Source organism: Emydura macquarii, unplaced genomic scaffold (genome assembly GCF_026122565.2).
Source record: "Emydura macquarii macquarii isolate MOO-44397 ecotype Brisbane River unplaced genomic scaffold, CSIRO-AGI_Emac_v2 contig_2897, whole genome shotgun sequence".
In the NCBI taxonomy this organism is placed as follows: Eukaryota; Metazoa; Chordata; order Testudines; family Chelidae; genus Emydura; species Emydura macquarii.
In genome coordinates, this window is record NW_027133034.1 from 14,803,135 (window position 1) to 14,917,313 (window position 114,179).

The 114,179-nt window shown below is 40.5% G+C and overlaps 1 protein-coding gene across 1 annotated transcript; it reads left to right on the top strand.

Annotated features, from left to right (window-relative positions):
- The first annotated feature begins 32,498 nt into the window (after positions 1-32,498).
- On the top strand, positions 32,499-93,141 carry LOC137166863 (uncharacterized). Its single transcript, XM_067568752.1, has 12 exons — positions 32,499-32,546; positions 45,326-45,426; positions 48,061-48,146; positions 51,795-51,876; positions 54,406-54,491; positions 58,573-58,660; positions 63,362-63,410; positions 66,403-66,490; positions 69,245-69,345; positions 82,073-82,157; positions 90,322-90,426; positions 92,452-93,141. The coding sequence occupies exons 2-12, from the start codon at positions 45,366-45,368 to the stop codon at positions 92,554-92,556; spliced, it is 936 nt and encodes a 311-aa protein (XP_067424853.1). The 5' UTR covers positions 32,499-32,546; positions 45,326-45,365; the 3' UTR covers positions 92,557-93,141.
- The last annotated feature ends 21,038 nt before the right edge of the window (positions 93,142-114,179 follow it).

Consider the following 114,179-nt stretch of genomic DNA (forward strand, 5'->3'; position numbering starts at 1 on the left):
TCCAGAAAGTTTCATGTCTTTTCTTCCAGGTCGTAACTGCCGTAGGGTGCAGAGAATGCACAAACCTCTGCAGTTCCCTGCTGAGTAGTTACTACTGAGCTACACAGGTGAAATTCTGGCCCCCTTGAAGTCAATTGGATTTTTGCTGTTGATTTCAGTGATGCTAGGATTTCACCCCAAATGTTTATTAGCACAAGAACTTCAGGGCATATATGACTTTTGAAACTCAAGACATTTATTTAAACAGCTAGACATGACATTATGAGTCTAACTTTAGGTACTCTTCAGAAAACCTTGGCCACAGATGCCTCTGCCTTCCATTTCAGGTTAATAATTTGTATTTCTTGAAGTCATCAGTGTACTTTGAAATCTCTAGCATTATAGAAGCCTCACTGCGGACCTGATCCAATACCAACTGAAATCAATGGAAAGATTCCCACTAGCTTCCTTCGATATTTGACCAGCCCCTATGAAAACAAGTCCTGAGCAATGAGGTTAATTTCAGAACCACAGTACAGTCCATTCTCTGCATTCAGTCTGGAATTTGAAGTTGGAAGGTTTCTTTCATGTCAAAATGATTTTGGTGTCAGAGAGATTTGGAGTGTTTTCCTGCCCAATTACAGTCTATGGCTCCATCCTGCTAGAAGCTGAGTATTCTGCATGAAATCCTGCCCCATTTAAATCAATGGATATTTTGCCATTGACTTCTATGGGGCCAGGATTCCCATCTATTTCCAAATGTAGCACTGCACTAAAGCACGTGCTTAAATTCTTTTTCTAGATCAGGGTGAAAAAACTCAGTATCTTGCAGGATTGAATGTAAATGTAAATTTAAAGTTTTCTATAGTGTTTGTAACTGTAGTATCTAAGCACTGTACAAGTAAGTTAGATTTGCATTGTGATGAGGTTTGTAGTGGATTTCATGAAGTATTCTGCTCTTTGCTTGCCCCTTCCAAGGTTTTCCAGAAAGTTCTATTTAGAAAGTATAAAACTATCATTCTGATTACAGTGGAAAAAACTTTGTCACAAAGAAGGTCTTTGCAGCATGTTCTAAAAGTGGTCAGAGTCTAGGTTGGTCTAATCTCTTCTGGTAGCTGATTCCCTGCTTGAGCCCCTTCCTCCAAGAACATTTTGTCTCTAGCTTCCATACACTTTGTTCTGAGTTTATTAGCTGCATTGCTTGAGGACTACAGCAAATGGTGGATTTTGGGCTGATTTTTGTTGGCTTCACAAATCTGCACTTTTTTTGCAGACTGCCATCTTGTGCTGCAGAATAATAATTATTTTTAAAGTTTCTAATCTTTATGGTTGTGAAGATAACTTTTAAAATATAAATCAATTTAGTGATGGCTGGCTAAATTTGCAGACAGCTTGTAACAATAGCTCTCAGGGAGCTGTGATTGCTACTGGTTCATTTCAATGGGGTGATAAATCTATAACCTAATGATGATAATTTATTTACGTGTCTGCATTAACTATTATTGCTTAGCACAGTGCACAAGAAAAGCAAAGAATAATATTAAGGTAATCTATATAATCTTCTGCAAGTGATGTCTTGGTTTGGTGTCCCAAGTGGGTGGAGCCTGGGACAGCACTAGCATCATTTTCCCCCAGTTCAGCCTTAGAGCACAGCTGTCTTGGCAGGCTATGGATGGAGACGATATCACTGATTAAGTGAATTGGCAACAAACACAGATGGAGAATCCATAGAGGAAGTGAAACAAAGCAATGATTTACTCAGCTTCTGTATTCAGACCAGGAAACAATGTGTTACAATAATCCAGCCTGGAGGTGATGAACACGTAGATCGCTATGGCCCGGTCCTCACCCAAAAGAAATGAACAAAGTCGCCTGACAAAATGAAGTTGGAATTAGTGATCCATCTATTTTCTTCCACCTTGCAAGAAAAAGAGCAAGGGGAATACAGGCAATGGATACATTTGAAACATATATCCTACCCTCATGTATATCTGCTCTATTTGATCTCCTAGGTCTTAACAAAACTTACGAAATATGAGTATGTAGTGTAGAAGGTCTATGATCTTGGTTGCTTCCACTAGGCAAGAAATATTTCTTTCTTTCTCCCAACTCTGACAAAGGTGCTCATAAAGCAAAAATGATCAATTTGTATACATAGTCGATATTGATTAGTGGGTCACTCAAACCCAATACAATTTAGACTGTGCCTGCACTAGATCTTTTCTTTAAAATCTCCCACCAGTGGTAGCAACAGACCACTGATATTTTTATCATAGTTTCAATCTAACCCTATGCAGTGCAAATACAGATGACACAGTGGTTAAAATGCATATATTTAAGTCCGGTCTATATTAACGCTCCCACTGTTGCTACCATTGGTGTAGTAGTACTGTTGGCAGCAAAGGTGGAAAACTTTAAGAAAAAGCTCTAGTGTAGACAAGGCCCTGTACTCTCAGTTGCCGTATTCTATTAATAGAGAGATTCAAAAGTTCAATGTTTAAGAAACAGATCAAATCCTGCCAACTAGCTGTTAAACGGGAGACTCACTAGATGGGGTTATAGTTTTGAATGAAAAAAATTTATAATCTGGTTGGAGGACAAACAAAGATTCTTTCATTTGTTCCCAATGTATAAACTGCTTGCATACCTTCCATTTTGTGAATTTTATTATCCGTTTTGTAATAATGCTGCTTTAATAAACAAAAGATTTTCAGGTTTATCTTAGTAAAACCTTAAATTATTCTGAATGTTGTCAATTGATGTTGCCTCTGTTGATGTAGTATTTCACATTTTTTTAAGTTAATGAACATAAAGGTTTTCTTTTAGCACTCTTCTCCTTCTTTGTCTCTGGGGTTATTGTGATTTGTTTTTTGTTTACAAAAAAGAAACCTAAAACAAAATTTAAAAAAGCACACACCTTATGCAACACTACTCACACATGTAAAGCTAAGTATGTGCATACATTTTTGCAGCCTGGGTGCCATAAGCTGTAAGCTGTTTGGGATAGGAATTTTTTTCTTCATTTTATGCATATACAGTGCTTAGCACATTGTGGTCCTGATCCATGATTGGGGCTACCACAATACAAGTAATAAATAATAATGGGAATAAATGTTTATGTTCTTTGGCCTCCTCTGCTGGTTAAGTTTTAGAAGAATATCATCACTGGAGCATGGGCCTGGATGTTAGTTGACGGAATTTATGTAAACATCTAACAGTATAAAAAAGGAATGTAAGATAAGAAAAAATAGCTAATGAAGGTGCATTAAGATTGCTATGAGAAACTTTAGTTTTGTATTTCCTGATTTGTGATTGTTTAAAATTATAACCTTAATATTATGTGATCAGAAGGGGAGTTGTTTTTGTTATTTAAATGCTGAGCCCACTGTGACTGCTACTGCAGTCTAAATAATAAATAAAGTAATGTCCTTGTTTTTTTGTTTAAGAATAATGAAAAATAGGGTCATTATCATCTCATCTAAATTTAGTGAAATTAATTGAATTAAATTGGGGATAAATCACTACTCTATTTACTTATTTAAAAAACAAAAATAACTGAAAGTCTTATCTTTCACACAGAGAACTGCAAAAAGGTTTTTAAAAAATGCATGAGAATTAAAACTAACCCACTAAGAGATTATAAATTAGTGATTTTTATCAAAAATAAGACCCCACATCATTAAGGATCTACAACCTATCCTAGCAGATGATCCCTCAGTCGCTCAAGCTGTGGGAGGCAGACTTATCCTTGCTTACAGACAGCCCCCCAACCTGAAGCAAATACTCACCAGCAACCGTACACCATACAACAAGAACACTAACCCAGGAACCTACACCTGCAACAAACCCCATTGCCAGCTCTGCCCACACATCGACTCTAATGACACTATCACTGGTCCTAACCAGATCAGTCACACCATAAGGGGCTCATTCACCTGCACATCTACTAATGTAATATAGGCCATCATGTGCCAGCAATGCCCCTCTGCCATGTACATTGGCCAAACCGGACTGTCACTACGCAAAAGAATAAATGGACACAAATCAGACATAAAAAATAATAACATCCATAAACCAGTCGGAGAACATTTCAATCTCCCAGGACACTCTGTCACTGACTTGAAAGTTACCATACTTCTACAAAAAAACTTCAAAAACAGACTTCAAAGAGAAACTGCTGAGCTAGAAATCATCTGCAAACTTGACACACAATCAAACTGGGTCTGAATCAGGACTTGGAATGGTTATTTCATTACAAGAAGTAATTGACACTGTTCACACATTTTCACCTCCTAATCAATGGTTGTGAATAGGCCTCAACTACTCTAACTGAATGGACTTTGCTTTTATCTACCTTCCCCATTGTTGTTACTTACCCTTGGATATGTATATATATAACTCCTATGTGATTTCTATTCCTTACATCTGATGAAGTGGGTTACTGCCCACGAAAGCTTATGCCTGCAGAAATTAAATTTGTTAGTCTTTAAAGTGCTACAGGACTTTCGTTGTTTTTGCTGTATACAGACTAACACGGCTACCCCTCTGGAACTTTTCACCATGGAAAAATAAATTATTTTATTTTATACTATTTGAGAAATGTCAAAGGCTACATTTTCAGCAAGATACTTAAGCCCATGTATTCAGTCTGCAGTCAGTATGAATTGTGGGAAACGAGCAGTATATAGCCTTAACAATGCAAATTACCTGCATTTCCTGATCTCTAAATACACCTATCATAGCTGAGAGGTCTTTTTACCATTATCATTATTTATCAAACATGCTTAACAGTTAACCACAGAATTCCCAAATTGCCAATCTCCTTCATATAGAGAAGAAGAAAATGGTTGTGTATATAGGAGAATTGAATTCTACAGCAGCAATGAAACAAATAGGATTTTATTTTTAATTTTGTGGTCTGGAATGACCAGTGAAAATTACAACCACATCTTAAAACAGTAACTAATGTACAATGCAATCCATTTTCAGTGAACATGGATTGAATGAAACTGCTTTTAATTTAGTAGAATGAAAGTCCCAAAGTTTCAATGTATTACAATTTCATTTATACTAAATCTCTGTTTACAGGCCCAGGTCTTTTCTTTTTTGCTCACAAGGTCAAGATTTGGGAATAGAGTTACTTCACTATAACAGGTTTTTACTGTTTTATAAAGTACCTCAGACTAATTACTCTCATAATAAACAAAGAGCATAGTCTGTTAAATTAAGCAAATATAAAAAAATCATCTGCCGACTGCAACTCTCATCATCGCAATGTGGTACAACACATACAACAGCATGAATAGTTCCAGAGGAGTAGCTGTAACAGCATGAATGCAGCATCTATAAAGCATCTGTTTAACCTGCCATGTGTTTCAGTAACCCGGAAATAATGCTGCATCAAAGCGATAATGTAAGGTGTGCATGTTTCTCTGTGTACCTTTGTGTCATAGCAACTGCCAACAATATAGGTAAAGAATGAGCTGGAGCTGAATAATTTCTTGCAGCATACTGAACCTACCATTCATTATCTCCTACACAAGTGCAAGAAACAGGCACAACAGGTGAGTGGAATATGGGGTAGTGGATAAGTAGAAAAATAACAAAAGAGGAGTGCACTTCTGACTCATTCATTGTCAGTATTTAAACTTTTTCTCATGCCACATGGAGGTTTTTAGTTTGGAAAACCTATCAGAACTACTGTGCAGTATGTGAAATACCATTAACCAATATTCCATAAAACTGATTAATGAAGAAATACTGGCTATTGGTTTTTTTAAATTTGTTCTTTTAAATACCTGAACAAAATCAAGAACATTCATACATTCTGGAATTTTCTTGCTGACTTTATATATTTTTCCCAATAGTTCAAAGATGGCATTAGCAAGTGGACATTGGATTAGAAAAGAGGTAATTGGAGACCCTCCAAGCCCTAGGTATGTTATAATGGTAATTACTTACCTTGCCTGCCAGTCTCCTTCCAATAGCATGTTTTCTGTTTTACTTTTATACAGTATAATTCAGCACTGATGTGAGTTGGATTTATTTCATGTTGCTGCACCTAATTTGGCCCATGAATAGGAAAATCAGCCATTATTCCTACTTTTATGTTTTCTATCTGCCCTTAAAGCTTAACATTAATTAAAAATAACATACCTTTCAGACGAAATATAAAAATGAGATTCTGCTCACTTGTGATTACATAAGATCCCTTAACGTATTTTTGCACATTTATGGGTTTTAGCCTCACTATTTTGGTGAAATTCCAGTTTTTTTTCCAAAAAATATATTTAGAAAAATATGTGGTGCTAGTGGTACAGAATGACAACCACATTGCCCTCTGCCCTCTGTGGAAGGACTCCATTTAAAAGATGCATATATAGAGAAATTATTCACCCACTAGTTGGTACTATATAGTCGGTTTCTAAAGTGCTTTGGGATCCTGCCAGATGATAAGGGCTGTGTACACAAGGTAATTATTATTATTATTATTTCACCTCACTCATTATGACAGAGTAGCTTAGCTATCCATCACTCACTGGAGAAAACTCTGCAATGTATTTTTTAGCTATTATAGATATCAGAGTACTTTATTTGCCTCCTAAAATTTAAAAAACTTCATGGTTTTATGCAGATGTGCTTATTATATTTTGAAAATTTGCATACGTTTTAGTAGTGTAAATATCCATATGCACCTTTCTCAATTCTTCTTTTCTCTCTGCTAATTAAAACACATACAAAAAAGCTAAGCTGTCTTTTTTGTTTTTATTTATGGTCCTGTACACCGTATAAACACAATAGACAATCACTGACCAAAAAGTTTATAGTCTAAGGCTCAGTTCTGCAAAGAATTACACCTGTGCTTAGTGTTAAATGTGTGAATAGTAAGTTCACCTGTGCTAATCAAATGCTTAAGTGCATTACTGGATTGGGGCCATAGGGGTCCAATAATACTAATGGACTGTGCATGCAAACCCTTACTTCAGCTCAGAATTCCAGTGGGACTCTATGTTCAAGTAAAGGTCTTTGTGTGCAAATGTGTTTACGCCTATAGTTGTTAAAGTGGCAAGTGCTATTCCAGTAGAAACTGGGGAGGGAACTATTCTATCCCTGACTCACTCCCTATTAACCATTAATATGTTTGAAAAAATATAATGGGACATATCTGATCTAGCTAAAACCAGAAGATGATTTGGGGTGTTGTAAAAAGGAGCTTCTTCAATGAGGGGAAAGATTTTATGGACAGAATGATTACGATGAATTCTTTACTTCACACTAATGATCTGTCATGTTATTTATTGATTTAATAAAGCTAACCACACAGACATTTAGGGATCTTTTTTAAAAATCTACTGAAATTCTGTGAATAATTTTTTGGTCATAAATTTTATAACCTTGGATACTTGATCACGGTTGAAGCTGTGCTGGTACGTTCTTTCTATTTGAACAATTCATCTCTGGAAAACAACTATGTCCCTGGCTTGGCAACTAAAAGGACATACTGGTGATAATAATCTAAAGCATTTTTTTATTTCCTCTTCTCATCTGCTACAGTGCACAGTGTTGCTTCATGTATTTGAAGTGCCAATATTCCAGTCACCCAGCAGATTGTGCTTCCTTCTATTTTTGACAATCCTGTTCTCTGTTTATACTGCTCACTCCTGAATTGCTTCATACCAGAGAAACTTTGCTTGTATTAGTTTCAGTTCTTCCTTGACATCAGAGAGCAGATGGAATAAAATAGTCCTAGAAGCAAGCTATATTTAGGTGTGAATAAATAAAATCCAAAAAATTACAAAGAGCTTCTAGTGTCACTAGAAAAGCCCTGTTGCGATACTGCTGGAAGTGCTTGGCCAACCACTAGTATTTTTTGCAATGGGGGAGGAAAAGAAGGGGTAGATTGAACACCAAACCTTCCCTAAAATGGGGGTGGAGAGGAGGATGGAAGACATACTTCTGCTGAGTGAGAAGGGCCTTTGTCCTCCCATGAGAGCTACTAAATTAGGAAATCTGTAGGTGTCTGAAGAATCATGTCTGATGAGAAATGAGAGAATCATAGGAATATCAGAATACCTGGGGGGATGTGAGCTTCAAAATAGTTAAAGAAGCACAAACTTTTTGCCCTAAACGTCAAAGGCCTCTGCAGTTCACCCTCACCTTACTTATTCATCCTATTATCTTGTTGTGAGGTGACCCCTGCTGACATTCTGCCAATGATGACAGCCTCTGTAGTTTGCATCTCCCAGAATCATGTTAATGCTCTCTCCCTTACTGCTACTTGAGTGTAGGAAAAGCCTTCACCTTCAAGTTCCTCCTTAAAACTCACTTCTGCTGCCAGGCATGCGCAAAACTAGAACTGGATAATGTCTAGAAAGGTGGCAAGTTGGGATTACGGCTTCTGATTGGCTAGAAATTGTGCCCGGTGTTTGTCTGTACTATGACATCTTAATATTTGATATCCCATCCTCTCCCTCCTCCCTTCCCTGAAATGTATTGTAATTTAGACAATAAACACTTTGGGTCAGGGATTCTTGTACAGTGTCTAGCACAATCAAGTCCTGACCTGGCTGAGACCTCTTGTTATTACCGCAATATAAATGGCAAATAATAATAATGAACAGCATTGATAGAGGAAGAAAAATATTGCACAGTCATATCAACAACCCAGGTTATTTACCATTTGTTCTGTTTCATTTTTAGGCATGGACATGCATTGACAATGGCAGGCAACATAGCATTTGTATTTGGAGGCTGTTCCATTTATAATACCTTTGTAAGTGTACCTGGGTATTGTTGCCATACTTTATTGAACTGTTAACACTGAACAATTTGCTGTAGCACTGTATTCAATGACATTTTTATTTTAAATCTAGTTTTACTGTTATCATTCTGAGTTCAGAAATGTTTACTTAAGAATCATTGCAGAAGCATTCCATGTATTGTGTGCTGTGATGTATTTCAGTACTACACCCACTGCTCCCTTGGTAACCATCTGTGTATTATTTCTTGTATCAGTCACTTGTGATGTCTTAAACACCCGTTTAATTAAAAGGACTTTCCCTACTATAGTGGCATTATTAATGTTCTGTAAATAAATATATCAACTTCAGTTTCTCTCTCTGTCTCTCTCCTCCAGGATGATCAGCGAACATATTTCAATGACTTCTACATGTTGACAAGTGAGATATTATTAATCTTTTCTAGCAGGCAAAATATTCATAGGTTTATTCCTCTTTTTGGAGTTTCATGTATTTCACGGTGATAGGATGATCATTTGTGATACATATAAAGTGTTATCTCCATAGAAATGGTGGAGGGTTTCTGCAAACAACAGTGAGAACAAGACTAAGATGGCTTAACGATAGTTTAAAAATTATTTCAGGTTTTCTTCCTATTCCAGTAGTCTTGAATAGGTGTACTGAAACAAAAGCTTCATAATCATAATTCTCCTTGGATTTGAATGTACTTAATATTATCAATCAGTGTCTCCTCACTTGGTGTTGCCAAGAGAGTTTGTTTAGATACATTTTACAATCTGCTGATCTGCTGTGATTAATTATTTCTTTGTATTTCTGGAGCAGTGACCATGTAAGTACAATTTGCTGTTGCCAAATTACTAACATACAGGATGCCCAAATTCATGGGTTAAGTTTATCTCCTTGAGACTTGTACGTCTTGCAGCCAGACATTTTGGAAAGGAAATCGTCTTGTCTTGGGAAGGACGAAGAGGAAGAGACTGGTAGCTCAAAGTTTCCTTCTTGCAGCTGGTGGACACTCTATGGCTCACTATGGGCATCAGTTTCACAGGAAACAGCACATTCTCTTTCTCAAACAAAAATAAAAATCAATACTAATATTGGGCATGAAAAGATTGCAGAGAGAATAAGGAAAATCTATGAGGTTATTTTTAAAAGTATACTTGTTCTAAATGTGCATTATGAGAGGATATTATTGAGGATTTGAATTATAACATTTATTCCTTTTCATACTTACTATTCAGTATGTTTATCTAATTACATTTTATAGAATTATACTGATATAATAATCAAACATATCCTTATTCATCAACAGTTACTCCTACTGATTTGACTTGGGAAAGGATACCACATGATGGACACATTCCTTGTGCCAGAGAAGGTCATACACTTTGGTAAGCAAGGAATTCAGAACTTACCCTGCCATCAACTTGATACATCTTTAGGGCATTCTCTCTCTCCTTCTCATTGTCGCCTTTGAGTAATAAATATTTGGACAACAATTTGTTCACTTAAGTAATGAACCCTAGTATTATTACTCCACATGGTAATTATCAGCTTTTGAAAAATTAAATAACATAAGGAAAAATAAAATCTTTCCATTTTAGGAGAATTGCTGAAAAGCCTGGAATCTGATTGTAACTAAAAATTGAAGATTATGTTAAACTATTATTAGAATAAAAAAGTAAATGGATTGATATAGCCATCTATCTTTTTCTGTAGACAAAGGTCCCAGAGTTCAAAATTGGATATAGCATAAATAAATACAAAAAATCATTAAGAATTAAATAAGGATATACCATTAAAGAAATTAAAATAAATAAGAAAAGCAAGTAGTGGCAATGGAAGAATTTACTCATAAGTAAATATATCAGTAACCTTCTGGATTGTACAAGTGCCTGAAAGTTGTGGATTGCAACTATTGAGGGCCAGCCTATTTAGAGAAAAGTTTGCTTAATTCTGCATTCCTCAGCTGCAGGATATGGAAGATTTCCCACTCTTTATTAGGAGTTATAGCAAATTTCAGCTCGATTTGGCTGTAGCTTTTCTTCAGTTACATGATAATTAAAAAATGTATGGATGTGCATTACATTCACCCATGGGAAGATAAAGTCTTCACCCTTAGAAATGTTTCTCATTTCTAAATGATAGCTTTCAAATAGTTTAAACTGCAAATATGCTTCCTCCCTGCCAGAGCATTTCCTCACTACATGTAGCTATACTTTGCAATGTGGACGCATGCTTCCCTTCACTGTGTCATGTGGCTACATGAACACTAGATGCCACCACAAGTGTAGACGAATCCTATCTATTACGTAGGAGATTTTGACAGCTGATTCATTTAAACACAGATAAATGCCATTTTAAAAAACTGTAAAGGGGCCATTACTAATGAATAGCCAGACTTACTGTTGAGTTGCTAGAAAAGAAAGGCATGGAAGACTTTGTAGAATACAGACATTTTTAAAGATTATTTTTGAGATCATAAAGTTTAAATGGTAGCAATCACTTGGGCTTCAGTGTGCTCCTTTGCTATTTGGTGTGAATGGAAGCAAAACTGCAGAAATCCCACATGGTTGGGAAATGCAGCTGCACTGTAGCATTTTTCCCTACAGGGTAGCCAGCAGCAGCCACTGCATTACCAGTTGAAGAGGGTGAATTAGGTAATAGCTGCTCTATATGGCAATTCCATCTTTCGACATGTAGAATGCACCAAAGAGGTTGAATTAATGTTGCTGTGGGAAGCATTATTTCTAGCTGTGTACTCCAGTCACCCCACTGGAGGAATCATGCAGTGCAGGCATTGACCAAGGTGCTATGAATTCCTTATTTGTTTAATAATTAAATGCATAGGCAAAATTTTTCAAACCTGTGTGCATAAAGGTAGACTCTTAAATAAGAGTTATCTGATGTTTAGAGGTACTGAGCAACTGCAGCTGCCATTGACATCAACAGGGCTCACTTATGTTCCCAAGAAGGAGGTTGTTCAGTGACCTGCACTTTCCTTGACTTTAACAGAAGTTGTAAGTGTTCAGCAAGTCTCAAGAGAGGCCTTTGTTTTTAGCTTAATTTTAGGCACCTAAGTTTAAACATTTTGGACACTTGCAAAAAAAGCAAACATCATTCTGGGATGTTTTAGCAGGAGTGTTGTAAGCAAGACATGAGAAGTAATTCTTCCGCTCTACTCCGCACTGATTAGGCCTCAACTGGAGTATTGTGTCCAGTTCTGGGTGCCATATTTCAGGAAAGATGTGGACAAATTGGAGAAAGTCCAGAAAAGAGCAACAAAAATGATTAAAGGTCTAGAAAGATTGAAAAAATTGCATTTGTTTAGTCTGGAGGCTGAGGGGGGACATGAAGTACATAACAGGTTGTTACAAGGAGGAGGAAGAAAAATTGTTCTCCTTAACCTGAGGATAGGACAAGAAGCAATGGGCTTAAATTGCAGCAAGGGTGGTTTAGAATGAATGTTAGGAAAAACTTTCTAACTGTCAGGGTAGTTACGCACTGGAACAAAATTGCCTAGGGAGGTTGTGGAATCTACAACACTGGAGATTTTTAAGATCACGTTAGACAAACACCTATCAGGGATGATCTAGATAATGCTTGGTCCTGCCTTAAGTGCAGGGGACTGGATTAGATGTCCTCGCGAGGTCCCTTCCAGTTCTACAATTATATGGTATCCAATTAAAACTGTCCAGGGAGTTTAGGTAGGCAGAGTGTATATACCTAAAAAGGAATTTGTCCAGGATACAAGGCTTAACATTGGGAATATGAGAGGGACCCACTGTATGTAGATAGCTGCATGTCAGGCCCTTTTTATTGGGGAAATTCACCCAAGCTGAGTGTCTTTTCCTCTCCCTACCTACCTGTTGCTGTTCATCCTCTCTCCCTCCCTTGGCTTCAAGAAGGGGGTTGCCATCTGTATCCTCTTTTTTCTCCATCCCATGGCCTTAAAGGAGAGATTACTTGGCCATAGCAATTCTCTATCACCCCAACACCTCTGGAGGTCAGAATCCTCTTTTCTTCTACTCCACTGGTATCTAATGCAGGGTTGCTGCTGCCAGAGATAAAAGTATTCTTGTGTTCTCCTCTCTGACCTTTTGATGGTTGGAGGAGAGAGAAGAAACCCAGTTGCTAACATACTGCCAGAGCATTTCCTCTGTCTATGCGCCTCTGTCTGTGGACAGTTAGACAGAGATACAGGAGCAACATTCTATTTCTTACTGTAATTGGAAGCTCAGGGACAACCCTGTCTATTAAGTTTCCCGAATAACAGGGATGAACTAAGTATTCATTTGAGTCTATAATTATGAAGAGAGAAACTAGTTTCCCAATCCCTACTTAACATTCCTACCCCTGTGCAAAGATTTGTGAGATCTTTAAAGACAAGAGCTTCAATTATAGCAGTGACTCAAGGCAAGAATTAAAAAAAAGACTTGATTCTCCTCAGGTGTTCTGTGTGATTCCCTCCAGGAGAAGGGTTTGCTAGAGTGAGTATCCTCATCAACTGGACAAGCCCCAACTTCACACTACCATTCTGGACTGCCTGTAGGACTTGACTGGGACCTGTTGTGTTTGCCATTTTTTGCTTATAACAGAAAGTAGTTGTGCTTAGGGAATTGCCCTGTGTATTTCTGGCATCCCTAGTAAAGCAGCCCTTTGTTATTCATAAGAATATGAGTGTTTATGGCAACCTACTGACAGCCAGACCCTCAAAGGCCATGTTCTTGGAACATCTATGGCACTTCTGTTGGAGTGTGTGGTGTACAATCAGCGTGCTACCAAACATCTAGGAGACTGGTGTACCACAACACACATAGTAACTCCCTGTAGGGGGGTCAGTTACAAATCAATGCCACTTTCTGCAGCACCCTTGGACTTTTTTGGATGTCTTTCATCCAAATAGTAACTGAGTCCAATCTTGTTTAATTTACGAGATTTGAGGAGAAGATAGCTTTTGTTGGCATACCTGCAAGTACTACACTATAAAACTATCAGTCCTGTTCTATAAGTTATCTTCCTTCTGGTTTGAAGGAAACTTTTCTTTATTTTCTTTAAAAATGTAAAACATCCAGTGGGTGTGGCATTAATTCCTTGTGGCATGCAGATTAGCACTCCAAACAGCAGGTTTAGTTAATGCCAGTAAATTCATAAATTTGTAGCATAATCAGTAAGGGTTCTTCTTTAATTTACAGGTATAGAGAAGTATAAGAGGTCTGGTGTTACAGACCATATAGGCCTTTGTTAGGGAAGTTACAGAGATCGTAAACATCTACCTCCAAAACTTTTCACTGTACATTGAAATCAGTTATTTCCGTCACAGTTGGATTTCCACTTGAGTCATTCTTGGATTCCCTATTGTGTGATTATTTGGCTCTCTTATGTATTCCTTCATAATTTTTTTTCAGATAGTGAGCCCCAAATTCTCTTTTGGTATCTATGAGGGGATTAAAGGAACAAAACAGTCCCACAGAAAGAAGGAATGGCAGCTCTGTGACATTCTTCTGTCCCTTTGAGACAGCAGAAAACCCTCCATGAAGCACCTCCCCAAATACATAGCTTCTTTCAGGGCGGGATTTAGGCGCAGGTGACCCAGGCAACTGCCTGGGGTGCTGGGCCTGAGGGGCACCAGGCCCAGGGTGCTGTTTTTGTTGCTAGTGACAAAAAGGGAAAATAGAATGTTTGCAGTAAAATGTTGCAGGTATTCCATATATAGATTCATTTTTCACTAACCTCCTAAAATGTTCTGGACCTTTGTAGAATCTCATGAAACCTTCCAGACTTTCTGAGAATTACATTTTCCTCAAACCTCCTAGAATATTGTCAGCCATGCCCTCGTGGGTATATAAGGAGCAGGGCATCGCCACTCAGTCAGTGAGATAAAAGAATGAAGTGAAATTAAATGAGAGTCCAGCTGCGATATTGTGAACTTTGTTTTATTGTGTAATTGTGAAAGTGTACCTGTGTTTTAAGACTTGAAGAGAGTAAACAGCAGTTAATAAAGGACATATTTAATGAGACTAATATGGAATAAAAAAAAGGTATTCAAAAGTTTAACGAATGAAGGGGCACTGAAGACTCTCCTCACCTGGGCGCCATTTGGTCTAGTGTCAACCCTGACTACTTTTCACAACATGTTCCCTTTAATTATTGGCAGACTTCCATGCAAAGATTCACAGGGTACTTAGATACTGAACAGACCAATATTAACTCTCTTCTGGGCCTTCTAGCCCCCTCAAAGAACAAGTAAAGCAATGGTATGGTGGGGTGAGCCAATGGTAACCCAGCCTGGCTCAATAACCCCATGGAGCGTGTTCATGGCTGCCCTCGGTCTGTGTCAGCAGATTCAGAAAATAAAGGAAAAAATGCCCACAATATATTTTTAAAAACAACGAGAGTTCTGTGGCACTCTCGTTGTTTTTGCTGTATACAGACTAACACGGCTACCCCTCTGGAAATATATTTTTAAACTGTCCTTTTAAAGGTCCAGACTCCAATTGGAAGCATTCTCCTTAAAGGATCTTGCCTGTTCTGGGGAAGAAGACCCATGCTTCCATCAGTTGTGGCTGTTTGGAAAGAGTCCACTGCAAAGACCCTAGCAGGCTCCTTTGAGTCCTTATAAACAGATAAAAAACAAAATCAAACAGCCTTATCTGCAGCCCTCTCCAAGCAGCAATAAAGCAGTCTGCTGTCCAGGTAGTAGTAGCTCTGACTCTTTTGCTCCCTAGGCTGTTTAAATAGGTGCCTTGCTGAATTCAGGTGGAAATTCTCTTCATTGGCAGGCAAAACAGGTTCTGTGAGGGTTTCCCCTTTCCCTGTAAGGAATTAGCCCCTTCCCTCACTGTTGTAGTGTGACATATGTACCACCAGTCCAAGAGGAGCTCACTGACTTACCTCCAGGATGCCAGCCCAAGGATCTATGGGATTGGACCCTGAGTTCCTTGCAGCTCCTTGAAATTTGCAGGCTGCACCCTATGTCCCTCCCCAAAGCCACAAACCTCTCCTCCCTGAGAGAAGCACAAAGCACTAACTCCAAGTTCTAACTCATGAGACCAGAGCCTCAACTAGTGTAACCTGGCATATCCCCATCATTAACTTCAGTGCCAATTTACAACAGGAGAGGATCTGGCCCATGGAGTTTTTTAGTTATTTTTCCCATCCTGTGTTTTTTCTCCAGAAGAGGAACCCTATGTCAGGTGCGAACAATCTTTTCTTTTTTCTATTTGGAGCTTATCAGTACATCCTGTAGGGGAATCACATCAAGATTATGCTGAGGGAGGTCCCAGGCTCTATTCACATTAGACAAATTTGCACTGGTGTAACTACATCAATGTACACTGGTGAAAGCCCCTAACGTAAACATGCTGCACTGATGTGAAATAGAGCTTTCACTGGTTCAAATTTCTCTGATATAGACAGGATATATATTCTTGCAATTTGGGAGTTTGTAGCAAATAAGTACAATTTGTGACTGATCTTTGCCTTTTCAGAAATATTTTATTTTGTTGGATTCGAACTGACTCAATGTGATATGTACTACAAACAGACAGAATATGTGAGAGACAAACAATTGTATGGCAGGAAGTCCTCAGTCATAAGAGACAAGTGGAAGTCTGGCTGTGAAGAAATTAACTGACTTCGTTGTATTTTAAAATGGTCTCTACTTAAGATTAACGTTTATAATCTCTAACTTCCATAACATAGCTCCACGTGGACCTTTTACATTTGCCTGTTCCTGCTAGGTAAATAAACACTGATATCAAAGATACAAAAGATTTACGTTTTGGCTTACGTTAGTTAAGCCTGCTGCTCTGAAAAACTATAATTATCAAGATTCTTGGCTCAAGAAATCTAGATTTTCGTTAGAACATCCCCTAATTCATCTTTATATTAGTTAAATTTATTATAGATACTGGAATGCATTGGATATTAAATACTGCCTTGTTTTCAAAGAATGATAATGAATCATTAGTACAAAGGTGTATCCATAATTTAAGCCAATAATTGACATGTAGGTCTACAAAAAGTGCTGTTTAGTTGGAACAAACTACATAGAACAATAGTTGAGCATATGCAATAGTCAGATAAAAGTGCAGCACCCAGTCCTCTTCTAGCAAAACCAACACTGCAGAAATAATCACTAATGACAAAAAAGAAATAATAATAACTAGCATATTTTATCAAAATATTATATCTCAAAAGCACGTCAAAACATTAACTATGATGCGCTGGTGTCAATAAGATAAGGTATTTACATTAATATTAGTGGAAAAATGAAAGTGGCAGCAAACAATGTAAAAAAATACAAGGAAATTGTGGCTAAAATACAAAACTCCATATTAGGCAAATTTGAGAAAGAACCACCTGGTACCATTTTAACAGTGATGATGAATAAAATTTAAAATTATTGCATCGATGTGCTTTTGCTTTCCAGTTTTTTAATTTATAAATTAATTTGTTTTGCATATGCAGATGTGTTTCCATTTTTGAGTAAAAGGGTACTGCCAACTATTTTCCTCAGTCAAAAAAAATACTATCCATTTTTATAATGCTTTCTTAGAAACTTGAAAATAAAATGTATTTCCTTACTAGATTTGTCAGGGCATCAACAGGAATGTACAAAGCTGTAGAAATATTTGTGAACTGACGGCTGTTGCAGAGTAGCATGGGGAACTTAGTTTTTAGATATGTCATGAGGCCAAAACAACACTGATTTTTTTAGTCATGCAGTGATGGAGTGGGGAGATCTTTTTTTACTAGATTTTTTGAATCAGAGAACATCTTTTTCTTTAATAGTTTTAAAGTCTGTGGACCTAAACAACTTGACATTGGACCTTTTACTAAATCTAACAAGAAAACAAACAGTGTAGATACAATTAGCGTGGAGGTAAAATCTTTAATTAGAATTCAGATAAAATGTTATTTCAACTGGAGGATACAAGATATAGTTTATATACATGCATTGCTAACAGGAATTAAACATAAGTGTAATATATTTTCTCTATATATATATCAATTTTAATAATTCAGGATATATTTTATGAACCAATTGTAAAATGATTATTTTTCATTACAGTGTAGTAAGAGGGAAGATATATTTATTTGGAGGGTGTTCAACCCAGGATGCTAAAGAATGTCTTCCAGGAGTCTACAGCTTTGACCTTAGTGAGTAGAAATATAAGATTAAATTGTGTGCTATGTATAGTTCTCTATGGTAATGACAAGTCTAGCGGACCATTATTCAAAGTAGAACAATATGCTGCTTTCATTATGAAAACTTGCAATGATTATTTTAATATATTAATAATCAAGACAGCCCCACATATGACTCCTAACACCTCTATTCTCCTCCAAAAATGGCATTCTTATCTTTTGTATGGAAAAGGCTATTATCTCTGCAGATTGAGAGCTGTAATTATCTTGGAATGAGATGTTTTAGAAGATGAAACCTAAACAAAATCTGCTTTAGAATCTGCATTTATAGTACATTTGTTTTGTTTTGTTTTTACTGGCAGAATTATGTATTAGACCTATTCCTACACAAAAATTGAGCTAATTCTGTGTAGATGTTGTGATTCATTGTTAGTTAACAAAATAAAGATGGTTGGCAATGGAGTAACTGTTTATTGCTATGTAGCAGTTACTCAAATTCTAGAGCTTACTTTCCCATGCCACCTGGAGAAATAAAAGGAATGCAGCTCATTTAAGAGTGTCTCTTGAGGTATTAGAGAGGCAAGGTGGGTGAGGTAGTATCTTTTATTGGACCAACTTCTGTTAGTGAGAGAGGAAAACTTTCGAGTTTACACAGAGCTCTTCTTTATTGAAGGTCTTCATTTAAGTTCCTGAAGGCAATGTGATTAGTGAGTGAGATTCCCTGCTGTGAATTTTCCAAGTGAAAGGCTAATTCTGTACCAAATGTCAGTTCATGATGCACCACATTTCAAGTCCCACTTAAGACTTATTAGTTCCACAAAGGAACAGGCACTCAGCTAGATGTGGGCAAGATCCTCTAAAAGTTATAATTTTAAACATTCACACACAAAAAAATTAAACTATAATGGCTACATTTTGAAAAGTTAATGTGTAAGTCACTTTCCCAGACATATTGTATAATGTACATATTATATTTGGTTTGGGAGAAAAAGAGTGGGGGGTTTTCCCCCAAAGATTAATGCATGTTTTCAGTTGTACATTCACATTCCTTAGGCAGAGGCTATTAATATAAACACTACTATATCACTTTGTACTGTGTCATCATTGGATTTATTTATTTTCCAAAGTAAAACACTCTAAATAGTAATCAAAATTCAACAAATTTTCAAAATATTATGCACAAAAGTGCACCAGCACCTCAGGTAGATATGCTAATACTCCCAAATTCTGAATATGCATTAGGGTAACACACACAGTTTGCTTTGTATGTGGCCCCTAATTTGCCTACATACATTAGGGATTTACACAAGATTCAGAAAGCTTTCTGAAGGTGATTACTACGTAATGTGGCTCAAAAACCAAGAGCAGAAGTCAGTAGTTACAAAAATATATGATTTATTTGGTCTATAAAAACATTATTACAATAAACCTGTTTAAGATTGTTTGGCAATACTACATAAGATAACAGTATTACCAAACACAGATGTAACCTATGATATTTTTATAGAAAGTACATATGATTTAACACTGCAGACATGCTGTACAGCTTCTCTCTTGTTGTCATTCATTTTTCTTAATTTTGCTATTCTGCAAAATAAAACATTTATAAAAGTCTTCAAATTTTTTAATAAATAAGGTTTTTTATTTTTTTCAAGTAAGTAGCAACAGAAGTAAAGGAACAAGTAATGGACAAGGTGTGTACAAACCAAATTCACGATGTGAATTTACAAAACAATGAAAAAAGAAAGTAAAACAAACCATGAAAATAAAAAATGTAGTTTCAATCTCACAGTTTATCATTATTTGAAAAGATGAGTATACGATCTTATTGGCATATAAGTACAAAAATAAGAGGTGCTAATGGATGGGAGGAGCTATTAGAGACTTGTTATGGGATACGTTTCATAGCTTGATTTGATGAGCTATACCACTCATCTGAAGTCTGGGAACTTTGAGACTGGGATAAAGGTAACCCTTACAGAGAATGTTTTGGTTTGTTTTCCTTTGGACTTGCTTGGTTTCCTTATGGAAAAAGGGCCACTTACCCGAAGACTTTTCTGGAGCAAGGATGTCTTATAGTATCTTCCAGGATAGGGAGAATAAGTCTATGTTGCTTCTCCTTATCATTAGGATAAAAAAGGAAGGCTCTTTTTTCTACTGTGTGAGTGTAAGTAACATTCAAATCTTTCCAATAGCTACAGCTGATTATTGTGTATAAAGAAAGAGGGGTGAAAACACATTTTTCATGTACAATGATTTGGCATTGTGCTCACATAGGCCAAGGAGACAACAGTGTAGAGTGAAGCTTAGAACTAATGCAGAACATTGTCCAGGTCAGGAAATTTTTGGTAAAGAATTATAGAAATGTAAGGCTGGAAGGCACCGGGAGAGGTCATTGAGTCCATCCTTATGCGCTGAGGCAGGATTACAAAAACATAGGTCATCCATGACAGAAGTCTGTATAACCTGTTCTTAAAAACCTCCAATGAGATGGATTCCACTGCCTTACTTGGAAGCCTATTCCAGTATTTAATTATTCTTATAGTTAGAATTCTTTTTCTAATATCTAAGCTAAGCCTCCCTTGGTGCAAATTAAGCCCATTACTTCTTGTCCTACCTTTAGTAGACATGGAGAACAATTGATTACTGTCCTCCTGATAACAATCCTTAACATATTTAAGATAATCAGATCCCCTCTCACTCTTCTGTTGATATGACTAAACATGCACCATTTTTTAGCCTTTCCTCATAGGTCAGGTTTTCTAAATGTTTCTTCATTTTTGTTGTTCTCTGGATTCTCTCCAATTTATCCACCTCTTTCTTAAAGTGTGATGCCCAAAACTGGACACACTGTACCAACTTTGGCCTCACCGGTGCCAAGTAGAATGAACAATTGCCTCCCATGTCTTACATACAGCACTTCTTTATTAGCCTTTTTTGCAACTGTTACATTGTTGATTTATATGCAATTTGTGATCCACTATAATCTCCAGATCCTTTTCTGTAGTACTCCTGCCTAAACAGTTATTCCCAATTCATAGTTGTGCATTGATATGCTCCTTGAGTATCTGCAGGACTTTGATGATTTCTAGCCCTTTTTTAAAAATAAATTTTGGATTTTTTCCAATTCCACTCCCTGGTTCTGGTCACTTGTGTGTGTCAGTGACCTAATTCCTGTAGGAACAAAACCTCTGCTTCCCAAAGAATGGAATGTTTGGAATTTTTTTATCCATTCTTCCCATGCTGGCTCAGCTTCACTGGCTAGCACATTGGTGGGGAACCAAGGCTAAATAGTCCATGTGCAGAGTTTGTTCGAATTCTCCCATGAGAATTATCAGGGTGATTCCAGGCTGGTGCTTGGATCTCAGTCTTGCGATCCAAACTTTCCTTGACAAGCTTGGAAGGATTTGAGATAAAAAAGATCAGTTCACTAGAATCTTTTATAGATCTTTTATCTTTTATAGATCCATGCAGGCTGACCGATATTTTCTTGACAGCAGATATCTCCTTGAACAATTAATAGATGATTACTTGGGACTCTGAAGTACCATCTCCCATATCCTGAGCACACCGGTAACTAGTTACATTAGCACAAGGTAATTGGCCATTTACAACCATTCACAGGTGTTTACTACTTAAACTTCAAAGAGATATACAAACAATAGTATTCTTACATTCAAAATTCCATCTAAATGTTTATATGTTCCTTTTGAACTCTTAAGCAATAGAACAGTGACAGACAGGAAAGCAGTTTATTTACATTGCTAACCTCTAACAAGAGATACATAAATGACATCAAATAACTACCAACCATACACTTGCATATCAAAGTTCTAGTCTACTTATAATAGTCTCTGAGATTATTCATGGAGGACAGGTGAGGTCCCAGAAGACTGGAGAAAGGCAAATATAGTATCTATCTTTAAAAAGGAGAACAAAGACCACCTATGGAATTATAAAGCAGTCAGCCTAACTTTGATACCTGGAAAGATATTGGAACGAATTATTAAACAATCTGTAAACACCTAGAGAATAACAGGATGATGACAAATCTTTGTTGGCTGTTATTTAAGAACAAATCATGCCAAACCAAACTAATTTCCTTCTTTGGCAGGGTTACTGGCCTAATGGATGGGGGAAGCAGTAGACATGATAGGCAGTATCTTGATGTAACTCCTTTGGCGTTTAGAGAGCATGCCTCCTTTAAATCTTTGTCCTAAGGGGGGGAGTGCTGATTGTTTCAGAAAGAGGAAGTGTTGTTTTAGGATAAGGTGGAGCAGAGAGAGAGTGAGAGCGACAGGGTGTATGTGTTTGGAGCTCCACGCAGAAGGGCTATGGCAAGCAGGCCCTCACAGAGTGACACAGTTGAGAACCTGCCTGAAGCCTGAGAGAGACAGAGCACTGACCGGGGATACCCCAGGACTGGAGCCAGGAGGAGCACTGTACCAGGGAGGAACCAGCCTGAGAAAGGGCAAACCGGAGCAGGACCCAGTATCACTGCTGCCCAGAGCTGTATGGGGCCATGAGTACTGGAGCTTGTGACTTTGCATTGGGAATAAGAAGGGAGGCTGCAGCTAGTTAAGTGGGGAGGCTGTTGCTCTGTGTGGGTTTGCAGAGAATGGCAGAAGAGGATACTGACACCGAAGATGACCAGAAGCACCCAAGATTCACCACTAGATTGGAACTTTGCCCAAGATTCCTGAACTTTGAGTGCAGACACATTGCTCAGTGTGTGCCTTTTTAGACGATGGTACCACTGGGCCTCTGGGGTCTTGTGTTGAATGTAACCCTGTTTTACCACTCCCCTTATCTATCACCCTGTTGTTTTTTTCCATTCATCCCTTTGTAAACAAATATTTCCCTTTCCTATATTCTTTGTACTCTTCCAGTGTGTGTGTGTGTGTGTGTTCACTCTGGGAGGGCTTGGAACAGGTGCCCCTGGGGTGAAAGGACTTTCCCTGCTGCGTTCCTGCACACGCCTTTTCCTGGCCAGACTCCTGCTCCTACAGAGCAGACTCCATCTTGGCCATGATGGCACTAAAGTTATACTGATTTTTAGTAAGGCTTTTCACACAGTCCCACTGTGGCAGTCAAGCAGGGGTCTGTCATGGATCTGGTATTATTCAATATTTTCATAAATGACTTGGATAAATGGAGTGGAGAGTATTCTTATAAAATTTACAGATGATACCAAGCTAGGGGGATTGAAAGCATTTTGAAGGACAGGATTAGAATTCAAAATGAGCTTGATAAATTGGAGAATTGGTCTGAACTCAGCAAGATGAAATCTGATAAAGACAAGTGCAATGTAGTGCACTTATGCTGTGTGTTGACACCGGACATTTAGTGATCAATGTGGATACCAGTGAGACACGGTACGCCCGATTTGCAGATCAATAAGGTTTAATGTGAAAGGTTTTCTATAAATATACTAGTTAGATAAAAAACCTAAAATAACTACAATATATCATACTCACTAAGCCTAGAGAGCTAAGCAGTTACTCAGAAGGCTGTATATAGGAACGGCTTTCTTCAGGGGCCCCGCCAGAAAGTCAGTGGATCCTCTGGTCCGACCAGCAGCACCTCCCATGGAGTCAGGTGTTGATGGAGCGCACCCCTTTGTCTAAGTGGTGACTTCTTATACCCTTCCATAAACAGCCTTCACCTAATTATCTCTCTCATTATCATATATGCTAATTACCTACATTGGGTTTTCACCCTTAATTACATTCCATACTCACGATGATAATTGGGGTCATCAAAACAATGTCTGGTGATAGGAGGGGCAGAATAAAAGTATGCCCCGTGGCAATGAAAGTGTACCCCCAGACATTCAAGGATAACTTGTTCTCATCACCGCTATCTATGTGCAGCTGCAAGCATACAGTATCTGTATCTTATCTTATGTGCCGTGGTGTGCAGAAACTGAAACATCTATAGGGTTACTCAGTAGTCCTGTTCATCTCTGCCAACTGGAAGAGGTCATGCTACAGGGGTCAGAATAGCCAAACAAGCAACTGAAACTATGCTAGGCCTATAGGACAGTGGTCAAGCAACTCAAATTGTACTGGGCCTCCAACATTGTGTAGCCCCAATGTGTGCACTACTCGTGTGAAAATGTTGACAATTAGGTCTGATGTTTTTTGTCATAGATATGCTGTGCTGACAAGAATTTGTATCATAGGCAGAAACCAAAAGGGACTAAATTTTGTTTCCCTTTCTACTTGTGAAAGTAGAGGAAGATTCACTAAAATTTTGGTTTGTTGTTTTAGGTTCTTTAACCTGGCAGAAGGTAAAAGCCACTGGCATTGCACCTCAGACCCTCAGACACAGTTCAGCAGTAATGAGGGAAAATATCTATGTCTATGGTGGAATTCAGTATGGAAAAGCTGTTGATGATCTGTATATGTTCAATACTGGTAAGTAAATCTACTCTGTCATAAAAAAATCTTTTCTCAGATTCTAGGAAAATATATTATGGGTCCCTATAACACACTTGCAAAATCATGGCTAGAATATTTTTTGCACAGAACTATGCATCTTCCAGGCCAAAGAATAATTCCTGCATTAAAAATCTAAACATTTTACCAGAATAAGAAGAGTGGGTTCTATGTCATTAACTTGACCAGTTAAAAGCAGTTTACAAATTAGTTTAAAGCTTTACATTCTTTCCTCATACTAAGATTTCCAAAAAATGGCTTCCGCTTAGCCTTCATTTCTGTGGGCTCATGCATGTAGATATCTAAATAATAGCATTTGCACCCACAAATAATTGCAGGTGCAATTTGTGAACCTAAATCTGTGCCTTCAAAAATGGAAACAAGCCTCAAAATCAGGCTCTTTAAGTCTGTGTTTGCAAATTCCATATAAACATAGAACAATCTCTTAATCATCAGTAACTTGCTTGTTGTTTTTGCATTATGCACGTGAGGTGTGACCTAAAAGTGAGCATATAAGCCAACATTTTTCAGCTTGAGCACTTAATTTTTTTTTAAATGTTAGCCATATTGCAAGTAAAATGCATACTGCCTTCATATAACTGGTGTAGTAACTACAACATTTATACCTACATTCTATTCATTTGAATTACTGTGCTCTGAAAACTATGCAGCCATATTGTCAGCAATTTTTTAGCAGAACTCATGACTGCAGTCCAGAAAAACCAAGTATATGTTGAATCAATTAGTTTTTATTTATTTCTGTGACAAACGGTGCCTGGGGTTTCCCTAAGGGGAGGCAGTGTTGGTGCAATTCCCATCCCATGCAGGCCCTGAGGTGTCATGCGTTGCCCCAGCTGTCCTCCACACCACTGGTCAAGAGTTCCTTAGGTCTGATGGGGCCCAGCAACCCACCTGGGCTGAGTGGGGGACAGTCTTGGAGTCTCTCTCAGCATGACAGGGTTTCAAAACAGTAGCGCAGGGCGTGGCTGAGCCCAACAAACCATCTTACTGAGCACTCCAGCAGTCCTGAGGCCCTTCTGGGCATGGCAGGGTTCAGCAAAACAGCAGTGCTGAGCAGTCAGCAGTCTTGAAGCCCCTCTGGGCATACTCAACAAAACATTCCTTCTGGCAGGCTCTGGGAGTGAGTATCTCTCCTCTATTGTCCCACCCTGCTCTGGGCCTTCTGCTGGGCTTTTAACTCCTGCTTCCTGCCAAGGAGTGTGTAGCATGCATGACAGGGAAGGGCCTTTCTGGCCACTGAGGGGTCCCCCTTTGGCAGTAGTGGCATATACACCCCATCACAATTACCATTAGTTTGGCATATTGGTAATCACTTGTTTGCATTGCTGTTACTATATCCGTTAATTTAAAATTTTATATTATGTTTCAGTATCTCTTAGCTGGATCCCAGTCAAAACCACTGGTTCAGCACCTGGTGCCAGGTTAGTGATTTTATAAGACTACCTTAGTAGAGAATGATGGATTAACTGATTAAGGGGACTGGATCAAAATGGAGTCGCATGCAAGGAAGGTTTTGACAATTAGCTCCAGTTTCTACCCAGAAATAGCAAAAGTGAACATCTTATTTGGGATAATTTTGCGCTTCTTTCTGAGATTCACAAAGAAACAATTTTCTATATAGTCACACAGAAAGAAATATTAAAATGATGTTTAGATTGTGATAAATCAAGAAGGAGCATAGTTAGGGTAGAAACATACTGGATTCTTTTGTACTGACAAAATAGGCCATGTTCAGACAGTAAATTATAGGCTCCTTGAGCCTTTAAGTTATAGAATAGGGTGTGTTCACACCATAACAATGCTTTGGATCTGAAAAAAAATCCTCTGCCCTCCCTCCTGGGATTGTGCTCATTCTCTGTACGGAGGAACAAGATAGAAAAACTCCTTTTGTTCTCTCCCTACTTTTTGTGTGCATATGCAGGGTATGGGTCACAATCTGGACCTAAATATTAAAGATGTTTGTTTCTAACAGCTTAATAATACTGTTATAAATTGTATTGGAAAAACGCTATATAAATTACACACACACACACTAGCCTGTGCCTACCTATTAAGGTTGCTCAACCCTTCCCATTATAAAACCATGTTATAACTTTGCTAAACTTTAAATTTCAGCTCAAAAGCATTTCCTTGATGGGTGTCTGCCTCAGGATAAATTAATTGGGGAAACTGAAGCCAAAACAGTTCAGCAATTTCTGAAAATGAGGCAAAGGAAAAATACTTTGTTTTGCTCATACTAAATAGTTTCTTTTAGATGCTGTAGTGTCACCATTCTTTGGGGTGAGGACTTGGAATCTAAGTGGTGGCCTTTGTGTCAGGGATGTGCCTGTCTCCCAGAAAATCCAACCAAAGTTGGCCAAGTTATAAGCCTTTGAAAAAACTTCAGTTTACACATGATGAAGAAAGACTTGTTAGAACTTTGGAGCTTAATTCCTTGAAAGATTTCATCTGCACTACGCATGCTCCAGCCTGAGGCTGAGCATGATTTTCCCTGCACTTGCTACTCTGGGCTGCTCGAGCTGGGCACAGCAACTGAGAGCAGAAAGCCTGTCTGTCCCATGCTGAACTCCTTGTGAAGGGGTTCCCAAGGTGCAACCTGGACTGTGGGACCACTGAGCCTCCCAAATGTACCCACCTGGGCTGCCTCTGACATTGTGAGGCTGATGTCAAGCTAAATACCTCTGATAGGCAGTGCACTTATACTGACATCCACAGGCAGAGACACACCCAACTGAATGAATGATTTCCCAATCACTCCTGAACCATCAGAAGAGAGACTCCAGGCAATTCCCCCCAGACCCTCAGGCTTGCACTCCAGAACTGTACCATCTTGCACTGATCAGAAGCCTGGCCAGAGTAAATTCATTACTTAGTTCGCCACTCCGACAAAAGGGTAGTGGACGTGCAACACCCTTGTTAATCTGAGCGGAGATTTCCCTCGCAATTCAATCTAAACACACTGTTTTAGATAAAATGTAACAATTTATTAACTACAGAAAGATATATTGTAAATTATAAATGGTAGGCATAAACATGAGAAAATAAAAGGTTAACACATTCTTAATCCTAAACTTTTAGTCTAAGCAAGATTTAAATCAAACAGGGTCTCACCCTGATAGATGGTACAAGCGGGTTCCTCAATACACAGGCTGGGACAACCTTCCAGCCTGGGACACCCCTTTCCCAGTTAAAAGTCTTTTTCCTCCAGATGTTCTTCCAGGCGTTGAGATGGGGCAGGGGGCGGAGGCCAAGTGATAATGTCACTGTCTTTCTTGTTATACCTTCTTCCAGCTTGCTAGAAAGATTCTTGCTGTGACATGGGAGTTATGCAGCCCCCTTTTCCCAGACAGTCTCCATTGCCTACATGCTCTCTTACAGAAGTCTCTGGGATTGCTGTTGGGCGAGTGGATTGCCTTTAATGGGCCGTCAGCACATGTCTGGCTGGTCCTTTGTTGCAACTGAAAGGTTGGCTGTGGGCACCTCCCAACCTCACAATATATTTCAGTAACACATATTGCAATATTTCGTAACTTCACATATAAAGATAGCACATACAATCCAACAGGATATTAATGTTCAGCAGCTCAAGACTTGTATCTTTTAAAATCACATTGTACAAAACATATCAATCCTATCACAATGGTCAATATGGGGGTTCCAGGGTGCTACTCTGAGGTACAGAGTGTCACACCTCTCCCACACCATTCCATCACATCACTCCAGATAGTAAAGAGGAAGCCACCTGACAAATGCAGAGGGGACAAGATCTGGAGATGGAGGTGAGCAGGAGGAGTAGATTGGGACTGGAAATTGGCAGGGGGAGAAGAAATGGAAACTGGGATTGAGTGGATGGGGATTCAGGAGAAGGAGACTTAGTTGATGAGGGCAGAGGAGATTGGGAATGGGAGCCAGGTGGGGGGAAACTGGGATTGGGCATTGGGGGCACAGAGAATGTGGACATGGGCGTAGCTAGGTCTTGGGGGAGGACACAGATCACATGAGAAGCTGGGAAAGTGGTACTGGGACTTGCTGGATAAGGAGACTGGGATAAGAAAACCAATAGGGAACTAAAACTGGATGGACAAGGAGACTGGGATTGTAGCAGGAAGCCTGAGGAGTGGAGACTGGGCCCTAGCTAGGTGAGGAAAGTGAGACTATGACAAGGAGTCAGGGATGCAGAAGAGACAGGGATGGGTTGCAGGAGCAGAAGAGTCTGTGTCCATTAGAGCACGCTCCCCTAAAACATCTGGAATGGAGCTCAAGATTCCTGAATCTTACTATTTCTCTGTCAGCAAATATCTGTGAAACCCAAAGACAAAATATTTCTTCCCCCTCTAGTGCTGGTTCATGTAGAGGATTAGAACCACTACTGCCATCGCTTACTCTGTTAGCTTTAGTGGTAAAAGGTCTGCGTGGTGGATATAAAGATTCCAACTTTAGTGATAACTTAAGTGGGTGTCAGTATGATGCCACCTGATGGAAATTCTGTTATTTCAGGTTTTTGGATTTTTTTTAAATCTAGAAAGTGACGCACAAAAAATCCTACCTTAAAAGAACATTATTAAGGTTGCAAAAGATACAAAATGCCAGGATTAAGATTGCCTATGCAATCTTCATTTGGCCCTCTTATGCATAATGATACATTCTTTAATTACATGATCACATGCAATTTTTCCCCACTGGTCCTCTGCCTCATTCAGCACACAGGATGAATGGGCTCTGGACATGAATCAGGGCTGTGTAGTAGAAGAAGTTATTGTCCGTTGGACCCCTGCTTCATTATTTTTTTTTATTTTATTTTTTTTTTTGCAAAAGTTGGAAGGTGTATAGTGTTTGCATAGAAAGAAGTGAGGGTCTCGTTGTTAATTGGATTAATGGAAAATTGGATTCTATCCTTGCTTCTGCTACAGAGTTTCTGTGTGATGCTGGGCAAGTCACTTAAACCAAACTTTTCACAGCTCATCACTGAATGTGTGTTCCTAATTCTTTGGGTGCCATATTTATATCCTGGGATCTGATTTACAGAATTAAATCTGATTTGCAGCTGAATATTCACAGCTGCCATTACAGTCACTGGGAACTGTGCTTTGAACATATAGTATGCTATACAGTGCTACATATTCTGAAAAGTGAGATCTTAGCTGTCTCAAATTGGGTATCCAAAATTAATGGAATCTTTTGACCTTAATCTCTCCGTGCCTCAGCTCCTCATATGTAAAAGAAGAACACAACCACCTCTCCTCAAAGGAGTGTTTTAAAGATAAAATTAATGTTTGAGAAGCACTCAGATATATATTGATAAGGCCATAGAAAAATCCACGAGGAAATTAATCATCCTGTCTTCAAAGCAGGAGCAAGTGTGGAGTAAATAAGGCCTGGGGCCATTCATTGAACAATGAAGATAAAACAAACATTGAATAACTTCTTTCAATGAGCACCATCCATTTTGTGTACTATTGAGGCAGGGTAATACGGAAAAAATAGTATGTGATCATGTTTAAAGCCTGTCATAATGCATACACACAAAGGGGCTTACATCTGGCATTCCCTAACTTTTTAGTGATATTTGGTGTGTAATACACACACACACACAAATTAATTATTAAAAGCACTTGAGGCTGTAAAACCTACAAGGTTCTAAAAATCCTGGTATATACTGAAACTAGCGCTTTCAATTTCAGCATTCGCCTTATTTACAGTTTTCCTGTCACTGAAGTATCAATGTCTAGGACTACATCAGCTCTTTCCAGGGGAAACAAATAGCCATTAAATCTATAATATATAATATATATAATATAATATAAATCTATAATCTACTAATAGCAGAAATAAGTAGATTTAAAAGCCATTTTATTTAAATTGCTGGTTTCTCTTTACTGCAGACTTCTCCCTGAAAAACATCAAAGGCAGGAACAACAGCATAGAAAATCCATGAGTAGCTCACATCCAAAACCAGTTTTCACAAATCTATTTATAGGAAACTGATCTCAGGACATAGGTAATGGGATACAGAAACTTTCACTTCTAGTTTCCTACTTCATGTCTAGTCACTTAAGTCAGTAATGACCTCACCTTGTTACCATCTCATAATTGAAAGTGGTATACATAAATGAGTATTATAGTTTTAGTCCAGTTCACAGTGAACAGATGTGAACTTCATGAAAAACACTGCCACCAGCATTGGCACCTTTCTTAGCACCCTTAGCACAGAAGCTAAGGAGTGAATGGATGCACAGACTGAACCACTGTCTCATGTTCATTTGAGTCTCAGCCAAGGCACATTATTCCACCAATGTAGAGAGTTTGCATAAGCTTTAGCCAGGCCTTTTGGGAGGTGGGGGTGGGAAAGAGGCAGGATAAATGAAAGACTTCAGTCTCCAATTCAGCCAATCCAGCACCTTCCATAAGCACTAACATCACACTTAAAAACAAAAATGTAAAACTTTAGCTAATTTATAGCCAAGCTGCTGCTGTCCCCAGCTATCAGGTTACACGTAGATTTAAAAGACTATTTAGTAAACCTTGTATATGATAGATATATTATAAAAAATTCTAGACTATTCTGAGTCAATTCTGAGCTCCAAATTAACTCTTAAGATGTGAGAAAAACTTCTATTTAGGTCATTTTTTCCAGTTCTCTTTAGTTTAGGATGTTTCAAACAGTCCATTTTTAGTAGTTTGTTCTGTCTAGTGTGAAATAGCAAGAGCAGGGGACAGCAGGAGAGTGGTCCTATTTGTGACCCGGGAAGTGGGCGGGGCTCTGTTCCCTGCGGACTGACTAAGTACCATCAGGGGGCAATTAGAGGCAGCTGGGGCCAATGAAGGACCAGCCAGGTGCTGCATAAAAGCTCCCCGCCCCAAACAGTCAGGGCACAAGCTGGAGGAGTGCTGTGCTGTGCTGTGCTGTGCTGTGCTGTGCTGTGCTGTGCTGTGCTGTGCTGTGCTGTGCTGTGCTGTGCTGTGCTGTGCTGTGCTGTGCTGTGCTGTGCTGTGCTGTGCTGTGCTGTGCTGTGCTGTGCTGTGCTGTGCTGTGCTGTGCTGTGCAGGAACAGATGAGAGTGGAGAGTCCTGTGGACAGAGAAAGGTACCTGGCTCAAGGAGCCAGAAGGAGGGGGAAGACTGGCCCAGGGGAAGACAGCGCAGCTGGGGAAACAGTGCCAGTAGCAGATAGCTGCTGCTCATAGGGCCCCTGGGCTGGGACCTGGAGGAGCGGGTGGGCCTGGGTCCCTACCCCCCTCCTTAGGGAAGGTGGGTACTGGACATGCCCTGACCCACTATGAACTGTACAAGTGTGGGACCCACTAGAGTGGAGCGGACTATTTGCCACACTAGTTTTAAAACAACTCAAAATCATTCCCTTAGGAGACTAATCCACAGTCTAATAGACTTTGCTACTGGGACATTTTTCCTCGATAGTGGACCAGATTCTTCTCACAGTTATATGATGAAATCCCAGTGGAAGTCAACGAGAGTTAAACCTAGATACTGACAGCAAGTTTTGTCCCATTAGGTCTACATTTTCCTTTGATAGTTTTCAATTCCTCCTAGTGTTACCCTGGGCTTTCTGAACCCAAATGGTAATTAATCTCTGGTTCCCAGATGGTTTCAGAAAATAAATCAATGGGGACACAGCTCCTCCATCTGATAAATGATTGGCACAAATGAAATTGCTTTCATTCAAAGTTCTTTTTTAATTGAGTCTAAAGCACACATCTAAAATAATGGGTTAGAGCAAACCAGATATAGTTACCCAAAGTCTGAGATGGTGTTGAGTGGTAAGAGGCAGGTTTCTGGTGGCCAGCCTTCCTCCTAGCTACTGGGGAGTTGTATGTCAGTCTCCTAGCTCATCGAAAGACTTCCTGAACTTCTCCAAATTTTACACTCTAACTAACCTCTTTATAGGTTGCTCAAAAAAAAGCACATAACTCATAGTGAGCTAACCTAGCATCACCAAAAAACCTCAATTTCTATTTATCAGCAGAGCAACTCCTAGTCATAACAGCAACAAGCTGGTCACACCTTCAGTGTCTGTGTGCTATGCAGCCATCCTGGTTCACAAACTCTGAGTCCCCAGCAGCCTGTCTACAGCCCCTCAGTCTTTATAGACCAGTAAACCTTTGAAATGGATTCTTCTGAAGGTTACCCTCAAAGTAAAGTTATTCAAGCTGTGAGGAAGGTGATATGGAGTCTGATGGTAAAGGAAGTTCCATTCTCTTTCTTCCCCTGTTGCTGTTTTCTAAACTGCAAATTGTTCCATTTTCTGCCATCTCCCTTTCCCACCACCTTGTTGGTTTGATGGCTCTGTTTACAGCTTATATGTAAATTGGGTAAATGCACATTCCTTTGTCTGAGACAGACTGTGCTTATGCACTGCTTGTGAAACACATTTTAAGACTATAATTATAGCACATATCATAATACTTAATACCCACCACATACATAAATCACACAAGAATATTAATGATCAGTGAGTTAGTTTTCAAATGATACCTCACAAGGCATATTTTGCACAAAGATTATTACAATAGCATGTAGGGTGTGAATACAGGGGTGCTTAAAGTCACAGATGTATTTTTAAAGTAAGAGTTTTCTAATATCTTTGTGATCCAGTTATGTAATGTGCATGGGGACGATTTGCACTATTGGCTCTTGATGTACCTTTTCTGATAAAATCAAGCAAGTTTCATTGTGAAATTAATCCCATAACCGCTTGTCATCCTCTAAAAGAGCTTATTTTTCATAGTGCTTTGTTATTTCTGTTTTAAACTAAATTAATTCATGATGACTGACAGAATGATAAGTAGTACAGGTTTGAGCATGACTCAGGCAGGTTAATAATCCAAGATCTTTACCCCCTTTTTGTTTTTCCCTTTCAGTTTAATTACAAATCCAACTCAGGGAAACTAATATGACTATACTATGATGATTAATGGTAAAGACAAATCTGATGCTTAAAAGCAGGAACCATTGCACTGTATTTATAAATAGCAGATGAGGGGCTTTACGCCAGATTTAGCCTTGCAATTGTTTTTTCACTCTGTGTATGCTAGGGCTGAATTTGGCTCTGTGTGATTGAATATATATGGAATGCAGAATTTTAAAATGTAGTGTCCAGATATGTTCATGGCTAAGATTCCAATTATATAATCACATTACTAAATAGCCATGTGGTTTTCAGCAATTTTTCAAAGTACTTCAAAACCAGTAACTGTCATGGGGAAAAAATTCTCTCATACATTTGCATTTACTGTGAAAAAGCTTTACTCTAAAAATCACGAGATCTGCTTTATATATCAGGTATTGGTTGTCAAATAGAATTTATTCTGACCCTCACTCTCTGTATCTATATTTCGATTACATGGGATTACTCATTGCAAAGAAAACAAGACGGTGGGGAATTAGTAAATTGTCTTAAATCTTTTTATCTGTGCAAAACTTGATTAAATAGGCTTCCCACAGAGGAGTTCTGCAAGGGCTGTGAGGAATAGAACCTTCCTCTGAGGGCCTTAGAGTGCAGCATCCTACTTAGGAATGTGTGGCTGTTGGAGCCACAGTCACAGAGCCAACATCCCCTCCCACCAATCATTCCACATAGACCCCCAGTGCCCTCCAATTGCAGCAGATCAAGCCTCCATGGAGCAGTGCTCCGCAACTCAGAAGATGTGTGAACTTTCTTTGCAGCTGTCCACATCCTGCTCCTGCTGTTTACTATGAGCCAACAAGAAGCTGGCCAAAGTAAATAGTTAGCGTATCTTTAAAATAGTTTCTCTTTTTTCCTTTCAGCCAAAATGTTGCAAGTTAGGACTGAGTTGCATTGGCAGGGCTATGTAGGTGTTCACAAAGCATCTCTTCCCTGCCATTAGTGTCACTTTCATTAATAATGTAGAAGCTTTGAGTTCCAATTCTGCACTAAACTGTGGAGTTTCACACCTACATGGAGACTCAGTGAAGTCAGTGAGATTCCTTAGGAATGGGCTTCTCTCCATAAAAAGTTGTACATCTTTAACTATATTGATATAGTTAAAGCAGTATGATTCTTCTTCCCCACCCCCATGGGCACAGTCATACCAGTATAAATGTGCTTATATTGGTATAGCTTATTTCCATACAGGAAAGGGAATGTGTTACACCAATATAAGGCACCTTTATAGATTGCAAGCTCTTTGGGGCAAGGACTGTATTTTTGTTCTGTGTTTGGGATCCATGACTGCTAGGTGCTTCAGGAATACAAAATAAATAATAATAATAATTAATAATGGTATAATTGCATCCACTCGAAGGTTGTACTTGTATAACTATATCAGTAAAAAAATCGCAGTCCTAACTGACACAGTTATACTGGTATAAAAACAATGTCCATTCTATGGTTGTTCAATCCAGGACCTTGCAGAACAACGTTCAGATGCTGATATGACATTGGTTGTGCCTCATTGTGTAATGGGGAAGACCTCATAGATTCCATGACCAGAAGGGACCATTGTGATCATTTCAGCCTGATCTTCCACTTAACACAGGCCTTAGAATTTCCCCAAAATAATTCCTTGAGCATATTCATAGAAAAACATCCAATCTTGATTGAAAAATGGGCAGTGATGGAGAACCTGCCACAACTGTTGGTAAATGGCTAATTACTCTCACCGTTAAAAGTTTATGCTTTATTCTAGTCTGAATTTGACTCGCTTCAACTTCCAGCCATTGGATTGTGTTATACCTTTCTCTGCTAGACTGAAGAGTCCATTTTTAAATAGTTATTGCCCACATATATACTTATAGACTAATGAAGTCACCCTTAACCTCTTTGTTAACTTAGATTCAAGGAGCTCAGTTGATTTAGGCATCATAAGGCATGTTTTCTAATCCTTTAATCATTCTCTTGGCTCTTCTCTGAATCCTCTCCAATTTCTCAACATCCTTCTTGATTATTGGGCACGAGAACTCTTTATCCCTTCTCAAGATTCCCCTCTTTATGGATCACATTAGCTTTTTTGGCCACAGTGTCACGCTGGCTGCTCCTGTTCCACTGATTATCCACCATGATCCTCAAATCTTTCTCAAAGTCACTTCTTCCCAGGATAGAATCCCCCACCTCATAAGTATGTTCTATATTCTTTGTTCCTCGATGTATACATTTAGCTATATTAAAAAGAGTAATGTTTGCTTGAACCAAGTTTACCAAGCACTTTACCACTCCCCCAACTTTTTGGGTCATCTCCAAAATTTATCAGTGATGATTTTAGGTTTTCTTTCATGTCATTTATAAAATGTCATATAGAGTAGGGCCAAGAACCGATCCCTGCAGGACCCCACTAAAAACACCCCCAGTCAGTGATGATTCCCCATTTATGGTTACATTTTGAGACTTAGTCAGTCAGTTTTTAATCCATTTAATGTGTGTGATATTTTTATATCTTTCTAGAGTTTTAATTTAAAATGTCTTGCAGTGCCCTGTCAAATGCCTTACAGAAGTCTAAGTATATTATATCAACACTATTGCCTTTATCAAAAAAACCTGCAATTTGAAAAAAATAAATTAGTTTGACAGAATATATTGTGGATTTGCATTAATTAAATTATGGCCCTTCCCTTTCTTCTTTATTAATCCAGTCCCATATCAGCCACTCCATTATTTTGCCTCGGATCAATGTCAGACTAACAAGTCTATAATTACCTGGGTCATCCCATTTACTCTTTTTAAAAGTTGGCACAAATTAGCTTTCATCCAGTCTTCTGGAACTTTCCTAGTGCTCCAAGATGTAAACGATCTATTGAGATCCTCAGCCAGCTCTTTTAAACTCTTGCATGCAAATTATCTAGACCTGATGATTTAAAAATGTCAAGTGTAGTAGCTTTGGTTTAACATCCTCCTAGTGGAGGATCATTTTACTAATCAAATAGAAAAAATTGTTATCACCATATGATGAGATTATCTGACCTGTTTTCCCCTCAATACAGAACAGAAATATTTATTGAACACTTCTGCCTTTTCTGCATTATTATTGATAATTCTCTCATTTCCATCTAGTGATGGACCAATACCATTATTAGGATTCTTTCTGTTCCTAATATATTTTTAAAACTCCTTCTTGTCCTTAGCTCTGCTAGCCATAGATTTCTCTTCGTGTCCCTTGGCTTCCCTTATGAATTTTCTACGATTCCTAACTTCTGATTTGTATTAATTTCTATCACAGCAATGGAAATAGTTATTCTGCAAAAGGTTACTCCTCCAGAGATACTTTATGAGAATTGTATGCCCAGCTCTATGGATTTGCCAATTGAACATTGAAGGTATGTCCCAATTTAAAAGTGACTTTCTGTAGATTAGTACACACCGGGAAATTCGGCGGCAGTCAATGAGAGTAGCTTGTGTAACTCCCGTCAACTTCCTAACTTCCCTTTAGCGCGCCGTCTCCAGCGCACCATGTCAACGGGAAATGTTTCCATTGACGCAGCACTACACCTTTTGAGGAGGTGGTTTAATTTAATCGACTTCTGGATAAATTGAGCAGATCTTCACTGCCGCTCAATCGATCTGAATAGATCCATCTGATGGCGGCAAATTTGTCAATGTGTACATACCTTGTGTCACGTAATGTGAGACAACAAGATTGATATCATCACCATGCAAGAAACCCACATCAGAGATGACTCCCAAGAATCACAGTGCCATATTGCCAGCTACAATCTCTTTGCCTCCCTCCGTCACCTGAAACATGCCCTTGCAACATACAATCAAAAAAGGCATCAAGCATTATGACATGATAGCTGTCAGGAGCAACTCTGAAACTTTCATCATCTCAATAAAAGTCAGCAAGGTATCAATTTTTAATATGTATAAATTACTAAATATAGACTGGTCCTGTCCCCCATTACCAACAGCCCATCACTCAGCTATATATGTCAGTGATTTCAATAGCCACCCATGATGTGGGGCTATGATAGTAATGATATTGTGGGCAAGACACTTGCAGAATGTCAACTGAAGACACATACGTTCCTTTTGATGCAAAAGCCAGAGGCACTTTTTCATTCTGCCTGCTGGAACAGAGACTACAACCCAGATCTTTGTTTCCTCACCAAAGACCCGTTTTGAATCCCTCAGAATGCCTCCAGAACTATTCTTGGCAACTTTTCACGGAGCCAGCATTGACCAGCAGTAATCCACACTGGGACTGAGCTCCCAGTAATTGTCATTGCCAAAATTACAATGGAATTTTTGAAAGATAAATTAGCTAGGATTCACTGTGACAATTGAGGCCACCATCAACACGATTCCACTGAAGCTTGAAAATGTCTATAGTGTCATCCAGATTATTGAAATAGCTGGAAGAAAAATAATTTCTTGCAGCTATCAAAAAGGATATATCCTGTGCTGGAAACCCGAAACAGAAAGGCTATTAAAGGAGTACCAAACATCTGGTGATCTGAGCACTGCAACATCCCCCTATTAGAGTCACTGAAAATATCACACCATCAAAGATGGATCAAGATGGTTGAAGTTCCGGACTTTTACTTACTCCAGCAGCATAGGTTGGCTATTCTTGCATCAGTTTGGGGCTGCAAACCCAGTGAAACATCAAAATGCTGAAGTCTCCACTGATGTAATCGCAAGAAATCTCATTATGAACTCAAAAGCACCAAGGGACAAATCTAAGCACAAAGTGCATCGAGAGCTCTGACAAAAAGTCAGCTCACTACCCACCTAATCCCCCCATCACTGCCCTTCACTGTTGAAGAGGTAAATAAGGGCCTCTCACTCAAAAAAAGCTGGAAAAGCTGCAGGATCTGATGGTTCTTTCCAGAATTTATTAAAAACCTTGGAGCCAAGAACAGAAATGCTGATGCTACCGTTCTCCAATATCCATTTCTCAGGGCTCATCCCGAGGATCAGCACCAGGGTATGGTTATTGCCATTACCAAGTCTGGGAAGCCAACTAGTCAATCCCCCATCGTGCTGGTATGTATTACTCCTCTTCACATTGTACAAGTTCATGGAAAGAATATTACTGCCAATGATTTTGCCACTTGTAGAAGCAATTTTACCTAATGGACGAGTAGGATTCTGAGCAGGCTGCCACTGCATTGACAAATTATTAGCCTTGATCACACACAATGAGGCAGGATTCCAGCAAAACTCCAGAGTGGGGCAGCTTTCTTGGTCTTATATACCTTCAACACTGTATGAAGGAATGGCTCCCTACCAAAAGCCAGCAATATTATCTCATGCAATACAACAATCAAATTCTTCTGAAAAGTTCTGACCAACCATAGGTTTTGTGTTGTCCTTGGTGAGCAGGTCAGCAAGCCATGCACTCTCAGTGATGGCCTGTTAAATATTTACTCCAGCGACTTTCCCCAAATATCCTCACAGAAATTTATTTATGCTGATGACGTTGCTCTGACTATACAGGGACAGGTCTTATCTATCCTAAAACAAATCCTAACTAAGGAACCTAAAATCATGGAAGAATACTTCTTATCTTGGCAGCTAAAACTAAACCCCACTAAGACTGTAGTGTCAGTATTTCATCTAAATAATCGAAAGGTTAGGGTGCAACTCTACATGGATTTCTGTGGCCAGCAGATAAGACACACTCTCACCCTGAAATACTTTGGTGTGAAGGCCAAAGCTGTTCATAACACCAGCACCTGAAAACTATTTACAACAAAATTAAGATGCATGTAAATCTAATCCAGAAATTGGGAGGAACATCCTGGGGTGCTGATGCAAAACTCTGAGGACCTCTTCACTGTCACTTGTCTACTCTACTGATGAATATTGCTCACCAATCTGGACACAACACCTACACTGTCATGCATCTTAATATAGGCATGGTAAAATCAATACCACAACCATGACTTCCTATACTGGTGCATATCCACTCACCCCAAATTCATCATGACATGCAAGTGTTTTGGGAGTTCCATCATGTTTGAGGGAACAAGCATCTTCCAATCCATAGAGACCTTAATAATATACTGAGATTTTGACTCAAATCCAGAAAATCTTTTTGGGTTCCAGTGCAAGAGCTTGAACATTCAGGGGTTTCCCCCCAAAGATCAATGGTGAGCAAGGTGGAAGAACACCAACATCCTGAATAAAAACCTCAACAAGGACGCAAATGCAGAAACCGGTGGCTTTTCATTCCTATGGAAAATATGCTCCATTTTGAATCGCATCTGAACATCACATGGCAGAGGCATCTGCCTTCTCCATAAATGGGAACAGTCAGGAGACTGAGTTGTAGGCTGTTAGGTCTAGTGGTCCCAATCAGAATGCTAGAGCCCAGAGTCAAGGCAGTGTCCAACCCAGGGATTGGAGCCAAAAGGTCAGAACTAAAATCCCAGAGCTAAAATTCAAGACAGAGTCATAACCAGGAATCAGAGCCAAGGGTCAGAATTGGATTACTTATCAGGGAAGGCAGAATCAAGGCTGGTTCTGTTACCTAGGGCTGCTCAAACCCATAACTTTACTCTCTGGGAGGCGGTATCAGGAGATAAACCAAGAGAGATGCAGTGCTTCCATCTGCTATATGTTTGGTATAGACAAGTCGGTCAAGAGCTTTTACTTAGACTTTTCCTTTATTAGTCTCCAGCGCTCCCAACAGAATGCCTTGACTTAAAGTCTCTACCTTATTAGTCTCAAGCACACACAAACACAATAGGTTATAAAGCACCCCAAACTAATAGTTACCTCACAGGTTCGAGGCAGTCTTTGGGCGGTTCAGTCACAGATTTCCGTTTGGCTAGTCCTTCCATCTGTGGCTGGAGATCTTTCCAATGCATCCACAAAGCAACCACTTGACCTAGACCCACAATTCCCCTCTTATACTCAAAAAGTTACAGAGACATATCAATCAAAATGTTACATAGCTGACCAAATAAATCAATCACTGGGTAAAAAGCAGGAGTTACAAAAACATGTCACTAAAAAGAATAGTTAAGCAAGCAGTTTCAAGCTATTAGACTGGCAGCTATATTTCTCCATATTGAGAGTCCAAAAATATATCCATACTTCCTGTTTTTCACAGATGTTTACCCCGAGAGAGAGGGAGGGGGAGGGGAAAAATGTAGGGTCAGGCTCACCTCATGTGATTGCTGTCTACTACCCCTCCCAGCTGCTTTGGTTATTCTAAGTTTCCTGCAGAGTCTGTAACAGATTGAGGTATACCCGGAGTGTCAGCCTCAGAGGGAGGCCACACTACTTCGCTACGGGCAGGCATAGAGTCTGTAGCCCTGGCCCTTGGTCAGGGTGGGACAGGCACAGAATCTGTAGCCCTGACCAAGGCACAACAAGCAGTCTATAGGCCCAGGCCCAGGCCCTCAGGCTGGGCGGGGCAGGCAAGCAGAGCAACCAGCTACAGCCTATTGAGGCTTAGCAGGCTGAGGGGCTGTCACCCCAGGGTTGGGGTGGCCAGGGGGGAGGGGGACACAGGCCCACCCGACTTCACTGCATCCCAGCCCAGGGTCCTAATGGAGGCAGGGCATCCTGCCGCTGGATCAGCGGGGCTCCAGCCGAAACATGCTGACTATTGCCTGGGCTTGAACACAGCCAGCCCACGGCCAGCAATCCCTGGGCTACTTCCTCCCCGTGCCCGTGTACCTGTGGCCCAGGTCATAGTACACTTCATCGGGGTAGATTGCAAGGGACAGCCCCATCAGGCCCTTGGGGTCACAAGTCATTGGGGTCAGGCTGCTCTGGCAAGTCACAGATAGTTCCTCAAACTCATTGGCAGCAGGCCGCTCTTCCCAGTCACGGGCGCCTGGTAGCTCTGGAAGGCCCTCTAGGCTCCAGCCAATGGATAGCTTGGGTGGCCCTTTAACAGACTTGGGGTTGGGGCTCAAGTCCCAGCCCTGGGGGAGGGACCTCCTTCTCCTCCAGCAGCTTCCCCTGAGTGAACTACAGGGCCTGACTTTTATACTTCCTGTCTCTCCCCTGCACTTCCGGTTTGCAAGTGGGCTGCTACCCAGACCTGCCCACCAGGGGCATGCATCGGCCCTTCACTGTCAGCCTTCGAGGAAGGCCGCACCACTTTGCTACAAGGCCTATTAACTAGTTACATGCAACAAGCAGAATATATCCCAGTAATTGGCAGTGGCATGAACACCTAACTGGTTGCTAAAATGTCCCTCTGTAGTTCCATGCCAGTAGCATGGCTAGGATAGGACTGGAACTAGGCCAGGTGCAGAGCATGATCTAGGCTGGAGCAAGGCTGAGTGCAGGAGCAGGTCTTGGAGCGAGGCAAGTGCAGGGAGGCAGAGAATCCACTTACATGTGCATTGAGCAGCCACTGAGCCTCTGCAACTGCTAGGCTTAAAAACAAGCCACCTGATTGCCTTAGCCAATCAGATGATTCTGATATGGCCCAGCTGTGCTCATTGGCTGCTTGGTGACTGGACAGGCTCAGCTACAGGCTCTCATTCATGGCAGGAACTGAGACACAATCATATTTGTGATTGTCTAAACGGACTTCAAACAATGGAACATTTCATCAATCAAAGTCCCAAGGGATTTCCCAGTGCTATCTCTGCCATCCACTCCATGTCACCTGAAGTCATGGATTGGGATCATCAACCCCAGATTTGGACAGCTAACACTGCTGTTTTTAAGCTGTATGAAAGAAGAATAAAGACAGTATGTAGACTAGGATGAAGTATCTCTGCACTCATGGATCCCATACAGAATCAGAATCTTAAGATTTTCCCTAATACTTGAGTAGAAGTGCTGTTGCTGTTGTTATTTTTGATGAATAAAGAAAAATGAACTAATAAAGAACTTGTTTTAAGTATCATAGATGCTGAAACAGATGTCCAAATAGCTGGCTGTTCTGTAAATGTTATGTATTTAGTTGTTTTTCTTTGCTACTGTCTATTTAGCTTTTTAAATGTCATGTTTCCTCAGGTTTTAAACAGCTTGTTGTGTGCAGTAGGACGTTTCAATATTTATATCATGATACATAATAGATATGCCCTTATATGGATTTAATTTGTCCCTGGTGCTGCAAGAGATGCTTTTGGAGGGCAAAGAGTAAGCCAATAAGTGAACATGTAGATCAGTGTTTCTCAATTAAATTTGGCCACGGAACCCTTTTAAACTCCATAAATAGTTGCAGAACCCCCCAAACTCTTAGCAGTCTTCAAATGTCAAAATAAGCAAAGATCAGCGTTTCTCACTTAAATTACACTTACACTGGATACCCTCCGCCGGAAAATCCGAGACATCTTCCCTTTTTCGGTGGGCGGAGAACAGTTGTTCTCGGCGGTGTGGAGAATAGCTGCTCTCGGCGGTGTGGAGAATAGCTGCTCTCGGCGGCGCGGAGAACAGCTGCTCGCGGAACCCTAACAGTGTTCCCGCGGAACCCCAGGGTTCCGCGGAACACCAATTGAGAAACACTGATGTAGATAATAAACACATTTCTTGTTCTTTAATTAACAGCATTTTGTTTTTTAATGCTATATTTTCTAGTTTAATAGGAGACTTGAGGGAAAATAAAATCACAGAATATATTAACCAAGTGAATATGACAATGCAAAATGGACCAAGCAACAGCATATTTCTTTTTTATTTATTTATCTTTAAATTAACTTTTGGTTTTATTTGACTTCTTCCTGCTTAGTCAGGCTTTCTTTTCCAACCCAGGATTTTTTTTCTGCTCAGTCTGGTTTATTATTAATATAGAATGAGAAGGAAACCTTTTGTGAAATAATTGTGAGGTATGCAATGTAATTGTATGGTCAGTGATGCTGGCAGTTAGTTTAATTTGATCATTTTTTGTCTACATCTGAACATTGTTGTTTGAAAAATATATCCAGGTTTCACTTCCTAGGCAAGAGAACTCTTTTACTGTGGCTGAAATACGACATGCTTTACTTCCAAGCAAAGCAAGTGTAAATAAACATTTAAGGCCTCAATCCTGCAATTGATTAGGCCATGCAACAGGTGCAGCAGTTGCTTACATGCTAACAACTGCAAGATCAGGGCCTAATTTTCCAGCCTCCAAATCTCCCTGTTATTCAAAACTTGTGTTCTAGCCCATCCCACATCCATAATTCCTATCAAAATTAGTATTTACAAAATCCCAATTTTCTAAAGATTTTTTGATGCTCCCTGAGACCTTAAAATTAATAAATCAGGTTTTACGTGTATTAATGGTGACCTGCACAGGAAAATATGTCCAGCTTGTATCTTTCTTTATGCTGTATAAAGGTGGTCTGAAAGTCTTTTAAAATTATATGCCTGTTCTTTATATTAGCAATGCAGGTCTTACCCTGGCTGAAAAACTCTACAGTGCCTGGCGAACTAGTGAAATGGTGACATCACAATACCCAAAAGAGTGCAGTTGTGGGGGAGGGATTTGGTGAGACTGTTTAAAACCCTTTGGGGGTATGTTTTAGTAACACCACTTTAAATCCAATGACAAATTAACATTTGGAATTAAAGGAACATATGTTAAAAGATCCAACACTCTCTGCAATGAAGATGTTGGAGATCACAGTAAATATCCCTTACACCTCCCAGACTTGACAACCTTTGTATTTCTATGGTAAAAAAACCATGTATTAACAAAGTATACTATAAATAAGGCATTCAGGCAGTCTTTATAGAGAAAGGGACACCAGACCAATAAAAAAAAAACTTCACAGATCACATTTATGTTTAAACTGACTCCCATAGCATTTATATTTTAATAAAGCTGATCAGATAATGTTTACAGGTTAGACTTTTGAAAGTATTTGTGTGCCTAAAGCTGCAGATATATGTTTAGTGGGATTTAGAAAGGCGCCTATTGATTTCAATGGAAATGAGGTGCCTATGTGCTTCTTAAATCCCACTACTCATCTAGCTGTATATATGAGCTTTTAATATACCTTTAAAACACTGGCTCTGCATCAGTTTTGAATACTGCAAATCGTTATCATGACAAAAGAATGATATTTTAATGGTGCTACGCATACAAGCTCTGGTAGGGCCAGCCTATCATATTAACATTTTGCAAAGCTTTTTTGGACTTTGAGAAAGCCAAGTATTTTCTCATTGCAAAGACTCTCTCCTCTCTGGATCAGGAAGAAATAGGAATCGATATGGTCTAAAAGCTCTTTTCTACAAGAATTCTCCTATATATTATTTTAAGCCTTTTCTTTCTCTTTTAGGATGTAATTTGGTGTAGGAGTTTTCCTTCTGTATTGCTAATTTAAGACAGGGAATTGCTATGTTGGAGTTACTATGGAGAAATGATTTCTCAGATGTACAGATGTCTATTCTTTGTTAATTATGTTTTAATTAGAAAACATAAGGTTTTGTTTCTTTTTTAACCAGATGATTTCTTTTGATGATTTCAATGGCTTTGTTGTTGCCTTCTTATATCTACATCTATCTGCACTGGCATACAACAGTCCCGAAGGATCACTTGAAACCCACATGCCCTGCCCCACCCCTGACATCTCCCCTTCCTCTCTGCTTCCAAAATGTCCATTACACAGGAAGGGGCAGGAGGAGCTCATGTAGGACTGATTACTTCATCCCTGTGCCAGCACACCTGCTGACATCCCCCAGGATCATGGGGTTGGAAAGGTTGGGAAAGCCACCTAATCCCACCAACCCCACCTCCATGCCCTGAGTCCCACTTTAGTGCATCTGGAGAGATAGGGATTTAGCCCAAAATACTGAAAGATGGATGAGGGGATCTTTCTTGAATGACAAGGAGAAATGGTTGAGTTGTTTATAGATGTAATGCATATAAACACATGTGCAGCTACTCTATGGAAATAAGAGCTAATGCTTCTTCAGAGAGGGGGAGGAAAGCATAGATGCTGTAACACTTCATTGCTACAGAATAACAAACAGTATGTATTTCCCCCTATGCTGTTGTCACCCTTAGCAAATAGCAGTCTGGTTTCTTTTGATTTCAGTAATTTTACTTACTTAATGAATGTTAGAAAAACTGTTGGCTTCAAATGTTATTTTATTCTTTTCAGGTCAGGCCATGCTTTTGCAGCTGTAGGACAAGTAATATACATGTTTGGCGGTTGTTCTGCTGAAAATATTTACTGCACAGATGTATATGCATTGGATACAGGTATCTTTTAGAATTTCAGATGATTTCCTTTTAGTACATTTAATGGATCTATAAAGTGTGTTGAGAGAAGAGGAGAATCACAGACCTGTCTTACAGATCCCTTGGTACTATTTCTAACCTCCCATCAGGATCCAGAGTTCGTGCAGAATTGCTCTGCAGCCAATACTCCATTCTGAGGACAAGGACTAAGCCCCAGCGTCATAGTGCCCCTTCTCTAGTTAGAAGGACTGGAGAATTTTCACAACAATAGCTCCTCCAGTCAAACCTCCAAGCCCTGCTGCATGTAGCTGTGCAAGACCTTTTGAATTGGACTCCATACAGAAGAGTCTGCACCCACTTTGTGGGCTCTTGGATTGTTTCTTCATGGCCCCTGTGCTGCAGAACTATTGAGGTTCCTCTGTGATAGTGGGCACCTACAAAGAAGGGGAGAGAATTTGGACTTTTGGGTGCAGTATCATTTTTGTTACCATGTTTTTGAGAGAAGCGCCAAGCATACACCTTAAATATAAGCTTGGAAATATAATACTGAAAAGGTGAATTCACAACAGAAAATTAAAGCCAGCCAAAGTATTTTGAAAGTATGCTGCATAGTTTATTTAATTACACTTGCTTGATTAGTAAGTCAGATACACCTGCAAAATAGGAAAGTTATGAAATATAGCTAGCAAAGCTCATCCTTAAAAGCATCATATTTTAATACATTCCTCCATTAGTTAGGAACAGACACACACAGCTGGAGTGTAGATGAAAATTCACCCTTTTTTCTATCCTTCCCTCTTAACTCCGTTCTCACCCACCACATTTTCTGTCTTCAGAGGAACCACACAGGGTAAATTGAGCTACTTCCTGGAAACTTCTTGTTGGTTCACTTCAAATTTATTCCTTCTTACGGTGGATATGGGCTAACTGATATGAAATAGTTGTATTGTCTTGTCATGCATTTGTATATTGCCTTATGAAAATACACTGCCACCCAGTGTATTTACTGCTGCAGACCACATTCAGGAATAACCCAGATTATTAGGAAGGGCTGGTCATTAAGTTCTTTGTCTGGAGACAACTGCTTCTTTCACCTATCCTGAGTCAGGAAAAAAGACTTTAGAAACAAGCCACTGTCTCATGCCCCCCTTGTGAACTGTTCCTTGCATTACTGCTAAATATAATAAAAGCAGCTATATATATATATATTTTAAAAGAGGCAGTAAATATAGTAAAGGCAAGCTAGTGCTATGGGTTACAGGGGTGAGCAAGAAGCTTTGCCCCTCTCTACAGCTGTGCAAAGGCCACTCAAAGACCAGTCCCTCTGTTCCCTGCATTTTGGGGAGCACAAAGACATCTTGGTCTTGGTCTCCCGCAGGAAGCAGGCTCCACAAAGGGACAAAAGAGGAGGCAGGGCCGTGATCCCACTGCCCTTCTGCATCAGCCTGTGAAGTGGAGCCAACACATAAGGGAAGCAGACTGCTCACCCCTTATGTGCAAAGAGCATCACTGGAAAGATTGTGCCAACCTCCTGAGTGCTTCCTTTGGGGCCTGGAACTTGACATGACCCTTTCTTCAGGACAGTGGCTGAAAAGTCACAATCTAGCTCAAAATGTTTCACTCTAGCTCAGGAGTTCTCAAATTGGGGGTCGGCATCCCTCACGGGGTCGCAAGGTTATTATGGAGAGTCACAAACTGTGAGCCCCCACACATGCCAGGGCTGCAGCTGTCAGCCCTGTGCATGGCTGTCAGCAAGAGCCCTTCTGAGTTGGGTGGCCAGAGAACAGCGGCTGCTGGCCAGGTGCTCTGAAGGCAGTGCCACCCCCAGCAGCAGTGCAGAAGTAAGGGTGGCATGTCATGAGGGATGGTGGCGTGACATAAGGGGGGTGTCATTTGGGGGGGGGACGAGGGGGTGTTACAGCCTGAAATATTTTCAAAGGGGCTCCCACCAAAAAATGTTTGAGAACCCCTGCCACTGGCAAAAAATATTTTCCCCCAATTTGTTTCCTCAGCAGCGAGAGTTGGTTGTTTTGCACAGCTCTGTTTTGTTAAACCATGAACTATAACAATGTACTTCCTTTGATCTATTAGCCTTTCAAATGATACCTCTTGCAATAATTCACTGCGCTGTTCCACGAAGCTTTCTGCTGAAGTATAATACAGAAAAATTAATTACAGTCTGGATATGATCAGAAAAGTAACTACATAAAAATGGTACCTCTTACTCAGCAGTTCATAAACCTTTATGGCTTCAAAGCCTGTCCACTTACTTTCCTGACAAAAACAAGTTTTTAATACTGTTAGCACCATAGAGCCAGCCCAGCTATGTAAGAGTGAGCTGGAATCTATTCTGCCTCAGGTATCATCAACAACATTGTCTTTATTACTGGTAATGATGTAAGAAGCAGAAAGAAGATAGTTTTGTTTTTAGAGCACATGTTGTTTGCCATGTCGTCAATTAGAAAAATTCTCTTCTAACTGGTGAACTGAACAAATCAGTAGAGAATAAATTTGGATCCCCTCAAGTCCATTTTTACAACCACTTTTTGGTTACAGCTGCACTATAAAAAATTGTAGCATGTAAATTTTATGATTTTCAGATAGCTAGAGAAAACAATGGAAAATATATAATTATGTGAGGCTCTTTCCTCCCAGATCTGTTAACCTGGCAGCAGTGTGAAGTCAGGGGAGAAATACCCAGTGGAAGGACACATCATACATTTACAGCACACCATGACAAGGTAAAGATCAAATGTCATTTCTTCTGTCCTTAATTATTTTTTTCTGTAGTTCCAGTGTGGATGGAAGGTGCAGGAGTGTCTTCTTCTCAACACTACTCTGATATATACTCTAAAAGAAGGTGTAATGGGATTTCACCTCTTGTTTTTTCTGAGCAGCAATATGATCAAGAAGTCTAGTACCTAAGAACATAAAATGGCCATACTGGGTCAGACCAATGGTCCATCTAGCCCAGTATCCTATCTTCTGACAGTGGCCAACACTAGCTGTTTCAGAGGGAATGAATAGAACAGGTAATCATTAAATGATCCATCCTGTCGGCTATTCCTAGCCCCTAGAAAACAGCAATCCTTGCCTATCCTGGCTAATAGCCATTGATGGATCTATCTTTTATGAACTTATCTATTTCTTTTTTGAACCCCGTTATAGTCTTGGCCTTCACAACATCCTGTGGTAAGGAGTTCCACAGGTTGAATGTGTGTTGTGTGAAGAAATACTCCCTTTTGTTCATTTTAAACCTGCAGCCTACTAATTTCATGTGGTGAACCCTAGTTTTTCTGTTATGAGGAGTAAATAACACTTCCTTATTTATTTTCTCCACACCTGTCATGATTTTATAGACCTCTATCAGTGTCCCCCTTTAATCATCTCTTTTCCAAGCTGAAAAGTCCCAGTTTTATTAATCTCTCCTCATATGGAAGCTTTTACATACCCCTAATCATTTTAATTGTCCTTTTCTGTACCTTTTCCAATTCCAATATACCTTTTTTGAGATGTGGCAACTCAAATCTGCACGCAGTATTCAAGATGTGGGTGTACCAGGGATTTATAAAAAGGCAATACAATATTTTCTGTCTTATTATCTATCCCTTTCCTAATGATTCCCAATATTCTATTACCTTTTTTAGTGCTGCTGCATACTGAGTGTATGTTTTCAGAGAACTATCCACAATGACTCCAAGATCACTTTCTTCAATAATAACAGCTAATTTAAACTCCATCATTTTATATGGTTAGTTGGGATTATGTTTTCCAATGTGCATTACTTGGCATTTATCAATATTGAATTTTATCTGCCATCTTGTTGCCCCAGTCACCCAGTTTTGTGAGATCCCTTTGTAACTCTTCACAGTCTGCTTTGGACCTAACTATCTTGAGTAGTTTTGTATCACATTTTGCCACCTCACTGTTTACCCCTTTTTCCAGATCATTTATGAATATGTTGAACAGTACTGGACCCAGTACAGCCCCCTCGGGGACACTACTATTTACCTCTCTCCATTCTGAAAACTGACCATTTATTCCTACCCTGTGCTTCCTATCTTTTAACTTATCCAGGAGCAGACCGTCCCTCTTATTCCATGACTGCTTACTTTGCTTAAGAGCTTCTCGTAAGGGACCTTGTCAAAGACTTTCTGAAAATCTCAGTACACTATATCCACCAGATCATCCTTGTCCACATGCTTGTTGACCCCTTCAGAGAATTTTAGTAGATTGGTGATGCATGATTTTCCTTTACAAAAACCATGTTGACTCTTCCCCAAAAAATCGTATTCATCTATGTGTTTGATAATTCTGTTCTTTACTATAGTTTCAACAAATTTGCCTGGTACTGAAGTTAGGCTTACCAGCCTGTAATTGCCGGGAATTATCTCTGTAGCCTTTTTTAAAAATTGGCATCACATAAGCTATCCTCCAGTCATCTAGTACAGAAGCTGATTTAAATGATAGGTTACATACCACAGTTAGTAATTCTTCAATTTCACATTTAAGTTCCTTCAGAACTCTAAGGTGGATATCATCTGGTCCTGCCCACTTGTTACTGTTTAATTTACCAATTTGTTTAAAAAATAATGATGTCTCAATCTGGGACAGTTCCTCAGATTTGTCACCTAAAAAGAATGGCTCAGGTTTGAGAATCTCCCTCATATCCTTAGCCATGAAGATCAATGTAAAGAATTCATTTAGTTTCTCCACAATAACCTTATCTTCCTTGAGTGCTCCTTTAGCATCTCAATCGTCCAGTGGCCCCACTGGTTGTTTAGCAGGATTCCTGCTTCTGATGTGTAAACATTTTTTGCTGTTACATTTCAAGTCCTTGGCTAGCTGTTCTTCAGATTCCTTTTTGACCTTCCTAATTATATTTGTACACTTCATTAATACAGGACTAGGAGCCAGGAACTCCTGAGTTCAAATTCAGGCTCTGGCACACAGTTGCTGGGTGGACTTGTGTGAGCCATTTAAACCCAGATTTTCTAAAGTGTCCTTTAATTTTTGGCTACTCAATTTGCAGTATTTGGACCTGATTTTCAAAGGTGCTGAGCAACCACAGATCCCACTGGCTGTATATGAAATTCTGGGTCCTCAGTGCTTCTGAAAGTGTATCTAGTTGAACTCCAAATAACAGAGGCATCCAATAGAAAGGACCACTTTAGAAAATGTTGGTCTTAATATCTCTTCCACAGTTTCCCATCTGAGAAACAGGGATAATAATACTTATCTACCCCACAAATAATGTCACAGGTGCTGTGAGAATATATTCATGAATGCTTGAAAGTGGAGTGTATTTGTTTTCAAATATAAAGCTGTATGCAAGTGCTAAGTTTTCAGATAGGATTTCCTTATAAAAATCATTGGCACAATGTGACCCATTTGTCGTGGTCACTTGTTCAAATTCAGCCCAGATTAAGAGTGACTGAATGTTATTACTCTCTAGCTCTTTGGTCTGTGTGAGTTGATGTCCCTGTAAGTTGATGTTCCCACATCAATAAACATCACTACAGTTGGCAGTCTCATCAGAAAGGTCCTGGACTGAATAGGCATGGAGACTGAACCAACCCCACCACCCTTGGAGCATTCTTTCCAGCACAGAGCTAAGGACCACTGGCAGAGCAAATGGAGATTTCTAGAACTGCCAGTGCTTTTCAGCAGTGCATAAGTGAAGGACTTCAGTTTTACAACACTACAAAACGTAGCAAGCAACTTTCATGCAAGCGCTATGCTCACTTTTAAAAATATCATTACTTCCTGCATGACTTGCTTATGTCTCATGGTTTCCTTTATTGCCACACTGCACGTCAGCCCGCACAGGTTGCTGAAAGAGTGCTGAATGCCATATCATTTCTTTCTAAAGCCTATCCATGCTATATGAGCTATCTTCTGGGAATCCAGGAACCTGGATAAGGAGCTACAGTGCTGAGACTCTTCCTTTTCACTGCAGTTTGAAACACCTCTTTCTTTCAAATGCAGCAGCATTTTTTGCATTCATTAGTATGTTCGGAATGGCCAAGAATCTATCTGTCTATTTTAAGGTTTTCCACAGCCCTCACCAGTGTAATAACCAAGCAGTAAATCCAGGTTAATTAGTTCCACATAGAAAGACCCTAGTGGACTTCATTAAATCTTCTACACTTCTCCTTTCCTTAGTAATAAAAGTTAATAAATGGTTAGGTTTTCTTCTCTCCCCCCTCCTTTTTTTTTTTTTTTTTTGGTGGGATGGGATGTGTGTGTGTCTTGAGAGGAAAGGGTGTTTTCATGTTATTTTTCTCAATATAAACAGTTACATTGCAGGGAAAGAGACTAGTCATAGGATAATACTTTGAGTACAGAGTTATTTATATTGGTATTACAGTTGTTCTTCTTGCCAACAGGATATCTATTTATTTGGAGGAATATATGAGTCTAAAGATGGTAATAAAACACCAAAGAATGATGTAATGAAATTAAGTCTAGGTGAGTAAAAATGCATAAAGGGAGTTGTCAGTCAGCACAATTTGTAATCACTGAATGAATAAGATACTATCCAGAAATATCCTAAAGCTAGATGGCTGCACAAGAGCAAAGTCTTGTAATAAAATGAACTTGAGTACATCTTTCAGTATTCGTGGAGCTACATAAAAATACATCCAAATGCACAAATGCATCTCTGTAGTCAATTTATGATCAATCATTTAACGACTAATTGAAAATTTGTAAGGCTTAATTCAAATTGTATGATATTTATACACACATATATACTCCAAATCTAACACCGCTCTCTATCCTCTTAAAAATGTTACCACACCCTCTAGTTTTGCCTGGAATCTGTAATGTAAGGCTGCGCAGCATTTTATGAGTTACATTAGGTTGCAATGTATCTCTAGACAAGCTCTGTAAACCACTTCAATTCAACACTTTTTTTTGCTTGAGATATTGTAGGAAATGCTGTCCTTTTTTTCTTTTGGATCATACTAACCTCGGAGTCATATTATGAACACCCCTCCTTCCTTCCCTTGATGAGCAGTTACTCACCCAAGTGGTTCTATAGAAGTCCTTCGGACTACATAGGCGTAACTGCTCATCAGCAGGAGCAGGAGGTTTACAATGTGACCTACAGTGATTTGAGGGAGGGGAAGTTGCAAATTGGTGCCATTCTTTAGGAAAGGCAGATTTCAAATATGATTTCACCTGTTCTTCTAAACCAGAATGGAAATGCAAAAAGATAGAGTTGTATAGTACTCATGCTGGGTAGCAATTAGTGCTTGGCATGTTTGTTTGTATCTGTTTTCCTTAAACAGGAAAGAAAAATATTATACCTGTTTATAAATTCATTTTCATTTATTTTTTCCAAATTATTGTGCAGAGAATCTTTTTTTAATCAGCTTTTCTGGTTTAAAATAAAAAAAATATTTAGAATTAAATAGTTTCAATGATGTGTTAAAATGTTAAATCTGACAATACATTGGATCACTCCTGTGTCTTCTTTCAAGGCGAATCACTGCAGGACCCTGTGAAAAGGAATTTTATGAGCGTAATTTATTATCGAGCCACAGTGTTGGTGAGAACTGGAGGAGGAGGGAACTATTGGAAATATTTTCATGAAAATTCATGCAACTTTTTTTAGCAGTTTGTTTTGCATGATTTCACACCTGAGAATTTCATATAACTGAAAACTATTTGCATTGAAGTCTGCAAAAATGTTAAAAGCCACTTTTGCATGAAAATTCACACACATGAATTTTGACAAAGCTGCTGGATGAAATGCCTGCCAGAACCCCTATGGTCTAATGGATTAAGCACAGTAGACTAACCTGTGATCTGCTGGTAATGAGTTGTTATTTTCAGAAGTTCTACCTTCTTGACCATAATGCAGTCTGGCAAAGGGCATAATCAGACAGGGATCACTCCCTGTGCTTTACGGTACATGCGTAAAACCATATTTTGAAATCTTCATACATAATTTTCCATTGGATCTACCAAAGTAACAACACAGTAGTGCCACAGAATGCAACATCTACATTGTGTGTGTTTTGTTACATACCATCACTCACCTATCATATATCTTTTTTGCTTGACAATACATATTATCACTTTTTGCTATGGTTCTCCCTTTGTGCCCTAAATTATTGTGTAGAGTTGGTGGCTTGAGTCAACTCTGAAATATTTTTTACTTCTATCCGCTTATTCCAGGGAACAAAGCCCTTAGTGGCAGAAAGCCTACCTGGATGTGGGGTTAAGATGCAAAACACATGTATCTCATGCTGTGCCTTTAGATCCAGAGTCACATAACAATTACAAAAAGTTTAAAGCTACCAAACACTTGGGGTGTGTCCCTCTGGGGCAGAGCTTCCCTCTTTGTCAGAGGGGAGTGAAGTGAGCTCACAGTGTGCTGCTAAACAGATGCCATGTTCACTCTGTAGAGGGCTGCATTTCGCTGGTGGGCAGAGATCCCTGTATATAGATTCGGGAAAGCACTTTGGGTTCACTTGAGATTAAAAGCCATTATATAAATGTACTGCATTAACATTATTATCCCTTCTTGACATTACAAATAGACTTTCCTATCATCTCCCATCTTGGAATGTTTTTCTTAGCTGCTTATTATTATGTTTTGAATAAATCTATTTTATGATAATAACTTAGGTATACATTTCTTTTGGGAATGTGTTTGGCTCTAGTAATTTTGATCTTTCTGCGTTCACTCATTAGCCTTTGGAAGACTGAAAGATACCTGTCTGAAAGGGCCTTTTTTCTTTTTCTTTTTTTTTTTTTTTGTCATTAAAGGATTACCCAGAATTCTTTGTTTTGCATTTTCCCTGTGGCTTTCACTACTGCTGTTCTTTCCTTGGCAGGTTCTATAATTATACAAATGTCTTAGGCTTGCAAATGCTTCATGTGTAATACTGAGAATACCTAGGGCCTAATTTACTGCAAAGATATGTCTTTCAATGCATTGACAGTAGACATGTTCTGTTTTTGATTTTTGCCTTTTGTATTTTACAGCAAAGATGAAATGGAAGATGCCACTTTATGTAGGGATCCCCCCCGCTTGCAGATACAGCCATGTAGCATTTATTCTTCAGAGCCATGTAAGTGATTGTAATGTTAAAGTCAGAGCTCTGCCATCCTTTAGACTTTACTAGCTGTGTTTCATCCTTACTGATTTAGAGTCTAACTGCAATCTCTATTCATTCAGCTCAGTCGTCTCTCCAGTTTTTAAATGTATATGTATGAAATAAACAGCAGGATCTTATTCAAGGGATAAGTCAGTATGCCGTGTTTATTATGAATACAAAAACATATCTGTAAAAGTGTTACCTAAAACACACACACACACACACACACACAAAGTTCTGCAGGAGGGATATAATTACCAGTCCCTTGTTGCTCGAGCTGAAGCCACTGGCCAAGTGGTCCAGGCACGAGGTTGGAGTCGGGCTCTTGTCGGTCGCGACACGAAGCTCCTTGGGGTATGCGGAACAAGCCCAAAGTCCAAGTTTCTTCTCCTCACTTTTATATTCATCCATCCCCATTCGGGTCTATGGATTTTGTCATGTCAGATAGTCTCCTTGCTTGATGTAATCATCAATTACGTTTGATATTGCAAGCGTGACAGTTTTCGCATTATTTCTTCGTTCCTGTCTCACACTTCGGCTGTTCCTGTCCTTGGGTGTTAACTCCCCTGCTTTCCAGGGTTATCTTGATCTTCGGTCATCTGGGTTATAAAAGTTCTTTAAACAAAAGCATCTTCTCTCCCTCCTGCCCTTGAAGACTGAAAACATTACCTCAGCAATTAGTTTCTTGCCGTCTTATCTTAGCACTCAAACTGCATTCACTCCTCATTCATACTTACTAAAAATCATTACATTCTTATTCCATTACATTGATAACAAGTATCTTATACTTATTTACTGACTTAATAAAATCCTTACACAAACAACAATCTTATTAATACCATTTTACTAAAAAGAAATACAAAAAATCTTATTTGCCCTCTCATTGCCCCATGATTTACACATCAACCACATTCCTGATATGCATTGGGCACTTTCCTTCACTTGTAAATTATTGCATAAATGTTAAATCACAAAATGTTTAGGCAGGATGTTCCCCCTCGTATGTTCACAAGCAGTCAATTATCATAGGGGAGTCTGGGGTGTCATGAACAAACAGTCAATGTGTCCGGAACACCTTATCTTTAATGCCCATGCCTAGTTTCATTCTCTTTCTCAGGGTGAGGATTTAACCCTTAAGCTTCGCATTATATCCATGGTTCAGACCTGCTTTGGTTCAGGCCTATATTACAGTATCACAGTGCTGGGGCCTGCTGGGGCCTACATATGTAGCCACTGTACAGACCTACATTTTAGTTTTTTATTTTCTATCAAATCCCATATTGATTTTAATTAATCTTTTCTAAACACAATTTACAACAATTAAATAGTTGCATTTAACAAAGTAAAGATAGTTTATTAATATATGAAACAATGTACAGAAAGTCCAGTAAATCAAGGTTTTTTCCCATCCTTAAGGGCAGTAGTAGCAGAGTGAAGTGCGAGCAAGGTTTCCTACGAATTGTTGCTCACCACCCTACGTCAAATATAAATGCAAACTTCCAAACATTCCAGTCAGCGCCTTTTTGACTGTCATTAGCGAAGGAGCTCTCCACAAGAGCTGCACCACAGAGGCTGCTGCTCCAGCTTTTCTTCACATCCCAGCACTGCCCCTGGATATCCTTTTTGCAGGTTCTACCCTGTCTTTCAGTGATTAAATGCCAAAGGGCTTTGCCTTGAGCATTTCAACACATTTTTGCAGCTCTTCATCAATTGTTTTTTTTCAGTGTTCTGGTGGCTGACTCTGGCATCTGCTTGAAGCTCTGGCACTCCCGGTTTCTGGTGCTTGGCACTGTCTTTGCACCTCAGTGCCTGTTTTGGTGCATCTGCATTTTTTTCTTTGCACCTCAGTGCCTGTGTTTCCAGTGAATCCATGCTCCTGCAGTACCATACCACCCGTGTTTCTCAGTGGTTTCACACCAAACTTGGCGTTTCAGCGTGGCATCCATCTTGGCATTTAACACTTGCTTCACTGTTCTGTTTCTTTGGGACACTCCTTAATGTAGCAGTTTGTCTAGTAGGTATGGTGGGTGCTCCCCTGGAGTTACCTGCACCCTTTTCCATTTCACAGGAAGTAACTTCTAAAATAGAAGGATGGTTGCCCAGTGGCAATTCATGTGAATGTGGCACAACCGATGTCTATATGAATGTTAATCTTTGTGCCACTATCTTGGAGTCAATAACAATGTGCAAGGGTGACAGATATGCTTGCAAATGTTCCCCAAGAGCTAAAGAAATGTGCAGGGTGACGCCAAGTGCTCTTTGAGAAACCCCTGGGATCCTCCTATGCGTCCAAAACAAGGCAGTCAGAGGATGTCACAGGCTCAACCCTCAAGGTGTAAAACTGGGTTGGCCAAGACGTCTGAGCACTGGGACTCAGCACTGGTGCTATGTTTGTACAAACACACCTTCTCTCTGGCAAGCCTAGTGTAGCGTTTTCCTCAAAATGCCTCCCACAGTCATATCTGGAGTTGGAGGTTCCATTAAGAATCAGTTCCTGAATGCGCCCGGGGGGTGTCAGAGCCTGTGGGAAAGCTCACATTGACTCCTGTGGTGCAGGAGCAGGCCCTCAGTCCTTGACATCAGGTGTTCTGAGCTCCAGCTCCTCAGATGAGGAGGGAACCTCCACACGAGAGACTGAGGAGAAGGCACTGATCACAAGCCGGCAGCACTCCCCCATCGAAGCTGTTAAATAGGCAGCTCCATCCTGAGGGCTCCAAATGTCATTTTTCAGGCAGAAAATATAAACCAAAAAGGGTTTCTGTGTTTATTTTATTTTATTTTATTTATTTAACACTCTCCACCCAATAGTGGTGCCAATGCAATGAAGTGAGCAACAGAAACTACTCAGGACTGTTCCTCCATGAATAGGGCCTCACCAAATTCACGGCTGTGAAAAATGCATTACAAATCTGAACCCCGGTGAAATGTGGCACCCAGCCGGGGGGCTCCTATCATGGGCAGGGCTCCAGCTGCTAGTCCCTGCTGGGAATAGGGAGAGACTGGACTTCCACTTCCCCTGCAGAGGCTGCTTCTGGGGGCAGGTCAGACCCACCTCCAGAAAATTCCCCTAGCTGCATGAAGCTCCGCGGCTCCAGCTGTCACCCCCATGATCCAGACGGGAGGCTCAAGCTGTCAGCCCCCCATTCAGGCAGGAATCTACCAGGAGAACCAGACATATGGTAACCCGCCCCTACATACTGTGAGACCCTCACTTCTGTGCTGCTGTTGGTGGGGGTGCATGCTTTAGAGCTGGGCGCCCAGCCAGCTGGCTTCCTCTCTGGCTGCCCAGCTCTGAAAGCAGCACTCTGCCAGCAGCACAGCAGAAGAAAGAGTGGTAATCCCATGACAACCCCCCCCCCCCCCCACACACACACACACAAGCCTTGCAACCTCCCCACCCTAACCACCTTTTGTGTTAGGACCCCCATCCTTACAACACCATGAAATTTCTGATGTAAACATCTGAAAACATGAAACTGACTAATTAAAAACTCCCCTGGCCATGAAATTGACCAGAATGGAGTGAATTTGGTGGGGCCCTATCCATGAGACGGGATGGCAGTGGATCTTCTTCTCTTGCAGACACAAGGGCAGTGGGAACAGCTGAGGAGGCTCTCTTCCGAGCTACTGGAAGTCCCAACCTGAGCAGAAAGTCACTCTCTGAGATGAGCTGCTCTTCTTTCAGAGGGGCAGGGAGATTGGAAACATCTTCTCTAGGGGGAATTAGGGAGCAACTTCTATAAGGTCCTGGATAGACCAGGCGGAACACTTCCTCTCCTCCTCTGGGGCCAGGCAGGCAGATTATGTCAGTCTTCTCTGCAGGGATCCCAGGCAGTGACGCAATCAGGCATTTTCCATTTAATGGAGTTATACAGTTTTCTTTGAGCAGAGTTTTACTGTATTTGATTGAAGTGAGCACCAGGAACCATAAATACAGAACATACTATACAAAAGGGCCTCTGCAAACATTAACTGATACGTTAATGTGACTATGTAACCCTGTCATTATACTGGTTTGCTATTGATGTCACTCGTTTTTTGTTTTTGTTCCCAGCTCTATATCTTTGGTGGCATGAATGAGGAAGAAGAACTCAATGATATAATGGGGATGAAATTGATAAATCCTTCAGACAGACAACCTAGTAAGTTTACTATTCATTTGGTACATTCTTAACTTATGTTAACTTGAAGCCAATTCACTATGTCTCTGTCTTTCTTCACCCTCATCTTATGCCGAATTCTGTGGTAATATTTCTACATAAAGACAGTACTATTATATTTGTTTAACACAGGCTTCCAGAGCTGCTGTTCACTCCTTGAAATGCTGTTTAATACATCACCTAAATTGACACTCAGGATGTCTGGAAAATATACGTTCTAGGTGGTCTTATAGGGCCTGGTCCTTTAAGGTGCTGAATACCACCTGCGAGGAGCTGAACTGCTTTGAAACTCATTGACTTGAACATCAAATAGCAGTATGCATGATTTCTGAAGACAATCACTTTGGGTTAACTTTAGGGGGAGCTGAGAGTTCTCATTACCTGGTAGGATCACATGCTCAGGTATTACCTTATTTTACACCATAAAATAGTACACTAAAATATACTCAGTCCCTTAATACCATAGGATTGGTTTTCCACCTATTGGGTTATTACTAAGGTCATATAAAGCTATATAAATATAGGTCATATAAATGCTATAAAGTTAAACTCTGACTTTTAGCCTTTTTTTAATAAGACTAATAGTGATATCGGCTGGTTGTAGTCGTAGCTCCAACTAAAATATTGTTGTAAGCGTGACAGGGTGCGGTTCTCTGCTCCTAACTTCTTTTTCAAATGGCTCTAACAACTCTGGTTTGTAAACACTGACATATAGCTTATTTGTGTCATCTCAACCACCATCTCTTTTACAGTCCATGCAGCAACTCTATTTACAGTGACATACAAACATCATCCCCTTTTGCCATCAAGAAGAGAGGGAAGAGATCTCTCCACACAGAGAGCTCCCTTTTACCCTATTCCTATCCCTGATGCCATTGCCATTGTCTCTTCCCTTGCACTTCCTTCCTGTGCACCATTCTATTCTTTCAGTTAATGGAATAACAAGCTCATTAGCGCCCCGGCTCAAACTGATCTCGTAATTAGCCCCAGCTCCCATCAGTCAGGTCCTTCTTGGAGAAACTAATTGGACTTAAATTGACCAGAGTGCTGGTTTAGCTGATAGTTCTCAGCACTCTGTCTCACTAAGTAATAGTTCATCGGCAATGTGATTTTTATTAAACGTTTGATTAAAATTAGCACAGTAGCTTTGAGTTCCTAACAAAAGGGGCCCAGGCGCTAACCCTACATTAAGGCAATCCTACCACATGATCTTGGTGTCACGGGTGGGATTTTTCTCCTTGCACAAAAAGCCTCAAGTCAACCAGGGGAAGTTCTAGAAAAGACTCTAAAATGGCCCTTCAACCAACCTTGGCCTATTGCTGACTACACAAAAGGTTGCCAAGCGTAACAGACTTTGACTAATAGTTATTATGAGCGTTTGATTACAATGGTTACAAGAACTGTGTTTTCAGACAGTACTGAGTATAATGAGAACATTCAACAAATAATAATCTAAGGCCCCAATTCAGCAAAGCATTTAAGCACATTTTAATCCTATTGAAGTGAATGGAATTTATGCAAATGCTTAACTTGAAGTATGTCATTGAATGCTTTTCTGAATTGGAGCCATAGGCCACACTGCATAGAGCCATCCACATGCCACTGCACATGCTCTTACCTGTTGCATTGAGCACACCAGACAGAGTACGGTACCAATGAGGAGAAAACGCTTCTTGTGATTGTGATGTGTACGGTACTAAAGCTTGATTTATTTAAATGGAATAGCCACTTAAAATAGCAGCACAATAGAATGGGTAGATAGTATATGGGATGGATGAGATAGAGCCAAAGCTGGAAAAAATGTCCTTTACAGATAAAGTTGTGCTAGTGTGATCACAGTGTTTGCAATGCCTAGAGAAGAAACAATTTTAATAAATCAAGATTATCCTAAAATAATAAAAGGTTCAAGTTAAAAGCTAATAAGAGCAATTTACTAGTCTGTGTAGCTCTTTCATTGGCAGCCTCTCCTCCGACAAAGACCACAAGAAGTGGGCTCAAAGTTATTACTGCTTCCTTGTCATGAGCTATGTTAAATCAGTAGAAAGAAAAAATCAGCTCTGATAAATGGGGCCTTTTTGCCTCCTGTTCTCTGTTTGCTAAACAGTGTATCTATATATGAGTGGAATTTCATTTTAATAAAGTTTGCTACTGTAATCATTTTTTTGCTGTCATTCCTCTGACCATTGGCTATCATCAATCCTGAGCATATGGATAGGGCAGGAAACAATTTCATTAGCATGGAAAATATCTTTAATAACAAGTACCTCTAAGTTGTAATATTCCTACAGTGGACTCCAAAAATGAAAGGCATGTACACATAGTGATATTAGTATTCTGGACATAAACAAACAAACATGATCAGTGGATTTGAATCACTAATAATTCTGTATTGATTTTAATTCATGACATTACTAAAAGCCATTTAAAAATATCTCAAAGAATACATTGTTTTCACCCATAAAAAGCAGAGTGAGTCATTAACGCCTACAGTACTCATTTTGTGAATTAGGGGTCTTAATCATCAGCATCCAGGTAATATGTGTCTATCCTACTTCCAGACTAGACAGCATGTTATGGAGAGAGTAGTGTTATTTTCACAATTACCACAAGATGTCATCGCACTAAACCACCTCTTGAGTGTCAGCATAGTAATGTGCTCTGGCTTCACTTGTATACTGTGTGACTGGTGACCATTTCAGCTGCATACATCCTCACAGTCCCTCTTTATAATTAGTGATAGGTAATTCTCAGCAGGGCCAGGTTCAGTTCAACATTACAAATTTTTGGTTTCATTCAAAGCTCTGCAGCTTTTCCAGTATCTCTCAGACAGTCCCTAATTGTCAGCTTCGCTGCGACACAATCTCTCCTCCAACAAGCCCCATCTCTCCTCAGCTGGCAGCAGGATCTTCAATGGTGTGGAAAAGGACTCTTCTCTCCCACTTGGGAGGCAGGCCCTCTGCGTGGGAAAGGTCCTCTTTGGCCTGTCTAGCTGATCTCTTCCAGTGGCATGTCAGTTTTGGGGAGGTGGTTGATGTGGAAACCTCTAATATGGGCTTTATTCATCTCATTGGGGGCAGTAGCTAGGTGGTAGGACCTTGAGGTCTAAGTGATTCATTTCTCTTCGTACTTCATGATGCTGTGGGACTTCCCTTGTGCTTTCACCCTAGAATGTGCAATGTGTGCTTCTCAAGTCAGAGAACAATTGAAATCTGTGCTCACTGCATTCTGGGACTCAAGTGAGTAGTAAAGCCCGGCAGCGTCAGGAAGTTGGAAGAAAGCTGTAACAAATAAGGCTGTAAGCCACTGGGCAAACTCTGTGGCTGGGGAAGGTATAATTAACTCCCAACAACTCTTTAGGCCAAGATCCCATCCTCAAGGCTGGCTTTATTTTTAAACCAGTCTGTTGCTCTTGTGTAAGGGTATGTCCACACTGCAAATAAAAACTTGCCGCTGGCTCATGCCTGCTGACTTGGGCTCCCGCCGGGGCTCAGACTGCAGGGCTGTTTCATTCTCAGGCTGCAGCTCAAGCTCTGGGACCCTCCTACCTTACAGGGTCCTGGAGCCAAGCTCCATGCCTAGCACAGAAGTCTACACTGCAATGAAACAGTCATGCAGCCTGAGCTCTGGAGCCCAAGTCAGTGTGGACATACCTTAAAAGGCAGGAAGCATTACATCTGGCTTCTGGCTTCTGGTAGGTCACATATTTGCTACTAGTCCTGTGCCCTGCCACTGCAGCTCACAGTTTTAAAAGGTTCAAGGACTATAACAAATGCCCTGGGACATGCGCACGTTTACCAAGGCCTATATTTCATGTATATAGAGATACGGATGTTTCCAAATGTTGTGTAATGCAATGCAAGAAAAGAAAATGAAGAGTTGAAGAGAGAGAAGCAAGAGCCCATCAGCTGATCTCAGTACGGGCACGTCTTCTCTGCCACGCTAAGACAATCTAAGTTACACTACTTACGTTATGTAAGTAATTAAACTTAAGTTGACGTACCTTAGATCGACTTGCAGCAGTGTCCACACTCTGCTATGTTGACATGAGGCTTCCCTCTCTCATTGAGGTGGATTACAGACGTCGATGGGAGAGTGCTTTCCGATTCACTTAGCGCATCTTCACCAGATCCACTGCATCGACGGCAGCAGCGCTGATTTAACGCGGTAGTGAAGACAAGCTCTAAATCATGCTGGCACAGAAAGGCAATTCCTGAGGTAGCTAGAGAACAAGTAATATAGGGGGCTATTCTTATTATTCAGTATTTATAATACAGTGGCACCCAAAACAGGATCAGGGCCCTATTGAGCTATGTCTTGTACAAACAAAGACATGGACACAGTCCATGTCCTGAGAAGTTCAATACCTTACATTGCATGGAGGAGTTGTATAATATGCATACCCCATTAAGCAAGCTGGCGGCCACATTCTGTATCAGCTGAAGCTTCCAGATGGTCTTGAATGTGTGACTTTTCCTTTGCTAACATTTTATTGCTTGAAAACTTGTCTTGCTGATGAACATTCATGGCAGTTACAAAAGCTCTACACATATTGTTGTAATTATATGGTCTCGGCCAAAATACATGATAAAAATTGTAGAAAGATCCCATAATGTTTCTGATCTATCACTACTTGTTCATAAAGTGTATTAATGGACTAAAGGCAAATTTGTGTCTTAATTTCAGTAATGAAGGAGATTCTCTTGGAATTTGGAATCCAGGGAGTAAGCAGCAGGTATTCTTTATATTTTTATATTACTTTATATTTTTGTCTCTTTGCTTTCTTTCTATGGGAAAAGGCAGGGAAGATGGATTACTTGTGATTTTTTTTCATATTGGCTGTGCCTTTGGCTGAGCTGGCCTCTGTATGCAGTACAAAGTATTTTCTGTATATAAATCATCATAAATATGTGATTAGTTGATTTGTTGACTATGGCTCATTACTAATAATTGCCCATATTTCAGTGAGACATACAATGGCCCAACTAGGTAAATTAATTCCCTCGATACCCAGAGAGCAGTATTTCCTAGTGATGAGGGAATAGGCTGATATTCAGACGTAGGTCTATTCTGGGCCCTTAATACAAAGGCAGCCTCTCTTTACTCCTCTTCTTCTCTGATTTATCTGCACAGCTAAGCCATGGAGGCTATGTTTACACTGGGCATGTATCTGAGTCCTGGCTCACATGCATGCACCTGCATATTCGCTAAACCCACCACCAGAGTGCACACTGCAAAGCTGCACACACGGCTACATACCTCATGTAGCCATGTCCATATTGATATGGTGTTTCATCCTTGGATTTGTGGGTGCATATCCCATAGTCCTGAGTGTCCACACTACCTGGAGCCCCCTAGTATTGGTTTGTTGTGTATTGTGGGAGAACTTGTCTGTCCTTCTCAGACCCCTGTGCACAAGTGCTTTCAGCCTGCCATATTTGAAATGCTGTTTTTTGTGAGGCTCTTCCAGTTGTGAATGCTGCTCACTTCTGTCCATTCCATCCTGGGAAGAGCCGGGGTTGAGCTAATCAGCTGCTCCTGTTTGCAAGTGAATGGTTTATGCAGCAGAACAGACATTTGGCGAGACTCTGACTGGCATTTCAGAAGCACTTTCTGAGGCCTGGTCTACACTGGCCGCGGATTTCGGCAGCAGTCAATAGGAGATACACAAGCTACGTACAGTTACAGTACAGTACTGTACTCCAGGAGTACAAAAGACTCTCTTTTACTCCTGGAGTACAGTACAGTTACAGTAACTTGGGTATCTCCCATCGACTTCCTAATGTCTACTTACCTCCAGTGCGCTGCACCGACAGGAAATGCCCTCCTGTCAACGCAGCACTACGCTACTTGCCAGGGTGGATTTACAGAGTCAACTTCCAGGTTTGATTGAGCGAGTCTTTACTGCTGCTCAAAAAAACCCGCAAAATTGATCCCGCACTGCCAGCTGTGCCGCCAGCAGTATAGACATAGCCTGAGCCAGAAAAGTGGCTGAACTCGGAAGAGGGTTCATTCACAGCAGACTGGACACAGTTAATGAATGCCACAGTTGGTGCTTATTTTCCATGTATAGACTGGCATTTCTGATGCAGGACTAGCATAACGTGATGTAACCATATCATTCATCCATCTTGGATACATGCAGCCTTGCCCACGCCCCCAGGCAAGTTTGCCAACTCCATTTCTACATGCCTCTGAATGCACAGATAACGGATTTGCATGTGGATGATAGAGACATAGGAGGCAAAGACCAACGATTTAACACATAAAGCCAGAAGTGTAGACATACCTTTAGAGAACATCTCCTCTCACCCTGTTCTCCATGTGGGCAAAGACACTCATCTGTCTTTTCAGTAAGGATGCCAGTCATCTCCATTCACCTCCCGAAGACTTAAGGAGGGAGGACAGCCACGAGCCACCAGTCTTTTTCCTTCTTTCAGGGAGACCAGAGGGGGAGGGCAACCACTTCCTGAATCTCTACTTTCCCTTCCCTCCCAAACATCAGAAGAAGGGATGTTGATGGTTGAAAGAGAGCCTATAGATGCTTAAGGAAAAGGGAGGGACTGGAGATCTCTTCTCTTCCATAGAAGCCAGAGGGTCAGGGGCTGCAACATGGGACTCTTTCTCCTCACAGTAATAAAAGTAAAATTAAAGAAGCTGAGATGGAGCTTTTACCACCCTACAGGGATGTGTGTATGCTAGTCTGGGCATATTCTTTACCTCTCTCTGTGTAGTCAAGGAGAGCGTTCAGATGGGGTGCACTACTTCTCTAGCTCTAAGACTAGCTCAGGTTACGCTGAAAGGATGTTGATGCTGTTGTAGGAAAGCTCAGGGCCCTCCCAAATAAAGACTTGAGTGCATAGTTCTTTGAGGCAGTTTATTACGAGCAGCTCGGAGAAGTGTTGGTCATCCTAAGGCTCCCGAGGATTTCTGCCTTACAGACTCACATCACTAAGTTTTATACAGTATTCAGACAAAGAGAACAAAGAAAAAGATAACGTATTGCAGTACATTTCCATTAGCTCAACCTTTTCTACACTAAGATATACTAAGAAATTCCTCCATATTGCTAATTGAACAGGGCCCCTGATTACCATAACAACTATCTTTTGAAGCTAGCTAGCAATGTCCCGTTATCTACTGACAGCTGCAAAAACCTGCAACATCTGCAAAATGTACCTGTTTCAAGGCTGAGAAAGCTACTAAAAATCCAAGATGGAATCTTTAGCGTACAAGATGGAGTCTTAAAAGCTTAATACAAAATAGAATATATAACTAGGTATAAAAGTGGAATACAAAAAATAAAGTATATAAAACTGTTCCTTCCACAATGCCTTCATCTTAGCTCTGCTGTTGAGCAGATTTTTGGGGATGGTGACTAAATATGTGGAAAATAGAATATAAACCAATTCTTACATAATTATAATCACTTATAAACATGGTAAATTTTCACAGTGCATTACACACACAGTAAGATTTGTTCTCAGCCCTGCAGATTTCAAATCTAATGGCCAAACCTTGCTCTCCCATGTATACTCATGGGTGTACTGTGCTTATTAACAACTTTGTCCCCTTGAACTAAATCAGTATTGCAGTACCTGACTTCATATAACTTTCAGAACAGCCCACGGAAAAAGAGAATTCTCTTTGTTTGCAGTCATTTTTGTTTGTTTAGAAATGTGTTTAGTTTCAGGCTCTTTATTAATGCCACAATTTTGTTTATGTAGGTTTACTCCCACCAAAATACCCAAAGTGAAATATGAATTAACAGCATCGCTTTCTCCTGACAGAACGGTGTCCCCCCCTGCGATCCCAGTAAGCCTCTCACCTCAGTTTCACTAGGTCCAAGGGGGTTTGGTTTGTGTAACATTGGAGCTGTGGTTTTATCCAGAACTCTTACGAAATGTGCATTCACGTGTAAGTTAAGCAGTAAAGCATGACAGTATGTGCTTCATGCTGTACATTACCACTCAGATGCCTTTATGAGGAACAAAGCTAAGGTAAGTGTCCTGAATCTCTTGGGCATGACATTGCACCTTATTGTACCTCAGAGTAATTATAAAATGGCTTCTTGCCAGAAAAATTATTTCTGTTTGTGTGGGGTTTCAGTTGGATGTTTTTTTAGTGTGGATTTTATATAGATCCTTCCGCTTGGAGGGAAAAAAGTAAAAGAAATAAACATTCTAACGGCCAGATTTCTCTCTCTGTTTCTCTCTTTCTCTCTCTCTCACACACACACACACACACCCTGACTGGAAGGCCCAAGCGGGAGGAGAACTCCATGAGGTGACCCTGGCAGAAATTTTCTTGAACCAGCCCTCAAGGATCTGTGGAGAGGAATGTCTGGAATAGGAACTGCCTTACAGGGATCACTGCTGCATTGCTGCTTCTCTCAGCCCCCGGCAATGTAACTTCCGCAATTATTGGCTGGGACTCTGTGTGGCTGCTCAGTAGCTGCTGCAGAAATGACTTAGAGGGAAGTAATACAGCTTTCTGCTGAAGTGCTTCCACCTAGCTGTCTGCAAGGCAGTTTGGTAACATACAGTGCCTCAGAAAGCAGCACTTCCCTTCTTCTGCTTCTTGGTCGTCTTGTACCATGAACTCAGCAGTGCTCAATCCATCCAGAGCTCCAGCAATGAAGCACTAAGGTTGCCAGTTTTGGTTGGACATATTCCTGGAAGTTTCATCACATGACATAATCTTTAATTAAAGATGAATCTTTAATTCCTGGAGACTCCAGGGCAATCCTGGAGGGTTGGCAATCCTAAGAAGCATCCACATTGGGTAAAGAGGGGGATGGTGCGGCAGGAAGTAGTCTCCCTTTTGTGCAGCAAGACCAAGGGCTCCTGCCTGACTTTGGTTATACTAAGCATGAAAGTAAGAAAAAGGGATCTGCAGAACCAGAACCCATTTTAATCATTTTGGCTATTCTGAAAGAGGTTTCTCTTCCTTTCTCCTTTGACTTAGCAGAAATGGGGGTTAAACAATGAATAGTTTCTTTTGCGGACGCTGTTGAAGTGTTCCAATATCTCCAGGAGTAAAAGAGAGAGCCATTAATTAAAATAAATAAACTGGAGAGAAAGCTTTGAGGGGGACATAATGTATCTCATCTTTCCCCCTTGACAGATGTATCAGCCTAATGAGACACTAGTCTCCTCTTTTGGTGCTAAGGTTTTTGTTTTTGTTTTTTTGAGTGGGGCGGGGAGAGATCCTCTTTAAGGTCCCAGTTCAGTAAAGCTTTTAAGTTCATTCTTAAATACTTTGCTGAATGGTGGGTAGCTGAACTGGGGCCTAAATTGCTCCTTCCATCATCACTGTGCCTTGTGTAGTAATTTTAGCAGCTATTTTCAATTTATGGACTAAGAGACTCTTTTAATTTGGTACAAGTCATTCAGGTCAATTTTATGTATTTCTTATGGTATCACAAGAAAAAATTGAGTGTCAGCCCCATGTGCAACCTGCTTATGGGGATATAATTTGAAAATTATTGCTACAACACAATTACTATATAACTTTTTGCTGGAGGGAACAATTTAAATGGGTCACATGTTCCTTAAATTACTTGCATATAAAGATTTCCCAGATTACCCAATAATACCATTACTTAGCAAATAAATTACTGGGTACTTAACTTACAGAGCAAAATATTTAATTATTGATTTAATTACTAAATTAAGGAATTAATTTATATTATTCACTAGAAATTACTAAGCATTATCACCTTGATCAATTGGTCCTTCAGCCCTCGTATAGATTGCACAGATCACAACATGTCTTCCATTCTTCTCTTATCCCAGCCTTCCTTCTCCATGTGCAGCCATGCCTTTTCATGACAAAATCTTCCCATCTCTTTGGAGATCGCCTAGGTGGTCATTTCAATTCCCACGGGTTCCACTTAGCGACAGCTGCAGTCCGTCGATTGTCAGTGAGCCTAGCTATATGCCCAGCACATTGCATTTTATTATACCTAAACATTATACTACAAATTATTTGTGGAATGGATGCATTATTTTATTACTATTAATAATTTCAGTGTAGGATCCTCCCCCTCCCCCCCATTTCCCCTTTGGGAGACTGCTAATGATTTGAGACCAAACTGCAAAAGAATTTCAGCCCTGTCTCTGAGACCGGTGAGAGAAGCCAAAATGTGCAGGCCAGTCTAATGGAGAGACTGGAACTTAATAACTAAAGCTGTCAACAGAATTAAATGAGGAAAATTCATAGCAGAACATATTTATTGCTTAGAACAGAAAAGGTAAAACCACTGCTGAGTAGAGACAAGGTGGAAAAATGTGCAAATAAATAACTAGAGTAAACCAAAAATAATGACTAGCACCCTCCTATGAAATAATGATCAACATGGGTTTGTGCTGTAGCAAAATCTATCACCTCTTATCATCACCAAGGGAAAAACTGGTAGGTAGAATAGTCGGTCTTGGTGGGAAAACTCACAGATGACTTAGACCATTGTAGGTTGAAGTGAGACGCTAATAATAATTAAATGCCTTCTTTTCTTCTATGATTCTTTATAGTAGCTCAAGCTGTGTTAACTTATGACTTTCTACACAGGCAGCTCAACTCAGAAATTTCATTTCTGTGCGTAACCAAGCAATGGACATGATCACAAGGGCCTTTGCCTTGCTGGACTTGGAATTTCAAAAGCTAGACACGTAGGTATTATTTAGAGTCTCTAGAAATGTTCTTTGTAATGTTTTGTGGGAGTTTGGAGTAAAAATCTCTTACGGGGAGCAAGGATAAGGATTATTATCTGGACAAATGTTTTAGGAGAAAACAATAACTAGAAATGTCTACAAATATAAAAATTTGGCATGAGGATCTTCATTTACACAGGATTTTATTTTGTATAAAGGGCTGCAAGCTTCACTATCATTAAACTGTTTCCCCCTCCATGAAGCAGTATGCGTCATATGGCTGCGGCTGCTGCCAAAAAGATAATGTGATATTCAGAAACCTGCAAAGGGCATAATTGCTATACTGTTTTGTTTGCTCACAATTTGTTTAAAGTTTAATATACAGTATATATTTTAAAATTTGGATGTTAGTTATTACACCATGAATGCCAAAGTATTTTAAGCAATTTACAAAGAAACATGGAGGAGTTACTGCTAGGTTTAGTTCTAGTTCTCATGAGCCAGATTTGCCCCCTCTGGCAGAAAAACAATACAGATGGGGACTCAGAAGAAGGAAATTTCCCTGAGGATCCTCCTGCAATCCTCTGGTTGCTTCATTAGGGGAGTGAGATTTTTCCCCTGTGGTACAGGTTGCAGGACCCACCCACAGACCTGAAGGATTCCTAGGGATCTGTGGGAGATCAGAGTCATCCATGTGGAGAAACCTATACCTCCACAGCTGCCCAAGTCCCCAGTGGAAACCTATGCCCCATCACTGGCAGCACACCACCATAGAAGCTATGTTATCAGGGACTCCCCCTACCTGCAGCTGACCCTGGGGAAAAGATAAAATAGCTCCAATTTGTATTTTCTTGGTAATCTTTGCAGTGCTTTAGTGGGGGAGGGGATCATGTGGACATCTCCACCCAGGCCCACCTAATCTGTTCCTTTCTCCAGCCCATTCCCTGTGCCTACAGAGTGTCCTTCATGTGGTAAACAGGAGGGGAACATTACCAATGCTTTGTTCTTCCTGAGAGGTGGGTTAACCACCCTCAGTTCTTAGGGGAAGTGCCCATCCCCCACAGAGATAATTAATTGAAGGGAAGTTTGTCTTTGCACTAATTTTCCTGTTATAAACCTTTCCGTTTTGTTTTCAGTGTTGTTTAGGGCTTATTTATTTTGGATGTTCAATTTCCTTTTAGAAACTTCTGTAGCAATGGGTGTACCACACAAAGTTTGGAGATTCAGATCAATATCCCAAAGTTTGATGCTGATCTGAAGCTTTTCTCCGTATTTTTGGTCTAAAAACCTTAAAAGATCAAGCTCTGACAGGATTTCCAGTATTTACTACAGCTTCAGATTGGCTAGAAATAGCACACAAAAAGTCTTTCCCATGGTTTTCTGATTCCTGCTGTCCTAGCCAGAATCATAGTGTACCCTGCACAGAGATGAGTGATAATTGTGTTGGGAAAGTTTGAAGGGGGCGAGGGGAAGCTAACTTGCATCTCTTCCCTCTGAGCTGTAGTGTTAAAATTGCCATTGGATTTATAACACAGCTGCTGGTGTTCTGTGAATGAGCTGCTACAGCAGTGAGTAGCGTGTCTCTGGGCAGGTATTAGTTTCTGTAGTTCAGCAGCTCCCTGCTGGATTTGAGAGGCCTTGTTAAAGTGCAACCAGGTTCAGATAGACATCAAGCCAAATAGTTCAAAATCATACTCCATATTCCTTTACCAATATTTTAATTTTTTTTTTTCCAAAATAAAACCACAAGGAAATTGTACACACAAAACTAGCATAAATGCATTGCTGAACCTGGGAAATCAAACTTCCAGATGAGAGGAAATGCAGAGTTAAAGTTGGAAACTCGAACTCTGACCCAGTTGCTACTTCCTTGTAAATGTAATACAAACTGGGATTTATTATAATAGCCCAGTGTATACTAAGGTTTGATTGTGCAGGAATGCACCATAAGGGAGAGAGGGGGCATGTAATAAGGCAGTCTGTTGCCTTTAAGGTACGGGGACCTGGGGCCAGACAACTCTGTTCCAAGGTAGTTTGAGGAAGATCATGAGACCAAACTGGGAATAGAAAACAAGTGCCTGAGGCATGTGATCACCTGATGAGGATTAAAAAGTAATGCTGTTAGGTCACTTAGGAGGAGCTTAGAGAGGTTGTCTTGTGGTACGACTGAATGAAGTCTGATAGGGTTTAGGCACAGCCCCAAGAAGAAGGGCTATGTTGACCTTATACCAAAGGAAAGAGGAGTTTGAGTCTAAGGATTGATGCCAAAAAATGACTTGGTGGTGTGGTTTCTTTATAAAGAGGTCAACAGGTTGGACCAACAGAGCTCCCCAGGGAGAGAAGGAACTGGGGAGCTGTGAGAAGCTGGAACTTAAAACAAGGGACTTGATTCTTGTCAATTCCACAGCTGCTCACTGCTGAATAGCAGGCCTGAGAATGACCAGTCTCTTTTTCACTTGACAATAAATCTGGTCTGTTTCACTGTTGCAATTCAGTAGTGGCTAGTATGAAACTGACAAAGATCATGTCGATTTCAGTAAATGGCTTCCAACATCCATAGCTCCAGCTGCAAAATGAAATACTGTGGGATTTCAGGTCCACAAAAACTTTTGAGTATTTGGCTTTTCATTTGGATGAAAAATATTTTTTAAAATACAAAAATGTTTGCAGAACTGACATTTGGGTTTCCTGGCCAAGTTTGACTGGATCTGTTTAAGACATGGGGCTTCCAGGAGCCCCGTTGAGACAGTGCATAATGAAGCCCACAGTTCCCAGTCTACACTTGATTTTAAAGGTGATGTGCAAAATGGAAAGTGTATTTGAGTCTGCTTTTTGCTGTTTATGATGTATGAATAAGTCCTGAAAGCTCTTCCTATCTCTCTGGCTCCCTCAAAAAAAATCTGCATATGTTTTTTGTACTAAAACGATCAGATCTCATTTCTTATAAGAGAATAGGTCCATTAATGGCTATTAGCCAGGATAGGCAGGGATTGCAGTTTGCCAGAGGCTCGGAATGGCTGATGGGATGTATCTCTTGATGAATACCTGTTCTGTTCATTCCTTCTGAAGCACCTGGCATTGGCCACTGTTGGAAGACAGGATATCGAGCTAGATGGACCATTGGTCTGACCCAGTATGGCCGTTCTTATGTTATTTTCTTTTTTTTTGCTGGAGGAGTATGATGATTTTTTTGTTGGGAGTATGATACTGTATCACCTTTGTTAACTCTGTCTTTTAACACTTGCACTTGGAAGAAAACCCTTTATTAATGATCTAAACAGAACTAGGGCTGAAAGAATTTCAGTTCTCTGGCCCTCCAGCAGAAACGGGACAAAACAAGAAATTCTTGATATTTCTAAGAAGTTTGTTTTTTAAAAGCAAAAAAGTCCTCTTCAGGCAGCCTTCATCATAAAGAAGCTAAAGAGTACAAATATTGGTTTCCTTTTATAGTTCTCCTTTAGGTCTCAACTGATCTACAACACAAGTCAAGTTTGAAGGAAACAGGTCCACTAACTTTAAAGTTAGGAATCTTAGCGAGAGATTCAAATTAACACCATGAAGATTTAAACTGAATATCAGGGAAAACTTCTGTCAGAAGAGCCTGTTTTTAAAGCCCATTGAAGTCAATGAGAATCTTTCCATTGACTTCACAGGAATCTGGATTAGTTCCAGTGCATTCATTACCTTGAGATCAAGGTCTTACAGTAGGAAACTTTAACTAAAATGTCTTACCATTATTCCTTGTGTTTCAGCTCCACCAGGGGTAGCAGTATAAACAAAGCTGCCCTCAGTCTACAGTACTTTAAGTAAAGTTGGGCAGGAAATAGACTTCCTGTTTCATGGGAAATTCTGAAATTTTAAAACTTTTCTGTTTTGAAATGGAACAAATACAAAAACAAATTGAAATCTTCAAAATTTTGTTTCCTGGGTAAGTTCATTTCAGGTCAATCGAAATGTTTTGTTCTACTTTTCACTTATATTAAAAAAAAGTTGAAATAAAGTCATTTCAAAATGTTAACCTGGAAACTTATTGGAATGCCCCATTCTGTTTTCTAAATGAAAATTCTATACAAGTGTTTCACTTTTGGCAAATTGACATTTTCTGACAGAATATTTCTGACCAGCTCTCATTTTAAACCTTCTGCACTAGTGCTGTCACTAACTTACTAACCACAGTTGTTGCCTGATCCCTTTCAATGGTTAATAATGCTTGTATTGATTGCCAATTGATCTGATTAATGAGCTGAGGGAAATAGGGTAAGAACTCTATTACCCAAAATCAAGCTACGCAGAACTAAAACCAACAATTTCAGTATTTTGTAGGGAACCTCAAGGTGTATGGCAAGGACTCTCAGACTGAGGGCAAAATAAAGCCTTAGAGATTTTTATTAAGATGAAAAATAAAGCCAGAAAAGCTCCAAACAACATAAACAGATAGGAGTAATACAGTATTGGAGATATCTGTGGTATCGTTCTTTGCATATGCTCTTAGATTTGCATATTTACACCCTTCCTTGAGGACCTGGTAGTAAGAGACAAAGGGCCAGCCCTGTCTCTGGCATGCTAAATGAATCCAATGGGCCAGATTCCCCAATGCCCAAGATTGATGATAGATAACAATAGAGGTGAAGGGTCACATGATGGAAAGCTAACCCACTCCACATGGTGGTTTGCCCTATTATAGGGCCTGAGCACTATCATGAGTATTCATTCTAATGCTCAGCCATGTCCAAATCTAAATTGCTCACCCTCATAATATTGGGGTGCACTTATCCTATAGGTTAACATATTCATACCATTTAACTCATTATCACATATGTCACCTCTTGCTCAAGCAAATTTTGTGTTTAGACATCTGCCAATGATTCTATCCTAAAATATCCCAGCCCAGTATCACTTCCATGTTTCTGCGATTGCCAGGTACCATTAGGTTCCACTATTGAGCATGCTATTCCTAATTCCTCAAAATCTAAAAGTAACTGTCAGGCCATTTATCTATGCCAAGGGTCAGAGGCCTATTAAACTTGACTATACTTATACTAACTTGCTTAAGCTAAAGTCTTATGGGATACAGGCTTGCAGGTTTCTTGCGTTACAGCTGAATATATTAAGGTTAAGCTAACCCTGTGGCTACACAGTGGAGCTGAAACAGTGGGGACATTTAGCAAAAGTATTCTAGTGTAAACAACTTAAGTGGCAGAAAGTTGTTTGTTTGGCACATTTAATATAATTTTTATAGTGGACACTAGGGAGCAATCCTGCACAAACAAGGAGCTAGACTAGAGATAATCTAACAATTAGATCTTTTCTGTCTCTATTTTCTCTGATATGTCTAGATTGTAAGCATGAACAGGGATCATTTTTATGAATTTGCCAGGATGCCAATTAGATTTTAAACCTAAAATCTAACAAACCAGGTTTGCCAATTGTGTAAGTATTAATAGAATAGCCCCTTTTTCTTGAATCTAGGGAGCGTTAGCTTACCAGTTTCAATGCTGGGTTCTTTCCAGATCAACTTTTAACTTGAACAGTATTTCTTAAATCAGCACGCTTGCTTATTCTTAGCCAACCAACAATTTTATTAATTCACCCAGAACTGCATTAGGATACAAGCAACAGTTCACCACTCAAGTGTAGACACAGCCAATGTTCTAGGTGTGTACTATGCACACAATACAGTCTTGCAAGAAATTATCACTGATTAGAGTTGAGGCTCAGCAGTTATATTAAGGAACAATGCAAATTACCAAGATTTCTTATTACATTTATTTATGGTCATTAATTATAGTACCTAACACATTTATCACACTTCCAAGGATACACTTGTTTTTAAGGTACTTTGAAGAGTATGGTATGAATGGATAGGTCTGAAAAGGACAAGTTTAGAATATTAAAAGTAATTGCTTCAAGTTACTGTTTTCGGTCTCTGTTAGGCCAATTTGCTTGGTTTATAAAGGAGTTAGAATAAAAAATATGGTTACTTGAGGGTTACTCTGTGGTGTAGGCAAAATATGGTTACTATACAGTGTAAACTCAACCTGATAACATACAGTTGTTTATGTGAAAAAAATAGAAGGGGTAATACAGTATCTGAATGGAAATCTCACCACTTCTTATCCCCTTAGCCCTGGGAGCAGGGAAGGTCATTTCCACAAGGCTGGTCTGGGTGTCAGTCACATTTAGGATTCTACATCTTCTTGTTGGGTTCAGTTAACTCTCTTGAGCATATGGGGGCTTCAGTTTATATAGGAATCAGAGGGTGGCGCCTTCTAATTAGCTCTGAAACTAGAGCTAATTAGAAGGTGCCATACTCTGATTCCTATTGGACACATGCCAAGTAAGTGCTCAGATTTCAGTTTAGTTTCTCTGTTGCTTCCATTGTGTAGAGGAGCATTAGTAGCTTTCGCCACAACCGAGCAGAGAGCATAAGAAAAATGGCAAACAGATGTGACACATGGCATGATCTTTTGGGGTATCTGGAAAATGACTTTTTGAGGTGTCTGAGAAATAGTAAAAATACCTGAAGAACCTTACCAAGAAGATGTTCCAGATGCCTGAACAATACGCTAAACCATAAAATGTAGATATGATGGGTGTCATGGCAACAACCTTAGACAAGTTTGTGGGTGACTTTTAAGAATAATCAAATGTCAAGGCAGCAGGTGAAAGGGATGTGCTTAGGTTGTGCTGTCTCCTTCTACCCTCCCTTTTTCCAATGACCTTGCAATAAGGAAATTGACTGCTACTGCATGTGTTAATGAAAAAGAACAGCATATAAATATTAGCCAGTCTGATTGTGGAGAGAGAGTGAGTCTTCTGAAGTCCAAAGACTGACCTCATCCTGTACTGAAGGAAGGTACAGAGTAGAAGGCCCCTCTGGAGCAGAACCGTGACTGGCCATCAAGATCCATCTGAAGATCGTAACACCAGTTGGTGAGCTATAACTTTGCTGCTGTTTTATCATTTATCTAATTTGTGCCTAGCAATTGTAGTGCAATAGGTTAATAAAATGTGGTCTCTGTATCTGATGGATATGCTGTGCTTTCATGGAACCCGTTAACGCCTTTTGAACCTTTCAAACCTAAGTCAGCGAGCTTCCAGGGATTGGCGAAACTGACAGGGTTTTTTTTGTTTTTCTCAGGGAGCCTCCAGGGTTGAGGAAGCTAAGAAAAAACACCTAAGCCTCTCAGGGTTGGGGAATCTGATGGGTCTAATTCAATGAGCCCTTAGGATTGGGGAATTTGAGACTGCAGGCAGAGAGCTCTTGGGGAGGGTGAGAATGACCTGCTGACCCAAGACAAGGGTAACAATTGATATCTAGTAGATGTATAACACATTTCTTTAACCCTTTTCTTGTCAGAGGCTTTTTCAGTTTGATTAATTGCAAGGATTGTATTTCATTATTAGCACCTACTATCAATTGGGATCCCTCTTCCTTCTTTGGCCTCAGCCCTCCTCTTTTAAGCAATCCTAGGAATTTCTAAACATTGTAAGATGACAGCTTCCTAACTCAAAAAGTTTTACAGCTAACATGGGGGAATTCTATATTAGATCTTGTCCTAACATAAGGAAAAGATCACAGAACTAAAAGTTAATGGTAGCTTAGGTACAAGTGATCATGAGTTGATCACATTTACAATGTGCAAGCAGAATAAAGTCCAGACCAGAATATATATATATATATATATATATTTGGTGCTTTAATAGGGCCGATTTCACAAAGTTGAAAACAATTATGTGCTAACTCTGTTGGGAGGAAGAATTTAATTAGAAAAATGTGAATGATAATTCACAGCCTTCAAGAATGCCTTACTAGATGCCCAAAAAGTCACAATCCCACAAATGAGGAAGAAGGCTGTGCTGATTAAAAAACAACTTGGTTTAGAAGGAAAGTGAAGGCAGCTATAAAAATAATAAAACAATAGTAATATATAACAAATGGAAGAAAAGAGAAGTTGATAATAATGAATATAAATCAGAAGTTAGGAATTGTAGAAAATTGTTAAGGAAAACCAAGGGACACAGGATGAAATCTATAATCAACAGAGTTAAGGACAATAAGGAGTTTTAAAAATATATTAGGAAAAAAATGAATCCTGACAATGGTATTGGTCCATTTCTAGACAGAAATGAAAGAATTATCAATAATAATGTATAAAAAGCAAAAGTGTTCAATAAATATTTTTGTTCTGTGTTTGGGGAAAAAAAGATGATGCAGTCTCATGATATGCTTATAACACTTTTTCCATTCCACTAGTATCTCTGGAGGATGTTAAGCAGAAGCATCCAAAGTTAGACATTTTTAAATCAGCAGGTCCAGATAACTTGCATCCAAGAGTTTTAAAAGCTGTCTGAGGAGCTCGCTAGACCATTAATGTTGCTCTACAATAAGTCTTTGAGCACTGGCGCCATTCCAGAAGAATGGAAGAAAGATAATGTTCTGCTCATTTTTAAAAAGGGTAAACAGGAGGACCCAGGTAATTAAACACCTGTCAGCCTGACGTTGATTCCAGGCAAGATAATGGAATGGTGATATGGGACTGGATTATTAAAGAATTAAAGGAGGGCAATGTAATTAATGTAACTCAACAGAGTTTATGGAAAATAGATCATGTCAAACTAATCTGATTTTTTTTTTTTATGGGATTACAAGTTTGGTTGGTAAAAGTGATAGTGTTGATGTAATGTACTTGGTTTTCTGTGAGGAGCTTGACTTGGCACAACATGATATTTTGATTAAAAACCTAGAACAATATAAAATTATCATGGCATACATCAAATGGATTAAAAAACTGGCTAGCTGATATGTCTCAAAATGTAACTGTAAATAAGTAATCGTCATTGAGTGGGCCTGTTTCCAGTGGGGTCCTGCAGGGATCAGTTCTTGGCCCTATGCTATTTAACATCTTTGCCAGTGACCTGGAAGAAAATATAAAATCATCACTGATAAAGTTTGCAGATGACACAAAAATTGGAGAGTTAGTAAATGACGAAGAGTAAAGGTCACTGATACAGAGCTAACTAGATCACTTGTTAAACTAGGCACTAGCAAATAATATGTGTTTAATATGGCTAAATGTAAATGAAAGTATCTGAGAACAAAGAATGGCAGCCATACGTACAGTATGGAGGACTCTATCCTGGGAAGCAGTGACTCTGAAAAAGATTTGGGGTTTGTGGTGGATCATCAGTTGAATATGAGCTCCCAGGGTAATGTTGTATCCAAAAAAGGTAATGTGATTCTGGGTTACATAAACAGGGGTATCTTGAGTAGGAATAGAGAGGTTATTTTACCACTGTATTTGGCACTGGTGAGATGCTGCTGGAATATAGTGTCCAGTTCTGATGCCCATAATTCAGGAAGAATGTTGATAAATTGGAGAGGGTTTAGCGAAGAGCCACGAGAATGACTAAAGAATTGGAAAACATTCTTTAGAGTGATAGATTCCAGGAGTTCAATCTTTTTAACTTTACAAAGAGAAGGTTAAGGATGAGTTGATTACAGTCTAAAAGTACCTGCATGAAGAACAAGTATTTAATAATGGGCTCTTGAATCTTGCATTGAAAGGTATAACACGACCCAATGGCTGGAAGTTGTAGCTAGACAAATTCAAAGTGGAAATAATGTGTACATTTTTAACAGTGATAGTAATTAATCATTGGAACAATTTACCCAGGGTTGCAGTGGAATCTCCATCACTGGCGATTTTTAAATCAAGATTGGATATCTTTCTAAAAGATATGCTCTAGGATTCATTTTAAGGAAGTTCTATGGCCTGTGGTATACAGGAAGACAAACTAGATGATCACAATGGTTCCTTCTGGACTTAGAATCTATTAATTTCTCTTAATATTTCAAAGATATACTTTGGTTTACATCTTTTAATATTCCTTCTTCCTTGTGCCACACAATTCCTGTTACTTTGAGAATGCCATAATTAGTTACAATGAAAACCAACAAAATCCCATATAATCGTTTAAATATGGAGAACATACTGCATACATTCTTTGATTATACGTAAGCATTTCACATTATTTATGACTTACAACAGAACAAGAGATATTTTCCACATATAGAAGGCTGTAGATCTTATTCACAGGGCAAACAAATTGTGCAACTTCCAAGTTGGGGTGAAAGACAGATTATCCCTGTTATATTTTATTTACAAGGAAAATTATGTGTAGTTTCTAATTTGGGGTGAAAATATGTGGTTTGGATTTCTTGGGGTAATGGGCATTTCACCCAATTTGACCTTCAATCTTACAACCGCATTTCTAATTTTGCTTAACTTGCAGCTTCACCACCCATCTCTTGTCCCCTCACAATGGACAGGGAGTTACTTTGCATAAGAAAGCAGGAAGTCACTCTTACTTAGTAATTTAGAGAGACAAGGGACATGTCTACCTTTGAAATGGTACAGCAGCACAGAGTAGAATTTACCTACGCCAATGGAAGGGGTTCTCCCATTGGCATAGGTAATCCACCTCCCTGAGAGACAGTAGCTAGCCCAACAGATGAATTCTTCCATCGACCTAGTGCTGTCTACACTAAGGGTTAGGTAGGCTTAACTAAGCCAGTCAGGACCAACATGGCTACAACAACACTTCATACAACTTGATAACTTGGTTCTTTTTAGTTAGGTTGGGAGGGAGAGAGAGGTTTTATTCATACACAAAGTATGAAAAATTCTTGTCAAGATGATTAACAATACTCTTATTTAGCAATTTTAGTTTATATTCTTGGCAAGAGGAACTCCAGACCTTGGCTGATCTGTATTTAGACAAAGTGTCTCAAATTATGTGAACTATTTTCTTAGTTTCTTTACTTCTAGGATGGATCCTATTTGGGATAAACAAAGGTGGATAGTTTTTTTAATTTCTGAAGGCCAGGAGGAATCAGTATTTACTGATCATTCAAGAGATAGCGGTACTGTATATCTTGTTCTATTAACTTTTCTGTAATGATAAATATATATCTTAAACATCCCATTTTCTAAACAAGGTCAAAGAAGGAAATAAAAATATTGTTAAAAGTAACTTTACAAAATGTGTTTAAAAACTACAAATCTGTTTTTTAAATGCTGTACCATTAAAATTGGTTCGCACTACACAGTGATTTTAATATTCTCAAAATATCTTTTTAGGAAAAATAAAAATGAGGACAGAGAAAGCACTGGAACCCCATAAGTGTGTCTATGTGTGCATCCGTTTGCTCCTTTTATTCTTGGTTCATTTTGGAGTTAAGAGCCTTCATTTTGGAATGCAGAGTTTCTCAGAAGTGTGGTAGTAAGCTTTCACCAAATAGAAATATATAAAGATTACTCTCTTCTTGCAAATATTTAAATCCTTCTCACTATATGTCGAGAGTTCGGATGAGCTGTGTGTACCCACTATACTTGGTCTGGTTTGTTTGCAGAAACATACTATTAAAAAGATAATTATTATTTTATATTTTGCTTTGTTTTGGAGGGAATTCGAGAAAGGAAATATAAAACCTTAGATCACATACTTTAATCAACAGTATAGATGCATTTCTAACTGTCACAGCAACTGTAAGGGATTGTTGTAGTTCAAGTCCCTGGCTTTGATCCTGCAATTTGTAGATGGATCCTTTATTGACTTTAATGAGACTCCCCGTAGGGCAAGGGTTGGCAACCTATGGCACGCATGCCAAACGCGGCATGTGAGATGATTTTAAGCGGCCTTCACATTGCCATTGGCATCAGGGTTGTTTATAATTTTTGGTGGTGCCGGGAGCGACTCCTGGCCAGGACACTGGGGGCCCACATCACATGGGAGAGGGGTGGGGGGAAAGGGCGTGGCCAGGAGGGTGGAATGAAGACTTGGCACGCCACTTCTGAAAGGTTGCCAACCCCTGCCATAGGGGTTCACCTGCATGGAATTCATTGCAGAATTGAGGCCTCAAATCCTAATCCTGAAAACATTTATGCAAGTGCTTAACTTAAAATACCATGAGTTGCCCTGGTGAAGCTAAAAGGTTGTTCACCACCGTGAAGTTAAGCACTTGCAGAATCGGGGCTTACGTCAGCAAGGTTGCATAAGAATATTGCCATGAAACCTGGTAAAAATGCCTAAATTCATGTTTTTAAAACTTATCCTGCTGGAAACTTCATTATGTTCAAGTTGTGGCATTTCCTTTCTCTTCTTGCCTACAGGGAAAGGGGTCTCTAACTGGATGCTTGAATGAGGCCTGCTGAGGCCTCACTTAGGGTTCCTCAGGGAAAACAGGCTGGAGTCCTGTGGATCCTATGTTGTAGCATGGAAAGCTGGAGTATCCTGGATCCTCAAACTCTGTGCAGTATGATTCCTTTAGAGCTGTTCTGCTATTGCTTCTCCACAGAGTCTGCAGTCTGTACATACCTCCACCCCAGGGGATGAAAGGAGTGAAGGAAGGAAGTTGCTGCTTGGAGCAACATTAATTCCCTGGAAGATTTCCAGGAAATTTGGCAATTTTCATGGTTAGGAGGGAAACTGAGCATGTTAAGGGCTGCTCTAGAAGTGTGCCCTCCTAAATCACAGATCTCTAACATCTGGTATTCAGCTCAAATAATCAAATAATCCCATCTACATTTAAAATCTATATTTAAAATGGTGTGGTATTTAAAAAACAAACAAACCTGTGGCCACCAATATCCTTGGAATACAGGCTTTTTCACTTTGATAATTTTATGACTTGTTTGTTTATACTAAGCACATTTCCCCCTCTCCAATTTTTACTTTACAGTGAGAAAGCTGAATTGGTTCAGGCTACAACTGCTTTCCAACAAGAAAAGGAGGCTCACATCAAACAGTTCAGATATCAACAGCAGGTGGGTTTCTGTATTTACAAAATATATGATGAAAAAGCAGCTGCACGTTTGTAGATGCAATTTATTTCTTCAGCAATTACATATTAGCAAGGTATGCGCCGGGGGGGGGAGGGACGGGGACGGGACACGACAACACATAAATGTAAAATATCTCCTGATACTAAGCTCAACTTGTTCAACTCAGGTGTTGATAAACTGGAGAGGGTTCAGAAGAGAGCCTCAAGAATGATTAAAGGATTAGAAAACATGCCTTATAATGATACACTCAAAGAGTTCAATCTATTTAGCTTAACAAAGAGGAGGTTAAGGGGTGACTTGATTACAGTCTAGGAGTACCTACATGAGGAACAACTGATTAATAATGGCTCTTCAGTGTAGCAGAGAAAGGTATAACATGATCCAATGGCTGGAAGTCAAAATTAAACAAATTTAGGCTGGAAATAAGGCGCACACTTTTAATAGTGAGAGTAATTAACCATTGGAACAATTTACCAAGGGTTGTGGTAAATTCTCCATGACTGGCAATTTTTAAATCAAGATTGGATATTTTTCTAAAAGATCTGCTCTAGGAATTATTTTGGGGAAATTCTATGGCCTGTTATATAGGAGGTCAGATTAGATTATCACAATGGTTCCTTCTAGTCTTGGAATCTATGAATCTATGAAACCTTGGAATTCCCCCTCTGAATCACTGGCTGCAGAGCACCTTCCGGATGTGAACTGCATGAGTTGGGGGATACCCAGCATGGGATACAACAGCCGTGGCTATTTGGCCATCCTCCCCAACTTCCCATGCTCCCCCAAATACATGGAATAGGCCACCTGCATTGGTCTTGCATATTTATGCTACCTGAGTCTTGTCTGTATTACTTCAGAATTTGAAGTAATATTTTAAAATAGTCTCTATAAATTGAGGGTCATGTGAAGGAAGCTTTTTGGACAATAGCCAGCTGCATGTGATCTCATGCCTCATTTTTTAAAATAGATAGATGCAGGATAGAAAGGGGAATGAGCTAGTAAGAGAATTAATAATTGTAGTTAAGAGATTAGCCAGCACGGCTGCCTTCTCCCCTATTTCATTTCCCCACCTATAAAAATCTTAGCTGGCAGTAAATCAGAAATGGAGATTGCATCATTTCTTTTACTTTCAAGAATGGAAACAGGGGCAAGTTCACAAAATTTCTTGGGCCGGATTCACCAGCAGATCACAGGCTGCAGGCCCCTGACAATAGAAAGTCCACTTGGAGCAGGTGTACAGCACCTCTCAGTAGCTAACATTGCCCCGAAAGTGGAAATGGCCACCACAGGAGAGAGCAGGGACAGATCAGCTGAGAGTTGCACCAATTCAGTCTCTCCTAAGCAGTTTCCTCCAGAGGCGTTCCTGTACCCCCCCCCAACAATAATTTAAAGCAGTTTTTTTTCCAGAAGAACTGATGAGAATAGCAGTTGCACTGCTGCCTACCCTTTCCAGAAACAAATCCCCCTTCCTGTGTTGCTGCTTTTGCAAGAGATGAGCATTTCTATTCATGTTTTTATCACCATGGCATGTGGGCACCTGTTTTGCACCCCCACTCCATCCCCAAGGAAGTAAATCTGTCCCTACTGTAAATGTGCAAGAGGTAAGATAGAAAACGTAGTAACCATCAAATTACAATCTGTTGGAAAGTGTTAGATCTATTCTACACAGGCATTGTAATATGTCTCTACATAACTTAGCCAGCTGTTATGTCCCTTGGCTACCAAATTCCAAGACAGGCTGCTGTTCTTCTGAAAGATTAATGGTCTGTTTTTCCTGTAAGATTCTACTCTGCTTCTCCTGTTTTGTAGGATTCAGATTGCTCTCTGTCATGTGGAAGGATCTGCATATATTTGCTATTAGATTAAATCTTTAATTTTGATAGCTTACTATAAAGGATGATTTCACTTACCACATAGAGTTTAGGTGCCTGGTTTTGGACATTTAAGCTGCACTTTCTAGATCTTGATTCCACTGGTCTCTCCCTGGTTCCTAATTCCTGTACTGAGTGAATCACAGCATTTTCTTTCCTTTGTCTGCTCTTTCTGCCAACCTAGAGATGCTAATCAAGGCTCTCCACATTCAATCCTTTCCAGAACAGTACTGCAGGCAACAACATATGAATGTGCCTTATGACAATCCAGGCACAAATCTATCCAAGAATCTCTCCCATATCTATGACGAAGTAATTGTGCTCAGAACTTCTTGCCTCCAGTCTGAGTGCAACAGATTCTTTCACATTGTTTCATCCAGCATGGAGACGACTTAAAATATTGGGAGAAACCTGACCAGCACGTTTGCCTTGAAAAGCAAGTTATTTACTGTGTATTCAGCTGCTTTTTCCCACCTGCGAGTTGGGGCAATGGCTTTCCTGGAAGAGAGGAGATCTGAGCTTCTGCCTGCTGGTGGTAAACCTGAACCAACCTCCTGATATGTAATATTTGCCTTCTCCACAAGTCTTGCAAGCCATTAAAACTGATCTATGCCTTTCCTCTGCCCAGTGCCCATTTCTCTGTGACTGGGAAGTGAAGGAGATTCATATGCTTGGTCCCCAGCACCCTGTCTGGGCCAAGTCTTCTGTATAGGATCTGTGTACACAGTACCCATATCCATAACACATTGGGTCTGTAAGTTTCTGCTTCCCATTTTCTGCCCCTTTCATGTCTTATTCTTTATGTAACCCTTCTGCCAGACCGCGTCGGCAGCAGCAAGGGCCGGGTTCTATATCTAGGGGTCCCTCTCAATGATACACCACCAAACTGGCTCGAGCCCCCACCCAGTCACCTGGGAAACTACACACTATTCCCTGGGCGCCCCCAAAGGGCAATACTTCCCCTCTCGCAAGCACAGAGTCTGAGTGTAGAAAGAAACCTTTTAATAGCAAAAGAGAGGTAACACAGCACTGGTTTGGGGAACAGTGCAAACAGAGTTCATGAACTCAATGAACCAAACCCCTCCCAGAGTACGGGGCGTGTCCTTCACCTCTCCCTTCCTTCTTCCCCCTGTACTGACCAGCGTCGGTTGCAATGTCCACCTCGTGGGGGTGGCTCCACTCCCTATGCCGCTCCTGTCCGACACGGGCTTGACCAGGCCCTCTCTGCTGCTGTCTCCTACCGCCTTCAGGCCTCGCTGAGTCCCCGACCGCTGGCAGCGACCACGCCTGTTTCCCATTGACCGCTGGCTCCGACCGCACCTGGCTCCTGCTGAGTGAACCGGGCTGGCACCGACTGTGCCGACCCCTCTGCCAATCGCTGATCCAGCTGGCACCGACTGTGCTGGCCTCTCCGCTGACTGCACGGGCACCGACTGTGCCAGCCTCTCCACCGACCGCATCAGTGGTGCTAGCCTTTCACCAGAGTAGCCTGGTGCTCACTCAGCTCTGTCAGTTGTCAGGCAAGGTTTCCCAGATCCTCTACTGGTTCAGCTCTTAGTGATTTCAGCTCATGGGTAAACCTTCTGCTGACATACAGGCAATGTCCCCGCTTTCAAGAAACAAAAGACTCCAAGATGAGTCATTGATTCTATCTTTTAACAATGGGGAGAGAGAATCACTCCATGCCGGGGGGGGGGACAGCCCTTTACCAGGGCCAGTGTGCTCCCAATAGGAGACTTTAACCCCCCCCCCCCCCATTTCCAGGCTGAAACAGCTGTCTGCCACCCTTGTAGAGCTCTGTTTAGTTTAGGGTGCAGATTCTATCATAACAGACTAAGCACAGTTTTGCTGACCTCTGTTCATACAATTGAAGGACAACATTTCATTACCCCAGTAGTTAACACAAAAGTGGTTTGTAGCCCAAAACCAGCCCTGCTAACCATTTCCCATTATGCTCAGCACCTAGGTAAGTTATGCTAAATACTTAATTGTACTCATGCAGATACAAAGCCCATGCAAATAAAGTGCCCCCCTTTCAGCTGCTGAGGAGGGAGAGTGTCACTGAGACACTCAGACCTGGCTTACATTTATTTGCAGTAATGGCCACTGTATACTGGTCATTTTCCAAACATTCAGAAAGGACAGATCTTGCTCCAAGGAGCTCACAATCTCACAGTATGTCTACAGTTAAAACATTACAGTGGCACAAATGCAGAGCTGCAGCTGCAGCCCTGTAGCACTTCAGTGTAGACACTCACTTCAGCGACAGGAGGGGCTCTGCTTCGTTGTAGTTAATCCGCCTCCCCAAGAGTCAGTAGCTAGGTTAATGGAAGAATTCTTCCATTGACCTAGCAACCTCTACACCAGGGATTAGATCGGCATAGCTGTGTCTCTCAGGAGGTTGAGGTCGAGCTATGCCAATGAAAATGTTCAGTGTAGACCAGCCATACGCAACTCCTGGTCTCTTAGTTGCAGTAGAGCCCAAAGATAGCCACGGTCTCAAATGCCAGCAAGATGTACATGGTATTCAGCTCCATGTCTTCTTTATTTAAATGCAAATAACACTATCTCCTAAATATCCTGTCTGGCTGAGATAAACACCTGAATGAAAGGCAGCGGGTGCTAAACCTGGGCAAGATAAGGGAATGCTGGTGGGAAAAGGAGAAGACCTAGAAACGCCTATCGCCTCATCCTCCACTGAAGAGGCCTGACCCCAGATTGTTTGTTGGTCTGCACCTTCAGTCACTCCTCCTGGTTTCCTCATTAGTGCTGGACACAGAGATAGTGATAGCCACAGACATGATTTTATCCATCTAAAACTAGCGACGAGACTGCATCCCATTTTATCTAACATAGATCAGGCCATAGTGATCTGTGCCTTTGTCGCCTCCACGATGGACTATTCCAACTCACTACTCCAATAATAAAACAGCTTCAGTTAGTCCAGAATGCAGTAGCCCACTTCCTCAGCCCCACTGGCAACTAAGAACAGTACTCTGGGTCACTACTACACTGGCTCACGGAGATCCAGAGGGAAGCTTTTAAGACCTGTGTTACCTTATGCTAGTGCAACCTCTTTTCTCTTCCTCCTGTTGGCTTCTCCCCAAGTATCTGCCTGCCACAGCCTTTTGCACTGCAACACAGGAGTGGACACCCTTCCCCGTGCCTTATTGTCTGAGGTGAGAATGGGAAGCTTAAGTTCCCGAAGCTCTATTTTTCCCCGTATCCCTTGCTGGAGTTTGCAGGGTGCTTCTTCATCTTGAGGATAGACTGGGTGAACCTTCACCACACAGCAGTAGCAGATTTCTTAATAAAGACAAGATTGATTAAAAATGGAGAGAAAGGGGAATAAGAACAAAAAAGAAATGATTTGGGTTACATAGCTAGATATACACTTTGCAGAAGATAAATCAAGTAAGACACTCTGGGTGTCACGTTCCAAAAAGCACCCTGTGGCTCCTAGCCCAGGGGTCAGCATTCCACTCCCACACTCTGTCCCAAGGTGAGAGAAAGAAAGAACATCTCCCTTCCCTGGGTTCAGAGACTCTCTTTTCCCTGCCCCCCAGTTTCCTGTCTAGAAATGCCTTCCATCATCTACTGTTGTTTGCAGTAAAGACAACGAGAGTTCTGTGGCACTTTAAAGACTAACAATACCCCTCTGGAACTGTTGTTTGCAGTGTTGGTGTAGCCATGTCGGTCCCAGGATATTAGAGAAACATGGTGGGTGAGGTAATATCATTTATTGGACCAGCTTCTGTTGGGTGAGAGAGAGAAGATTTCAAGCTACATCGAGCTTTTCTCCAGGTCTTGAAGCTGAATAGAAGTTGGCTTAATAAAAAGATATTACTTCTCCCGCCTTGTCTCTCCCATAATCAAGGGCAGCTCTCCCATTTTCCAACAAGTCTTCCCTGATAACGTTTTAGGTATTTAGTTTTTTAGACAGTAGGTTTTGGATTTCCTGTTTTCTCTAAGGCTTTGTTGTGCTAACGCCCAAGAGATGCCCTATTGAGACTCCAAATGGCCTTTAATCATCACCTTTCAAAAGTTTAACTACCCATTTGAAAGTCTTTATTTCACAGAGCAGGCTGCCCATCAAGTAAAGTAGCTTCTGATGGGCAACACAAATTGGTCACTGAGTAAGGTCTGGCTGAGGAAGCATCTTTCTCCAGCTGAAACTCCCTCCTTCCCAACTTATAAATCTTACTTTACTTACATATTCAATCCACCATCACAACTCTCCAGTAAAACAGTGCAAGATATTGTACCTCAAAGAGCTCCTTTCTCTTCATGACCTCCCTCAATGATTACATTTCTCTGGAAGTCTGAAGCTGCCACCCACTAAAATGAAGTTTGTGAGAGTGAGGACTATCTTAACAACAAGCAAGACCCAGTGCTTTGGAACTCATTAATGGAGGAGATAAGAATGACTTCAAATCTCATGGCCACAGGGATAAAATGCAGTGTTCATTTACTAGACTGTGCTTTTCCACAGCAACTGTAAAAGCAAAGAAAAATAGAGTGGAAGAGGAGGGGGGAAAAAAGGCAAAAGGAAGAAGAAGATGTAACAGGAGAGATATGGAAGAAACTGGACAATGCATCATCTGAGAGAGAATTTCCTGTCTCCCAAGCAGAAGAGGGTGTTATACTTGGATATTTGATAGATATTTTAGATCTCCGATAACCCTCATTTGAGTCTATTTGAACCCAAAGACAATAATTCCACCTTTTAACCTTTTACAAGATTAGCTAATGAGCAAGTAGAATAGTAGTCTGCTTCTAAATCACAGACTGTTTTAGGTAACAGGTGGGACCAACCACTGAAGAGCAAATCATCCCAGAAAATGTAGATTTTCTTAATGTGAAAGTTTAAAGTGCAGAAGTAAAACCCTCATTCAGGATCAAATCCAGATTTGTTGTACAAAGTATTTTTCACTGAATATTTGTGAAAAATTGAAAAGCAGTTTCTTTCTGAGCACCTGCTCCTCATTTAGCCACTCCTGTGCTCAGCCAATAACCTTCTTCCCCAATACTTTTTTTATGAGCTTCTCTTCCACTGTTCCTTCCTCTAAACAAACAGTCATTCCCAGGCTGTAACAAAAGTCCCAACTTTCCTGGAGAAGGGGCAGCAGACATCAGAACACCCAGACCCATTTATTTTCTTTTTCAGAGCATTCAGCCCCCACTTCTGGCATCACCATTGTCATAAACTGGTACAAGTCTATTGGTTTCAGTAGAAACCAAACCAAATCCAGCTCTATCTTTAAATTGTGGTGCTATTCTGAAAGTTGACTTTGCATTTGATCATGGGCCTTCATATTTATTGCATTTCAATTGTTCCAGAAGAAATCTGCTGAATTTGCAAATACAAAAATATGTTATAATGACCAAGTCTCCAAACTCAGCCTTGAATCTGAAAATCAAATTGAACTCATACTGGCTAAGACATCACCAGTCATAGCAATTCTGTAATTGGAACTTATTTAACAATTCTGTTGGTGCATGAGCCAGAATAAAATCAGCTCATTCTCTCTTAGTTTTGTTAGCTCTGCAAGGCTAACAGGAGTAAGAAGTTGTACAGTTTTATCTTAGCCAGTAAATTCAGTTGATGTGACACTAAATATCCACTGGAATCAGGTCCATTAAGTAAGAAGATGCCATTTTGCATAGTCACTTTTCAAAGCAGCAGTGAAATTTACAGGCCCTGTACTTTAGAACCCAGCTTACACAAGTAGTCCTTATTAGGACAATCTCAAACCTTGAACAGTGTCTGTACTGGGTGTCCTGACAGTGAACTGGCAGGGCTGCCTGTCCTTCCCCTCTGTGATGTAGAAGGGGTCTCCAAGCTAGCCCCACATAGTGTAGGGCAGAAGGCCACAAAAGGGCACTGGATTTCACCCACAAGTAGCACCATTCCGATTCATAGGCACACTAAATGTTATTATTCGCATGAGCAAGACTTACTTAGATGAATAAACATCTGTGGGATCAGAGTCTGAAATAATAAATTACTGTTTTTGTCAAAGAAAACAATTTTCTTTATTATTGCTGGTTAAACAGAAAATTGAACAAAATACAGTTTAGGGAGACCAAAGGAACTTAAATATCTCCTAAAGTTTGGAAGAGTCCTAGGATGTGAGGATGCCTTTGACAGCTGTTTCCTGAAAGATGCACTGGACTAGTTACTGGGTTGTCTTTTAATGTATGTAATTGAACATAGATAACTTTAAACCATATCACTTAGTATATCTTTTAATTTTTGTTTGTTTTTAAATCAGGAGCTACAAGAGATGCTAGATAAGCATAAGGCTCAAAATGAAGCCTGGCTCAAAGCTAGAGCAGCGGAGAATGACAAGGAAAGAAAAGAAATATGTAAACTGAGGGTAAACTTTTTCAAAGTAATGTACAACTGTGTGTGTAACTGAAGATTCCATTTGGATCCTTTCTATATGTACTGTGGGCACAATTCTTATAGCAATAGTGAAATAAGCAAAATGTTTCTTTTTTCTTGAACACTGCAAATGAGGGTGGTATAACAACAACAAAGTTGTTATCAAAGTATTCTAGAAGGAAGTGTTAAATGAATCACCTACTGCAGGTTCTGGATCACATTTTTAAATTGCTTTCAAAGAATTAATTGTTTTCTGCTTCAGCTTTTTAGTTATGGTAGCTAAAATACAGAAACAAGTTTCCAGCAACCAATCAATCAATTTTTGCATGAATGATAAACATACTTTGTTTCACTATTGCTCTGTTTTAGCTCTAATTTACCTTTAAGAATTCCTACGGTAAGAACCGAACCAAAAAAAATCTACTTTTAAAAAAGTTAACAGAACCACCTGCCCTATAATGGTTTATTTTTAAAACTTAAAATACAGTAATTTGTCCGTATAGAACCAGGCTTAATAATTATCATTATTTTTCCTTACTAATGTAGCTTTGTCCTTACTCAGAGCCAGATTCTCTCTTGTGCTTCATTGAATAGAGAGCAGAGCAAGCAGATTACAACTGAGCCAGTGGCACGGAATTTGACAGCACTAACTCTGCAGTATGCTCTCCTCTCCTCCCCCATCTAGGGAAACTGCAGAAATCTTTTTCCTAGAGCTGTGCCAGGTCAGGCCTCTGAGGTATTTGGAGATAGGGCCAGGGATAGAACTAGGGAGCAGGGTCTGTCTGGAGTGTGCTGCCACGCTGAATCCTTGGATTATCCAATCAGGTGTTAACACTGCATCAAATAACATTAATGCTGAGGGACTCTTCTTCATGGCCACTACTGTGAAGTTGCAAGGGGTGGCAGCCAGTGGTAGAATGGTTCTTTAATAAGAAAGTGGCAGGGAGAGGCGAGCCCAGTGTGGACTGCATAGGGCCCTGGGCTTCTGGAAATCTCAGAAAGCCTGCTAAATCAGGAGGCCAAACCCTCGCTCCAACCCTTAAACAAGGGGAGAGCAAGCCCAGCCTTCTGAAGTTACAGTGAAAGGGAAACTCCACAGCTGAAACCTGGAGATTCCTCCTGCTACCGAGATAAAAAAAATAGCTGGGGAAGAACATGGTCCTGAGTCCTTACTCAGACAAACTCCCATTGGAGCTGGGGTTTGACCAAGGAATAATAGATGGTACTGTAGTTATAAATTCTGCTGCACAAGGCCCACTCATGCTTAGAAAGTGTAGAGCAAATGTCATCCCATTTGGCCGAAAGTTTCTGATGAGATTATTTTCGCCCTGTTGATAAGGCATGAGAGGGAGTTAGGTGGTAGTTAGAGAGAAACTTCTTGATTGCTTTCATGGGAACCAGAGGCTCTCTGTGGAATCATCCTCTGCTCAGCCCATAGATTTTCGCACAGAAACCAGAGCTGGAGGTAATGCTGTTAGAAACAGTAATAATTCTTGCTGGGTCCCCTCTGAGGTTTCTGCTAAGTAGCCTCAGGGGAACTCAGCCTTCTGTAGATATGTGTTACTGGAGGGGAAGGGATGATAGAGAAACACAGGAAGCAGCCATCAATCAGGGCTTTTTCTGCCACTGGGGATCTGGAAGTATCTTTTCCTATGAATCCCTTGGATCTACAAAGTAGGAGGCTTCGCTCCCTGCCCACTCCAAGACCCCAAAGGGTCAAAAGGGGACAACTTCCTGTAACATATATGGTATGCCTTTGAATTTTCAGTTTGATCTGGCCTTAAGTTATTTTTTCCACTTGGCAGTGAACTAGTTGGATTTTGCTTGTTTTGTTTTTTGAATTTCACTTGACTGAAAGAGAGAGTCTGATCATAGCTGTGGATCTCTAGCATTTATGGGTTTTTTGGATTTGAGAGGTATGGGTGGTGAGGAAGTGTTACATTTTAACTCATTCTTCATGTTAATTGCCATGTTAATTGGATGTTTCATCTAAAGCTTGGTCTCCTGTACTTTGCAGGAAGAGATTTTCCATGATCAGGAGAGGCTAAAAGAAGAACAGCAAAACGTTCAACAGCGCAATCAGCAACTGCTTTCTATTATGCAACAGTTTAAAGGAATGTGACCGGCAGTCTGCTGAATAAAGCCTGAACCACATGATCAGAATCATAGCAACAATACAACCCTACTTGAATAACTGAGCTCTTATGTACTAATATAAAAAGATCCAGTTACTGTGCATGTAGAAGGACCATATTCAGTTAGTGTGAATAAGAGTATAATATCCCTAGGTTTCTCGTGATCACTGGAATGATATCTCAATTAAATTTCCACCCACTACCTTTTGTGGATTCAATATTCTTTTCAGATTTTTGAAGACTCATCTCCTTGCCTTGTCTGAGCTTAAAAAAAAGAAGAAAAGGCAGAACACTATGGCTGTCCTAATAAAGCTGGACACGCAGAGTTTTATTTCAGGGTCATGCAGTTAAAATTAGGATGTCATTCATATACCAGAAGAACAGATGAATTGTCAAGTAGGACATTCTTGTTTAATTTTTTTTTTTTTAATATTTTGTAACAATGGGAAAGAAGACAAACTATACTTAGGATAATATGATTGGTCTTTGTGCAAGATTATGCTTACAGTTAAACTGGTGTAACTGAAGAGCAATTCTATAGACTCCATTGGAGTTACACTGGATTTATACAAGGGGAAGCTAAGAACAGAATTTTGAAACTAAGCCTTGCATTGGAGGGATCAAATATGGACCATGTTTAAACAGCTTACAGTAATAAGGCAAAAATCATGTTTCTTATGTGGGTAGGAGATGTTAGGCATTTTGTTTTCAACTTGATTCACGAAAAGGAAAGTTGTTTCAGTCATCTGATTCTTTATATTAAACTGTTTCTCCTTTTAAAATTTCAGTGGGCTGTTTTATAACATCAGTTTTCAGGCAGAACTCCCCGCTGTTTGAAATCAGTGGGTAGTTCTGCTGAAAAATTGCTGGCATGATATAACCCCATATCTTAGAAATCATTTTTTCAACAGACAAATTGTTAGTGTTTGTAGAAGGAAAAGTTGGAAATGTTACACTATATTAGTAATATTCACACTTGATTTCAGAGGTGATGTAGAAGTTAGACCTCCTTATACTCATGCTCTAGTACATTCATGCCTAAAGCATGAGGGACTCTCAGATGGTATAATTTACACACTGTCAGGAAAGAAAAAGTAAGTAAAAATAGGGAAGGAGTCCTACTTGAACTTACACATTATGTCCTCCTGTTAATTGGTTTTCTTGGTACACTTCTCTCTGAGCCCCTTGTTTTGCGAGTTATATCAACTCAGGCCTGGTCTACACTAGAAAATTAGGCCAGTTTAACTATGTCAGTCAGGGATATGAAAAGTCCACACCCATTGTTAAGCCAGCATAGCACTAAGTCAGTAGAAGACTTCTTCCATCGAGCTAGTTATCGCTTCTTGAGGCAGTGGATTACCTATATGGATGGGAGAACCCCTCCTGTTGGCATAGGTGATGTCTACACTGAAGCAGTACAGCTGTAGCGTTTTAAGTGTAGACAAGACTCAAGTGGCCGAAATTCAGAGGTGATGTGAAAGAGGGTGCAATTAAATTACATGTTGGTAAGTAAGTGAGAGTCTGAGTAAGTCAGTCTAAGGAAGTAGAGGACTGCTGGGTTATTTTTCAGGCTCTGTCTGGATGACTTGCAGAAAGCTAGCATGCCATTCCATTAATGAGCCCTTCAATGCAGAATAGCTTAAAGCAGCTTTCTGTTAAATGTATAAATACCAAATTCCAAACAGCATAAAAAATGGTTGCTATGGCACTTGGACCCCAAAACTGAACAAGGTGCTATTCAGCGTCTATAAGTATCTTGCTCTTTGAATTCTGGGATATCTCTGAGAGGAGGCTACTGATTAAATAGATATTTATAAGATACATTTTTATTATACTGCAGTTGTGGAAGGCACAGGCATCAGCTGTATGAGGAGGAATTCTCCAGGGCTTAATTCCTCCTCAGACAATGAAATCTCAAAACTATCCCTCCATCACCAGAGCAGTTGCCAAGAAAATACACCACATTCTTTACTTTCTCCAGTTTTTACCTGGAGTGAAAAAATTAACTGTCCATTGGGTCCTCACTCTCTGTGACCATCTGTATGACAAGGCTGCTCCCAAGCTTTCCAGATTACCAGTAGCAGCAGGAGAATCTGGAGCCAGCCCTGAGCAGCAACAGCAGCAGGACATGCTAGGATCACCTGTCCTCTTTAACTCCACCCACCCGGTTCCCCTCAGTTAGCATTGGGCTGGTGCCTTGCTCCTTCATCTCATCTTACTGTCCCCCCCACCCCACCCCACCCCACCTTCCCTCAGGAGGGTGACAAGATAGCAAGAGTGAAAAATCAGGATGAGGGTGGGCCTCTGTAAGAAAAAGTGCCAAATATTGGATCTGTCCTTTAAAATTAGAATAGCTGGTCACCCTACCCCAACACCACCCCTTCCTCATTTTGTAGTTTGCTGCTTCCTCCATTTCATGTGGTTCCCCAGCGGCCTCCCCACCTTGCATGGTCTCACTTGACTTGCAGTTCACTGCCTTCTAGTTTGTTACCTGTGTCCACCCCACACATAAAGGTTTCCCCTTTATTATTTGTTACTTGTATCTCCCACCTTGCCCTGCTGCCCTTCTCTTGTTGTTTTGTTATCTGGCCTAAAGCAACCCCCCGCCCATATGTTCTCTGCCTTCACTGTCCTGCCCGGCCTCCTGCAGTTGCGCATTCCCCGTGCCTGTGATTCTCCACCCCCATTTTGTTTTCATCCCCCATCCACTGCACCCTCTCACACATATATCTGACCCTTGCTCCCAGCTGGTTTCCTCAAAACTGCCTGCTGTGACCCCCAACTGCTTTGTTGGTTTGTTTTAATTCCCCACCACCACCATTTTCTGTTTGTACCTTCCTGCCCCCACACATAGCCAAGTAATAGTGAGGAAGAGCAGTTACCCTCCATTTTTCCCTACTCCCACCCTTCCCTTTATCATTTCCTCCCCCCATTCCCATCACCTGCCCTTGATGGCAGACCCCAACTCAGCCACGTGTAAGGCTTCTACTCTGGCAGCTTCATCCATGGGGGAGGGAAAACTAGAGGAGTTAGAGAGGGGGATCCCCACATACCCCATTTCAGTTCTCTCCCCCATCCACCCCTGTGGCTACCAATACTGCTGGTGGTACCATCAGCACCCCTCCCGCCCAGTGTTATACTTAGAAAAGACTAGCAGGATCTTATTCGGGGGGACAAGGCAATGTGCCATGTTTATTGTATATGTAAGAATATTAAAAAGCACTCACATTCACATACACATTCATAAAGTTCTGCAAGCTAGTGTGATATAATTACCAGTCCTTTTATGTGTTGCTCAAGCCAGCCTAGTAACCAACTAGGCTGGGCACCAGGAGGAAGCCAGGCCTCTGTCAGACATGAATCCGATGCTCCAAGATGACAATTGCAGAATGAGACCCAAAGTTTCCATGTTTTTACCCATCTTTTATACTTGCTGGCTCTCATATAAGTCTATGGGCCTTGCTGTGTCATGCTGCCTCTGTGTTCAGTATAGTTGTTAATCACCAGCTAATTGAAAGCATGACTATTCTCTTATTTCTATACTTCCTTTGTTCCCAGGGTGGATCCTTCTGTACTTTAGGGTCGTTAATTTGCACTTTAGGGTCGTTGATAGGTATTCTTCAGCCTTCAGGGTTAGGATGGCAGTTGGTGTTTTCACTCCCCTTTCTGTTGTTAGAGCAGTTTCGGTTGGTGTGGTTTTATGCCCTGCACATACATTCCTCACTCACACACACAAAGGGCATTTATTAAGATATTTTTAGGTTCAATAGTACAAGTTTCAGGAAAGAGCTTACTTCAAGAAACCAACAAGATGGAGTCCACTTATGCCACACTAAACAGTACTATACCATTATCATAACAGTAAAGGAAAAAAATTCTCTCTACTTCTATCTCACTTATACAATAAAACAAGGAGTCTGCATCTGATTTGTTTGCACAACTCCTGGGGAGTGCTCACACCGGGACAATGGCGGCAGCAGGGACCCCACTGCCAAAACTCCTACCACCATGAAGGGAGCCCCCTCAATCAGTAAAAAGGATCAGGGGAGGAAAAAAGGCAACAGCCCACCTGAAAGGCTCCTCCCCTGGTAGCAGCTGCTTTTGCCATGACTCCACCATCAGCCAGGGTTCCTCCTCTTCTAAGAAGAAGAAGAAGACCAAGCACGGAACTGGGAGGTCAGGTTTCTTCTAACTGACCCCCCTAGAATCATGATGATTTCCACTTAACTACACTGAATTTATGACATAGACTTGTCACAGGCTGACCTGCCCTTTAAGGAGAGCAGCTGGGCCCAGCCCAGTGCTTAATCTGTAATAAAAGAAGCTCAAACAATGATTTACTTTTGGCTTGCTGCATCAGTTATGAGATGAACTGGGGCTATGAACTGCCGAGCCTAGAAATGCTAGGGCTCAGCCCTAGCAATCCCTGGCACAAATTAAGCACTGGCCCAAGCTACAATATGCTTAACTCACCTCCCCAGGTGGAGAAAATGAGTAAAGTCACATGACAGGCAGGTCATGTAATCCAATCAGGCCATCTGGGGTGAAGAGATTAGAGAGAAGCTTGGGGATAACCTGGGGCTTGGTGATTGGTGGAGACTTCAAGGTGCCCAGAAGGGGCTAAGGAGAAAAGATAAACCTGTAGGAGGGGCCCAGCCCGGCCCAGTTAAGACTGGTGGTGAGTGTAGAAGGCCCTTTTGAGTTTATTTTGGACTTGCCTAGCCCAGAGGGTGGACTTCTTTCTTTAATGACTGAGCAGGAGGACTAAATCACTCTAGTAAGTCACTGCAGTAACCAAACCAGGGCAGAAGGACAGGAGATCTAATGTAAGAAAGGGGAAGCTGAGGCAGTAGCTAACCTAAAGCCAGATCAAGCAGATGGTGCTGTGATGAGACCACTCATTAGACTGGAGAAAGTCAAAATGGGAGCAGGCTGTAGTGCAATGGCTGCTTAAAATCAAATTAAATAAGCCCTTAGAAAATACTTCAAAAGGTCCCTTCACTACCTACATTCTTTCAAGGCGTTAGACACCAGACTCTATAAGAAGATTAAAAACTAGGTTTCAATGTATTGCTAGCAACTAAGAAGCAAAATATAGTCTCTATTGTTCTATGCTAGAAAACTCATACGCTGCATCTGGAGACAGCCACTCAAGCAGTAACACATTTCATAAATGTTTAAAAAGACACCATATGTGATAGATATAAATGTAGTAAAACCCAGTTATGAAAAACAAGGCATAGTAACAAATATATTAATTTTAATTTTAGCTAAAAAATTGCCTTTTAGGGGTACAGAAGTATTTTAATACTAACCTCAAGCTGCACTGAGACTACTCTCACAAGCAGCAATTGAGCTACAGCAGTTTCAGAGTTAATATTATAGCTCTTAACTGAATAAGAGCTGCTGCTAGATGTGAGTTTTAGATAATTCTAGGGACATTTATGGGCATGAATATGTCAAAATCTACTTTTGCCTTCCTTCCTTCCTTCCGGAAAGGATATCATGGTAAACCGTAACTGGAAGTCAGCAGAGCTGTTAGGCTCTTTTTCCCATTCTTGTCTCAGTAACAGAAGTTTCCCTTGCTTCATGCTTGTCTGGTTGGGTCTGATGTGAATCTTTGAGTCATTTTTGGATTTGGTTAACCTGCTGATGTATAAATCAGTGAATCCATTACCCACTCCATCCCTTTCCTCCTTTTGGTGTGTTGTTTGTAATTCTTAAAATTGAGGGACCACTCCCCTGCTGCTTTTAGGCTATGAAGTGCATGCAATAAAAGAGGTTTTTATATTGAACTTGAATTAGCTATCTGGTTGTAAAATCCTACCTGAGACATGGCACAAGTGTGATGTAGCACTACTTTGATGTGGCTAGTTAAAGTCAACACAATGCCCACCCATCCCCAGTTGGGACTGGCCTCATCTAACTGTATCAAAGTAAAAATTACAGAGCCTTGTCTTGGCTAGAATTTTCATCAAAATAGCTATCTTTCTGTAAATACACACTTCTTGCAGGGAAGAGATAACCATAAACTATTCACTGGCTCTCCCACTAAATTACTGCATAAGTAGTGATGCCCCTTTTCAACCCTGTGGCTAGTGGAAGTTCGGGGCCATTGGAATGTTCTCATGGAAACATTGGGAATTGGGCATAGAAATTATGATTGTCAGGCATTTCTTCAATGTAGATTTGTTTGTTCACAAAGAATGTACAAAGTCTTGGGCCTCTGAATGCAGAAGGAATCAAATAGCATGAAAGAGCTGTTTTTGCTCACAGTACCAAGAGCACTTTTTTTCAATCTACACTCCTGAATCAAAAATCTCTCTCTGGGTTTCTTCCAGGTTCAGATGCCATGTTTTCAGCCACTCTTCTTGGCTGTCTGTGTCATTGTCTTACCCAAAACAGTACTTTGCAAAAGTCCCAGTTCCCCTACAGTCTAAAACTCCTTTGTGGGTTCATGTAAACCTTTTGTCTTAGGTTAGGTTTATGATTAACTTACCTCTATAGTTATGTGAGAGACAAGGCACCTTTTATTGGCCCAACTCCTGTTGGTGTAAGGAATAAGCTTTCAAGCTTCACCAAGTTCTTTCTCGGGGTCTGGAGAAAGTAACCCAAGTGTCCAAGCTAAATACAAGGTGGGACAAATTGTTAAGCATAAGGGATTCTCAGCAAATTCTCTAGGGTTAAAATTAACCATGTGGCTGTTACCCAAAACTAAATCTCCTATAATGAGTATGGCTCAGTAGTAGTGTATTTCTTTTGTTGTCAAGTTTTGTACACTACTCCTACAACAGTATGTTTATATGAGTTAATTCTTTCTTTAAGGCACAGAAAAGAACTCACAGCTCAGGAGAAGGAAGCATTAAGGAGGCTTTAAGCCACGTTAGTATCTTCCCAATTCCAGGCTGTTCCTTGGGGAGTGAGTGCCCACTGGCATAATTTACACTGCCCCAGTGGGCTAAATGATGGCATAGTGTTCCTTCCTGGCTATGGGTAGTAGCACTGCTCAGAATCTCCTCAAAACCTTGTCTCCATACTTGAGATAACCTCCTGCCCCCAACCATGCTCCCTATGCCAGGGCTTGTAAGGAGGTCATCAGAAGATGGCTCCTCATTTCCTGCACCTTGGAAATTGTCCCCTGACTGGATCCAGGGTTTTTAGAGCCCCTTTACACTGTTCTGGTCCTTACCTCCAGCATAAAGGAGCTGGGGTTAGGATCTCACCCTCAGCAAAAACACTTGGGTTTAGTACATATTATGAACCTCTGCCTTCACTCATGTTTTTCATTTTATTAAAATGATGAGGTCCCTTTACATGTAAAACCCAATATTTTAGTTATTTTAGGTTGTGCGTACAGAAATATGTTTGTATTCATTTCACTTTTTAAATGTTTTGTTTCCTATCACTTAAATGAGCAACACAATTTTTAAAATTACACTTTGAAACAAAAGGATCTCTGTTTTTCAGGATTTTTAGAATAGATTTAATATGTACAGCCATGTTATAAGTCTCTGGATATAACAGTTTATCACAGAAACACCAAGAGGTGCTTACACTGTAATTATTAACTAGAAACTTTAATTGTAATAGAATTACTAAATTGAAACTGTTGTCAGTCTCCTGCGTCATCAAACCCAGAAATGTTTGACTTCATGAGAATTGTTCTAATTTCAAAGAATAAAACACTAAATTACAGTGGTACAATTCAACCTAGTGACTCCTACTACTTTCCTTAGTAAGCACTTTATTTCCATTTCTTTTAAAAGATTTAATTTCTACTAATCTGTATCCACAGCAGAAAAACACTTCCCCCTACATATGTTTATTTTAACAATAGCATGACTATTTTCTGTAATTGTCACAAGAAACAATCAGTTCTGATTCTTCAGATGGGAATTATGTAATCCCGTAAAATGGCACTTTGATTTCAATTGCAAAGTATAAGAGAAGCATATTTTTTTTTTTATAATTAGTGGAAATAAATTCACTGCAGAGTACTTACCGTTACATTTGACCTGGATTTGAAATATAAAAGTATTGTGTATTTTTACATTCCCATGGCTCTAGTCATATAACTTAAAGTTGACAGCTCCTGGCAAACTTCCTTGACTGTAGTGTCTAAAATAGCTACCACAGCTCTCTATATATACACTTTCTCTGTTTTGCTTTACTCCGGCCACTTATTTCCAATGGAAGTAAAGAGGGTGAGGGGACATCTTTAAAAAAAATAAATGTAGCAGTGGATTTCCCCACTGAAACAAGTTTTTTTCAGACTTTGGGGGGTAGGAAGAATCAATTTTTGAAAAACATTTCAAAAGTTTATCAAAAATGAAAAAATTCTTGAAAATTTAACAAAACTAACATTTATTTCATTCAATTATTTTCTTGAAATATACTTTTTTTTAGCTCTACTTCCTATTTCCGTCTGTATTCAGGAGGTGTGGCCTCCCTCAGAGAGTGACGGTGAGGGAGAGCCAAACCCCCTCTGGGGGGCGGAGCCCAGAAGTACAACCTCACCTGACTGGAAGCAGAAAGGCAGGGCAGGAAGTATAAAAGGCAGGCCTTCCCGCTCAGTAAGGGGAAGGCAACGAAGGGAGAAGGATGTCTCTCCCTTGGGGCTGGAGCAGAGGCTGCTGGAGTTGCCAACTGCCTGGGGCCCTGAGAACCTGCCGGAGCTACCTGAGCCCGGTGAACCAGAGGGGACTCCTGGACTTTGCAACCTGGAGGAGCTACGTGAGCTGCCAGCCCTCTGCAAGCCAAAGGAGACCCCAGGACCCTGCAACCTAGAGGAGCTGCCCTCCACGGACGGCTCCAAAGAGTTCCTGGACCTGCCATCGAGCGATGAGGCTGAAGGATTCTGGAACTTCCCTCATGCAGAGTATCCCGAGGAAATGGGAAGTGACTCGAGGGACAAGGTACTCTAGGGAAAGGGGGGAAGGAAGGATCCCAGGAGAGCCAGACACCCGTCTCACTGCCTTATGGCCTGTAGCCAAATCAGCACGTTTCGGCTGGAGCCCCGCTGACCCAGTGACAGGACAACCCATCACTGCCAGGGCCCTGGGCTGGGACACAGTAGGTCAGATGGGCCTGCATCCCCCTCCCCCCTTCCTACCCTGACCTAGGGGTGAGTGCCCGCTAAGGGCAAGAGCCTGTTCCCTGCTGCCTGCCCCACCCTGCCTAAGGGCTGGGGCTTTGGACAGTTTACACGCTCTGCTGAGGGCTAGGGACTGCCTCACTTCTGTCTGGCGTGCCCTGCCTAAGGGCCAGGGCCTTGGACTATGTGCTCGCCCTACTAAGAGCTGGAGACTGTCCCCCTTTTGCTAGAACTCCCCACAGGGCACAGGTGCTGGGAGTTGTGGCCTCCCTCAGAGATTGACAGAGAGGGAGGGCCGCCAGCCCTGCCCACGCAAGAGGACTTTTACACTATCCAAAGAGATTTCATATGAATAGTGAGCCTCATAACATACTATACTTGGACTTTTGGTTTGGTCAGTTAAAAAGGGTCTCTTATCACATCAAAATAAACTAATTTAGCTCTTCTAGGAGAGCAAGAGCATGAAACTGATTGGGAGATGTGGCAAGTTCATAGCATCATAGAAACGTAGGGCTGGAAGGGACCTTGAGGAGTCATCAAGTCCAGCCCTTGGACAGTGGCAGGACCAACTAAACCTAGACCATCCCTGACAGGTGTTTGTCCAACTTGTTTTTTAAAAGTTTCCAGTCATAGGGATTCCACACCTTCCTTGGAAGCCTGTTCCAGAGCTTAACTACCCTTATAATTAGAAAGTTTTTTCCTAATATCTAACCTAAATCTCCCTTGCTGCAGATTAAGCCCATTACTTCTTGTCCTACCTTCAGTGGACATGGCGAACAATTGATCAGCATCCTCTTCATAACACCCCTTAACATATTTGAAGACTTATCATCAGGTCCCCTTTCAGTATTCTTTTCTCAAGACTAAATATGCCCAGTTTTTTAACCTTTCCTTATAGCTCAGGTTTTCTAATTGTTTTATCATTTTTGTTGCTCTCCTCTGCTCTCTCTCCCCAGTTTGTCCATATCTTTCCTAAAGTGTGGTGCCTAGAACTGGACACAATACTCCAGCTGGGGCTTTACCAGTGCCAAGTAGACTGGGACAATTACCTCCTGTGTCTTACATACAACACTCTGGTTAATACACTCCAGAATCACAGTAGCCTTTTTTGCAACTGCCTTTTTTGTTGATTCGTTCAGTTTGTGGTCCACTATACCCCACAGAACCTTTTTATTAGTATTACCGCATAGACAGTTATTCCCCCATTTTGTAGTTGTGCATTTCATTTTTCCTTCCTACGGATAATACTTTGCACATGTCTTTATTGAATTTCATCTTGGTGAATGCAGAACAATTCACCAATTTGTCAAGGTCTTTTTGAATTCTAATCCTGTCCTCCAAAGTGCTTGCAACCCCTCCCAGCTGGCTGTCATCCGCAAATGTTATAAGCGTACTCTTTATTCCATTTTTCAAGTCATTAATGAAAATATTGAGTAGTACCGGACTCAGGACTGACCTCTGTGGGACCCCACTAGATACGCCCTCCCAACTTGCCAGCAAGCTAGTCATTTTATTTAACATGATTTAAATGAAGCTAATCCCTTTCCTGCTTGTCTCTTTATTTATATTTTACTGGGGGGAAAAAACTTTTCAAGAGTAAGGAGAGAAGAAGAAAAAATAAGTACAAAATCACAAATATGGAGGGGAACTACATATGACAACTAGATTACCAAAGCATGCATTGGCCAGTCATCAAGCCTCTGCATTATAAATATACAGTCTGTTTTAGCAATGTCAGTTCTATGTCACGGATTCACTCAAAAGGCATATGAAATATATTAATTCTTTCAGTTTATTAAATAGATTCAGTTCTCCTGTTCAATGAACTGATCTGTTTTAGGTTGGTGGTATGCATGTTTTGGTAGACAAAAAAATCCCCCCAAACAACCCCAACCAGCAGCAAACAAGGTAGGAGGAGTAGAAGTCAGAAAGATAAACAAATGGGGTGGGAAGGGAAAGGAGGGTGACCTCTCTGCTGCCGTCCACAAATGATTAAGCAAAGGTTTCTAAAAAATGAGACCAAATATTTTCAATTTTTTTCTGAGGTTCTTCTTTTCTAAAACATTACCTGCTCTTTAGCTGCCAATCACGGAGCTAAGCTTCTATCTCTGAAGTAAATCTGCTCCTCCATCTATGCAATATAAGTTGTTTAGCTACAAGCACTGCTCTAGCTTTCTGTAAGTTGGCGAGTTTCCAGGATAGTTGGGATATATCCCAACACAGTTCTGGGAAATAATTTTTAAGGCTGTACCCATTACATAATAGATAACTTCATTTCTGCAAAAGTTACTAGTCTGTCATATTTTTCTTATCATGCATATACAAAGTGTCTTTCCTTCACTCAACCCTGTTCAACCCTTTTTAGTTCTAAATCCTTATCTAGCCAGGCATTATATAACTAGTGAAGGATAGTTTGTTTCCTCACTTGCATACCTCTCTAGGCAGGAGGCCTGAGAATTTTTCACTTCTTGGGTGGGTTACATTTTCTCAATATGACCATTTTACACACATGCATTTTGATCAGGATTTAACTTTACATATTACCTGATCCACTTATTTGTTCATGGAGATTTCAAGCTAGGTGTTTACAAACCTTGTAAATGCATATTAGGTACCAAATTCTGCTCTGTTATACTGGCATAAATTCAGAATAATTATTGGTTTCAGTGAAGTTACTCTAGATTTACACCAGTGTAAATGAGCACAGAATTTCTCTAGATATGAACGTTATATCATAAAGCTCTGTTCTTGCTCCCAGTGGCTCTCATTGACTTCAATGGTGCAAGATCAGGCCCTAAATGAAGAAAGTAGTTTGGTGTGGTTTTAACACTAGCAAAAATATTGTGCTACTTTAAAGAGAGTAGAAATTACAGGTGACAATAAGAAATCCTGGAGTTCTATGACAGTAAAATTGCTAGCATCACAATGTTCTACTAATGTCTCATTAATAGCCAATTATATTTAAACTGTTTTTACCTCTATTCACATTTGTTCTTACGCAGTTAAACTTCTTTAATGGATCAAAAGATTATTTCATTTTAAAAGGTGCATGGAGAAAAATGTGTGTGTGATTGTGAGTATTAGAAGAGAGAGAGAACTTTTTAGATAACAGTACTGATCCCCATTTGCTTACCAGGAAGGATAGCAGACCCTCCCCTAGCATGGAGTGTGACTAATGGAAAGAGAATCCTCAGGAATTAAGTTCGATTGTTAGCCTCTACCACCAAGTAAATAATCATGAAGGGAAAAATCCTTTTCAGAAGCCCTTACTAGCACTTCTTGATTGTCCATTAATGTACAGATTTAACTCGGCAATACCCTTAATACTATGAGGAGTTGAAAAGTCCCAAATGAGAATTATAGATCAGTGATAGTAAGGTTGCAATAGTGTTTAAAGCCAGTTTTCAAATCTCTCTCTAATCCAGATACACAGCATAGTGTGTAGGAATTAGGTAGTATTCCTTCAAATAACTAGCAAGCACTCACTATCTATGGTTCAGCAGACACCTCCCAGAGCAACAGTGTGTGTATATATATATGTAGCTAGGCCTCGCAAATTATACATGTTTAGTAAACACAGTTATTTAGACTCCTCTGTGCCTGAGTGGTTTCTTCATATTACATTTGGAATGTAAAGAGCAAAAGGCTCTGCTGATAGTCATAGATTTAAAGACCAGGAGGGAATCGTTATGATCATATAGTCTCACCTGATTAACACAGACCATGGATTTCATCCAGCAGTTCCTGCATTGAGCCCAACAACAGGTTGATGTGGTTGATTAGTGAGAGAAATAGCTTAACTTTGCATTTCTCTTTTTCTAATCTGAGGTTTATTTTTTAATGTAGCTATAATGCTCTTGTAAAGGGGTTTGTCGATTACTGTCATTGTAATTCATGTGCAAAAACTGACTGCATTTCCTGGATTTTTGAATGTTTAAATTTGAGGAATTAAACTCTTTCATGCAGGAAGTGCCGGGGGAAGAGGCAGCACACCAGCACTGCTATATGGCAGCAACTTTAACACCATGTTTACAGGGTTTTTTGAGAGCGACTCTCCCCCTAAATCTGCTGTGCTGTTTGCTGTCGTTATTTAACTAGTAAGTCATTTTTCCTTTTTCTAAATCATACTTTTAATGTAAACTGAGACAAAGCAGTCAATACCACGTGAACAGCTGGATGAAACCTACCTGGTTTTGATAGTTTGAAAAGTTAGTCCATGCAGCCATGTTAAACTTTGACACCACTTACTCAAACTTTTTGTTTGCAAAATTCTTCCCATTTACCTTGTTTTATAAATCTGGATTATTTTACTCGTAAAACCCATCCCCAGATGGGTATTACTAATATTCCTTTGTCATCTCCCCCTCTAGCCCTTCTCCTTTTGTCATATTTTGTCATCCTTTTTTCTCTACTTCCCTCTGTCCTGGCTCAGGACTAGCTACACCTCTGTCCCCTTTCTGGTTGCTAGCCTGCCTTCCCCCCAGTCACTTTTATCTATCTCAAGGTGGAGTTCCACAATTTTCCCACTCTTAAACCCAGCTTTCTGCTACTGTACCCTGTGTATCAATTGTGACTATCCTGCCGGTCCAACTGAGTGTGGACACCTGCGTTTCTTTCCTTCAGGAGTCTATGAGCAGTGGTATCCAATGACAAAACAATCTTCTTTAAATCAGTGTGTGTGCTGTTGGCATATCTATTAATCTAAAGGCTTACCACCATCCTTTTACGGTAAACTAGGTGGGCCTAAATTCTTCTGATATTCCAGAGTGTTAGTCTTCTTCCCCTGAACAATTCACACCCTCTCTTAAGAAAAGATCCTCCTTAGACTGCCAGAAGTATTTTGTTCTTTTGTGTTTCTGAGCTTTGGCCCTTCTGGACAAAACTAGTTTTGCATGTTGGCTGTGGAGAAAGTAAAATCTTCAAAACTAAGGGGTCTGGGCACTGTCCTTTTACAACCTTCAAGTATTTGTTGAAGAGAAGCAATCTTGAGCTATTCTTTTCCCTTATTGCTTGTTTTTCCTTGTAGCACTCCACTGAAAACTAAACCAATATATTCATCCAGTAAACATTCAGTATTCATACATTATTTCAGAGCAGCTCCATTTCCATCATGCCCTCTTCCTGGATTTGTGGAATATCAAAGTCATAACCAAACACCTCCAACATGCCATAGGTAAGGACGCTGATTTCTGGATTACTTTCTTTGTGCTTGGTTTATTAAAATTATAAAATAAATTCAAATTGAAGGGGAATATGCAAAACACAGAAAGGAAGGAAAAAGGCCAATGAATCCATATACTTATTCTAGGTCCCTCCTGATCCAAAGATGCCATTGACTTCAGTGGTCTTTCTATCAGGCCCTAAACTTGTTTAACAAGCAATTGTTGTTAGGATAGTTTCTCTTCAAAACCAGTAGGGTGTGCTTGTGAAGAAATTTTCTAGCTAAAGACCAGCTAATACTAAAATGGCCCTGTTATGATCCATTAAATATAAACAAGAGAAACTCTAACAGGAGCACTTTTGTACTTGTAAAGTTTTTCATGGGCAAACTAAAGTAATTAGTCTAATTGTACCCTTAACTGTAACTCCCTTGCTCTGTAATTAATTAGTAACATCTTTCTAACAACACATTCCCATTCAAGTATTTCTTGAATCAAGGACCTGTCTTCTCACTTCATTTTGGAAAGTTTTGTATATAGTTTTTGTAGATGATTTTGGTTAAAGTGGAGCTGGCATCCCATTTTCTTAGTTTATCAGGCTTGTGCACAGATTCTAGTAGTTTTGTCTGAAGTTGTGCAGCAGTATCAGACTCTTTGATAAGACTGTGGATCTGGTCTCCTTTTTCTTCCTAGCACTCCTTCACCTCATTAGGAATTCTTCAGGCCTGGAGGAAACTGGAATCCTTCCAGGAATTAAACACTTTACTTTGTTGAAGACTAAACAATTTCTTTTGAGGATTAGTAAATTATCTGAAGTACAAAGACTCCAGTTCTTCACCTATACCCCTTTACCATGCAGAGATGAGGGCTCATGTCTTAAAAGTCACAGAGTAAAAGAATAAACTGCAATATATAACAGATGAAAGGAAGCATATACACACTGTCCTGTGCTGTAAAAATCTTGACCACCACCAACATAAGGCAATTACACTTTCAGCCTCACACTCTCCCCTTCCCTCCCCTCCTTCACCTGTCTCTTCTGCCACTCTCTGAACAGATACTACTGGCTGATGAGATTGTGAAATCACAAGTAGATTAGCTACTCATCAACTTCCTTCTTTGATCTAGTGGTTATCACTGGATGCCCAGACTCCTGAGTTCCCTTTTCAGTGCAGCCACTAGGTGACCTTTGACAAGTCAGTTGTTCTCACTGTGCCTTGGTCTCTCCATCTATAAAATACATGTAACCCACAGAGATGTTATGGGGCTTAATCAATATTAGTTAATAATTTTGACATGATCAGATGACAGGCACTAGTTAAGTGCATTTTTTTGTTTTTCCTTCCCCCTCCCCCCCCTTATTTCACTTTCCCTTCATCATGCAGTACAATGAGAGAAATTCAGGCTCCATTAAAGTCGGTAGTAAAACTCCCATTGACTTACACGAAGCCAGGATTTCACCCAGTGAATTTAGTTAAGTGCATTTTAATAGTATTACAGCTTAAGAGTTCTGTTCCAAATTGATCTCATGGCATATACAGAAAAATGGGATTTGAATAGTTCATTCATCTAAATGAAATCAAAACTGCAGATGCAGTTAGTGAGCATATCTGCATATGTAACTAGAAAACTAAATGTTGTACTGGATTTAAAGTGGGATGACTGTGAGCAACAGTCCTTTGTGTTCCTCTGATGGGTATTCAAAAGTGTCTGAAGCCTCTTTCAACTTCCCATAACAATTTGGATGTCGGTTGCTTTCAGCATATTTCATATAAAGTGTCCTCAGCATTTTTGCTCTGAGTTTTGTGTTTTACCTCCATTTATAAGGATGGCTCTTTTGTTAGGTCTTTTCAATTTCCACACAATCCCTAGACATGTTTTGATCACTTTCGGGTTAGTGACAGGATACTCTCTCACTCTTCTCACTTACAAGAAAGCGGGGGCAGCAACTAAAGCGAAGGAAAAGTCGGCACAAAAGAAGGTGGAGTTGCTTTACACAATATCAGTTATAAGTAGCATGGGCAGCAATAGGATCAGTGAAACAAATAGGGGCCATTTAAAATTATAAACAGGTTTTAAAAAGGAAATAAATTAAGAGGAAAATGCAGGATATCTTTGCTAACTCAAAGAATAGAACAAACCTACACAAGCCTTCTGGCCTCCTTGAAGTCTAAATTTCCCATTTTTCTAACTAGAATGATACATGAAAGGATGAATATGATTAAGTGATAAGGCATAAAGAAGTGCCTAAAGAATAAAGTGCATAAAGAATGTTGCCTAAACCTAGCTCCGCGAGGCACAGGAGGATCGCTCCATGGTAGGGGGTTCCACAGCTGGCATTATAACAGCTCCTAGGCCAGCCTTCTAACTCATGGTCAGTACTGGGTCACGGATGGAGTGCACCTGCACATTGGTGATCCCTGATAGCCCAAAGAGTCTATTACAGCTATTAGTAGCTAATACGAGTTAGAGCTGTTCTGATTTATATTGGGAAACTTGATCAAAAACCAGTACAAAGACACCTCTGCAATCCCGCTGCACCCTGAGTTACACTAAGAGCTGAGCATCAGGACTAGAATTTGGTGCTAGCCAAACACATTTCACTTCTTATAACGGCATGGCCTGCTTCTTTGAGGCCGAGAGGCCTAGAGCTGGCCATACAATTAACTTTGCTTGCCACACCTGGGATGGGGTATAGGGTTTAATTAGTAGAACAAGCTAGATACAGAGGGGCTGATTGTCCTGTAAAGTGGAGCAGGAAGCTGTAGCGAGGAGATGATAGATACTTACCATGGAATATTGGTATACTTTGGTCAGGCAGCGTAAAAAGGGAGGTGTTGTAGTATACCTCAAGAATATATATACTTGTTCTGAGAAACAGTTAATGGTCTCTGAGTAAAAACAAAAAGGGTAAAAAAAAAAAAAAAAAAAGGGGGGGGGGGGCGGGTGTTGTCATGGTAGGGATCTCCTATAGACCACCAAATCAGGAAGACAAGGAGGAGGAGGCAACATTTCTAGAACTAATAAATATTCAAACCACAAGACCTGGTAATGGGGGACTTTAACTATCCAGACATTTATTGGAAAAGCAAAACACAAATTCCAGCGAATTCTTGGAGTGTATTGGGGATAACCTCAAGTTCCAGAAAGGAGAGGAACTAACCAGAGGGACAGTTACTTTAGATTTGATTCTGATCAACAGGGAGGAATTGGTAGCACATCTGAAAGTGATCATGAATGATGGATTTCATGTTTCTAAAGAAAGGAAGCTAGCCAGAGCAGCAAAATGAGGACAAAGGACTTAATAAATAAATAAATAAACCACACATGAACAGCTCAGAGAAGTGGTAGTAAGATCCCATGGGAAAAAAAATCTAAGGGAAAATGGAGTTCAGGAGAACGGGCAGTTTCTCAAGGAGACAATGTTGTAGGCACAACTGAAAACTATCCTGACACAAAGGAAAAGATAGGAAGAATAGTAAATAGCCAATATGGCTCCATCAGAACCTCTTTAATGACTTGACTCGAAAAGAAATCCTACAAAAAATTAAAACACGGACAAATTTCTAAGGAGAAATACAAAAGAATAGCACAAATATGTGAATAAAATCAGAAAGGCTAAACCACACTGAGTTACATCTAGCAAGAGATATAAAAAACAATAAGAAGAGGTTATTTAAATACAATAGGAGCAAGGGAAAGATGAACGCAAGTATAAGGTTTCTATTTAGCAGGGAAGGAGAGCTAACAACAGATGACATTAAGAAAACTGAATTGTTTAATACTTATTTTGCTTTTCTGGGGGTGGAAGATGACTACCTTCAAGCAGTCCACCCTGCTAAGCAGAAAACCATGACTAATGTCATCAAACTGTGAACTGAAGGTTGACTGTTGATCTCCTGGTCAAAAAAGCAACAAAATAAGCCTACCATATCAGGGCCGAAGTACTAGGCAGATTGGATATGGGGTACAGATCTGCCAATTTAATGTTGAAGACTTCTCACTGTCCAAGTGTGACTACCTGGACAAAATGCTGAAAACAATCAACATTGATGTCCTTGCCCTCCAGGAGACCCATGTCACCAATGAAGAAAAAGCCCATTGCTACAGAATCAATGGCTATAAACTCATATCCAGCAATTATCACCCAAAATAATGGCTGGCAATTTACATCAAGTGGGAGATCAATGAATGTGTTTTTGCCTCCTATACCAACTACAGTCTCCATGCACATCACAAGCTAAGCATCATTAATGTCTATAAAACACCCAGGGCACAGTGGCTTCAACCAGATCTGCAGAATGCACAGGACCTTGATGTATTTGTGGGCAACTGTGATATTCCCCACACACAATGGGACTATGCAGCAAACATTGCAGGTGCAGAACTGACACACTGGGCATCAGCAAATTATATGTTCTGCCTCTTTTATGTGAAACAGCATGTCACTTTCCACTCTGCAAGATGGGGCAGAGGATACTGCCCTGACCTGACGTTCATCTCAAAAGATGATACAGGTCCTCTGATATCTGCATTGCAGACAGTCCTCTGTGAATTCCCGAACAGCCAGCACAGACCAGTATTGGCATTAAAATCCCAGTTCCCTACTCAAAACCAGTGCGGCACTGAAACTCCCTCCCACCCCCCAAAAAAGGCAGACTGTGGACAATACAATCTCCCACATTCCCCCAACACAGAAGACTTGACCGTTTTACTGTGCTCCTGGTCTCTACCACAAAGAAGAACATCTCCCGGGGACACAGATCATTGTACACTCCTGCTGGACTGCAGAGAGACAAGAGCTCCTCCACAAATATGATGAGTGAAAAGACCCGGAAACTGGAAAAGCCCTCCTGGAGTCAAGCCACCATTTCTGCCTTGACAAGTGTAAACTTCACACCCTTAGGCAGATGCTTCTGGAACCTTCTGAGACATCTGGGGGCTGCGGGTGAAAGCCAATGCCATTGCTGCTAAACTTCTGTGGACATCAAAACAGCCAGTGGACAAACAGTACTGCAGCCATGTCCAGCATCAGCTCCAGCAGGTGATATCCACATGTGCTCCCTCATCCCAATGGTCTGGACCATTGACAAGTAAGGAGATTGATGCAGCCATTATAGCCACAAAATTGGGAAAAGCAGCAGGAAAAAAAGGCACCTATCCTGAGTTCCTATATAACCTAGGTCCACTAGCACAGAAATAGATGATGCAGCTTTTCACCAGCATCCTGGAGACTGGTGAAATCCACAGCATGTGGAGAGAAGTCAGACATTGCACTCCTAACTCATGAAAAACTTTCAAATTTCCCTTCTAGTTATAGTCCAGTCTCCCTCTTGAGCACCACCTACAGGGTAGTTCTGAACCAAATTGAGCTCAGTGTGGACGCTACCCAAGGAGCAAGCTGGTTTTTGACAGCACAGAGGTTGCTGTGACTGGGTCCTGGCCCTTACTACAAAGATCAAGGCTGAATTCCAACGAAAACTCAAGACCAGCAGTGTTTTCACTGATCTGTCGGTGGCATATGACACCATCTGGTAGGATGGTCTGCTACTGAAACTGGCCAAAGTGATTCCATGTGTGTCGATTCACAGGCTACCGAATACCAGGCTTAGTGGCTGAAGGATACACTTATACCTCAGAGGTCAAATCAGCAAGCTATGCACGTTGAATAATGGGCTACCACAAAGCACTTGTTACCTGTCAGCTCTGTTTCTTGGGGAACCAGGGTGCAAAACCCCTACTGCCTGACTCACCTGAACACCCCCACTCCCTCCAGCCTCTGCTTGAACCAGAAACGATCAGAGATGGATTTATCAAAAGCAATGAAAAGGCAGTGGGGGAGACACCTAAACCCTTCTGAACAAGGGTGACAGGATTAAAGCAACTCCCCATGCCTCACCTAAGTCGAAGATGTAAGGAGGAGGCATCTCAGTTAGCACACTGAATGGAAAACAAAGCCTCATTTGTATCAAAGAGGGAACAAGGAAACATCTCTATTAGTATACCGAATGAAGAACCAAGTTCCAAGGCAGGAACCGCACTGAACGCTGGGATCAGGGAAACACGGCATAATGGAAGAGCTGTGCTTCAGATGTTAATGAACCCATGCTTGCACACACCCAGCTCAGCAGTTATCAGACCAATTCTAGTCATAGATCTTTATTGATATGCAAAATACTGAGTCTGTCTGATTGCATTGTGAGCACCCTCAAAGGAACACAGCCCATAGCCAGGAATGATCAGTTCCTATTGTCCAGCTTGAACAAAACAACTCTGGTATACTCCCCTGAGTCATCGTTTACCCATAAACAAACCTACTGTTCTCCCTTGAACCATTGTTTCTTCCCTACAAAAACCCCTACCCAAGTTCAAAATTCTGTCCTAATGCCTGGATGCAAAAGCTGCATCAGTTCCACTGGGACTTCACCTTTTCCTGACTGATCATGTTGGGGGCTCTGCCTGTCTCAAACACTCCAGACCCTAAGCTAAACTGCCTCTATCCTAGGAACCTTCCATCAGTTCAAGCTGAGCAGAGTGATGAGACCCCCCAACTCTCTCTTCTCTGGTTAAGCCCACTTTTTCCCCTCAGGCCTAATTTGATCTCTCTCGCTCACTCTCTCTTTCTCTCTCAGTCCAGGTATAACTTTCTAAACCTGACTTTGTAATCAAAACTTGGGCTAAATTTCCCCAATGCCCTCAATTGAAATCATGTAATATTGTAACTGGTTGTTTTTCTCTCCTTGTATGGCTATTACTATGAGTACCATAAATGTTATATATCTGGCAATAAAATTACTTTATAATCAAGCTGATTGCCAAACTCTCTCTAAACTTCATTTACTCTTGGGTGTTCTTGGCTTCCCTATTTTGCTCTGCAGCAATGCTTCTCTTACCTAAGCTAAAGATCCCTGTAGCACCCAAAAGTTCTGTGGGGTTTGTTTATCAAGGGGGTTACTACTAGAACAAGTGTGAGAGTGGGGACAGCGATGTGCTAAACCTGTGGCATATAAGGGTGGCAGCTTGGCAGTGCTGCTCTGTCCCGCCTTTGGAATCCAGGGGCATAAGGGTGGCAGCTTAAAAGTGCTGTTTTGACCCAGCCTGCTCAAGACTTACTCTATTCCAGTGCGATGCCAGGGACATATAAGGGTGGCAACTGGAAAGTGCTGTTTTGGCCCAGCCTGCCCACACATGCTCTGTTAATCTGTAAATGTGGATGTTTGAGTCTGGGGCTAGAGGAACCCAGCCCTGGGAAACTTAGGTCCTGCAGGGTAGCTCCACTGGAAAGGGACTCGCAGAAGGGAGAAGTAAAACTCCATATACAAACACAAGTGACACAAGCAGTGCATTAATAGAATTA

Bases quoted from the DNA above. Each gene is read 5' to 3' on its own strand.
- LOC137166863 (XM_067568752.1), top strand. From the start codon at position 45,366: ATGTTTGGCGGTTGTTCTGCTGAAAATATTTACTGCACAGATGTATAT. The intron at 45,427-48,060 runs GTATCTTTTAGA...CTTTCCTCCCAG, and splicing joins TGTATATGCATTGGATACAG to ATCTGTTAACCTGGCAGCAG. The intron at 54,492-58,572 runs GTAAGTGATTGT...TTTTGTTCCCAG, and splicing joins CATTTATTCTTCAGAGCCAT to CTCTATATCTTTGGTGGCAT.